General features: G+C 44.7%; 1 protein-coding gene and 1 pseudogene across 1 annotated transcript; one reads left to right on the forward strand and one right to left on the reverse strand.

Annotated features, from left to right (window-relative positions):
- Positions 1 to 20,155: 20,155 nt before the first annotated feature.
- MAPK1 (mitogen-activated protein kinase 1) lies at positions 20,156 to 108,078 on the forward strand. The gene is made up of 9 exons (XM_036874241.1): positions 20,156 to 20,494; positions 69,753 to 69,935; positions 71,672 to 71,861; positions 82,299 to 82,415; positions 89,570 to 89,684; positions 89,952 to 90,083; positions 100,059 to 100,168; positions 101,985 to 102,110; positions 106,550 to 108,078. Exons 1-8 carry the CDS (start codon positions 20,379 to 20,381, stop codon positions 102,099 to 102,101), a joined length of 1,080 nt encoding a protein of 359 aa, XP_036730136.1. The 5' UTR covers positions 20,156 to 20,378; the 3' UTR covers positions 102,102 to 102,110; positions 106,550 to 108,078.
- Positions 57,594 to 57,841, reverse strand: LOC118906691 (annotated as a pseudogene).
- Positions 108,079 to 119,627: the final 11,549 nt, after the last annotated feature.

Raw genomic sequence — 119,627 nt, forward strand, 5'->3', positions numbered from 1 at the left:
TGGTGCTGGTGCTTTCAGGGGTGTTGGGCCAGCCAGCCAGGACGGCTTTGACACTGCCACTTCCACCCCTGCCCCCGTGCTGAGCCTTTGTCCCCTGCTCCCTCGCCTGCGCCTGCGTGCCCCATCTCGCGCCTACCGTGGGCCTTGCGTGTTGCTCCCAAATCACCCCATGAGGGCTTTCATGCTTGCCCCTCTGGCTCCAGGTGGCTTGGGGCAGTGGTCTCCCACCCTCCGGCACGCAGCAAGGGAGGCAACTTTATCTAGCTCCATCCTGCCACCACACGGGAGGCTGGGGCTCCCCAACCAGGCCCTGGGCTCCCCCAGCCCCACCTACTCACCCATCTGTCTCCTCCTGCCTGCCCCCCTCCGCCTCCTCCAAAGCTCCCAGCAGAATCTGCCCGACAGAACCTCATTCTTAAGTGTATGCTGTCTTGATTGTTCCCTAATGAACTGCCCACGTGTCTGAATCTGCGCTGCAGGCAGTTAGTGGCACCCCCCACACTCACACACAGTCACACAGCTTGAAGCCTGTGGGTGGGGTTGAGTGGCCCCCGGGGCAGCTGGGCCTTATTCACCTGCTGGACCTGGACCAGGACCAGGCCAGCATGATGGCAGCTGGGAGTGTGGGCTGCAGCAGGGGACGAACCTGCACCCAGAGGCCAAGTCCGGCACAGACAGCCGAGGGCACAGGGTATGCCTTGTGGGGCTGGGGGTGGGAGGGGACTGGGTCTCGTGCCACCAGGTGGGGGATTCTAGCCTGGGGAAGCCACCAACAGCCAGCAGAGCTGGGGAGACAGGCAGGAAGCCAGCTGGGCGGGCTGATGACTAGCGGGCCCCCAGTTCCTTTCAGAGGGCTCCCGGGGCTCCTAGCTGCCTGCCCTGGTTCTGGACCAGTCAAGGACAGACCCTCCGCCAGCCCCACCCATGAAGATGCACTTCATCCTGGGTCTGCTTCCGGGGACTTGAGCCTGGACATCTGGGCGCCCAAGGCCAAGGGTCGTGTGCAGGCTCCTCAGAGCAGCCTGGGGACCACTCCAGCCCTGGCAGAGGGTACCCCCAGGTGCCAGGCCCGGGCCCAGGGAGGCCCCTCCTCAGACCACTGTCTCCACCACTCCTTATGGCTGTGGCTGGGGAGACCACCTCCTCCTCCTCCCTTCTCTCCCCCTCCCCTTCCCCTCTTTTCTTAAATTATAAAAGTAATATGACTACGTGACAAAACTTGGAAAAGAGAGAAGAGGAAAACAAGATTTGATTTTGGGTGTGGAACAAATAGCCAAGTTACGTGTTTAGAAACGAAACCAAAAAAAGCCTCTAGAATGAAAGGCACCTTTTTTGCCCAGAAGAGAAACAATATAAAGTTGCTGAAGATGAAAAGATTAAGATATAGAGCCATAGGGACTTCCCTGGTGGCGAAGTGGTTAAGAATCCGCCGGCTAATGCAGGGGACACGGGTGTCAATCCTGGTCTGGGAAGATCCCACATGCCACGGAGCACTAAGCCCGTGCGCCACAGCTACTGAGCCTGCACTCTAGAGCCCGCGAGCCACAGCTACTGAGCCCACGCGCCGCAACTACTGAAGCCCGTGCTCCTAGAGCCCGTGCTCCGCACAAGAGAAGCACTGCAATGAGCCCGTGCAACCGCAACAAAGAGTAGCCCAGGCTCGCCACAACTAGAGAAAGCCCGCGCACAGCACGTAGACCCACGCAGCCAAAAATAAATACATAAAAATAAAATAAAAGAGCCATAAATTTGAGCCTGAACTGCATGTACATATTTCATTGGCAAAAATGGGCTGCAACTTGGTCCATTTAAGGCCTGTTGGTGTTGTCATGTTCTCTGCGTGAATTCAGGCCTCACGGATGAAGCTGGTTCTCAGCAGCTGCCCTCTCCCATCCAGCCTGGGTGGCCCCGCCAGAAACAGTCCCTTGTCATGACTGCCTCTCCTCAGCTTGGGCAGTGTCTTCCATCAAGTGTTTGACATAAACACACCAAGAAGCAATGTCATAGATTGGATGTAACTGATAATAATCAGTTACATCGTGCATCTCCCGACACATTAGTTCATCTTGCTTGTCTTTTCTGAAAATGGGATTGTGCTGGCTGCATTCTTCTCCATGCCTTGTCACTCAGCATCCTGTTTCTCAGATTCATCCATGTGATGTGGGTTTCTGGCTTTTTGCAGAAACGGAGCTGCTGTGCACATTCTCAACGGGTGTCCTAGTGCCCATATACCAGGAGTGTCACGTGACACTTCTGACCCAACATTTCCGAAACCCACTGCCCTTCCCCCCAGCTCTACCTTGGTTCAGGGATTGTGTCACCATCCTCCACACTGGTCCCCAGAACCTGAGAGTGGCCTCTGCCCACCCTCATCTCCAGGTGCCTCCTAGCCCCCTGAAGGAGGTCTATGGGACCTATGGGTCCATGGGACATGGGGATGCTGCTGAGAGCAAGCGAGTGGCTTAATGACTGAGCTGGGACAACAGCAAACACCAGGATGTCTGGTCACTGCACGGGAGGTGTGGACGGTGACTCGTCGCGGTGACCAGGGTCCTCACTGCCACTGTAGCCAGATACGGAACACAGCCTAGAGCTCCACCAGTTGGAGTCGTTCACAGAGTGGACTCTTAGCGTTGAAAATGCTGTTCCCAAATAATTTTAGTAAGATGAAATGGGACAAAAAGGGAAATGCAAATGATTAGAAAAATGTAAAGATTAGGGCAAAAACTTAGGTGATGTTAAATGACAAAAGCGAAATACAAAGTGTATTGAAAGCATGTATCTGATCACCTACATAAATGGACAAATGTACAAGAGACGTACTCCAGTCTCCACACAGAGGAAAGGCTGAAGGATGGCCTGAAGGAATCACACTATGATTTGCAATCGTGATTACCTACCTCTCGGTTAGTCAGATTTCTATTTTGCGTTTGTATACTATTTTTGTAATTTTGCTTTGTAATATTTCAATTTTTGATAAGTATGTTTTTACTTTTAAAATCAAAAGCGGGGGGGGCGGGCGGGGGAGCTTTAACACTATTCTAAAGAGACAGAAACGGTTCATTACTCTGCTTGCTGGTCTAGACCTTGGGGTGGAGAACAGGTACGTGATGGCCCACCTGGCAGAGCTCTGCTGTGGGCAGGGGCCTGAGGACCAAGCGGTGGCGGCGATGCCAGGAGCCTGGCTATTTGGCGACACCTCCCCATCCGAGGAGGGCAGGCTTGGGGACTCTGGAGACGGGGCAGTGGGAGAGTCGTGAGCTCGGGAACAAGGGCCTGCGTGGGCAGTGACATTCCTGAGTGCGCCTGGAGGCTGCTAGGCCATGCAATTGGCACTGAGCCTGTGGCTAAGACCTGAGACAGACACACAAACTCATGCGTGGGTCAGAGCAAGGGGTAGGGGCCATGGTAGAAGCGCTTAACCACATGCAAAGAGGAAAGGGAGGAACAGCATTCGGGGCGGAAGGAAGAGCAAGCCTGCGGCCAGCCCGGGGAGGAAGAGTTTGCTGCCCCTGTGTTCTCTTGTGGTTTAGACACTACGTCTCCAGCAGACCCCTCTCAACAGGGCCTATGCATCTGCCTCTGATGCCCTGGTAGCTCCTCGGCCTCCTCCTACCAGCCCACAAAGGGCCATGACACTCAGAGAGCACCAGGCCCCACCGCAGAGAAGCCTGGGGCAGTCCACTGGGGATTCCAAGATTGGGCAGTGCTAATCTGTGGTCCTAGAAGCCCAAACGGCTGGTTGCCTCTAGGTGGAGGATTGGCCGGAAGGGGGCCCCAGGAGAGCTTCTAGGTGATGGAAATAGTCTCCATTTTTATTTGGGTCTTGGTGACACAGATGAATACTTTTGTCCAAATTCAATAGACCATGTCCTTAAGATCGGGACAGTTCGCTGTATGTAAATTACACCTGGATACAAAATAAAAAGGCTCAGGCCAGACTCTGGGTAACCCAGGCAGCGTGCTTGGGGGAGTCAGGGAAGGTGGGAGGGAAGGCCTATTGGGGGAGGTGCCAGGCAGCAGGGCTCTGGACGAAGCTCCAAGACGGCCACGTGAGCAGGTGGACAGTGACAGTCAAAGGCCAGTGGCCCCGGGTGCCATGGTGGTTAGACCACGGCCGTGCTGAGGGACGACCACTGGGCCCAGAGAGCCAGCCACAGGGGAACCTGGGTGAACCCTCCAGGAGTTGGGGAGAGTCAGCACTTACTGTGCACCTACTGTGTGCCAGACCCGGGGCTGGAGAGGCGGCGGCTCACTCAGTTACACTGCAGCCCTGAAGGTCACTTGATCCCTGAGCAGAGGAGGAGCCCGAGGCTTAGGGCTGCAGCTGACGTGAGGCAGAGCCCAGGCCGCCTTCTTCCAGAGTCCGAACTGAGCTTCCCGCCTCTGGTCGCACGGGGTGTGGCTGGGACCCTACGGGACAGACAGCTGCCTGGCTGCCCGCGGGGCTGGGTCAGAACAGAGTCAGCCTGTTAGAAACCAGAACTGTGTGCGCCGGCAATTAGTGCTAAACATGCTGTGCTGAAGTCTCAGGTCTCAAGAACTTTTAGAAGGTCAAACACAGGTGGCAAAGGTGGAGCACGTGGGGGGGTGGCGGGTGCGGGCCAGGGGCCTGGGACGCTGCACTGGGGTTTGTCTTCTGTCCTTCGGCAATGACAAGCCCCCTATGGTCTCTGCAACTGCATTCGCGTTGTGAAGAGCCCTGCGTGGTGGGCGGTGCTGCCTGGAAGGGGGCATGACCGCTTTGCCCACTGGCCAAGGGACACAAGTGTTTGCCCCGCGTGTGCATGGAGGCTCCCGCGGCAGGGGAATCTGAGCTCCACTCATGCAGGGAGCCAGCGAATAAACCCTCTTCTTCCCCCTCCAGGCTCCTGCCAGCCTCTCCTTGCCAAGCCCGGTCCAAAGCTGCCAGCGAATGCAGCTCGGGGTTTTGAGGGAGCCGGTGGCTGGGAAGGGCATCATCTGACAGTCACCCTTGAAAACGGGATCTGGAGGTAAAAGGATAAGTTATGGTACATTTTTATAATGGATTGATGCGTGTGTCTGGTTAGAAGATTGTGGTAGATTTATTAGGAAAAAAAGCAATGAAAATATACAAAACTATCCCATTCGAATGTTTATTTATTTAACATTTTTAGTTATGTAAATATGCAAGTATGTTCTTAAAAGCACAGGAAAGAAGGGCAGGTACCTCTTGAAGGTGGAGTGGAGGGGCTTCTCTGCTCTGGCCCTCATGCCTTGTTTTACAGGCTTTGCATGGTTTGAACTTGCAAAAATGAGCATGATTTTTTTTTTTTTCCAGCTGTGGGGCATATGGCATCTTAGTTACCCGGACCATGGATCAAACCCGTGCCCCTTGCAGTGGAAGCACGGAGTCTTAACCATTAGACGGCCAGGGAAGTCTGAAATATTTTTATAATTTAAAAAATTCATAAAATTAAAAGGAAAGAAACCCTTTTGGAAGCCAGGAGTGAAGGGGCTGAGGAAGAGGCTGAGGCAGGGAGAGTTGGGGGGGCTACTTGCCACAGAGAAGCAGGGCAGGCAGTGGGGAGGGAGTGAAGGGCTGGATTGCAAAGTGTTCAAGACCCTCCTGCTCCATTTTCCTCTCCTGCCTTGCCTCCCCTTGGAGGTGGCAGCATGGCTGGAAGCCAAGGAGGCAGCTGGCGTGGTCAGAAAATCAGTTACATGCAAGGGGATTGAGCAAATGTATGGGTGCCAGGTTTTTCTCACTGTTGAGAATAGAGTTGCAAATATGGAAAGGGGGGAGGCTGGAAAGAGCCCTGAGCAATTGGAGATGTCAGTGTGAAATATATATGTTTATGTATGTATTTGTATGTATATGTACATATTTACACACACACACACACACACACACACACACACACGAGTGTATATTTTTTTCCCTAGCTCTCTCCACTGAGAGCACCTAGAAGCAATGTCATCCCATTAGCAACAAGCACACCAGACACCCAGATCTTGGTTTCTAAACACCATCCTACACCAAAAAGAATTAGGGCTCCTTGAAGAAATGGCTGATTCCAGGGCTGGACCACCTGGAAAGTAACAAAGTTCAAAGAATGATGGTGACATGTCACAGGATATAGGGGTCAACTGGAGGAGCTCCTACTGACCAAATCTGGGGCAACTGGAAATCAAAATAAAATAAAATAACTAAATTACATAGGAATCCATGAGTCCATATTGAAAAGGAAAAAGAAAAGCTCTTCCTTACAGTACAAAGCCAACTAATGGAATTCCTAGCTGTGCAATAAGGCAAGAAAAAGACGTAAAAAGAATACAGATCAGAAAGAAAGAAAGAAACTGTTTCTCTTTGCAGATGATGTGATTATCTATGTAGAAAGTCCCCCAAAATCTATCCTCCTAAAAACCCTGTTAAAACTAACCAGTTAGTTTAGCAAGGTTGCAAGATACAAGTTCAATACAGGAAAATCAATAACGTTTCTACTGATTTTGGAAACAGAAACTTTTTAAAAAAACTACCATTTAGGGACTTCCCTGGCAGTCCAGTGGTTAAGACTCTGCACTTCCACTGCACGGGGTGCAGGTTCCATCCCTGGTCCAGGAACTAAGATCCTGCATGACAAGTGGTGTGGCAAAAAAAACCAAACAAAAACAACAGGTAAGAGCAAAATTTTTTTTAAAGTAAAAATAAAAATAAAAAAACTACCATTTACAATAGCTCCAAAACACATGAAATACTTGCTATAAATCTAACAAAATATGAACAGGAACTCTATGCTGAAAACTACAAAATTCTGATGAAATAAATCAGAGAAGATCTAAATACACAGACAGGCTATGCTCATGGTTTGGAATAGTCAAAATAGTAAAGATGCCAATTCTCCCCAAACTGATCTACAACTTCAATGCTATTACGATAAAAATTCCAGTGGCAGAATTTTTAAAATAGATATAGACGAGCTGACTGTAAAATTTATATGGGAAGTCAAAGGAACTAAAACCATTCAAACAATTTAGAAAAATATGAATAAAGTTGGAGGACTCACAGAACCTGATTTAAGACTTACTGTATAGTTGCAGTAATCAAGACAGTCTGGTACTGCCACAAGGGTAGACAGATAGATCAATGGAACTGGAAAAAATCCAGAAATCAGCTATCACAAATGTAGCTAACTGATTTTTTGGTGATAAAATATATCTAACATAAAATTTGCCACTCTAACCATTTTTTTAAAATAAATTTATTTATTTATTTGTCGCTGCATTGGATCTTCATTGCAGTGTGCAGGCTTCTCATTTCTGTGCCTTCTCTTGTTGCAGAGCACAGGCTCTAGGCACGCACGCGGCTGTAGTTGGGCTCGCGGGCTCTACAGCTCAGGCTCAGTAGTTGGGCGGTGGGCTTAGTTGCTCCGAGGCATGTGGGATCTTCCCGGACCAGGGCTCGAACCCGTGTCCCTGCATTGGCAGGCGGATTCTTAACCACTGTGCCTCCAGGGAAGTCCCCTAACCATTTTAAAATTGTGGTTAAATATACATAACAAAATTTAGCACCTTGATCATCTAAGTGTACAATTCAGTGGTATTAAGCACATTCACAATGTTGTGCAGCCACCAGCACTATCTATTTTCAAAACATTTTCATCACCCCAAGTAGAAGCTCTACCCATTAAGTAATAACTCCCCAGTCTCCACCCTACCTCCAACCCCTGGAACCTCTAATCTACTTTCCGTCACTACTAAATACTCATGTAAGTGGAATCATAAATATCTGTCCTTTCGTATCTGGCTTATTTCACTTAACATAATGTGTTAAAGGCTCATCCATGTTGTGGAATACATAAGAACTTCATTTTTATGGTTGAATAACATTCCATTGTATGTATGTACACATTTTGTTTATCCATTCATGGATAAACATGTGAACAAACATGATATTTATGTTGTTTCCACACGTTGCCTGTTGTAAATAATGCTGCTATGAACATTGAGTTCCTGTTATCAAATCTTTGGGGTATGTATCAATACCTAGGAGTGGAATTACTGATGGTATGGTTATTGTATCTTTCACCTTTTGGGGAACTATCAAACTGTCTTCCACAGCAGCTGCACCATTTTGTATTCCCACCAGTAAGGTACAGGGTTCCAATATCCCCCATGTTTGCCAACTCTTATTTTCTGTTTGTTTGTTTGTTTTTAAACATAGCCATCCTAGTAGGTGTGAAGCGATATCTCATTGTGGTTTGATTTGCATTTCCCTAATGACTAATGATGTTGAATATCTTTTATTTTTTTATTTTATTTTATTTATTTATTTATTTATTATTATTTTTGGCCACGCAGCTTGTGGGATCTTAGTTCCCTGTTCAGGGATCAAACCCGGGCCCTGGCAGTGAAAGCACTGAGTCCTAACCACTGGACTGCCAGGGAATTCCCTTGAGCATCTTTTAATGTGCTTATTTGCCATTTGTGTATCTTTTTTGGAGAAATGTCTATTCAAGTCCTTTTCTCCTTTTTTAATTGGGTTGTCTTTTTGTTGTTGAGTTGTAGGAGTTGTTTTTTTTTTAATTGAGGTATAACTGACATACAACATTATATTAGTTTCAGGTGTGCTACATAAAGATTCGATATTTGTATTCATTGCAAATTGATCACCATGATAAATCTTAACATCCATCACCATACCCAGTTACAGATTTTTTTTCTTGTGATGAGAACTTTTAAGATTTACGCTCTTAGCAACTTCAAATATGCAATACAGTATTATTAACTATAATCACCATACTGTACATTACATCCCCATGACTTATTTATTTTATAACTGGATGTTTGTACCTTTAAAAAAATCTAGAATGAATTTTTGTTTTTTTCGTCCAACTTTGAGATATAATTGACATACAGCACTGTGTAAGTTTAAGGTGTACACCGTAATGATATGACTTACATGCATCATGGAATGATTGTCACAGTAAGGTTAGTGAACATCCATCATCTCATATAGATACAAAATTAAAGAAATAGAAAAAAATTTTTCCTTGTAATGAGAACTCTTAGGATTTACTCTCTTATCAACTTTCATATATAACATGCAACAGTGTTAATCCTATTTATTATGTTGTACATTACACCCCAGTACTTATTCATCCTATAATTGGAAGTTAGTACCTTTTGACTGCCTTCATCCAATTCCCCTCCCCTCCTCCCACCTCTTGTAACCAGAAATCTGATCTTTTCTATGAGTTTGTTTGAAGTGTAATTGGCCTACAACACTATGTTAATTCCTGGTTCACAACGTATAGATCCTATATTTCCATACATTTAAAAATGTTCACCACGATAAGTCTAGTTACCGTCTGTCTACTGTCTGTCGCCACACTAAGATATTACATAATTATTGACTACGTTCCCCACACTGTATATTTCATACCTGTGACTTGTTTATTTTGCAACTGGAAGTTTGTACCTCTTAATCTCCTTCTCCTATTCCTCTCCCCTCCCACCCCCTTCCCTCTGGCAACCACCTGTTTGTTCTCTGTATCTATGACTCTGTTTCTGTTTTGTTCTGTTGGTTCATTTGTTTTGTTTTTTAGATTCCACATATAAGTGAAATCATACAGTATTTGTCTTTCTCTGTCTGACTTATTTCCTTTAGCATAATACCCTCTAGGTCCATCCATGTTGTCCCAAATGGTAAGATTTCATTCTTTTTTATTTCTGAGTAATATTCTGTTGTATATATATACCACATCTTCATTATCCATTCATCTATTGATGGGCACTTAGGTTGCTTCCATATCTTGGGTATTGTAAATAATGCTGCAGTGAACATAGGGGTGCATCTATCTTTTATAATTAGCGTTTTCGATTTCTTCAGTTAAATACCCAGGAGTGGAATTGCTGGATCATATCATGTGGTAATTCTATTTTTAATCTTCAAGGAACTGCCATACTTTTTTCACCAATGGCTGCACCATTCTACCACCCGACCAACAGTGCACAAGGGTTCCAATTTCTCCACATCCTTCCAACACTTGTTATTTTCCATTTGTTTTTATTTTTAATAGTAGCTATACTAATGGCTGTGTGGTGATATCTCATTGCGGTTTTGATTTTCATTTCCCTAATGATTAGTGATTAGTGGTGCGCTTATTGGACAACTGTATATCTTCTTTGGAGAAATTTCTATTCAGGTCTTTTGCCTATTTTTTAATTGGGTTGTTTGTCTTTTTGTTGTTCAGTTGTAGGAGTTCTATATATATTCTGGATATTAATCCCTTATCAGATATATGATTTGCAAATATTTTCTCCCATTCTGTGGGTTGCCTTTTTTTTTTTTTTTTAGAATAGTTCAAAGTGTTGTTTTTTTACATTTTTATTTATTTATTTATTTATTTATTTATTTATTTATTTATTTATTTTTCGCTGTGTTGGGTCTTCGTTTCTGTGCGAGGGCTTTCTCTAGTTGCGGCAAGCGGGGGCCACTCTTCATCGCGGTGCACGGGCCTCTCACTGTTGCGGCCTCTCTTGTTGCGGAGCACAGGCTCCAGACGCGCAGGCTCAGTAATTGTGGCTCACGGGCCTAGTTGCTCCGCGGCATGTGGGATCTTCCCAGACCAGGGCTCGAACCCGTGTCCCCTGCATTGGCAGGTGGATTCTCAACCACTGCGCCACCAGGGAAGCCCTGGGTTGCCTTTTTACTTTAGTGATAGTGTCCTTTGATGCACAAAAGGTTTTAATTCTGATGAAACACAATCTTTTTTTTTTTGTTATGTGTGCTTTCAGTGTCATATCCAAAAAATCTTTGCCAAATCGTAAGCCATGAAGCTTCTCCCTAACTTTTTTTTTTTTTGGCTTGTTGTGGTGCGTTGGGTTTGTTGCTGCACACGGACTTTCTCTAGTTGCAGCAAGTGGAAGCTACTCTTCGTTGTGGTGCAGGCTTCTCATTGCGGTGACTTCTCTTGTTGCAGAGCATGGGCTCTAGGTGCATGAGCTTCAGTAGTTGCAGCATGCGGGCTCAGTAGTTTTGGTTTGTGGGCTCTAGAACAGATGCTTAGTAGTTGTGGCACACAGGCTTAGTTGCTCCGTGGCATGTGGGATCTTCCCAGACCAGGGCTCGAACCCATGTCCCCTGCATTGGCAGGCAGATCCTTAACCACTGCACCACCAGGGAAGTCCCAGCATTGACATCTTAACAATATTGTCTTCCAGTCCATGAACTGAGGATGTCTTTCCATTTATTGTGTCTTCTTTAATTTCTTTCAGCAATGTTTCATGGTTTCAGTATACAAATCTTTGGTCTGCTTGGTTAAGTTTACCCCTATCTTATTCTTTTCGATGCTATTATAGTGTTTCTTAATATCCTTTCTGGATTATTCATTGTTTAGTGTGTAAAAAATGCAACTGATTTTTTGTGTGTCGATTTTATATCCTGTAACTTTATTCAATTCGTTTATTAGTTCTAACAATATTTTGTATAATCCTTAGGGTCTTGTACATATAAGATCATGTCGTGTGCAAACATAGGGAATTTTACCTTCTTTTTCAATTCAGATGACTTTTATTTCTTTTTCTTGCCTAATTTCTCTGGCTAGAACTTCTAATAGTATGTTGAGTAGAAGTGTTGAAAGCACACATCTTGGTATTGTTCTTGATTTTAGAGACAGAGCCCTTCTTTTTTTTTTTTTTAATTAATTAATTAATTTATTTATTTTTGGCTGTGTTGGGTCTTCATTTCTGTGCGAGGGCTTTCTCCAGTTGCGGCGAGCGGGGGCTACTCTTCATCGCGGTGCGTGGGCCTCTCACTGTCGCGGCCTCTCCCGTTGCAGAGCACAGGCTCCAGGCGCACAGGCTCAGTAGTTGTGGCTCACGGGCTTAGTTGCTCCGTGGCATGTGGGATCTCCCCAGACCAGGGCTCAAACCCGTGTCCTCTGCATTGGCAAGCAGATTCTTAACCACTGCACCACCAGGGAAGCCCTCTTCTTTTTCAATGTAGACATTTACAGCTATAAATTTCCCTCTGAGCACTATTTTCACTGCACACCTTATATTTTGGTATATTATGTTTTCATTTTCATTCATCTCAAGGTATTGTCTTATTCCCTTTGTGATTTATTCTTTGACCCATTGGTTGCTTAAGAATATATGTTGTTGAATTTTCACATATTCATGAGTTCTTCAGCTTTCCTTCTGTTATCCATTTCTAGTTTCAATCCATCATGATTGGAAAAAATATTCTGAATGATTTCAACCTTTTAAAATTTATTAAGACTTATTTGGCATCCTAACATATGATCTGTGCAGGAGAATGTTCCATGAGCACTTGAGAATAATGTGTATTCTGCTGCTGTTGTGTGGTGTTCTGTTTATGTCAGGTCTAACTGGTATATAGTGTTGTTCAAGTTCTCTATTTCCTTATTGTTCTTCAATCTGGTTGTCCTATCCATTATTGAATGTGGGTATTGAAGTATCCAGCTATTATTGTAGTATTGTCCATTTCTCCCTTCAGTTCTGTCCATCTTGATTTATTTAATCTTTTGTCAGTATATAATGACCTTCTTTGTCTCTTGTAATCTTTTTTTAAATTTTTTTTTATTTATTTATTATTTTTGGCAGTGTTAGGTCTTCGTTGCTGTGTGCGGGCTTTCTCTAGTTGCAGCGAGCAGGAGCTTCTCTTCATTGTGGTGCGCGGGCTTCTCATTGCGGTGGCTTCTCTTGTTGCAGAGCACAGGCTCTAGGTACGCGGGCTTCAGTAGTTGTGGCTCGCAGGCTCTAGAGTGCAGGCTCAGTAGTTGTGGCACACGGGCTTAGTTGCTCCACGGCATGTGGGATCTTCCCAGACCAGGGCTCGAACCTGTGTCCTCTGCATTGGCAGGCAGATTCATAACCACCACACCACCAGGGAAGCCCTCTTGTAATCTTTTTAAATTGAAATTCTGTTTGTCTGACAATAATATAGTGACCTCAGCTCTTTTGTTTATTATTTGCAAAGAATACCTTTTTCCATTCTTTTATCAATACTTTCAAGCTCTTGTGTTTTTATATCTAATGTGAACCTCTGGTAGACTTCACAAAGATAAGGTCCTGTATTTTTATCCATTCTGCCAGTCTCTGTCTTTTAATAGGAGAGCTTAGTCCATTTACGTTTTTCGTTTTTTTTTTGGGCCGTGCCACACGGCTTAGTTCCCCAACCAGGGATTGAACCCGAGCCCTCAGCAGTGAAAGCTCTGAGTCCTATCCAGTGGACCACCAGGGAATTCCCTAATGTAATTAGTAGTAAAGAAGGATTTATTTTATTTATCAATTTTAGACAATATTTATTTCTTATTCTGGCAGTGAGGAATTAGCTCTTCTGTGCTACTCTAGCCCCCACTTTTCTCCTTTCATCCTCACAATATATTTTTCCACTGTGTATAGTTAAATCAATAGTTAGTGTTTACATTATTGACCAAGTAAGTAAACTTTGTTCACTCAAGCTGTAAATTATTATTACATTTTCTTTTTCTTATGTTTATTTTATCTGGAGTTAATAATTATTTCTTTCTTCAATTTTTTTAGTTTTCTAAGTACCTAGAGCTGTTTTCTTCCAAAGGTTCCAAACACATAGCAATAATTTTTCTAAATATTCAACCCATAACTGATCAATTCCATCTTTTCCTTGGAGACTTAATCCCACAGACCTCTGTCTTTCTGCTCCACTTTGGACTGGTTGCTCACTAAACCTGGTACACAAATGTTGTCCTGGAATTTCCTTTTGCCAGTCAAGAAAGATTATTTTTGTCATTTAGCTATTTGTTTTCCGTGTGTGTCTTTTGTGTTTTTTGTTCTTCAATCTCCCCATTACTGCCTCTTTTTTAAAAAATTTAGTTGATTTTTTTTGGTAGCATACCATTTTAACTCCCTTCCCCTTTCCTTTTCTGTATATTTTTATTTTCTTAGTAATTACCTTGCGAATCACAATTAACATCTTAAATTTATAACAATTGTAAAATAAATATAACACATAAACAATTTCAATTAAGTAACAATTTTTAAAAATTATTGGACTTCCCTGGTGGCCCAGTGGTCAAGACTCTGCGCTTCCACTGCAGGGGGCATGGGTTCATTCCCTGGTTGGGGAAGTTCCACATACCGTGCAGCACGGCCAAAAAGAAAGAAAAAAAATTTGTTTTAATTATAATATAAAATACTATGAATTATACTAACTTATTTTCAATATTAAATTATATTACATCTCCATCCTTCCTCTTCTGGCCTCCATGATTTATGAGGAGAAATCAGCTATTCATCTTATCGAGAATCTCTTGTACATACTGAGTCACTGCTCTCTGGCTGTTTAAAAAAATTTTTTTTGTCTTTGGGTTTCCACAGTTTGAACATAATGGATCTCCTCTGGATAATGATTAGACGGGGTGAGCATGTGACCCAGTCTGCCATGAGGCAGGAGGGGAGGCTGCTGTGTGTCTGGTTGTCTCCTCACTCCTAAGAAGGGGACTCACCAGGGGAGACCATCCTTTCTGCCTTTGAACAGTGCGGCACCATGTATAGTCTGGAACTGCTGCAGCCACCTCCCTACCTGCCTGAGAATGATGCCAATGCACAGAATAGGCTAGAAGGGCAGAGAAGGGGAGCAGAAGCCGTACTTGTGGGATTCTTGTCAGGTGAGAAAGAGTCCGTACTGTTTATACCAATTTGGTTTGGCAGGACCACCACTTAGTGCCTAGGATGTAGCAATTAAGGAGGTGCTTGCTGTCAGATGCTGATGCTGCACTGTGTGACCCCGAGAGTGTTTCCTTAAATGTTTCACCCTATGTACCTCACTCATCTCTTCCTGGTCCTGACCCTATGTGATTCAATTTTCTGAACCTACAGCTGAAAGGTTCTAACTAACAAGCAGAGGACACTGAAATGTAAGGAATGGACAGGTAAGAGGAACTCAGAAAAGGAGATGAATAACAGCTGCTCTGTTTGTGCCAGCGTGCTGTTATATAATAATGGTGCCAGCGGCCAGCCCAGCCTTCAGCCTAATACTAAAATTGCCCTCCAAATTTTCAGTCGTAGCCATCTTATTGTCATGATTTTCCACAGTATGTTACTGCATCTGACCTGAACAATATATGCTTCTTTGAATTTATTAAAATGTTTTATGGTCCAGTGTAGGATACTTTTTATATTTTATGTAGGTGTAGAACTCAGTATGTGTTTTTATGCCTTATTATTCTGCTGTTTAACTCTTCTTTATTCTTATTTTTGTTTATTTTATACATCACAGTCTGATAGTGGTGTGTAATATATTTTACTATAGCTGTGTTTCTATTAGTTGTATTATATTTCTAAAGATTGTTTCCTGGTTTGTGTTGCTGTGTAATTTGGTGCATTTGGTTTCACAATGACTTTTTATTCTATGTGTATTTTTTGCACATCTTTTCTAACAACAGTACATATTCAGAGTTTGTCCTTTGATCTGATCTGAGATTTTCATATTTTTATATAGGAATTTTAGCTATTTATGTGTTTATTATTTATTTACATTTCCCTTATTTGCTACACTTAGTTTCACTTTCCATTGTCTAATTTTCTTGTATTTTGATGTTGTTTTTTAATGATTCCTTGCCATTTCTTTTTTATTTACAACGTGAGGAAAGTGTCTAGTATACTTCTGGTTACATACTCTTGATTTTTGCTGTATGAATTACCTTCTTCCTTTTATCTCTTGTAATAATTTATAAGGTAGACATACAGCTTTTTACACTGAAAAAATATCTGAAATTATATAATTTTTTTGATGTGGACCATTTTTAAAGTCTTTATTGAATTTGTTACAGTATTGCTTCTGTTTTATGTTTTGGTGTTTTGGCCGTGAGGCATGTGGGATCTTAGATCCCTGACCAGGGATCAAACCCGCACCCTCTGCATTGGAAGGCGAAGTCTTAACCACTGGCCCAGCAGGGAAGTTCTATAATTTTTTTAAATAACCTTTTTCCTCATTTTACGTAAAACAAAGACTTAGTATCTTGCTTTTTCTGCCCTCTTTCTTCCTATCTGATTGCATTAATCTGAGGTTAAAACCCCCTATTTTAAAAAATCCTCTTTCTCAATTTTTTTCCTTTTGCATTTTGTTTGTTACTATAGCAACAACAATTATTTCAACTTATCAGCATCGGTCTCTACTGAGTGTTTTTATTCAGTTATCTCTCTATCTTTAGCTAGTTTCAAGGCTCATTGCCAGTTCTTTTCTCTCATTTCATCATTCATGAGTTTCTGATTCATGTCCCGGTGATTTATTGTATGACTCTGAGCAATTTTTGCAGAAAAGGGAGTTAGTTGGGTCGTGTATTAGTCACAAACTCTTGTGGTTTCAAGTGACAGAATCCAAATTCAAATTGATTTCAGTTAAAAAGAGAGAATATATTGTCTCATGAACCTGTAAAGTCCAGGCTCAACTGAATACAGCCTCGAACTGTGTCATCAGGAGACTGTCTCCATCTCTGGACCCTGCTTTCCCCATCTCAGCTTCATTCTCAGAGGGCAGTTCTCACATGGTGGCATGTCTGGCCCCAGACTCATACTCCCTGCCCTGGCACCCTGGCAGAAGGGGAGCACTCCTTTCCCAATTGTTTCTGCAAAAGTCTGGGCTGAGGGATTTCCCTGGTGGTCCAGCGGGTAAGACTCCGCGCTCCCAATGCAGGGGGCCCGGGTTCGATCCCTAGTCGGGGAACTAGATCCTGCATGCCACAACTAAGAGCCCGCATGCTGCAACTAAGAGTCAGCATGCCACAACTAAAGTTCCCACACATGGCAGCGAAGATTCCGCCTGCCGCAACTAAGACCTGGCGCAGTCAAATAAATAAGTAACTATTTTTTTTAAAAAGTCTGGGCTGAGTGTCAATGGCCTGGATCAGGTCTCATACCCATCCTTTGAACCAACGTCTGTGACTCTGATTGTGGAGCCCTGGATCACATGCTTACTCTTGACTTGGGGGTGGGGCCAGCCCTGCAAACCACATAAGGGTGTAAAAGGGACAGTTCACCAAAGAAAAACCGGATTGTTGCTACCAGAAGGAGAAGGGGTCAATGCTGGGCAGACAAAAAATAACAGATATCTACTGTTTTCTAAGATTCTACAGATCTGTGAACTGTCACCACTCTAGAGAGACAATAAGACATCCAGGTGGCCAGCTGGCCATCTAAACAGGGTCTTAGGCTTAGATAGTGGCTTAGCATGGTCTCACAGTGTTCCAGAGCCTCGTTCTCAGGCTCTCAGCTCTGTGCTTCTGGAAATTTGTTGTTGTCAGTCTAGCTAGATGATTGTCCCCCATGGGCCTGGCTCACGCCAGCCTGACTCAGCAGAGACAGATGTATATCTAAATCCCATCTTAGAGGGAACAGTAATTGCCAAAGGACCCAAACAGGGCTGTCTCCTGGTCAGTGCACTTTCCCTGTCAAAAACCACAAGTGAAGCCAAACTCTAATCATAAGGTAGCTTAGTGACCACAGAACTAGGCAAGAGAAGTTCTCTGGAGAAAGGTTATTGGCCAGATGCATCATGCCATGATAATACAGTGACTTTAAAATGTCCATAAACACTGGAAGAATGAAGAGAGGACATATTACAAGGCTGAGAGGCAGGAAAGAACTGAGAGCTGTCTGGTCCGGCTGGAGCACAGGGGAGGGCAGGTGAGGAGGGCAGGCAATGTTGTGTGTCAATTTTACCTCAACTAAAAAAAAAGCAAATAAAACAGAGCTTTTCAAAGTTTAATATCCATATGAACCACTGGGGAATCTTGTTAAAATGCAGACCCTGAATCAGTGGTCTGCGGCAGGGCCTGAGATGCTGCCTTCTGAACAAACCCCCACATGATGCTGATGCTGCTGGTCTGGTGACCACACTTTGAGCAGCAACAATTTCCAAAATATTAAGAAATAGAATTTATAGGCATTTGTGATGGGTTGGATGGGAAGAGGGGTTGGGAGCAAGGTAAAATGCGTTGTTAAGGATCATCCCCAAACTTCCAGCTTGAGTATCTGGGTGGTGATGCGATCCACAAGTACAAGACGAGGAACAGGTTTGCGTGGGGTCGATAATAATGAGATAACATTTATTGGGTATTTACTACATGCCAGGTTCTTTACACATGCTGTCTTATTTATTCTGTACAATAGGGAGGTAGGTGCTATTGTGACCTTTAAGAGTGAGGAAACTGAAGCCAAGGTCATACAGGTAGTAAGTGGAAGAGCCAAGATTCAAACTCTCTCTGGTAGTCTGAGGGCAGAACTCCTGCAGTTAACCATTGGCAGTTTGGAAATGTGAAGTTGAAGCCCCTGTAGGATGTCACATGGAGCTGTCCAGGTGGAAAAGCTGACCACAGATTCTGACAGTTAAAGACCTGCGAGGAAGTGAGGCATCAGTGGGAATTAAACCATGCAAGAACGGCTACAACCTACCCTCTCAGAGTGCTGCCAATCTTGTTCCATTTTCCTTTGGCATTTAATTATTACAGAGGAGGACTCTGAAGAAAACCAGCTTTTAGCTTCTTAAATAAATAATCGTTTTTTGTTTTTTTTTTTCTGATTGGATACTGTGTTTGTTCTTTATCCCTGAAATTTAAGAACTTTTCCAGATTATGTCTTGAAGTTGGTTTCTGCTTATTAATTTTTCTGGATTCAGAGAACTCACTCAGTTTTCCACTTCCACCTCAGATCTTTTTAGACCTAAGGCAAGTTTTCTTTTACTATAATTTAAGTTATTGTCTCTAATTGATTTGCTCTGTCTTCTTCGGGGGGTGCCTATAGTTTGACTCTTCGTGGTATTCTCCTGTACATTTTCTTCTCAAAGAATTTCATCACTGACATTTTCTTCTATACTGCTGATTTGCTCTTCTGCATTGTTAAGTCTGCTTTTTACTGCTCCAACCATTGCTTTTACTTTGGCTATCATGGTTTTTATTTCATGGTACTCTCCATTTATCTTGGCCTGTTCTTTAAAAGACGCAATGTCCTCTTTTAGTCGAGAGTAAGCATTAGGTGTTTTCTGAAACTGGGCTCTGCTTCATGGACTAAATATATTGCAAAGGAGTAATTTTTGGCTCTAGCACTTTATTTTTCTCATGTGCCACATATTTTTTTCCCCAGAGGGTTAAAATTTTTTTTTTTTTCCTTATTCACCTTTGATATTGTCTAGTTGATCTTTGTTGTTGATGCCTGGAAGTCCAGGCTTACAAGATCACAGTGTTGGACAATCAGGATGCAGGGTTCCCCACCCTTACTCCCCGTCCAGAGATGGCCCGGGTGTCGGTTCAGAAGCAGTGGTTAGATCATCTTCTGTCTCATTGTCTTAGCTATTCTTGGCATTCACTTGCTTCAAGATTCCGACTTTTATTTTTCAACCTCTGGTGTCTGTGACTATTTCTGAGCCTCAGTGTGTTTGTCTCATATTTTCTACATCTTGATGCTTTGGATTTCAGCGTTTCTATCTTTGCGTTTCTATTTCAGTATGTCCTATGTCTGAGATGCTGTCCATCTGTACCAATCTGGGTCTCAGTCTCTGAATCTCAATGTTTTTCTCAGTGTCTCGGCCCCCTACTCCCGAACCCCTTACTGATCTTTATATTTCTTCATAGCACTTATCACAACTCGAGTCTCCCTCCCTCCCTTCCTCGCGACCCATCCATCTATCGATCCACATCTCCTTCTGCTGGAATGTAACTCGTGGCAGAGTGGAAGCACAGGATCAGGGTAACACTTGTTGAACGAGCCTCTGTCTGATCAGCGGGTCCCGTCCTGGCCTCTCCTCTCGGCCTCCAGCTCTAGGTTTCACACTTTCTCAGGATGCAAATGTCTTACTCGGTCTCGGTCACCCTTCCGGTTTCTGTCCGTGTGTCGAGGCCTCTAAGTCCGTGTGGGTCGCGGACTCGCACAGGCCTGGCCGGGACGCTCGGTGGACTATGGCGGCGGTTGCCTTCCTGGGCCCGACCGCCCCACTGGCTCAGCCTCCGCGTCCCCTGTGCCTAGGGGTCCGCCTCCCGCGAGTGCACGTGACCGCGCCCCGCAGAGCCGCCGCAGTGCCCCGCCCCGAGCGCGCTGCTTCCGCCGGCCGCGCAGCCCCGCCCCCGGGCGCGGGGAGCCAATCCGCGCGCACGTCTCCCGGCCCCGCCCGACGCCCTCCTCGGCGCGCGCCCCTCCCTCCGCCTGCCGGTCCGCCCGTCAGTCAGTCAGGCAGGCAGTCGGTCCGAGCGGCTAGCTGCTACTCGGCTCTACCGAGCAGCGGTCTCCCTCTTCCCTCCTGGCCAGCGGCAGGGGCTGCAGCGGCGGCGGCGCGGTCCCCCGGGAGGCGCGGCGTGGGCCGAGCAGCGGCCGCGGAGCGTCGAGCCCAGCGCGGCGGCTGCGGCGGCCCGGCAGCCAACATGGCGGCGGCGGCGGCGGGCGCGGGCCCCGAGATGGTCCGCGGGCAGGTGTTCGACGTGGGGCCGCGCTACACCAACCTCTCGTACATCGGCGAGGGCGCCTACGGCATGGTGTGGTGAGTGTCCGCGCCCCGCCACCCGGCCGCCCCCGCCTGGGCCTGGCGGACGCAGCCGCGGTCTCGCCCGGGCCCCGGCACGGCCCCGACCCCCGGCCCCCGACCTCGGCCCCCACCCGGGCTGCGCCGCCGTCCGCGAGCTGGGGGCCTCGGGCCGGGCCGGGCCGGGCCGTCGGGCCTGGGCGTTGCTCCTCGCTGGGCCCGGGGGGTGGAGGCCGGGGCCGGCATCCCGGGACCGGCAGCGAGGCGCCCCCGCCCCCAATGTGCGCGCAGCGCGGCCTCGAATTCCTTCGGATGCTCGCCGCGGCGTGTGTGCACAGCTCCAAAATAATCATATGATTTTCCTCCCCTCGCTTGCGTTTTCCGCGAACGGCTTTCGTTAAGTGCCTTCCGTGGTGCCAGGGGGGCTCTCCTACGCAGGCTTTCTAAAAGGCGTTAGTGGCACCAGTGTTCGTTGTGGAATATTTCAATCTTGAAGTCTTTAAACGGTTTTTAATACCGTACTGCTAGCGTTTCAGGAAGGATAAGCCAGCATTGCTCTTTTGGTTTATTAAGGAGTCATTTGGAGTTGGGCTTAATTTGACTTTTCTTTTGCCCCGCGTGAGCTCTCTTACCAGCATGAAGGTATCCAGACGTTTTAGCACAATTACTGTGGACTTTCCCTGTTAATGCTTTAGTGGTCAGTATGTGTGCAGCCCTAATGGAGTTCTTGCAGAATCACATTCAGGCTCTCTCGTCTCGATCCAGCTCACCGAAACGTTTGTGGAATGGGGGTGACGGTCGTGTTTTTCATTAGAACCAACTAGCTGTCGTGTTTTGTGCTGGTGAAGACCTGTGCAAGTGTAGACTCCCTTACACCGAAATCTTCTCATGAGTGTGTCTTTTCTGTTGAACGAAGGAAGCGAACTAATACTTATTGAACACTTCGTGGCAGGTACTGTGCTAGGTCCACTATCTCATTTTATTTGAACAAACAGCTGGAGGGAGGGGAACGCGGTGATGTCTTTCAGATGAGAAAGTATTTCGAGGTGAAGCCAGTTCCTAAGGTCATACAACTAAAGAGGCATACTTGAGATTGTAGACTGAGATCCTGTTTCAGTTGCTGCAGCTCTTTTCATTACACTCCACTTTCCTTAAATAGTGTTATTAATCATTTTAGAATTTTAGGGTGTTTTACTCTTATAAGCATTTCTATTTCGGAAATGTATTCAAATTTGAATGATCATAATTTTAGAAATACCATAGAGGGCATGTTTTGCCAAGTGTTAGTTAAAATTATTTTTTAAAAAAAGACTTTAATTGAATCTTGAGTATTTTCATTCTCTTCAGGAGCAAAATGTTTCACAGTGTACAACTGTGAAAATTAACATGAACTCAGAGGCTTAGGAAACAAAAGAGGAATTAAATTAGGTCAGGCCTAAAAGAAATAAGGTCCTAGAATGTAACGGAGAGAAAGTACTGCCCGCAGCATCACTTCTGTTGCACCTGCTGGTAAGTATGCCAGTAAACATGTCTCTTTATGAGAGGTTCAGAATTGCCCATCACGTCCTTCAGCCCTTTAAAATATGTACTAAAAAAAACTAGTTTTATGACATTTCAGTTGAAAGTGTTTTTTATTTCTTTTAAATCTGAAGCTGATTTAGATCTGGTAATTTTCTGTCACTGCTGTAGACTTATTTGACCTTCTCAGTCTCTGTCAGGCGAAATATCAAGTCCTCTTACTGTGATGTTCTTTTCTTAAGTAAGATCTGAGTACAAATATTATTGGAATTAGAATCTGGGGCCAGATTATAGCTTTTTATCTTCAGGTTGATGGTATTTATTTAATATAAGAATTTAATCTACATCATACACTATTAGCATTTAGTAAATGTTGGTTAACAATGCTGGGTTTATGGAGGATTTCTTGATTGAAATGTTAATATTTGAATAGTGACCTTTTTTTAAAATTAATGCTTCCAGAAGGATTTAAGGATTTTCAGGAAAAAAGATTTTTTTTTTTCATTTCCTGAATCAGTTCATTAGGAATTTGCCTTTTTCTTGCAAAGTCCTTTCCTAATCATGAAGTGGAGGATATAAAGATGAAAAGTGGAGTTTGAATTGGGCCTTTAGGAGTGAGTGTGATTTTGATAGAAAGATAATAGGGTGAAAGTGACAGTTTGAGCTGTGGAATCTAATCCTGGAAAAGTATTTAGGTGACAAACTTGTAGAGGACTCTAAAGGCAAAACTGAGTTTGGTTGTATATTTGTGCAGTGGAGATGCATGAATGTTTTTGAAAAGAGGCAGGCACATGGTCAGCTTTGGAATTTGGGGGGAGGACAGACCAACACTGGTGGAAATGACAGGAAAAAAAACTGAGGTGGGGAATCAACTAGGCTGTTGTAACCTTCTAGAGGTGAAGTAGTATAGTGGGCGTGGAAGATAGCAGATGGAGATGAGAGCCCTTATAAAGACAGAATCAGTAACAGGGTTTTTTGTCAGAAGAGTGGTGGACTTCTAATCATGGCAAGGTGGGATGAAGCAGAGGATGATGAGTGAGGTCTTAACGGATAAGAGGTGAGAGAGGTGGGATTTGGATTTGAGAGGGATTTCCAGGCTTGATGATGTGGCATGGACATGGCTGTTAATTCCAAGGCTTCTAGCGTGGGAACCTGGGAGGATGGTGGTGCTGTTATGAGAGAAGGAATACCGTATAGGCAGAGGAGGTTTGCTAAATAGAAATAGTGAGTTCTGGTTTGGATTTGTTAAGTTTGTGATGCCTTTAGGCCATTTAAGCTGTATCCAGAAGGCATCTTGAAAATAAGAGGGAAGTAAAATCTGGAGATGAAAATTTGTGTAAGTGATAGTCTTGGGTGGAGGAGCACAGATTCTTTTTTTTTTTTTTAATTAATTAATTAATTAATTAATTTTTGGCTGTGTTGGGTCTTCGTTGCTGCGTGCAGGCTTTCTCTAGTTGCAGCGAGCTGGGGCTACTGTTCGTTGCGGTGCGCGGGCTTCTCATTGCGGTGGCTTCTCTTGTTGCGGAGCACGGGCTCTAGGCACACTGGCTTCAGTAGTTGTGGCACATGGGCTTAGTTGCTCCACGGCATGTGGGATCTTCCCGGACCAGGGATTGAACCTGTGTCCCCTGCATTGGCAGACGGAGTCCCAACCACTGCGCCACCAGGGAAGTCCAGAGCACAGATTCTTATTTGAGGTCATTGGTTAGGTGAAATTGCATGCATATGTTCTGTATGTTTATCTTTTTAGTGAACAATCCAAAACATTCATTAGATTTTCAAAGGGTCCATTATCCCAGAAAGGTTAAGAACCAGTGAGACAGAACAGAAAGACCAAAGAGGTAACTCTGGCAAACAAGTGCTTTTAATAGATGGGCAGAGGAAGAGGAAGCTGAGGACTGGTGAGATGTATAAGAATCAGGGAAAAAAAAAATGGTATGAAAGAGGAGAAATTGATGCTCTTTGCTTGATCATCTAATTAAGATAAGTATTTTGGATAAGTTCAGTTTGAAACACTTTCTAAATGTGACTGAGAGGTCGTGGGGTCATCTCCATAGAGACACTAATTGAAGCCTTGAGAGTGGACAAGATGAGGAAAATGTGAGAGCTGAGCCAAAGGAATGTCTGACTTTAGGTGTCAATAGAGGGCAAGTTACAGAAGAGGATGGAGGAAATGTGGTCAGAGACCAGAGAACCAGAGTTTGCACTATCAAAGGAGCCAAGGGCGGTCGTGGTCATTAGGGATTGGTTTAAATACTGTAGAGAGCACCGTGCAGCTGGAAGAACAGCTGTTGGATTTGTTAACTTTCAACTCTCCTGACAGATGGGCTCTCTTCTCTTTTCTGCCATCCTGTGTGTGGTTGAGTTTGCTCCTCACCATGCCTTCTCACAAGACTTCAGGATCAAGCGATTCTTGGCCAAGAAACAAAAGCAGAATCGTCCCATTCACCAATGGATTCCAGTGAAAACTGGTAATAAAATCAGATACAACTCCAAGAGAAGACATTGGAGAAGAACCAAGCTGGGTCTATAAGGAGCCTTGCATATGAGGTGGCGCACATATTTATGCTGCATCTTACCCTGTCACTCTGAGAACATCACTACTATCTGAACAGCTGGATGTGTTTTATTGCGAAAATGATTTTTCTCTTTGTGTGTTCGTGCACTAGTGCTTTGGCTCAGTAATATGTGAGACCTTAAAAAAAAAAAAAAAAAACCAGATGGTTCCAACTAAAATTTCATTGTGATCGCATTCCTGATGGTATAATATCCTGTCTTGTGAAGGTTTTTGGTCATTATGGCAGACTAATAGAACTTTTGTTACATTTTGTTTTTTAAACATACATACATTAATTAATTAACATACATTAATTAATCCTCACACTGCCAAGGTGGTTACTTTAAGTGGGAATTTGAGACACAGAGGGGTTAGTTAACTTGCCCATGGACACCCAGCTTGCAAGTGATAGAGCATCCTAATCTGGTTCCTAAGTGATACTCAACCAAAGACCCAGGTTGAGAAAATACGTGTTTTCAGTAACAGAAAATATCTGTTGTCTGCTTTTTGCTTGTGTCATGTTTTATTTTTTTTAATTTAAAAAAATTTTTTAAATTTATTTTTTGGCTGCCTTGGGTCTTCGTTGCTGCATGCGGGGGCTACTCTTTGTTGCAGTGTGCGGGCTTCTCATTATGGTGGCTTCTCTTGTTGCGGAGCACGGACTCTGTAGAGCACATACTCAGTAGTTGTGGAGCACGGGCTTAGTTGCTCTGCAGCATGTGGGATCTTCCTGGACTAGGGCTCGAACCCATGTCCCCTGCGTTGACAGGCAGATTCTTAACCACTGTGCCACCAGGGAAGCCCTGTGTCACGTCTTGGAGTCTTTTTGTTTTTTTTTTTTGTTTTTTTTACATTTTAGCCTTTTAAATAACCTTTCATACAAGGTTATTCACTCAGAAAACTTTCATTGAGCACTTGTTATATGCTAGGATGCACATGGTCCCAGCCTTTTAGTAGCTCTTAGTCCAGATAGTGGGATGGAGTTGGGCAGTAATGCAAAGAATGTACCAGTGTCAAGGGATGTGTGCAGTATTGTGAGGAAAAAAGAAGGCCTGAGTGACAGGGGGCTGTCTTTGTATGGCTTCACAAACTTTTGAGCTGGATGTTGATATATGACTGGGAGTTTGCCTTGAGAACTGCATTCTAGGTAGAGGAAGATGAACATGCAAAGGCACAGAAGTATGAAAACAGCACATCAGGTCAGGAAAACCAGGAGTTGTTTGGGAAGCTAGGGGTATGGGTTGAGTGCCTTCGGAAGGAAGCTGGAGTTGAGACAGTTGGGATGGGCCCGGCCAGATTCTGAAGGACATTGTTTACTGAGTTCAGACTTGATTTTTTAGGTGAAAGTCGTTAGAGGATGCCCTTTTTCTGCCAGTTCCTCATCACATTTTGTGTTCCCTTCCTTGTCTCTCTTATGCTCTCTACCTGCTTGTGCTTATTTTCTCTTCTTTCTTCTTATCTAGGGGTATTCAGTGGGTGTGATTTTTACCCCCTCTCCAGTGGCATTTTGAAATGTATGTGGGTTAGGTTTTGTTTTTTGGTTGTTAAGTTGATTGGGGGGTGTTATTGGCCTTCCGTGTGTGTATGGTCAAGGCAGATGTGCTGAACAACCTGCAGCTCACAGTGTAGTCCTGCACTGGAGGACCATCGTGCTAAGAGGCCAGCAGTATTTCCCTCCAGCCCATCCCCAAGAAACACTGGGCCCTATTCAAGTCCTGCCTTCCTCTAAGGTTCATCTCCTGTGTAAACTTGTGCTTATTGCTCTCTGCTGTAGTGCTCCCTCCTGCCCTCCCTGGAACCTTGCTGGGTATTTGTACCACCTGTTTGAAAGGCAGGGCTAGCAGTAGTATATATCATCTATAAAGGCTTGAGACCTGGAAACGCATCTGGATTCAGATTCATGGTTTTGCTTGTTAACTGTTAATTTAACTTTTAATAAAGATGTCTTTTCTATGCTTTTTGGAGCTCAAAGATGTGAGGAGACCAGCTTAGATGAGCAGCAGAATATCCACAGTTTCTGAACGGTTTTGAGTGCAAGTAAAACTCAAACAAAATTAAATGTGATATTAATAACATCCTGGTGGTTAGCTCTAACTGATAGGCCATTCCCATGAATTTAATGGGAATGCTCTTAATTCTCAAGTATTTATAAAAGGAGTCTCATGAAAAGCATCCAAGTTGAGTTTTCCCAGGAATCATCTGTAATTTATTCCTCATCTCACATTAACATATCTATCTACTAAGTAAAAAACAACTGATTCTCCAACAAACATCTAGAGCTACCTCACCATCATGCATTCAGCCTGTTCTACCTACCTACCTGCCTAACCCTGAAATGCTTTTTCTCCCCGTTTGCTTCTCTTGGGGCTCCCATACATTGGAAAGCCAACAGGATAGACATTCTCCAAGATCTCTCAGATGCTCAGTCTTAGGGTAGGCTCTGGGTTCTGAACCCATCCACAGCTAGTAGGAGCTGGGAAGTGGAGTGTATGGGTGGGGTCTGCATGGGATATGCCATGACCAACTGACTAACATTAGTTGCAAGCCTGCCTTGATTTAGGTGCTATGGTTTCAAATTCATTTTCATCCTCATCTTTGAGATATTTTTTTCACTTTACAGGTAAGAAAACCAGATCTTGGGTAACGTGTCCAAGGTTCACAGCCAGTAAATATATAATAGAACTGAGATTTGTCTAGACCTCAAAACCGGTGATTTTTTTTTTTTTTTTCCCCACTACTATAGCCCTTCCTCTGTTATAGCAAGTTACCTGGAAACATGCTTCCTCCAGCCTTAGTTCCTGAATGCATTGGCACCAAAGTATAAAATGATTGTCAGCCAACTTGGGCCTGTTGAGGAGATGGAAGAGGGAAGAACTAGATACTTGGAAAGTGTGAGGGAGGTAGGATCAAAGCAACTTTAGTTTTTATCAGGAGGGTCGTGTTGATTTCTTCTCATTCCTTCTACTTACCTCCACCAATTTCTTGATTTTTATTCATTTATTAACGTTATTAAGCTTGTACCTGATTTATGTGCTAAGCAGTGGGATTGAAGTGGTTTTTACTCTTTGGTGTTTACAGTTCAAAAGGAAAGTAATCACATTTACTGAGTATGATGAGGTGTAGAGTGCTTGCTGGAGGGTTATCAAATGTGGAGCAAAGAGTTTGAGGAGTAGTCTGGGAGGGTTTCTTGGAAGAAGTAGTGTTTAAGCTGGGACCTGGAGAATGACTTGGAGCTAGCTGAGTGAAAGGTATGGAAGAGTGCTGACCGTTTCAGGCACGACTTGTAGAAAATAGATTGTAGAAATTGGGGAGTTTATGGTTAAGATCCAGCGATCTTTCTTATGGTATCTCAGGGACAGGAAAAGTAGTTAAAGCTTCAGGTATGGTTGTAACCAGGAACTAGAAAATAGACCAAGGCACTAACCCCCTCTCTCTTTACATTTACAAAATCTTCTTGCGTCCCGCATCTCTCTGCACAGCTGTTTTGTTTTTTGTTTGTTTGTTTTTCCTCTTCTTTTCTCTTTTACCACATCTTCATGCATTTGGCAGAAGAGAGCTGACCCTAGCTTCTCGAAGGTATGTGTCTTCAGTTTATTGACACCCAGGGGCTGAGAGCACTCTGATCCGATTCCTGGGGTAGAGAATCTGATCCAGCTTGGGATAGTGTCCACCTCTGGTCTAGTCAACTGAGGCCCAAGTTGGAGTCATCTCATGAGGCTAGACAACTCTAAGGTATGAACAGTGGGCTGGGAGTGGTCAAAATATGTCTCCCATTGACTACTGACTTTCCGGGTTAAAGTTCTTGGTGCTGCTTGCCTGCTCTTCTTGAGCTGGAACCTTGCCTGCTGTTGGGGCCTGTCGGCGAGGAGAGGGGAGAGAGAAGTAGTTGAGGCGGGAGAAGGGCTATGAGTTGCTTTTAGGGCTCTTCTGCCTTCCTGTCTGTGGCAGTATGGCGGTGGCAGCTAAGCTGGGTGGCATCTTTAAAATTTATTTAGTATTTAATATATGTGTAACGTGAGTTTTGCAGCCTAACAGTAAACACCTAAGAACCCACCACCCACTCACTGACTGACTTCAGACCAGATCATCTGAGGCCCATGTTCTGATCCCTGTCCACAGCCTTCACCCCAGAGTTTTATCATCTTTCTGGGAGTCTGTACAATGGACTGGGTAAGAACATGGGCTTTGGACACTTGTATGTGAGCTGCACTTGTTTTTCTCACCTGTAGAAAGGTGATAGCAGTACACTTCCCCAGAGTTGGGGGGACTAAATGAGATATGTAGGTGAAGTGCTGAGCACTTAGTATCTGGTTAATTGCTGTCATTGTTGTTACGCTCTCAAAGTAAATGGGCAACACCTGGATCCTCCCTCAGCGCAGTCTCTTGGAGTATCATCTTGGGGTGTGAAGCAGAACATGCAGAAATTAAAATATTAGACTTGGAGTCACGTAAGTGTGTTGAGTTCCAGTTATGTGATCTTGAGCAACTTCCTCTCCCATTCTTTTAATTAATTAATTAATTTATGGCTTCGTTGGGTCTTTGTTGCTGCATGCAAGCTTTCTCTAGTTGCGGCGAGCGGGGGCTACTCTTCGTTGTGGTGTGCGGGCTTCTCATTGAGGTGGCTTCTCTTGTTGCGGAGCACGTGTTCTAGGAGCGCAGGCTTCAGTAGTTGTGGCGCGCAGGCTCAGTAGTTGTGGCTTGTGGTCTCTAGAGCACAGGCTTAATAGTTGTGACGCAAAGGCTTAAGTTGCTCCGCGGTATGTGGGATCTTCCCGGACCAGGGATCCAACCCGTGTCCCTTGCATTGGCAGGTGGATTCTTAACCACTACACCACCAGGGAAGTCTCCTCTCCCATTCTTTGATTTAACAATCAGAGCATCTCCTGTGCCCACCCTGGTCCATGTTCCTGCTCTCCCTCAGGAATGTTGCAGTGCATTGTTGGAGACAGACTGATAAGGAAATAAATTACTGTGTCGTGTGGTAAAAACACTGTTCTGAGATCATTCTGGACAGAGCAGCTAACTCCACTTGGGCATCCCAGTTACTAATTAAATCAACACATAGTGTATGTGTACACCAGGCACGCACTAGCTGTTCCACTACATTGGTGAACGAAACATCTAGTCCTCAGGGAGCCCATGGTCTGTGGGTGCCTGGCTGAATGGGAGTGGCTTGAAGAGAGGATTAGAAAGGTTTGGTCAGGCCTTGGCTTTAGGTTCCTTCTAAGGAGTTTCCTTTTGGGAATACCCTGGCAGTCCAGTGGTTAGGACTCCACGCTTCCATTATAGAGGACACGGGTTCGATCCCTGGTCAGGGAACTAAGATCCCACAAGCCGCATGGTGTGGCCTAAATAGATAAATAGTTTCCTTTTATTTCTCTTTTTATAGTACTATCATAAACATGTCTAAGATACTTTTTTCAGTTTATTGATAAATCATTTAAGCCCAAAATTAAAGCCTTGAGGAAAATTATTTTCTGTACTATAAAGTTAAAGAACTTTCTAATACTGTTGTTCCAGAGTAATAGTTTACCTCGAGTGATTAGGTTATTCACGTGTGTTTGGCTAAGAGAGAGTTTTTAGCTGAGTGGCTGGAAGGAATGTTCTTTGTTTTTCTTTTTTTTTTAATAAATAAATTTATTTATTTTTGGCTGCATTGGGTCTTCATTGCCCCGTGTGGGCTTTCTCTAGTTGTGGCGAACTGGGGCTACTCTTCGTTGTGGTGCGTGGGCTTCTCATTGTGGTGGCTTCTCTTGTTGCGGAGCACGGGCTCTAGGCACGGGGGCTTCAGTAGTTGTGGCACGTGGGCTCAGTAGTTGTGGCTCGTGGGCTCTAGGGCACAGGCTCAGTAGCTGTGGCGCATGGGCTTAGTTGCTCCGTGGCATGTGGGATCTTACTGGACCAGGGCTCGAACCTGTGTCCCCTGCATTGGCAGGCGGATTCTTAACCACTGCACCACCAGGGAAGTCCCTAGAACAAATGTTAATGTTGCCACGTTGTCATTGGGAACAAACGTATAGTGAAAAATGTAGAGTTTCAGAGATACGGAAATTCTTAAATAGAACTGATTAAAAGTAATTCTGGGGAAAAAGTAAGTACAGTCTTATTTATAGAACAAATAGTTTTAGCTGCATAGATAAGGAAAATAAGCAAAACCAATACATTTCTCCAATTAATACCTAAATTGCCACTGATCACAGGTCAGGCTTGCAAAGTAGAGAGTAAAACCTACAGAATTTACCTTGGTCACCAGGATTTATCTTGAGTCAGTAGCTAAGTTCAGGGTACTGTTACTTATTGCTTCAGTAGATATGTGAAAATGTTTAGTGGGGGGCTTATTTGAGATTTCCTTCCATTTTCAGTGTATCAGTGCTGAACCCATCCTCAAACTTGTATTTCCCTCATTACATCATCTTTCTGTTTCATGGTTGAAACAGATACTTTTTTTTTTTAAAGGATTAATATAGTCCTTTCCCATGAGTTAATTTTTACTTCAGGACCATATAGACGTATAAAAATATTTGATGTTACGTTTCAGACCAGTGAGAAACCATTTGATAGGAATGCTAAGTAATCCATTATCTATTACCATTTCCAGGAATGTTCATTGAGCCATTCTACCTGTTGTGTGTTTTGCTGTTTTCAAGCATCCTTTCAGGACAACTCTGATCCCTTAATTCAAGTGATGGTAAAAGTGATATTCCTTAAGAGTGTTGTAAATTATTTCTTTAGTCCAAAGCGAGCTGGAAAGAAAAGACATTTTTGATTCTCTGTCCACTCTGACATAACTGTTGGAAAGAGCCATTTGTTTCCTGCCGCAAAGAAAGTGTAAGACAGAAATTAGTCATAAGAGGGCTAAAGTTTTATAGAAACTTTAGGAATGCTTCTGGATACCCCAGCAGGCAGAATGTAGCATTCAAGAACTGGTAAATGTTTATCTAGCATCCTAGAATGTAGTGCTTGCCTATAAAAATGTAAATTGGAAAATATTTTGGCCTCAAGTGGGTTTTTGGCTTTAGCAGGAAAGCCTCTAGTGTTTCCCTGTTAAGATGCTGGCATTGGGCTGAGGTGTATGTTATTTATTATATTTACAGAAATATCCATCACTTCTATTTTGGTTGTTTTTAACATAAATAAGTGAATTTTCTCAAATGTCTTTTCTGCCTTCATGGAGATGATCATATGGTTTTTCTCTCTTCAGCATTGAGGATCATATTAATCGTTTTCCTTATGTTGAATCTTCCTTGCGTTCTTGGAGTAGATCCTAGTTGGTTATGTTGTATTCTTTTTTTTTTTTTTTTTTGAATTTTAATTTATATTTTATACAGCAGGGTTTTTTTTGAATTTTTATTTATTTATTTATGGCTGTGTTGGGTCTTCATTTCTGTGCGAGGGCTTTCTCTAGTTGGCGGCAAGTGGGGGCCACTCTTCATCGCGGTGCGCGGGCCTCTCACTATCGCGGCCTCTCTTGTTGCGGAGCACAGGCTCCAGACGCGCAGGCTCAGTAATTGTGGCTCACGGACCTAGTTGCTCCGCGGCATGTGGGATCTTCCCAGACCAGGGCTCGAACCCGTGTCCCCTGCATTGGCAGGCAGATTCTAAACCACTGCGCCACCAGGGAAGCCCAGCAGGTTCTTACTAGTTATTTATTTTATACATATTAGTGTATATATGTCAATTCCAGTCTCCCAATTCATCCCACCACCCCCACCACCCCCCACCACTTTCCCCCTTGGTGTCCATATGTTTGTTCTCTACATCTGTGTCTCTATTTCTGCCCTGCAAACTGGTTCATCTGTACCATTTTTCTAGGTTACACATGTATGCGTTAATATATGATATTTGGTTTTCTCTTTCTGACTTATTTCTCTCTGTATGACAGTCTCTGGATCCATCCACGTCACTATAAATGACCCAATTTCATCCTTTTTTATGGCTGAGTAATATTCCATTGTATATATGTGCCACATTTTCTTTATCCATTCATCTGTCGATGGGCATTTGTTTCCATGACCTGGCTATGGTAAATAGTGCTGCAATGAACATTGGGGTGCATGTTTTTGAATTATGGTTTTCTCTGGGTATATGCCCAGTAGTGGGATTGCTGGGTCGTATGGTAATTCTATTTTTAGTTTTTTAAGGAACCTCCATACTTTCTCCGTAGTGGCTGTATCAATTTACATTCCCACCAACAGTGCAAGAGGGTTCCCTTTTCTCCATACCCTCTGCAGCATTTGTTCTTTGTAGATTTTCTGATGATGCCCATTCTAACTGGTGTGAGGTGATACCTCATTGTAGTTTTGATTTGCATTTCTCTAATAATTACTGATGTTGAGCAGCTTTTCATGTGCTTCTTGGCCACCTGTATGTCTTCTTTGGAGAAATGTCTATTTAGGTCTTCTGCCCATTTTTGGATTGGGTTGTTTGTTTTCTTAATATTGAGCTGCATGAGCTGTTTATATATTTTGGAGATTAATCCTTTGTCCATTGATTCGTTTGCAAATATTTTCTCCCATTCTGAGGGTTATCTTTTCGTCTTGTTTATGGTTTCCTTTGCTGTGCAAAAGCTTTTAAGTTTCATTAGGTCCCATTTGTTTATTTTGGGTTTTATTTCCATTACTCTTGGAGGTGGATCAAAAAAGATCTTGCTGTGATTTATGTCAAAGAGTGTTCTCCCTATGTTTTCCTCTAAGAGTTTTATAGTGTCCGGTCTTACATTTAGGTCTCTAATCCATTTTCAGTTTATTTTTGTGTATGGTGTTAGGAAGTGTGTTCTAATTTCATTTTTTTATATGTTTTCCCAGCACCACTTATTGAACAGACTGTCTTTTCTCCATTGTATATCCTTGCCTCCTTTGTCATTGCCGCAACTAGAGAAACTAGTTGATAGTTTAGCATTTAGACTTTCAGTCTGTAAGTGAGGTGTGGACCATAGGTGCATGGGTTTATCTCTGGGCTTTCTATCTTGTTCCATTGATCTATGTTTCTGTTTTTGTACCAGTACCATATTGTCTTGATGACTGTAGCTTTGTAGTATAGTCTGAAGTCAGGGAGTCTGATCCCTCCAGCTCCGTTTTTTCCCCTCAAGACTGCTTTGGCTATTCGGGGTCTTTTGTGTCACCATACAAATTTTAAGATTTTTTGTTCTAGTTCCGTAAAAAAATGCCATTGGTAATTTGAAAGGGATTGCACTGACTCTGTAGATTGCTTTGGGTAGTATAGTCATCTTCACAATATTGATTCTTCCAATCCAAAAACATGGTATATCTCTCCATCTGTTTAATTTCTTTCATCAGTGTCTTATAGTTTTCTGCATACAGCTCTTTTGTCTCCTTAGGTAGGTTTATTCCTAGGTATTTTATTCTTTTTGTTGCAGTGGTAACTGGGAGTGTCTCCTTAATTTCTCCTTCAGATTTTTCATCATTAGTGTATAGGAATACAAGAGATTTTTGTGCATTAATTTTGTATCCTGCAACTTCACCAAATTTATTGATTAGCTCTAGTAGTTTTCTGGTGACATCTTTAGGATTCTCTATGCATAGTATCATGTCATCTGCAAACAGTGACAGCTTTACTTCTTCTTTTCCAATTTGTATTCCTTTTACTTTTTTCTCTTCTCTGATTGCCGTGGCTAGGACTTCCAGAACTATGTTGAATAATAGTGGTGAGAGTGGACATCCTTGTCTCGTTCCTGATCTTAGAGGAAATGCTTTCAGTTTTTCACCGTTAAGAATGATGTTTGCTGTGGGTTTGTCGTATATGGCCTTTATTATGTTGAGGTAGGTTCCCTCTATGCCCACTTTCTAGAGAGTTTTTAGCATAAATGGGTGTTGAATTTTGTGAAAAGTTTTTTTCTGCATCTATGGAGATGATCATATGGTTTTTCTTCTTCAATTTGTTAATGTGGTGTATCACACTGATTGATTTGCGTATACTGAAGAATCCTTTCATCCCTAGGATAAATCCCCATTGATCATGGTGTATGATCCTTTTAATGTGTTGTTGGATTCTGTTTGCTAGTATTTTGTTGAGGATTTTTGCATCTATAGTCATCAGTGATATTGGTCTGTAATTTTCTTTTTTTGTAGTATCTTTGTCTGGTTTTTTACCTTTTTTACCCTGTAATTGATTTCTAATCTTACAGCATTGTGGTCGGAAAAGATGCTTGATATGGTTTCAGTTTTCTTTTCTTTTTTTTTTTTTTTTTAATTATTTACTTATTTATTTATGGCTGTGTTGGGTCTTCGCTTCTGTGCTAGGGCTTTCTCTAGTTGCGGCAAGTGGGGGCCACTCTTCATCGCGGTGCACGGGCCTCTCACTATCGTGGCCTCTCTTGTTGCGGAGCACAGGCTCCGGATGCGCAGGCTCAGTAATTGTGGCTCACGGGCCTAGTTGCTCCGCGGCATGTGGGATCTTCCCAGACCGGGGCTCGAACCCGTGTCCCCTGCATTGGCAGGCAGATTCTCAACCACTGCGCCACCAGGGAAGCCCATGGTTTCAGTTTTCTTAAATTTACCGAGGCCTGATTTGTGATCCAAGATATGATCTATCCTGGAGAATGTTCTGTGTGCACTTGAGAAGAAAATGTAATCTGCTGTTTTTGGATGGAATGTCCTATAAATATCAATTAAATCTATCTGGTCTATTGTGTCATTTAAAGCTTGTGTTTCCGTATTAATTTTCTGTCTGGATGATTTGTCCATTGGTGTAAGTGAGGTGTTAAAGTCCTCCACTATTATCGTGTTACTGTCAATTTTCTCTTTTATAGTTCTTAGCAGTTGCCTTATGTATTGAGGTGCTTCTATGTTGGGTGCATATATATTTATAATTGTTATATGTTCTTCTTGGAGTGATTCCTTGATCATTATGTAGTGTCCTTCCTTGTGTCTTGTAACATTCTTTATTTTAAACTCTATTTTATCTGATATGAGTATTGCTACTCCAGCTTTCTTTTGATTTCCATTTGCATGGAATATCTTTTTCCATCCCCTCACTTTCAGTCTGTATGTGTCCCTAGGTCTGAAGTGGGTCTCTTGTAGACAGCATATAGATGGGTCTTGTTTTTGTATCCATTCAGCGAGCCTGTGTCTTTTGGCTAGAACATTTAATCCATTCACGTTTAAGTTAATTATTGATTTGTATCTTCCTATTACCATTTTCTTAATTGTTTTGGGTTTGTTTTTGTAGGACCTTTTCTTCTCTTGTGTTTCCCACTTAGAGAAATTCCTTTAGCATTTGTTGTAGAGCTGGTTTGATGGTGCTGAATTGTCTTAGCTTTTGCTTGTCTGTAAAGCTTTTGATTTCTCTGTCGAATCTGAATGAGATTCTTACCAGGTAGAATAATCTTGGTTGTAGGTTCTTCCCTTTCATCACCTTAAACATATCGTGCCACTCCCTTCTGGCTTGTAGAGTTTCTGCTGAAAAATCAGCTGTTAACCTATGGAAGTTCCCTTGTATGTTATTTGTCATTTTTCCCTTGTTGTTTTCAGTAATTTTTCTTTGTCTTTAATTTTTGTCAATTTGACTACTATGTGTCTCAGCGTGTTTCACCTTGGGTTTATCCCGCCTGGGACTCTCTGTGCTTCTTGGACTTGGGTGGCTGTTTCCTTTCTCATGTTAGGGAAGTTTTCGACTATAATCTCTTCAGGTGTTTTCTCAGGTCCTTTCTCTCTTCTCCTTCTGGGACCCCTATAATGCGAATGTTATTGCGTTTAATGTTGTCCCAGAGGTCTCTTAAGGTGTCTTCATTCCTTTTCATTCGTTTTTTCTTTATTCTGTTATTCTGTCTTGCAGGTCACTTATCTGTTCTTCTTTCTCAGTTATTCTGCTGTTGATTCTTTCTAGTGTATTTTTCATTTTAGTTATTGTATTGTTCATCTCTGTTTGTTCTTTAATTTTTCTAGGTTTTTGTTAAACATTTCTTGCAACTTGTTGATCTTTGCTTCCATTCTTTTTCCGAGGTCCTGGATCATCTTCACTATCATTATTCTGAATTCTTTTTCTGGAAGGTTGCATGTCTCCACTTCATTAAGTTGTTTTTCTGAGGTTTTATCTTGTTCTTTCATATGGTACATAGCCCTCTGCCTTTTCATTTTGTCTGTCTTTCTGTGAATGTGGTTTTCCTTCCACAGGTTGCAGGATTGTAGTTCTTCTTGCTTCTCCAGTCTGCCCTCTGGTGGATGAGGCTATCTAAGAGGCTTGTGCAAGCTTCCTGATGGGAGGGACTGGTGGTGGGTAGAGCTGGGTGTTGCTCTGGTGGGCAGAGCTCAGTAAAACTTTAATCCGATTGTCTGTTGATGGGTGGGGCTGGGTTCCCTCCCTGTTGGTTGTTTGGCCTGAGGTGACCCAGCACTGGAACCTACCGGCTCTTTGGTGGGGCTAATGGCGGACTCTGGGAGGGCTCAGGCCAAGGAGCACTTCCCAGAACTTCTGCTGCCAGTGTCCTTGTCCCCACGGTGAGCCACAGCCACTCCCCGCCTCTGCAGGAGACCCTCCAACACTAGCAGGTAGGTCTGGTTCAGTCTCCTATGGGGTCACTGCTTCCCCTGGGTCCCGAGGCACACTACTTTGTGTGCGCCCTCCAAGAGTGGAGTCTCTGTTTCCCCCAGTCCTGTCAAAGTCCTGCAATCAAATTCCACTAGCCTTCGAAGTCTGATTCTCTAGGAATTTCTCCTCCCGTTGCCGGACCCACAGGTTGGGAAGCCTGACGTGTGGCTCAGAACCTTCACTCCAGTGGGTGGACTTCTGTGGTATAAGTGTTCTCCGGTTTGTGAGTCACCCACCCAGCAGTTATGGGATTTGATTTTATTGTGATTGTGCCCCTCCTACTGTCTCATTGGGGCTTCTCCTTTGTCTCTGGATGTGGGGTATGTTTTTTGGTGAATTCCAGTGTCTTCCTGTCGATGATTGTTCAGCAGTTAGTTGTGATTCTGGTGCTCACAAGAGGGAGTGAGTGCACGTCCTTCTACTCCACCATCTTGAACCAATCTTGTATTCTTTTTTATATGTGCTGTCTAAAGAAAAAGTTAAATACATGTAATCATTGTGCAAATTTGAATATAGAACACTGTCAGGACCTTAGAAATGTCTTATAAAATCCCCTTCTAGAGTTGACCACTATCCTCAATTTTGGTGATAATTGTTCTTTTCTGCCTCTCCCCCTTTTTATTTTTTACTTTTTAAGAAATTTTTATTTTTTTTTTTAATTTTTTACTTTTATTGAAGTATAATATACACACAGAAACGTGCACGTATCATAAGATGACAGGTTGATAAATTTTCACAAACTGAGCACACCCATGTAACTAACCAGTGTTCAGATAAACAGTCAGAACCCCAGCACCTCAGAAGCTCCCCTTGGACTCCTTCCAGTCGCCATTCTCCAGGGGGAAGCTCTATCCTGATGTGTAACAGCATGGATTCATTTTCTTTCGAACTTCCCATGATTGGAGTTGTATAATATGTTTGTTCTCATTGGTATCTGGTTTCTTTTATTCAGCATCATGTTTGTGTGGTTGTGGATTATTCAGTCTCATTGCAGTATTGGTATTCCATGGTGTGACTATACCATAATTTATTTATCTATCCTACTGTGAATATGCATTTGGGTTGTTTCCAGTTTTTGGCCATTATTATTAGCGCTACTATGACCATTTTAGTGCATGTGTTTTGGTGAACATGTGTGCAAATTTCTGTTGGATGTATACCTAGGAGCAGAATGGCTGCATCACAGGGTATGCATACATTCCACGTTAGTGGATGTTGCCAAGACATTTTCCAAAGTGGTTAAATTGTATTCATGCCCACTATCAGTGTATTAGAGTTCAGACTGCTCCGTATTCTGATCAACACATCATATTTTCTATCTTAATTTGAGCCATTCTGGGGGGCATGAAGTGGTATTTGTTGTGGGTTGGGTGTTGTTTGCATTTTCCTGATGATTTTAGCTCTGTTTTATATTAGCCTTTTGGCTATCTTGTGAAGTGTTCAGGTTGTTTGCATTTCTTTTCTATTGAGATTTTGGCCTTTTATTAAATAATAGGCGTTCTTTCTAGATACTGGACATGAGTCTTTTTCTAGGTTTATGTATTGCAAATACCGTCTCCACTTTGGGAGTTGCCTTTTCATGCTCTTAAGGGAGTCTCTTTGATTCTATGTCACAGATTTCAGTTCTCTGGTGAACTTCATCATTTTCTCAACTGCTTTCAGCTGGCTAGACTGGCAGTGTTCAGAGAAGGGCTGTTGGTGGGAGGAAGCTCCAGGGAAGGAGTGAGGAGCAGGCCTCTGGCAGGTGCCTGCATTGTGTCTGGTGCAGTTGTGCATGTTGTGAGATCACAGTTGGGAAGGCTAGAGGAGATCTTCCCCCTTAGCTCAAGGGAAGACAGTAAGGGCACTAGAAGAACAGACATCACTGGAAAAACCATGGCAGACTGAGTATATGTGACAGGTTTTCTTGCCAGGTGGCCTTAGCTTCTGAGTCAAGTAGGAGGTTAGGTCGGACATCTGCCAGGAGTGCATTGCCTGGAGGATCAAAGGCTTGGAAAGCGTGGAGAAAGTTTGGGACAGCTCTTGTGTGCTTGAAAGTCAACCAGGGATGAAGCAAAGGATTGACCCAACTCCTTGAGAGTGAGGACTCTGTTCACTGCTGTCACCCCAGTACCTAGTACACACATTGCACATAGTAGGTGCTCAGAAAATATTTGTCAAATCAGCCAGGTGGAAGAGTACCAGTGATGGTACACTGAGGCTGAGCTAGCTAGCTGAGGCTGCTAGCTCTGTGCTGTTCTCACATTTCCATTTACTTCCCTATATTATTTGAATACCTGAATGAAAGAAGAAATAAAGTTCTTCGCGCCCCTTAGGCCTCTTTAAGAGCAGCAGGAACATGTCTCTTTTATCAATTTAGAAACTGCATTTAAAAATCTCAGCTCTGGGCTTCCCTGGTGGCGCAGTGGTTAAGAATCTGCCTGCCAATGCAGGGGACACGGGTTCGGGCCCTGGTCTGGGAAGATCCCACATGCCGCGGAGCAACTGGGCCCGTGAGCCACAACTGCTGAGCCTGCGCGTCTGGAGCCTGTGCTCCACAACGGGAGAGGCCGCGACAGTGAGAGGCCCGCGCACCGCGATGAAGAGTGGCCCCCGCTCGGCGCAACTGGAGAAAAGTCCTCGCACAGAAACGAAGACCCAACACAGCCAAAAATAAATAAATAAATAAATAAATTTAAAAAAAAAAAAAAAAAAAAAAATCTCAGCTCTGGCAGTAATAGCTGGGTGATTGACAGCATGTCATTTAACTTCTCAGAGTCTCATTTCACTCTTTGGTGAAACAGGGATCATGCCTTTTGAGTCCTGAAATGACTACATCAACTAAACAACTGTAATCCTGATCCATCTCAATATGGGTTTAGAAGATAAAGCATTGAAATGAATGACTTGCGTGCAGGCTGAACACTTATGTAAGTAGGTAACTTTTGGAGCTTGTTTTGGGGTTTTAAAATCATTTTTTAATTGCAGTAAAATGCACGTGACAGAATTTACCATCTTAACCACTTTTGAGTGTACAGTTCAATAAAGTATATTCACTTTGCTGTATAACAGATGTGTAGAACTTTTTTATCTTGCAAAACTAGAACTACCCATTAACAACTCTTCATTCTCCCCTCTCCTCAGCCCCTTTCAACAACCATTCTGCTTTCTCTATGAATTTGACTACTCTAGGTACCTCATATAAGTGAGCATTAATGTCCTCAAGGTTCATTCATGTTGTTGCAAATGGCAGGATTTTCTTTGTTATCCATTCATCCATTAATGAACAGTTGGGTAGCTTTCACCTCTTGGCTGTTGTGAATAATGCTGCTATGAACGTAGATGTACAAATATCTCTTTAACACTCTGTTTTCAATTCTTTGGTTATCTACCCAGAAGTGGAATGGTAATTCTGTATTTAATTTTTGGGAAAACTACCATACTTTTTTTTTTTTAATTAATTAATTAATTTTTGGCTGCACCAGGTCTTAGTTGTGGCATGTGGACTTCTTAGTTGTGGTGTGCAACTCTTAATTATAGCATGCATGCAGGATCTAGTTCCCTGACGAGGGATCAAACCTGGGCCCCCTGCATTGGGAGCATGGAGTCTTACCCACTGGACCACCAGGGAAGTGTCCCGTACCATACTGTTTTTTTTTTTTTTTTTGGCTGCATTGGGTCTTTGTTGCTGCACGTGGGCTTTCTCTAGTTGTGGCGAGCGGGGGCTACTCTTCGTTGTGGTGCGCGTGCTTCTCATTGAGGTGGCTTCCGTTGTTGTGGAGCATGGGCTCTAGGTGCACAGGCTTCAGTAGTTGTGGTGCATGGGCTTAGTTGCTCCATGGCATGTGGGATCTTCCCGGGCCAGGGCTCGAACCTATGTCCCCTGCATTGGCAGGCAGATTCTTAACCACTGAGCCACCAAGGAAGCCCTACCATTACTGTTCTTTAAAGCAGCTGTACCATTTTACATTCCCACCAACAGTACACAGGGGTTCCAGTTTTTCCACATCCTCACCAGTACTGGTTTTCTGTTTTTGATAGTTACCATCCTAATGTGTGTGAGGTGGAGAGTTTGTTTTGATGGGTCTTGTGCTCTGTGTGTTTGGTGTGCTGTCTGTCAGCACTAAATATTTGGAAGCTAAAGTGGGAGTGACTCTCAATAAATATTGTGTTAAGCACTTGCTGGGATAAAAATATGAATGAAAATATGAATAAAACACAACCCTTACCTCAGAGGAGCCTTTAGTAAATACAGTAAGTACAGTAGTTGTATTTATCTCAGGTGGCCTCCAAGATGAGGCTTACGGCCTCCCTGAGGGGAGAAGGTGGACATTGCCCTCAGGTTCTCCATTATCCCTTAATGGAGCCAAGTGAGAGTCCCCAAAGGATAGTGTGTGCCGAGAGGGTGGGGAGAGCCCAGCCTGCTTCACCTGTGGGGAGTGGCCTCGGGGGGGCGGGCAGGGGCGACAGGTACTTTCTCCCTTAAGTGGTCTCAGAATTGTCTGCATAGAAAGCGTTCTCCTCTTTGTTCCTGGAGTTAATATGAATTGGATTTTTTTTTTAATGGTTTTAATGCATATGATGAAACTACCTAATTGCTTTTATGGTGGTCGAGTTTTTTATGAGAGGCCTTAGTTGAAGAAAAGCACTAATTATGGGTTATTATTCTTAATAGCAGTAATAAATAGTACTTTATCTTTAAAAATATTTCATTGAAATATACATTTAGCCAGGTACACAAATCTTTAATTGTTCAGCCCAGTGAGTTTTCACAGACTGAACACACCTGGGTAATTAGTACCGAGATCAAGAAGCAGAAGTGATAGGCATTCCAGAAGCCTGCTGTGTTCTTCCTTTTAGTCACTACCCACCCCTCACCCACCAGAGTAGCCATTATCCTGACTTCTAACATGTTTGCCTGGTTTTGTATTTTATATAAATGGAATCAAAGTATGTATTCTTTTGTGTCTGGTTTGTTTCACTCAACAGTTGTGAGAATCATATTGTGTGTACTTGTGGTTTAAAATTACTTTTTAAAGTATCCTACTAACAACCTAGGAAAGGACTTTCCCCGTGGCTTTGACATGCTCTTGATGCTCCAGTTCTGGAAGGAAGATGTTTTTAGGTAGTCTTCACATTCTCTTCATTCCTTTTCTAGACCAAATGACACCTACAAAGTTTTCTGTAATCTTGTTTTTCCTCATTTCGTTTGTTGTAGTACTGATCTATTGCTGTGTAATAAATGCCCTACAACTCTGTGACTTAAAACATCAATAAACATTTGTTATCTCACACTTTCTGTGAGTTAGGAATTGAGTGGGCCTAGCTGGGCAGTTCTGGCTCAGGGCCTCATGAGGTTGCAGCCAAGATTTCAGCTGGGGCTGGGGTATCTGCTTCCTAGCTCACCCAGCTGACACATTGGCGCTGGTTGTTTGTGGTGGGGAGATGGGGGTTGGGGCTCAGTTTCTCCCCGTGGAGCCCTCTCCATAGGCTGCTTGAGTATCCACGCTACATCGTGGCTGGCTGGGCTCTCCCCAGAGAGCACCTTTTTACGACCTAGCCTCAGAAGACATACAGCATCACTTCCACCCCATTTTACTTGTACAGCAAGTCACTAAGTCTGGCCTGTATTCCAGGGGGAGGAGAATTAGGCTTTTGGAGGTTAGGGAAGTCATCTGCTACATAGACTCATCTAGTGGAACTGTAGCTAACACAGCTATATTTGGCTTTTAAACTCTCTAAAATAGAATAGATGTTTTAATGAGATAGTTGGAAACTTAATGTCCGCTACCTTGAGTGGATACAACATAAGCTGATTGCTACAGTGTAAGGTGGGTAGTATTTTATTTGCATCTGTATTTATAAATATTGGCATTGTGGATGAGTCTGCTGGAGCTTAATGTTAAGTGTTGCTATCTTCTGTAACCATTTTATTGCAGTGTCCATTTCACATAAATATCACCTGTCCTTAAAAATGTGCTAATAATTCTTAGGGTTTTGACTCTTTAATGTATGAATTTATACAGCTAAGCTTTAAAACTATAATACATTTTTGTATAAAATACATAACATTTTAATACATTCTGACTAGATCTCCAAGGCTCAGCAGAGGTATAAAATGACACAATTCAAGTAAATTATCAGGTATATCAGAAGTACAAACTTAAGGGGCTTAGTTGAAATACGGTGATCCTCAGAGGCCTGCTTGGTGACCCCTGTGCTCTCCCTCTGACAGGAGAGCTCTGCCTTGCCCTTTGCTGCAGCGAGTTCTCTGCAACTTCTGCCTCTGCTGTCTCATCTCCAAATAACGGTCTGTACCCCTCACACTGGCAACCCCTGAGTTCTTACTTCAGCAGAGCCGAGAAGGGAGGGGCCACGACCACTAGAATTGGTTCTAAGGGTTGGAACTCATCCCTCGGTCAGGTATGTACAGGTCCACAGTCCACTTATGAGTGGGATTAGTGCTGTTTATAAAAGAGACCCCACAGAGCTTCCTGGTCCCTTCTACCATGTGAGGGTACAGTGGGAACTCTGCAAACCAGGAAGAGGGCCCTCACCCAACCATGCTGGCACTCTGTTCTCAGACTTCCAGCCTCCAGAACTGTGAGAAATAAATTTCTGTAGTTTATAAGCTACCCAGTCTGTGTTTTTTTGGTTTTTGTTTTGGTTTTTTTAGCAGCCCAAGTATAAGACAATCCATCCCTATGTTTTCTTTAAAGAGTTTTATAGTTCTAGCTCTCACATTTAGGTATTTGATCCATTTAGAGTTACTTTTTGTATATGGTATGAGGTAAGGAAGGGTCCAACTTCATTCTTTTGCATGTGGCTATCCAGTTGTCCCAGTGTCATTTGTTGAAAAGACTGTCCTTTCCCCACTAAGTGGTCTTGGCACCCTTGTGGAGTATCAGTTAACCATAGACAAATGGGTTTATTTCCAGACTCTCCTCCATTCTGTTTGTTTATCCTTGTGCCAGTACCACACTGTCTTGATTACTTTCTTGATTACTTGCTTTGCAATAAGTTTTTAAATTGGGCAGTGTGAGTCCTGTCACTTTGTCCTTCTTTTACAAGATTATTTTGGTTATTCTGGTTCCCTTGAGTTTCCATATGAATTTTAGGATCGGCTTGTCAACTTCTACAAAGAAAAGGCTGGGATTCTGATAGAGATAGTGTTGAACCTTTAGATCAACTTTGGGTGTACTGCCATCTTAACAGTATTTTGTCTCCTGATCCATGAACATGGGATGTTTTTCCATCTATTTAAATCTTTCAGCAAAGTTTTATAGTTTTAAGAGCATAAGTTTTACCCCTCTTTTGTTAGGTTTATTCCTAAGTATTTTGTTTTGATGGTATTGTGAATGGAAGTGTTTTCTTGATTTCGTTTTTGTTTTTTAAAAAATAGATTTATTTATGTATTTATTTTTGGCTGCATTGGGTCTTCGTTGCTGTGTGCGGGCTTTCTCTAGTTGCGGCGAGCGGGGGCTACTCTTCGTTGCAGTGCGCGGGCTTCTCATTGCGGTGGCTTCTCTTGTTGCGGAACATGGGCTCTAGGCGCGAGGGCTTCAGTAGTCGTGGCTCGCAGGCTCTAGAGCACAGGCTAAGTAATTGTGGCGTATGGGCTTAGTTGCTCCGCGGCATGTGGGATCTTCCCGGACCAGGGCTCGAACCTGTGTCCCCTGCATTGGCAGGTGGATTCTTAACCACTGTGCCACCAGGGAAGTCCTTTTCACTATTTTTAAATGATGCAGCTGTAAACATTTTTAGCACAAACAGGACCCCACCCCCACCCCCTCTGAGTAACTTTCTTAGGACCTATTTCCCAAAAATGATTGACCAGGTCAAAGATAGGATTTTTGTAGTATGTGACCAGATTGCTCTCCAGAAATAGCATTTGAATTTGTGCTGTCCCTGTTAATCTTTTTTTCCCACCCACACCCCACTCTCCCGCACCTGTCCCTGTTAATCTTTAAAAGTCCCTCTTTGCTCTGTGTCCCCCACCCCAGCCCCGGTTCCCTCTTGCTGTGACAACATGGCATTATTCTTTTATTTGTATGTAATTGAATAGAAGTGAGATAAACCTTTTAGGTGCCTTGTTTTTGGTTATTTGTGAGGCCAAACTTTTTTCTAAGTTTTACTCACTTATCTGATGTTTGAACTGTATTCAAATTATGGAACCGTTTATGCACTAGAAGCTGAGCATTAATGTTCTGAAAGCCTTTAAATTTTTTTCTGAAAGCTTTAAAAATATTTGTATAATCAAATTCATTAACTGTTTGCTGTGTTCTTTTATTGCTTCAGAATTGGTGAAATACATGAAGGCCTTTACCCTTTAATTCAGTCTTTTAAGCTGTGTGGAAATAATTGTGGAGAAGAATGCTACATTTATATGCTTTATGTATTTTATTCCATATTAAGAGTATAATTTTAGCAGTATTGGACACTGTTTAATTTCACATGAGTTTTTATATTAAACTTAGAGGTGTTTACCTGTGTCTTTCTGGAATCTATTTGTTCCATTGGTCTAGTTTATTATTTTTAACTATAACCTGGTATTATAAGGCTTTTTACTCTTGTTTTGCCCAGATGTCTGCTCTTTAACTTCTAAGCAGGGCTTCTACCTTGAATCTTTGTCAGTTTTCGTACTCTGGTGGAGTGGGTTGGCCAAGACAAAACGTATATATCATCAGGATGCCTTTTCTCTCCCTCTTCCCCACTCTCAGGACTCAGAGCCAGTTTGCCTCCTTGCTCTTGTGCCTGGTCTTGGTTGCTGGTAGCTCTCCAGAGTGAAGAGATCTTTCAGGTTGAACTCTGGGCCACGCTGTGCGGCTCTCGGGATAGGGGTTGAACCCAGGCCCTAGTCAGTGAAAGCACCGAGTCCTAACCCCTGGACCGCCAGGAAATTCCCTCAGGTTGAACTCTTAAGTGTTAGCACCTGATATAGCGATCTGCAAAAAGAATTTTTTTTTTTTTTTTTAAATGAGACCATGCTTTTTTTGAGGTGCGGGGGCGGTGATATCTAATTCCAGAACGTTTTTATCACCCCAAAAAGAAACCCTGCACCTAGCGGTCACTCCCCATATTTCCCCCAGTAATCAACCCCTGTGCAGAGCCTCCTGCCAACGTGGAGCTGGGGGAAGGGGTGCCCTTTTACATTCTGGCTTCTTTTCACATGCACTTTACATTTTACTATTTTGTTAAGTTGTCAAGATTTACTTTTCAGAGTCATTAGCTGCTATTTGGCATTGGGTCCATAAAGTGAACTTGGCGAATAACCACCTTCACTTATTTTACTTCTCATAGTTGGGCCCGGGTGTGCGTCATTTTCTCATCTCTTTCTGCATTCTCAGATCTTTGTTTTTTTCCTCCTTTTGACACTGGTTATTCTTCCTTTTTGAGCCTCTTCCTCGTGGATTTAACCCTGATTGGTAGGCACACTATTCTTTTATTCTTGCCAATGATAGCCTTTTTGGTTTTAATTCAAAAAAATATTATTTGATTATTTTCTCTCTGATTTTTATTTATTTTTTAATTTTATTGAAGTCTCTCTGATTTTAAACAGTTAATCCTCTTTTTGTGGGCCTCTGTTATTGTAGCTTAATTCTTTTATTTTTATTTTTTGACCATGCCGTGCGGCTTGCAGGGTCTTATTTCCCTGATCAGGGATCGAATCTGTGCCCCCTGCAGTGGAAGCGCAGAGTCCTAACCACTGGACCGCCAGGAAAGTCCCTAATTCTTTTTTTTTTTCTGAAACTCTCTAGGAGTTAAGCCAGCATTTTATTTATTTATTTATTTATTTATTGGCTGTGTTGAGTCTTCGTTTCTGTGCGAGGGCTTTCTCCAGTTGCGGCAAGCGGGGCCACTCTTCATCGCGGTGCGCAGGCCTCTCACCGTCGCGGCCTCTCTTGTTGCGGGGCACAGGCTCCAGATGCGCAGGCTCAGCATTTGTGGCTCATGGGCCCAGTTGCTCCGCGGCATATGGGATCCTCCCAGACCACGGCGCGAACCCATGTCTCCTGCACTGGCAGGCAGACTCTCAACCACTGTGCCACCAGGGAAGCCCCCCTAATTCTTTTTTAATCTGTTTTCCAGCTCTGACGGTGTCATCTGCACTGTCTTCTATTTAACTGATTTCTGTTATTGTTACCTTATAAATTATTTTTTAATTTACATTCTGCTTGACTTCTTTTTTTTTTTAAATCCTGATTCTGCTATTTGCAGAATTCTTTTTTTATTTTAAATTCTTTTGTAATATGTCACGGTTCTGCAGAATATATTCTGGTCTGTTTTTATTTAGTATTCCCCTTGTGTGTAACACTTTAAATGTGTTAATGAGTCCCATTCTGTCTTTATCTCCATTCTTAGAGATGACTCTGCTAAGCCTGCTCCTTTTCTCCTGGGCTTTTATGGTTTGTGCTTAGTGGCCACTCCCGCTCCTGCGTTGCCCTTTAAAATTTGCTTGCTGTGTTCCTTCAGTTGAGTCTTATCTTTGTTCTTTGTTTATAACATGTTTATTTTGTTGAGTTTTGAAGGAGGCGGCATTCTGTACCATTTCTCACTTAGTGCTTCCCAAAGTTCTGTTGTGTAAGACTTTCTGGGCACATTTTTACATAATGGAAAGAACACAGAATTCAGAGGAAGGACCAAGTGTTAATCCTAGCCCTCCCATTGGGTAGCTTTGGCTAAGATACTTAGACTATATGGTAGGACTTAACTCTTTTAAAGTTTTATATAGTTGTTGTGTTCTTAAAAATAAGCATAATTTTTATAGCTAATGGGAATATAAGGAAAATTAAAATAATACAGTGTACAGTGATGAACTGAAAATTGATATAATTATTAACTGATTTATTTTAAAATGATAATGAAATACTTGAAAAATGAGATTGTTGGGCTGGAACTCTGATAAAATTGTTGTCATGTAGGTGGCAGTGGTATTGTTTGCATTTGTATTGAATTTATGAAGTGAGTTCGCAGATACTTATTCTTCCAAATAAGCCTATATGTGAGAGATAAGTATTCTTTCCATTTTATGGGGGAGATACTGAGGTTCAGCAAGGTTAAGAGAATTGCCGATGGTTACAAGCACAGCGTTGTGACAGTGCAAGAACTTGAATTCAGATTCAGGACTTCCAAGACCAGGGCTTTGTAACTTGACCCAAAATTAAACTTGACTAGTTTTAAGATTGTTTCTTCAGATACATGCCAGTCTGTCACTTGGGTAGATTTTTCGGAGTACAGGCCCTAGTTTCATCAGTTGTCCTGGAGATCAGCTGTCACTCTGAATGTGTGGAAGATCAGTGTTGGGAGTTATCTGGGGGCAGCCACTGTCTCTGGCAGTGTTCCTCTCTGTCTGGATCTTTGATTGTGTCTGGGAACAGACATATTTATTGCTCGAGGGCGAAAGTGAAGAGATAATATGGGGAGAAAAGAAAAGAAACTGATTTCAGAAATAAGATTTCCACAGTAACTTGAGCAATGAAACATTTGAGAAATTCTTGGTTGTGCTGACCAGGATCCTACGGAATTCTTGTCGGTCTCTGAAGTCTTTGGGGATCCTTTGTGTACACTCTCAGATTATTGAAACACAAGGACTCAGGCCAGGATCTGAGGGAAGGAGGACTCAATTGAGGAATTGGGAAGTCATCAAGAATCATGGCAGTGGCTCCATCATTCTCTCTTTTCACATTCTTCTCATTCTTTGTTCTCTTTTTAAAATCTTTGTTATACACATGCACACACAAATATATATATAAACATATAATTTTAACAAAAGGATGTAATTTTTTAACTTTTCATTTTGAGATAATTTTAGACTTAGAAAAAAGGTGCAAAAATAGTCTAGAGAGTTCTCACGTACCCACCTTTTCCTGATGTTTAACATGGTGTATGTCTGTAGGAATGTCATCAAAACCAAGAAATTAAAACCGGTGCAATACTAGATGCAAACCTTGTTCACAGTTCCCATTTTCCCCCAATGTCATTTTTTCTTCCAGGATCTCATTTTGCATTTAATTGTTGTGTCTCCTTAGTCTCTTCCAACTGTGGCATTTCTTCAGTCTTCCTCTGTCTTTCATGACGGTGACACTTTTAACGAGTACTGGACTGTTGTTTTTGTAAATTTATTTATTTTATTTATTTTTGGCTGTGTTGGGTCTTTGTTGCTGTGCGCGGGCTTTCTCTAGTTGTGGTGAGCAGGGGCTACTCTTCGTCGCGGTGCGCGCGCTTCTCACTGTGGTGGCTTCTCTTGTTGCAGAGTATGGGCTCTAGGCGTGCGGGCTTCAGTAGTTGTGGCATGCAGACTTAAGTAGTTGTGGCTCACGGGCTTAGTTGCTCCGCGGCGTGTAGGATCTTCCTGGACCAGGGCTCGAACCTGTGTCCCCTGCATTGGCAGGCGGATTCTTAACCACTGCATCACCAGGGAAGCCCTGGACTGTTATTTTTGTAGGCTGTCCCTCAGTTTGTGTTTATCTGATGTTTTTTCATGAATGGAATAAGATTATGCAGTTTTAACAGAAGTGATGTTGTGCCCTTCTTGATACATCACATCAGAGAGTTGGTGTTGCCGAGATATTTTATCCTTAGAGATGTTAATTTTAATCACTTGGTTAAGATGGGGTCCATCTATTTACCCCTTTGTAATTAATAAATATCTTAGAGGATGTACTTTGAGACTAAGCAGATGCCCTGTTTCTTCTCAGATTTCTACTCACTAGATTAAGCATCCATCCATGGATCTTTTTCTGGAAAAATTATTGTGGTATTTACCTAATGACAGTTTTTCTGTTTTCTTCATTCCATCTGATTGGAGTGCCTCTGTGAGAAAGAGCTGTTCCTTCTCCCCATTGATTTATTCACTTACTTATTTGTGTCAGTATGAACTCATGGGTATTTGTTTTATTCTGTGGGTTGTAATCCAGTATTGTCATTTTGTATTTCAAATTGTTGCAACTTCGACCTTTGTTTGCTCCTTCAGAGTGACTGCTTTCAACAAACCCCACCCTTGTTTGAGTACCTTCTTAAGGGCAAAGTGTGCTCATTGCTACTGGGGTGTAGTTGTTTCTAAGTCTTCTCAGTGAACAGAGCTGGGAAAATAGATGTGTGTACACCAGCCCACACATACACACATCTTTATTTCTGTATCTGTCTGTGTATATGTTAAAAACTATGAGTTCATACTGATGTCTCTGATTCTAATCCAACACCATGTGGTTTATTTTAACCTTGCCTCTTGCTTGTAATTCTTTCCCCAGCCTGGCTCTCATTATCTTCCATTTTGTTTGCTTATTTTTTCAGTCCCATTCTATTTATACATAAAGTAGATGCAGAATTGCTGACCCATATCCTTGTGAGAAACAAGTTCACTAATTAGATTACAGGATTTGTGTTCAGCCCTTTCCTGCTTTAGCTTTACAGCATCCAGTTAAAATACTGTTTTCTGAAGTTGCTTAGGCTGGTTTCTAGTTTCTCATGCCCTTCAGTGTGGTTATGTCATTCATTTGTAATACAGTTAGGTTCATTTGTTACTGTTGGTGTTCCATTTGGGGTTCTTCCCATATCCTCATTCTTTTGTTTCTTTCGTTTTTTGAATATGTGATATGACTGTGACTCTCAGAGTAAGAGCTGTACACAAGGTATACTCAAAGAGCAGTCCCTCCCTTCTCATCCCTACCACCCTGTTCCCATCCTCCCCTTCACCGCTTTCCCACTCACCCCCTGTATACAATCGATCTCTTTAGCTCTGGGTTTATCCTTCCTATATTTCTGCTACACAGGTAAGCAGATACATTTATGTTTTCTTATAACCCTTCTTTCTTATATGAAGGGTAGCATAGTATAAATCTCTTTTATACTTTGCTTTTTTACTTAACATTGTATCTTGGAACCGCTCCGTGTTAGTTTGTAAGAGATCTTTTTCATTCCTTTTTTACAGCTGCATAGTACTCCATCATGTGAATGTATCATAGTTCATTCAGCCTTTCTCCAATGTATGGGTATTTAGGTTGCTGCTAGTATTTTGCAGTTACAAATAATGTTGCAGTGAATTACCTTGTGCTTATGTATTTTCATATCACTGGAGATGTATCTTTAGGGTAGAATCCTAGGAGCGGGATTGCTGAATCAAAAGATAGGTGCAGATGTATGATTTTGGTAAGGACTGTCCTACCAACCTGTCCAGAAGGGTTTATAACCTGTCTTCCCACCAGCAGTGTTTGAGAGTAATTGCATATATTTTATAACACATACATATGAATGATTATCAGATTTTGTTCAGGGTCTTCCTTTCCTTATCTACTTCCTCTTCTATCATGATGGGTTGGGGAAAGAAAAAAACAACTCCAACTGTAGAAGGTTTTTTAATGGAAAGAAGTAAAATTAGTTTTCCAGCTCTGACTGCAGATTTTTTTACTGGTATTTTAGAGTTATAATTATATGTTACAGTTTTCTACTTTACCTAGTTTAGCATCTGTTGTATAACATCTCACTGCCTGCTTAGTTGTGCGGACAGTTCTTTTCAGTTTAGATAATAATGCTGTTTGCTTCCAGTTTAAACACTTTTCCGTCTTCCACAGGTCTGGGCGGGTGTTAATATTTCTGACGTTGGAGCAGTTCATGAGAAACTTGCATTTCTTGACTAACCTAAAGTTTCCATGATGGGGATGATCATCTGAGCCTTTCTTTCTCTGACTTGACTCACTGGGGTACAGTTTACAAAGGTGAGCAAGGGTGGCCTTACGAAGTAGATCATCCTTTTTTGGACTGTAGCTCCCTTTCCTCCTGCTCTTTCTCCCCTGTACCCCCACTTGAGATCCTCACCTTTATGGTTTCCTAATCTCCTACTCCTGTCTGGCCTGGGTCTGGATCTGTCTGCTGACCTCCCCTCTCTTCTCTTGACGACTCCACTCCCATTTTACGAGAACCCAACTGTTTATTTTGTCTGATCGTACTTACAGGCTGATGATATATGCTAGAGAAAATTACTGAATCGTCACGATTGACACCACTAAAAATCTCTGGATTCTCATTCCTGCTGGTTTCCAGCATATCTTGTTACTTGTCCCCATTCAGACCCTGATCTCACCTCCCTCCCCTCATGTTTGGTTTGCCTTTGCATCTCCTGCCTTCAGGTGTGCTCTCCCACACCTTATTTACAGGACATATTTGCCTCTTGTTTCAGAGGAGACAGGTTTTGGCTCATCCTGACGAAGAAGATCTAAATAGCCAGAACCTTCAAAACGGATAGGCTCCCTTGGGAAGCAGAATGCTTTCTGTATCATGGTCAGTACGATGATTTTTATTTTTGTCCTCATTGTCTGCCGTCCTCAGCTTCTTTTCAGTTACCCCGTCAGAATCATGAGCCAAACCTTGGTTCATCACCAGCAAAAGGGCATAACCGGTGGAGGACTACTGACCCTCGCATGGTGTAGTGGCTCAGAAACATGGGTTTTGGAGGTCAGCACGCCTGGGATTGAATCCCAGTTCTGTTGGCTGCTGGTTGTGTAATCAGAGACAAGTTACTTGACTCCTCTCTTCTGCCTTAGTTTCTTCACGTGTAAAGTAGGGGCTGTGCTTTACCGCCATAGGGTTGTGGTGAAGACAGCACATAAAGGTTTTTCTGAAGCTCTCAGCACTGTGCTTGAGGGCTCAGTAAGCGGTGGTCATTATGGTTATTGAGGTCCTCTCTCAGTGTCTCACTCAACTTCAGGGCCAGAGGTGCGTGGAGCTGCCTGGGTGGCTACCCGGAATGCGTAGCACTGGAGGAGACTCGATGCTCTTAGTCTTGGTTCAATACGTCTGGCTGTTCTCAGAGCTCACCGCGAGCCAGCCCAACCTGGACGATCCTAGAATTCTTGCCCAGTGAAGGCAGGAGAGGATAACTGAGGAGGAAGGAAATGTAGGGGAATGATCCACAAGTGAGTAGTAGCCCATCTGCTTCATCAGGGTCTCTCTCATGACAAGTTCAGAGCATAGGTGAACTCCAAAGGTCATTTCTAAAGAGTACTGCTTGGATTTAGAGTACTGATTGGATCTGTTGCAGAGTACTAACTCTTGACTTTGTGCTGCTCTAGCATGCTTCAAATAACAGAGTTTATGGTTGTGGGGTTTAGGATGATGATAGTCGCGGTACTAAATCCTGATGGGGTATCTTAGATCTAGTAATAGAGGCACATTTTTCCTATTAATCGGAGAGAAATGTTTTTCATACTTTTTCCTTTAATAATTTGTGAACTTGAGCCCACCAAAAATTTGTAGAACCTGTACTGAGTATAAGTCACTACAAGTCTTCATCTTTTTATGGCTATATCTATGCATATATATGTATGTATGTACATTCAATCATATAATTGGGTGTGGGGTTTTTTCCAGTCTCTTGTATACATATAAAAAATTTTTAAAGAAGTTTTGCACTTATGTTTGGAAGAAGCCTGAACACAGAATAATAGTATCTTCTTTTTGTAACTTGGCCAACACTATCAGGGCAGACATACAGGGCATAGCCAAGCTAGGACTAAAACTCAGACCTCCTGATTTGAAGTCTAGTTTTTTTTTCTGATGTTACTTTGTCTTTATGGTTTCATTGGATAAATTAATAAAAAACAATAAAAAATAATAAAGTAATTAAAAATGACTGTTCCACTTTTTTTGGGATGGTCTCATATCTTTCAGGCTTTTCATCTGCTGTTTTTGCAATCTTCATAACCCGTAGAGTTTTCCTCATTTTTGAGTCAAGCAAATGGTTGCTCAGAGGTGTTGGGTAAGTTCAGTGATGTCTCAGCTAGTAAGGGAAGGGGCCAGAATTGGAACTCACCTGACTCTTTGGCCCCTGTTCTGTTACTGAAGAGATTTAAAAATGCATATGTAGATAACGAAATTTGTTCAAGCTCTGGGCTGTACGGAGCACCTTTCCTAGAGAGGGTGCACATGTGTTCGTGACATCAGATTTTAAGTTGCAATATCTGAAGTGTTATTGGAGCACTCAGTCTTAAAATAATGTAAAATTATGATGGTTTTACAGCTAAAATGACTTTAGCTTTTATTTGCTCACTGAATGGTTTGCACCCTCTAAAGAAACCTTTGCACTGGCTTTCTTGGTTAGTAAATTATGAGAGGATCAGGCTAAAGGAACGAATACGTTTTCTTTTAAAGCAGTCATTTGTATTATCTACTTACTTACTTTTGGAACATTAATTTGGATCAGTCTAACTTACTTAGCATCTGAAGACAAGTTAATTTTTATCTGTGAAACAAAGTACTGTGGTTTTGTGTTCAGATAATTAAAGTTCACTGAAATGGGTAGCTTGGAGAACAGCTTAATAGCTCTCTCTAAAAATAACCCATTCACAGTTGATAGCACTTTAGTTGCTTAACAATGTGTACAGTATGTGGTGCTAATGCATGAGGAGATAGCTCCTTCATTAGACAAACTTTATTATGCACAAATATTATTGAGCCTCTGCTATGAAATGACTATAATGACAGGGGGCTGGGGAGGATGGGGAGAAAGCCTGAACGTACCAGAAATGTTATATTTATGCCAGAGCCTCAGAAATGACTGTGGAAGCCTGGGCATTTATTTTAATGATGTTGCCACTGCTCAAAACCTGTTTGGAACACTTCCTATGAAATTGTCGTCAGTATGAGCATATGAACCATGAGAGAAAATCAGCCCCACAGTTTTGTAGCTTTGCTCAATTTTTAAAAATCACCTTTTGAGGTATAATTTATATACAACAAAATGGACCTTTTCTTTGTGCAAAGTTCAGTTGAGTCTTGGCAAATATATACACTGTGTAACCACCACCACAGTGGAGATACGGAACATTACATAACCCCAGGAAGAAGTACCCTTGTGCCCTTCGCTGTCAGTCTTCAGCTCAGGCAACCATGGATCAGTTTTCTATCACTGTAGATCAGCCTCAGCTTACCTAGCGTTTCAGATAAATGGAGTTTAGAAGTCTTTGCTCTTTTTTGCCTGGCTTTTTCACTTAGCGTAGGGTTTTCCAGGTTCATCCTTGTTGTCGCATGTAGTCGTTTCCCTTTTGTTGCTCAGTGCTCTTCCGTTGCACTGGTGACACACAGTTTGTTTACTCTTTCCTTGTTGATGACTATTTGGGTTGTTCCAAGTTTGTGACTGTTATGAATAAAGCTCCTACAAACATTTGTATACAAGTCTGTATGGATGTATATTTTCTTTATTTTTTAATTGAAGTAATTGGACATACAATATTTTATTAGTTTCATGTGTACCACATAGTGATTTGACATTTGTATACATTGCGAAATGATCACCACAATAAGTACAGTTACTGTCACCATACAAAGTCAGTACAGTATCATTGACTGTATTCCCTATGTTGTACATTGCATCCCCGTGACTAATTTATTTTATACCTGTAAGTTTGTACCTCTTGACCCCCTTTACCTGTTCCCCCCCCCCCCGCATCCCTACTCCCTGCCCCTCTGGCAACCACCTGGGTTTTGTTTTGTTTGTTTTGTTTTTTAGATTCCATGTATAAGTGACATCATGTGGTCTTTGTCTTTCTCTGTCTGACTTATTTCACTTAGCGTAATGCCCTCAAGGTCCGTCCATGTTGTGGCAGATGACAAGATTTCTTTCATTTTTACGGCTGACTGGTATTCCATTGTACATGTATACTGCATGTTCTTTATCCATTCATCCATCAGTGGACACCTAGGTTGTGTCCGTATCTTGGCTATTGTCATAGACATATATTTTCATTTCTCTTGAGTAAATAATTAGGAGTGGAACTGCTGGGTTGTATGGTGAGTGTGCATTTAACTTTTCAAAAACCACCAAGCCTTTTCATAGTGGTTGTACCATTTTGTAGTTCCACCTGCAGGGTGTGAGAGTTCTAGCTTTTCTACATCCTCATCAGCACTTGGTATGGTCATTCTTTTTCATTTTAGCCATTCTAATGGGTATGTTATGTGGTTTTAATTTACATTTTCCTTATGACATCATTCATCTTTGTATGTGTGTATTGTCACACAAAAAGTGTCTATTTTTTTGCCTATTTAAAATTTTGGGTTGTTTGTCTTATTTTGAAGTTGTAAGAGTTCTTTATATACTCTAAATACAAGCCCTACATGTTGTAATTTTTTTCTCCCATATGCACAGCTCATTTTTGACCTTGACAGTATTATCTGGCCTGTTCACCCACCTTGCTCACTAGATCCGAGTCAGCACCTTTCCTTTTCAGTCTCAGTAACTCCTCCTGTCTCCACTGTTGTCATCTTGTACATTCCAGAGGCTTTACCACTGCCCTCAGAGGTGTGCTGCTTTTTCTTTTTGTGAGTATTTTACTGATTTGAGAGTGCTGCTGGTTCATAGTGCCCTTGAGTCTGGGACGCTGAATGTCCTGCAGTGGGCAGCATGATTTCGTACAATGAACTGACTGGCTTAAAATGCCAGTTATGTGCTTGTTGCTTAGTCCAAGCCACTACCGTCTCTTACTGGTGCTATTGCAGTGCTTCAGATGGTTTCTTTTTTCACTCTTTCCTTTTTACAATTTATTCTTCATATCACAGCTGGAGAAAGCATTTACAAATACAAATTGGGTACTTTTAGTCCTCCCTTAAAGTGGAAGTGCACTTAAGATGAATCTTAAACCCTTGGCACAACTTCCAGGTCACAGCCTCGTCCTGAGCCATGTGCTCTTGGCTTGGTATGTGCCAGCCACCAGTAGCCTTCTTTGGGGTCCACAGATTCACCGGCCTAACCTCTCTCTGTTCAATAGAACACTTGCCTTCTCGGCTACCCCTCACCTGGCTAATTCCAGCCTATCCTTCAGGTCTCTGTTTTAAATGCCACTTCCTTAGAGAGGAAGAACCTTCCCTGAGCCCCTAATTTAAACCAAGTTCTCTAGTTATCCATGATGATGTTAATTATAGCATTTGTATTTTTTCTTAGCATCTATCATAATTTATCTATTTTTAATATATGTCTCCTTACCCCACTCCCCCTTTTCCTCTTTTGGCCTTGCCACGCGGCTTGTGGGATCTTAGTTCCCTGACCAGGAATTGAACCTGTGCCCCCTGCTGCACTAGACCACCAGGGAAGTCCCCTAATACATGTCTCTTTATATTTCCCCCATGTTGTATAAAGTTCATGAGAGTAAGGAGCTTTCTGTTTTCGCTGTAGTATCCATAGCACTTAACAATGTAGATGATTAATGAATACCTGATAAAATTGATTTTAACATTTGAATGATTTTAAGTTTATTCATTGTGCCTCCTTCCAGATCCCAAATGACATTTTTTCTCTTGAGTACAAACTTCTATGTACTAGTTTTCTGTCTCTGCCATTTGAACTGAATCTGTAAATTGCCCTGATAATAAGTGTTCTTAATCTTTTTTGTGTCATGGATCTTTTAGGCGGTCAGTGAAACCTGTGTCTCCTTCACAGATTAGTGTGTTGTTTTTTGTTTTGTTTCGGTTTTTTTAATCCAAAATACATTTATTGGGATCGTTTCCCATTCATCTTGATTCAGGGTGCTTTTAGTGCTGCTTCCAACTGAAGGAGCATCCTTCTGTAAGCCTTGCTTTTTCCTCCTGTAGGCTGGCAGAGGACAGTAGAGTAGCCAACACAGGAAACTACTGTTTGTGCCTGGCTAGAAATGGTGGTGGTTTTATAACATCCTGGGCATTTCACATCCGTGAAGTAGGAGGTGGGGCTCTGCAGCAGGTGCTTCTTGTTGTGTTTCCTCTTCTGGCGAGGGACGCAGGAGATCCTTTGTGAGAGGCATGTTCTCCTGAGGAGGTCCTCACTGCCAGATCAGATTAGTGGTCTTAAATGAATAGAAAAAATTATGTAAGGTTACCAAGGAAATCGGTTATATTGAAGTACTGTTTTTTTTAATATTAAGAAAATACATCTTTAATGTGTGTGCTTTTTTATTAATGCCTTAAATAGCAAGATCAAGCAGCAGATGTGACAACTACTGTAATTTCAAAGTAGTGAGACATATAAATATTTCCAGAATTACAACTGTAGGCTTTTTACTGGTCTTAATATTTTTCTGTTTAGCCTCCTTCAGTCTCTGGAAATACCTGTATTTCTGATAGTGTCACTCTCGTGGCTGGAGAATTCTTTCTGTTATCAGAATAAAGTACAGATTTGGGAATTGTCTTTACTAAAGGAATTTAGAGCCTGAAACAAGATGGCGGAGTAGAAGGACGTGCTCTCACTCCCTCTTGTCAGAACACCAGAATCACAACTAGCTGCGGGACAGTCATCGACAGGAAGACACTGGAACTCACCAAAAAAGATACCCCGCATCCAAAGACAAAGAAGAAACCACAATGAGATGGTAGGAGGGGCACAATCACAGTAAAATCAAATCCCATAACTGCTGGGTGGGTGACTCACAAACCAGAGAACACTTATACCACAGAAGTCCACCCACTGGAGTGAGGGTTCTGAGCCCCATGTCAGGCTTCCCAACCTGGGGATCCGGCAACGGGAGGAGGAATTCCTAGAGAATCAGACTTTGAAGGCTAGTGGGATTTGATTGCAGGACTTCGACAGGACTGGGGGAAACAGAGACTCCACTCTTGGAGGGCACACACAAAGTAGTGTGTGCATTGGGACCCAGGGGAAGGAGTGACCCAAGGGAAGATTGAACCAGACCTACCTGCTAGTGTTGGAGGGTCTCCTGCAGAGGCGGGGGGTGGCTGTGGCTCACTGTGGGGACAAGGACACGGGCAGCAGAAGTTCTGGGAAGTACTCCTTGGCGTGAGCCCTCCCAGAGTCTGCCATTAGCCCCACCACCGAGCCCAGGTATGCTGCAGTGTTGGGTTGCCTCAGGCCAAACAACCAACAGGGAGGGAACCCAGCCCCAACCAACAGCAGTCAAGCGGATTAAAGTTTTACTGAGGTTTGTCCACCAGAGCAACAGTCAGCTCTACCCACCACCAGTCCCTCCCATCAGGAGACTTGCACAAGCCTCTTAGATAGCCTCATCCACCAGAAGGCAGACAGCAGAAGCAAGAAGAACTACAGTCCTGCAGCCTGTGGAACAAAAACCACATTCACAGAAAGATAGACAAGATGAAAAGGCAGAAGGCTATGTATCAGATGAAGGAACAAGATAAAACCCCAGAAAAACAACTAAATGAAGTGGAGGTAGGCAACCTTCCAGAAAAAGAATTCAGAATAATGATAGTGAAGATGATCCAGGACCTCGGAAAAAGATTGGAGGCAAAGATTGAGAAGATGCAAGAAATGTTTAACAAAGACCTAGAAGAATTAAAGAACAAACACCTAGAAAAATTAAAGAACAAACAGAGATGAACAATACAATAACTGAAATGAAAACTACACTAGAAGGAATCAGTAGCAGAATAACTGAGGTGGAAGAACGGTAAGTGACCTGGAAGACAGAATGGTGGAATTCACTGCCACGGAACAGAATAAAGAAAAAAGAATGAAAAGAAATGAAGACAGGGGCTTCCCTGGTGGCGCAGTGGTTGAGAATCTGCCTGCCAATGCAGGAGACACGGGTTCGAGCCCTGGTCTGGGAGGATCCCACATGCCGCGGAGCAACTGGGCCCGTGAGCTACAACTACTGAGCCTGCGCATCTGGAGCCTGTGCCCCGCAACAAGAGAGGCCGCGACAGCGAGAGGCCCGCGCACCACGATGAAGAGTGGCCCCCGCTTGCCGCAACTAGAGAAAGCCCTCGCACAGAAACGAAGACCCAACACAGCCAAAAATAAATAAATAAATTTAAAAAAAAAAACTAAAAATAGAATTACCATATGATCCAGCAATACCACTACTGGGCATATACCCAGAGAAAAACATAATTCAAAAAGACACATGCACCCCAGTGTTCATTGCAGCACTATTTACAATAGCCAGGTCATGGAAGCAACCTAAATGCCCATTGACAGACGAATGGATAAAGAAGATGTGGTACATACATACAGTGGAATATTACTCAGCCATTAAAAGGAACGAAATAGGGTCATTTGTTGAGATGTGGATGGATCTAGAGACTGTCATACAGAGTGAAGTAAGAAAGCGAAAAACAAATATCGTATATTAACGCATGTATGTGGAACCTAGAAAAATGGTACAGATGAACCGGTTTGCAGAGCAGAAATTGAGACACAGATGTAGAGAACAAACGTATGGACACCAAGGGGGGAAACTGCGGGGGGGTGGTGGTGGTGGTGTGATGAACTGGGCGATTGGGATTGACGTGTATACACTGATGTGTATAAAATTGATGACTAATAAGAACCTGCTGTATAAAAAAATAAATAAAATTTAAAAATTAAAAAAAAAAGAATAAAGTACAGATTTCTCAGTTTTCTTTGTGTGACGTTACCTTTTGCTTTTTGCCCAGATGGGCTCTAAACTCCAGCTGTACTGGATGACTTTGCACTTGTACCCAACCTTCCATGCTTTAGTTCCTGCAGCTCCTTCCTTCTGCAAGCCTTTCCTCATAGACTGCCTATTAAACCCTGCTGTGCTTTTTAACCCACCTTAAATAAATAACACCTTCTGAAAGAGGTTCACAGATATTAACATAGAGCAATGTCTGACACATAGTAAACACTCAATAAATTGTAGCTATTATTAAATAAGAATTGTTCATAAAATTTCTTTTTATTATCACCACCAAACTATAAATATCTTGAGTGATGTCCATATGAGAAACAAGGCAACACAGTATATCAGTAACTGTGAGTAAACATGATGTAAAGTGAAAATATGCCTCATATGTAATATACATCAAAAATAAAAGTCTTGACCTGGGGGAAACAAGACTTGAAAGTGCTGCATCAACCCTGTTAACTGTTGTTGCTTTTTGCACTGTAGTAAGTATGACCTTGAGAGGAGGAGGTGTGATAAGGAGTTGAGAGTGTGAAGAGTTGGCAGTACAAGCCAGCCCTGTGGGCGGCTCCTCACACCCCACAGCCTTGGAGTGTGTGTGAGAATGCAGTAGCCGAATTGCAAGTGGAGCTGGTGTGGGCACCACCAGCACTGGAGAGTAGTGACCATGCTGAGCGCCCTGCCGTCAGGGCCATGGACAGACCCAGATACACCTAGAAAAAAAGCAGGAAAGTTCAGGATGACGGGGGAAGGTCAATTTTATGAGACACGATCAAAGAACTTCTAACAGTGAAAGGAACTATACCACAAAAGTAAAGCTATTCAGATGAATAAAGTCTTAAGAATAAAGGTTCTTTCCTAAACTCTAATAGCCAAATAACTAGAAATCCTGAAATTTTGGAATAATGTTTTTTTAGAGAATAAAGGGTACAGCTTTCATGGAGCAGTTTGGAGCAGCCCTTTTTTTCCTTCACATGCAAGACTGCTGTCATTCCAGCTGGCAAACATAGTAGATCTGAAATGGCTCCTCTGTTTCTCAGGGTACATAATATATCAAATTATTTCTGTACGTCCAAGTGGGAATCTGAAAATAATTCTTTTATAATCTCAGAGCTTAATACCATAGGTATCTGACTGCAGCTTCTCTCAGCTAATACTTGGGCATCAGCATAAGTTTTCACTCTCTGTTGTAGTGACAATCTCAGCTACTAAGTGGTGCCTGTTGCTAAGTTGGAAACCAGTGTAGAGAGAGCACTTGTATGTTTCTTTTTTCCTTGACATTTAACACTTTTCTAGAAATATTTACTTTCCCTCAGATTTTGTACATGTGAAGTTGTTAGACTCCAATTAAATGTACGTTAAGCTCCTTGACCTTCTCCCACAGCTCGCTGGTGCTCTGTTTCCCCCGATGCCCCCATTGCATTACATTTTGGCTAGATTCTACTGCTGTGTCTTCTAGGTCACCAGGTTTTTCTTCAGTGTATAATCTCTTACTAATTTCAACCATTGTATTTTTTTCATCTCTAGAAGTTCATTTTGAGTCTTTCTTATACCTTCCACTTCTCTCTTTATGTCGTGCTCTATGTTCATGAACATATGGAGTATATTTATACCAGTACACGATTGTCTACTAATTCTGTCATCTCTACTTCCTAGGTATGTTTTTTTATTGGCTTTTCTCTTCATTATAGATTGTATTTTCCTGCTTTTTTGTTTTGTGGCTGTTGTTTTTACTGATTTACAGTATTGCAGATGTACAGCAAAGTGATTCAGTATATTCAATATTTATATACTTTTCAGATTCTTTTCCATTACAGGTTATTGCAAGATATTGAATATAGTTCCTGGGGATTTTTTATTTTTTATTTTTTGGGGGGGTTTTTTGGATGTTGATTGGATGCAAGACACTGGATTTTACATTGAGTGCTAGGGGTTTTTTTGGTATTTCTTTAAATACTTTGGGACTTTTTTTTCTGGGATGCAGTTAAGTTACTTGGAACACTTTGATCCCTTGAAAGCTCTCTTTTAAGCATTTTAGCTCTCTTTTAAGCATTTAGTCCGGAATAGCCTTTAGTCAAAGGCTAATTTAGCCCCAGTACTGAGTCAACAACCTTTCTGAGGACTCAGTTTTTTGTCCTGGTGTGAGGAGGTCTTTACTGGAAAAGTGGTAGAACAGGAACTGTTCCCAGCCTTGTTCCACATGGATTAGTCCATCTGCTCCTCTCTGGTGGCTCCTTCCCCAGCCTTGGAATTTGATCATGCACAAGCTCTGTTCATTATCAGCTGGACACTCAGAGGGAACCCTCTGCGGATCTCCCCAACCTTCTCTGAAGTTCTCCTCTCCTGTACTCAGCCGCAGAAATTCTGAGTTGGACTCTCCAGATCTCGAATTCTGTCTCAACTCAGGGAGACTACCAGGCTCCATTTGGGTTTCCCTTCTCTGCATTGAAACCTGGAAACTCCAGGCAGTAAGCTGGGGCAGTCACAGGACTCAGCTTGCTGGCCTGTGTTGCCTGTTGCTGGGTGTCAGAAAACTTATTTCATACATACTGTCTGGTTTTTTAAGTTAAGATAAGAGAGTTAGATCAGTCCCTGTTCTTTCATCACGGTTAGAAGCAAAAGCCTGTGAAGGTATGTAGAACTTTAGGGACTCATTTAAAAACTCAAGTTATTTCCTTCAAGCTGCCTTATCTTATATTACCTACCCCTCACTGGTTATTTTTTTCTCCCAGCAGAGTGGACAGAAATAGTAAGACAAAATACAATTTAAATTATGTTTTAAATCACTCATGGTCCCATCATCCTAGCTTGTTCTGTATATTGCCTCTTCTAGATAAATATTTTTAAGCTGCAGTCTGATGGTTTATTTTGAATCTCACCTTTGGTTAATACGATCTTCATACTTAGTTTAGTGGCTGCACAGTGACCTGTTATATTAATATTCCAGAATGTATTAATCCTTTTGTTTGGCAATACAGGTTTTCTTCTTTTAGGTAGTTTTGCAGTAAATACCTTCAAATATTATCCCTATTCTTAAGGATGCTCAAAGGGAGAAAGGCAGGTGGGATGATGTTCTATTTATTTCAATCTGCAGTGAGATTTAGCCTATATTGGGTATTTAGTAAATGTTTTTCAAATGATTGAGGAGGAGCATAACTTAAAGTTCAATTAGGTAAAGTTTTCAGTTACCTTTTTAGGAATATTTTTGTTCCATTGGGCATTCATTTTTATTTTTATGGGGGGTTAAAGTAGATAATTATGAAATGTTTATGTTTCCTTCTACTTGTTAAATTAAGCCCATATTTTCTACATGTTAATTGTAATTATGTCATCAATTTTGGAGGTATAATTTAGTGGAAGACCTTCTTCAGATAAACTTTTATGTTGGAATAATTTTAGGTTTACAGAAAAGTTGCCAAGATAGTGCAGAGGGTTCCCATAAGCCCCCACTCAGTTTCTGTTTTCCTTGATGTTAACATCTTACATTACTGTATGTGCTGATCAAAACTGAGAAACCAGCATTGGTATAAAGAAATTTCAGACTTTATTTGGAATTTGCTTTTCCACTGATTTTCTTTTTCTGTTCCAGGATCCAATCCAGGATACTACATGCATTTAGTTGTTATGTCTGCCTGTCTCTCTGTGACTGTTTTCTCACTTTTCTTTTCATGACTTAAAGAGTACTCGTCAAGTATTTTGTAGAATATCTCTCAACTTGGGTTTGTCTGATGTTCTTCTCACTATTAGCCTGGGGTTACAGGTTTGGGGAAAGAACATCACAGAGATCAGCTGCCTTTCTCGCCTCATCCTATCAGGAAGTCACAATGTCCATGTGACGTCACTGGTCGTGGTAACTGATTGCCTGGTGGATGTGCTATCTGCCAGGCTTCTCCACTGTAAAGTTACTGTCCTTCCCTTTTCACATTCTGTTCTTTAGAAGCAAGTCTCTAAGTTCAGCCTGCCCACAAGGTGTGCGGGCTGGGAGAGATTGAGTTCCACCTCCTGGAGGGGAGAGGATCTACACATATTACTCCAAGTTCTTCTGTTAGGAAGATTTGTCTCTTCTCCTCCACTGTTTGTTTCTCCCCTGTGAATTTGGTTACAGCTGCTAGAAAGAAGACAAATGATTTAGAATGTATAGTTCTGCCATTGAGGAATATATAGTCTAATTGAATGGAGAGCATTTGAACAGGACCAAGCTAGGAAACATGAGGTTTGTGAAGTAGGCACTACTTCTTGAGTTGCCTATGGCCACTTTCTCCAAAGCTGTGGCTCCACCATCGTTCCAAGTTGGCTAAGACGGCTCCTGCCTGGTGCACTGCCCTCCCCATTCCATTCCTTCAATAAACTACTACCTGAGAGAACTTCATAAAAATACCGCCATGCTTAAAATCCCTGCCTAACATCCTTTGGTGGCTCCCCAGGGTAAAATTGTAGATATTTAAACATGGCCTGGCTCCTGCTTAAGCCTCCGGCTTCAACCCCATCCGTGTCCCCTTGGGTCCCACTCTCTTGCCGCCGGTTCCTGCAGGCCTCTGTAGCTTTGCATGCACCTCTGCTTTGCCTGAAGTGTGTGCTGCCTTCTCACACCTGCCTAGTTTTTGGGAGTCTTCTCTTCACCCCACCTGGTCTGCCAGCCTTCGACCCACCCACTGCTTTCATAACAGCCTGTGCTTTTTGGTTGTTCCCTTGGATTTGCCAGTCATTCTCCTCCTCCTCGCCTTCTTTAAAAGTAGTCACCTGTGCTGCTTCCACTCCTGTCCCCACTCCCCTTCATTTACTGCCACCCAGGGTACCACACATCAGCTGATTGCAGATTCACTGAATGCTTTCCAGTTGTTGTCAAGCATTCCTGTTTGGAACTCTTTATATCCTTGGCTTCTGAAACACCACTCTCTCCTGGTGCTTATAGGTGCTCCCTCACTCTCTAGCTGGTTCCTCCTCCTCTGTCTGCTCCTGAGTTCTGTCCTCAGACCTGTTTTCTCCACGTATCTCTCCTCAGTAGTGCAACCCTCTGTGGCTTCTGTTAAAAATTCCCATATCTTACTTCTAACCTTGTTCTCTCTCTTTAATGCTGCTAGAAGCTCAGAGCCATCCGAATCACCTGCAAGCCTCCTCAGATCTTTAAATCAGGAAGTACAAGACTGTCATTGTCTTCCCCTACCCCCATCTTCATTTTGTCCCTCCCAAACCCAGGCCTGCCCCTCATGTTTTGTTTGCAAGGCCTGGGTCAGGAATACAAATGGAGCATCACATACCATATAAATCAAACTAAGAAACAGGAAATGTATTCTCCCCCCACCCCCACCCCGCCGCCCCAAGACAGATAAACTTTCTTAAAGACCTGGAAGATCAGGTTCAAATTGAAAAATCTTGGGCTTTTTAGAGTTGGGTGTCAGCAGTTCGAGGAGAGCAGGCCTCCAGCATAGCCCTCTTCTCCCAGCCAGTGCTGTGCCCCCCCAACCCCCATGAGCTGGAGCTTGTGAACCCCCAGCCCAACAGTCCACGCACCGTGTATACCCTGCAGATAGCTCCCCTTGGCCACCCCTTGTGGTACACACCCTGGAGGAGCATTCTGCTCGCTGCCTTGGGATTCTGGGGCTCCTGATGGCACATTCCCCAGACCCCATAATCACCACTGGGTGAGGAGGTGCCTGGTTGGGTGAGGGCCAGCTGTCCCCGTAGATGGCCTGATTGTTTTCCTCTCCACATGTTGCCTCTCGCCTTCTCTGTGCCCTTGATCCTCTTTCGAAAGCCGCTCATCTTTCAGGGTATGGTTTCTACAGGCCTCATCTTCTTTTAATCCTCTTTGTTGCCCTTATTTGGACTTAATCTACCCAGATTAATCTTCTGGGTAGAAGATCTTAATCTTCTCCTTGGGTTTCAGAAGTGCTTTACTGTGATAAAGGCAGTGCATGCTGTCTGTTCCTGTCTCCTTCCCTCACTAAATTGCCAGCTTTTTAAGAGCAGGATCACTGTTTGGTTTTGCCCCCAGTCCTAACATGAAGTCTTAGAAGTGGGAAGTGCTTGACAAGTGTGGCTTGAATCTGCCACAGCTCTGGCATCACCCTCCTGTTGTTGTGGTAACCCTGTCAAAACAGGAAATGAGGTTAGTTTAGCATGACTTGTTCATAATTGACTCATGCTGGTTCCCTTTTCTTCCCTAAGTGATCACAAAGCATCTGTTAAATAATCTACTCCAGAATTTTGTGGGCTTCTACTTCCACATTAACTGGTCAAATACAGTTCTGGAATCTCTGTTCCCACCCACCCTGGCCCTGGAACTCACCATGCATTTGGAGAGCCCTGGCTCCTTTTTTTAATTGCTCTCTGAAGAATTGCTTGATGAACAATATACCAGTGTACAGTTTAAGTTTTGACGTATTATACACCCATTAAGCTATCAAAACAATTAGATAATGAACATTCATCGCCTCCAAAAGTTATCTAGCTTCCATTTCCATTTGTGTAATCCCTCCCTCCCAGCAGCCCCAGGTAAACCCTTCTGATGTGCTTTCTGGCCTCATAGACTAGTTTGCATTTTATATAAGTAGAGGTACTTTTCTTTTGGTCTGGCTTCACTCAGCATAATTATTTTGAGATTCATCTGTGTTGTATATATCAACAGTTTGTTTCCTTTTATTGCTGAATAGTAGGAATCTACGGTTTTAAGAATTGAGTGTGCTCACCTCTGGGCTTGATCTCCCATTCCCCACCATTTATGTATCTCAGGATAGAATTCATCTGGGACTTGAAGCTGCATTTATGTAAGATGACTGGGTGCTCTCAATAGCTTGAGCTCCTCAAGGGCACAGTAATAGTATAATCTTTGTATCCTGTTAGTATAACCAAATGGCTGGATAAAAAGTTTCCTCCTTTACTTAGGGTGTGTGTGTGTGTTTGTCTGCGCCCCTCTGTTTTATTTATTTAGTTACTTTAAATTTATTTATTATTTATTTTTGGTTGCATTGGGTCTTTGTTGCTGTGCGCAGGCTTTCTCTAGTTGCAGTGAGCGGGGGCTACTCTTCGTTGTGGTGCGCGGGCTTCTCAGTGCAGTGGCTTCACTTGTTGTGGAGCATGGGCTCTAGGTGCGCGGGCTTCAGTAGTTGTGGCACGCGGGCTCAGTAGTTGTGACTTGTGGGCTCTAGAGCGCAGGCTCAGTAGTTGTGGCGCACGGGCTTAGTTGCTCCGCGGCATGTGAGATCTTCCTGGACCAGGGCTCAAACCTGTGTCCCCTGCGTTGACAGGCGGGTTCTTAACCACTGCACCACCAGGGACGCCCTCTCTCTGTTTTAAATAACATACCCAGTTCCAATTTCATCACTGAGTGTCAGTCGATACAGTTGGAGGGGCACACTGACCATAAGCCCCTCTCCCCAAGCAGTCATATTCTCAAAGGCAAGTTTATGCCCATGTTTGTTTGACTACCATGCTTCAGTAAAACTGGATATTTATTTATTTATTTTTAATTTTAAAAAATTTTATTTATTTATGTTTGGCTGCGTTGGGTCTTCACTGCTGCGTGCGGGCCTTCTGTAGTTGCGGCAAGCGGGGGCTACTCTTCCGTTGCAGTGCGCAGGCTTCTCATTGCAGTGGCTTCTCTTGTTGCGGAGCACGGGCTCTAGGCATGCGGGCTTCAGGAGTTATGGCATGGGGGCTTAATAGCTGTGGCTCATGGGCTCTAGAGCGCAGGCTCAGTAGTTGTGGCGCACGGGCTTAGTTGCTCTGCAGCACGTGGAATCTTCCCGGACCAGGGCTCGAACCTGTTTCCCCTGCATTGGGAGGCGGATTCTTAACCACTGAGCCACCAGGGAAGCCCTGGATATTATAATGTTGAGTTTAAACCAATATTTTATAACTATTTTAACCTGTGTTCTCTTTTGTTGAACTCAGGCTCTAAAATCTGAATTACCAAAAAAGTTTTGATTTCTAATAGTATTTACTCCCAGTGTTGAATAAACTTGCTTGAACAACATATCCCTTTGCCTGTCTACCTAAAAATCAGTGGTTTAGGCCTTCTTGCAGCAAACCAAAGCAAAATAAGATTTGAGTAGTTATTCTTTTATTTAAGGAAATAGACGTCATTTCAAAGTGTTGGGGTACCCGAGTGCAATGTATAAATGGTGTGAGAAAACTGAAGCTGAGTGAGACAAGGTCCCTCCTACAGCATAGTTTTGTGGTAGAGTCAGACAAATGCAACAGTAATTCTCAGTATAAGTAGACTGATAGATACCATTATAGAAGCACAAACTTGAGAATAAACTTATTTTACTGTTTCCTGTTTCTAGCACTTACCCAGAGGAAACCAGAAGTAATGTCTTACTGCCCGTCCGTGTTCTTTCATTGCTTCGGTCAATGGACCAGATGTTGATACTTGTTAATATGAAAAGCTCTTACAGAAAAGATTCAATAGAATATTGTTCATAAAGATAGTAGTAATATTCAAGATTCAAATTCATCATAAAATTGAAGATAAAATTATTATTGCTTCTGCTTGGAATTCTATTAAGTCAGACCTTCAGGACAACTTGGAAAGAACTGGGCCCTATGTTATGGCTGTGAAGGTATTTTTTGAACAATACTTTTTAGGTTTTGTTATAAGACTACCCAAACATCTTGGTTAAATTTCTTGGGGGCGTGGGGGAGGAGGAAGAAATAGTCATGTCATTTTGCACGTAAGACAAAGTTGTTGCAAGCAATCAATGCATCCTCCTGTCCCACCTTTTAATTGAAGTATAGTTGACTTACAATATTAGTTTCAGATGTATGGCATAGTGATTTAGTAATTTTACAGATTATGCTCCATTAGAAGTTACTACAAGATAATGGCTATAATTCCCTGTGCTATGCAGTATATCCTTATTGCTCTCTTGGGTCCATTTTTGTTCGGGTTGAAGATGTGGTTGATGGTCATTTGAACGTTTCTGCTGAGTCCGTGGAATCTGATACAACAGTAGGAAGTTGTTTTGGAGGCAGAAATGATTGCTCTCACCAGAATGCAGTTGCTGTTAAAAACAGTGGGAAAATGACATGTGTGTGTCATACACCCTTGTTCCTGGATTTATGAAAATGGGCATCTGTACAGTTCCCAGGGCCAGGCCCTCTGTTAGTTTTGAGATTCTGTGTGTGCTGCGTTTTGCCAGCCGCATCCTCCCTAGCTTAAGGCCTCTTTGTGGGTTATACACATGCTTCCTTCGTGTGTATGAAACAAGTATTTGCCTAGAGTACTAATCATTTAATACTTTACCGCCTTGTTCTGAGAACTGTTTTTAATGCCGTCTCCCCTCCTCCCCTCCTTTTTTATTTATTTTTTTAGCTCTGCTTATGATAATGTCAACAAAGTTCGAGTAGCTATCAAGAAAATCAGCCCTTTTGAGCACCAGACCTACTGCCAGAGAACCCTGAGGGAGATAAAAATCTTACTGCGCTTCAGACATGAGAACATCATTGGAATCAATGATATTATTCGAGCACCAACCATCGAGCAGATGAAAGATGTGTATCCTTTTCAGGCAGCTGCTCCACTGCTCCGTCACCTGGTTGAGTAATGTAACTGGACGTGTCCTGCACTTACAGGGGTGGAGGAAAAGTAATAAAACACATTTAGGGGGAAACTGTACTTTGCTTGTCATTTACTGTAATACTTGAATCATTTACATTTTTTTCTCTGATTCATTTTTTCATTTGTCAGTAACTGATTTTAGTATCTTTTTGGCAAATCCAATATTTTCTGTCAGTTTCAGAAAGATTTCCTTTAAGTGTAGTTGTGGAAAATTTTGGAGAACACCTTTTCCAGTCATGTGTTTGCCACTCAAGGTATGGTTTGTTATGATGGTGAAAAGGAAAGAGCAATAGACTGTGGAAGAGGGTGCCCTGTACGGCACCTGGTCAGGTCCAGACTGTCCTGATCTTAGCACCATTTCACATCTGGGTCCAGTTTTCTCGTTTTTAAAACTGGCGTGCTCACCCTCATGATCTTCAAGGCTGGCTCAGCTCTGAAGTTGTGTGATTAACTATGACCAACATTTAGAAATCTGGACCAAGCAGGTAAAGGCTTGGGTAAAGGAGGCTGCCTGGCTAAAGACTATGTTTGAAAGGTAGAAGTGTGAAGTGTGCTGAGGAGGACCTGATGGGAGAAGGTTCCGGTTCTGGCCGCAGCAGTGTTCCCACCAGTTTGCCCACTTTGCATTCTGCCCCTCCAGGGAGAGGCAGCTCACTGTCTCCAGGCAGCCTTTCCATTTTTATTTTATTTATTTTTACTTTTATTATTATTATTTTTTTTAGCCTTTCCATTTTTAGACAGCTCTGTCACTAAGTTCTGGTGATATTTTAAGTGAACTGCCTCCTCCTGCCACCTGCTGTCCTGCTTTACCTTTGCCTTGAAAATCACATCTCTGTCAGATGACAAGTTTTCCAGTCATGTTTCCTTCAAATCCTGTACCATGTCTCATCTAGCATGAATCTGTAGATGTGTAATATTTACACAGAAATGAATGAAAGAAATGCAAAAACACTAATGAAATAATATCGTGGTGAAGTTAAAACCTAGCGGCTTTTAAAATTTATTTTCTGTGGGATTGAAGTTAGCCATAACTAAAATTCTAGATGCTGAGATACACGGATAGGCAGGAAAACAAGAGGAGCTCAACCAGGACAGGCCCCTTCCTAGCACAACTTCCAACAGTCTTACTTACTTATTTATACTCTTAACCTTAATTGAAGAGTGAAGCAAATAGACTGAGGGTTGAGATTAGTAGGAAATGTGTTCTAGGCCTGTGTTTCCAAAAGTTTTATGGTTGATTTTTGTGCAGAAGGAGGGGGACAAGAAGGGAGGTAAAAGAACAGTGACGTTTTGAGTCGTTGCTAGGCCAGAGAGGAGGGAGTGCTTGGTGCTGGCCCCCACCCTCCCCCAGCCCTTCCCAACAACCCCAGAGGGTGTCTGTTGATGGTGGACAGCTTGGAGACCAGGACTCGTCCACACGACCCACGTCAGGTCTCTGTTAGCTCATCACTGCGCACATCAGACAGGAGTGGTGCCTGCTGTCTCACAGGACCTAAGAAGGAGTTCACGACTTTCCGCTTCCTTCTGTTGAAGTGTACCAAGTTTTCATCAGGTTCTCATTTCCCTCCTGAGCCTCATGATGTAACAATGGACCCTTTGGGTTCATTTTGTTTTCAGTGCTTTGCTAAGTGTGACCAGCTATTTTGGTGTGTTACCTTAACCTTTCCAAACAGATATATAGTACAGGACCTCATGGAAACAGATCTCTACAAGCTCTTGAAGACGCAACACCTCAGCAACGACCATATCTGCTATTTTCTTTACCAGATCCTCAGAGGGTTAAAATATATCCATTCAGCTAACGTGCTGCACCGTGACCTCAAACCTTCCAACCTGCTGCTCAACACCACCTGCGATCTCAAGGTCAGCTTGGTTATTTACTCTTAGGGTGATATCTGTTGAAAAACTCATGTTACTGGGGCATATTTATATTTATTGTTATTCAGATTTAGAATTATACCAGAAATACGTGAAAACATTTGTGGCAAAAAAAAATGCAAGTAAAGAGTGCTAGTTCTCTTTTTCTTCTGCATCCCATTGCTCCTCCTTCTCCAGAGGTAACCACTATAACAAATTGGTGTATTTTCATCCAAAGTTTTTTCTATGCTCTTACATACACATGTACTTTTTTACTTATATATGTAAATAGGATTATGTGTCCATTAAAAGATCTATTTCGGGACTTCCCTGATGGCTCAGTGGTTGAGAATCCGCCTGCCAATGCAGGGGACACGGGTTCAATCCCTGCTCCGGGAGGATCCCACATGCTGTGGAGCAACTGGGCCCGTGCGCCACAGCTGCTGGGCCTGCGCTCTGGGGCCCGCGGGCCACAGCTGCTGAGCCTGTGTGCTGCAGCTGCTGAGGCCCGCACGCCTGGAGCCTGTGCTCCACGGCAAGAGAGGTCACTGCAGTGAGAAGCCCGTGAACCGCAACGAAGAGTAGCCCCGGCTCGCCACAACTAGAGAAAGCCTGTGAGCAGCAATGAGGACCCAATGCAGTCACAAATAAATAAATTAAATAAATAAATTTATTAAAAAAAAAAAAAAAAGATCTATTTCGTTGGTCACCTTTTTCTTTGATAAATTTTATACAGTAAACACTCAGAAAACAGCAGAAAAGTTGACCTTAATGATTTTGATTCCTAAATAATGCATTCCCAATAAATAGGAAAACCCTAGATCCTTTATAGTCCTTAGAGTTCTCTTAAAAATGGGCAGCATTTATATATATTTCTATTTTAATACGTGGCAGAGCTAAATAAGGAAGGAGGGCTACAGCTGTCTCCAGTCTGATGAAGGGAATGTGGATTCAGTCTAGTAAAAATGCATGTGAATTTAAGAAGATCTGGATGAATGAAATTACATCCCATGTTCATGGATTGGAAGGCTTAATATTGTTAAGATGGCAGTACTTCCCAGTTTGATCTACAGGTTTAATGCAGTCCATATCAGAGTCCCAGGTGGCTTTTTTTGCAGAAATGGGCAGGCTGATCCTCAAATGCATATAGAAATTCAAGAGACCCAGAATAGCCAAAACAATCTTATGAAAGAGCAAAGTTAGAGGACTCACACTTCCTGATTTCAAAACTTATTACAAAGCTATAGTAATCAAGACATTGTGATACTGGCATAAGAGTAGGCATATAGCTCACTGGAGTAGAATTGAGTCAATAAATAAACCCATAATATGTTTTTGTTTTTGTTTTTTCATTCATTCATTCATTCACTTATTCATTTATTTTCGGATGCGTTTGATCTTTGTTGCTGCGCACGGGCTTTCTGTAGTTGTGGCAAGTGAGGACTACTCTTCATTGCAGTGCGCGGGCTTCTCACTGCAGTGGCTTGTCTTGTTGCAGAGCACAGGGTCTAGGTGCACGGGCTTCAGTAGTTGTGGCATGTGGGCTCAGTAGTTGTGGCTTGCGGGCTCAGTAGTTGTGGCTTGCGGGCTCAGTAGTTGTGGCTTGCGGGCTGTAGAGCACAGGCTCAGTAGTTGTAGCACACAGGCTTAGTTGCTTCACCGCATGTGGGATCTTCCCGGACCAGGGCTCAAACTCGTGTCCCCTGCATTGGCAGGCGGATTCTTAACCACTGCGCCACCAGGGAAGCCCCAACCCATATGTTTATGATCAACTGATTTTTGACAAGAGTGCCAGGATCATTGACTGGGGAAAGAATAGTCTTTTCACCAAATGGTGCTGGGACAATTGGATAGCCACATGCAAAAAAAAATGAGTTTGGGCCCCTCCCTGCCTTGTACTATGTACAAAAATTAACTCAAAATGGAGTAGAGATCTAAGTTTAAAGGCTGAAACTAGAATGCACTTAAAAAACACGGGATTAAATTCTTGCAAACTTGTGTTAGGCAGACTTCTTAGACATGACACCAAAAACACAAGCAACAACATTTTTTTTTTTTATAATGGATTTCAGGGAGTTCCCTGGTGGCCTAGTGGTTAGGACTCGGTGCTTTCACTGCTGTGGCCTGAGTTCAATCCCTGGTTGGGGAACTGAGATCCTGCAAGCTGCGTGGCGTGGCGTGGCGTGGCATGGTGTGGCATAGCCAAAAAAAAAAGGATTTCATCAAGATGAGAAGCATGCACTACAAAGTAAATCATCAAGAGAGTGAAAAGACAACCCACAGAATGAGAGAAAATATTTATAAATCATATATGTGATAAGAGATTTATATCTAGAATATATGAAAAACTCTTACAGCTTAACAACTAAAAGATAAATGGCACAATTTAAAAGTGGGCAAAGAATCTGAAAAGACCAAGGATCTAAAGAAGGTATACAAACAACCAATAAGTACATGAAAGGATACTTGACATCATTAGTCATTGGGGAAATGCAAATCAAAACCACAGTGAGATACCAGTTCACACACACTACGATGATATAATCAGATAAGTGTCAGCAAGAATTCGGCCCCAGGTGTATACCTGAGTGGAATGAAAACATGCATCTGCACACAAACAAATACAGAAATATTCATAGTGGCGTAATAGCCCAAAGGCGGAAATAATTCAGATGTCCAAATGACGATGGATAAATAGAATGTGGTGGATCCATACAGTGTAATAAAAAGGAATGAAGTACTGATATGTGCTACAATATGGATGCATCTTTTTTTTTTAATGGATTTTAATGAGTTATTTATGTTTTATTTTTGGCTGCATTGGGTCTTCATTGCTGCACGCGGGCTTTCTCTAGTTGCGGCTAGCGGGGGCTACCCTTTGTTGCGGTACGCGGGCTTCTCATTGTGGTGGCTTCTCTTGTTGTGGAGCGCGGGCTCTAGGCACACAGGCTTCAGTAGTTGTGGCACATGGGCTCAGTCGTTGTGGCTCGCGGGCTCTAGAGCGCAGGTTCAGTAGTTGTGGCGCACGGGCTTAGTTGCTCCACGGCATGTGGGATCTTCCCGGACCAGGGCTCGAACCTGTGTCTCCTGCATTGGCAGGCGGATTCTTAACAACTGTGCCACCAGGGAAGCCCAATATGGATGTATCTTGCAAACATTATTAAGTATGTGAGTGAAAGAAACCAGTCATAAAAGATCATATATTGTAGAATAGACGTGTCTGTAAAGAAAGATAGACGGTAGATTAGCAGCTGCTGTGGGCTGGTGGGATTGGGGAGGCATTGGGAGAGACTGCTGATGGGCACGAGGTTTCTTTTTGAGGTTATAAAAACCTTCTAAAATTGGATAGTGGTATTGGTCTTATAGCCCTGTGATATAATACCAAAAACCATTGAACTGCACACTTTAAACGGGAGAATTGTGTAGTATATGAATTATATCTAAATAAATTTGTTTGAAAAGTACGTATAGATGTATAGCAGTGATCATTTCGTGGACTTCACTTCCACAGACGTTCCTGTGGGAAGCAGTGTAAGGTATACCTGGCAAGGGTGGTGAGTGTCTGTCCCTGCAGTCTGAAAACTGATAGGTCAGGAGTCTGATAAGCAATAGATGACTGCAGTACTGTCTACTGTAACACACACAAAGGAGAGAGGTGAGTTGGTTCTGGCCAGGCTGTGAGGCATCAGGAAGGAGGATTGTCGTGCTGTCCCTCTCAGCATGTCAGGCTTGCAGTGGGCGAGTGGCTGTGTTGGGCGCAGGCAGAAGGAACAACAGAAATATAGTAAGAATAAGAAGTAAGGGACGAGTGCACCAACACTGAGGCCTGCTCTGTGTGGCTGCAGCTTTGGTGATCACTGAAGTGTTGATCATGGAGAGCCTTCTGGAACTATTTAAAAAGGCAGTGGGTCCTGTCATCAGGTGGTCATCTTATCCGCTGTCGTTGGGTGTTTAAAGCAGGGTAGCAGATGTCCTGTGAGACGTTGTGAGGGACAGCTTCCTGCATCAGATATGACTCAGTTGGACTCTGTCACCTCTTAGGATCCTTCTGAGTTAAATTCATGACTTCCTACATGGGGTGTAGCCAGATCCCTGTGCATGGATCTGTGCAGATGAGAGCCAGGTTGGCACACAAGGAATGGCCGTACTTTGTCGGCTCTTAGTGATTTTCTTGAAAAATTATAGTGAATATTTTTGTGTATCCTAGTGCTTTTTTTTTCCTTTCTGTTTCTTATCACAGTCCTTTTATGGCAGATTGCTTTTGTTTTTTTTGGAGAGCCATTGTTAATATTTTAAGTATGTAATATTTCTGGGAAAAGTTGACTTTTACTTTGGCTTGAAAATGCTTGTCCTTAAGAAGAAGCACAGAACTAGACTACTTTGTCTGTTGTCTCTTCACTGTTTGTGGACTTGTCTTTACCTCGGACCATTTTATTCACTGCTCACCAAAATGGACACCCACACTGATATATATGTGTTGTTGGCCGTCTGCACAATCCAGGCATTGTTTTCAAAACCCAATTTAACACACACTCAGAAACACAATAGGATGTTTTAGATATTTACAACAGTACAATTCACCCACGTTTAAAAATGTCCATGTGGGGTGTGCATCATCCACATGGGCATGAATATTCAGGAGAGACTCTCATTCCAGAGATGAGTGTGGTGTGTCACCGAGTCACCGATTTGCCGTGGGAGCATGTCCAACAGCCAGGGCAGGTGCACGTGGGAGGGTGGAGCTCTGGACTCACCAAATGCCCATCACATCCTCAGACCTTGGGGTGACCGTGATGCTGTCCCACAAGCCCTGTACCTAGAAAGTTTGTGATCGGTGGCCTTACTGACTTGTTATTTGGTCCTTTTTGAATTTTCAAGTAGGTAATGATGTCACTTCTTCCTTTTTCCGTTAGCTTCTGTGTTACTAAGTATTTTCTAGTCTTGAGCCCTCAGGATATCAACTCTTCTCAGTGTCTTAGACCTTTAGTTTTTGGCTCTATAAACATGCTTTGTACTTGTTACCTGAAGCCCAGAGACCCAGCAGACACCAGCCTCTCAGGGCCCTCCTGGGACCCTCTCCTTGTAGACTTCCTCTTTATTTCTCAGGGCTGCAGAAAAGCAAGGGTTGTAGACCCTATTTCGAGATTCTGCTCGCATATTTTTAGTGAAACTGCCAGGGGAGTGTGGTCTCCAGCAGTCCGTGTCCTCGCTGTTTGCATACTGAGCCCCCAGCAGCCCCAGGAGGAGTTCCGGGCTGCTAGACTCACAGCACGTGTGGTTCTGGGTGTGCGTGGGAAGGAGGACTTTGAAAGATACAAAATGAAACGTTTTTGGGGCTGGCTTTTGTTTTATGAGAATTTGAATTTACTCGGCCCAAAAAGTAGCCAAGTAGGAGTGATAGGTCATATTTCTTGTACTGTATCCTGGTTGTCTACCTTCCTTCTTATGGAATTGTAATGAATTTTACTGCTTTTTTATTTTGAAGCCTTGGCAGTTTTTTGGTTAATGCTGTATTAGCTTTTAGTGTTGTAGTATTAAAGGAACCTTAAAAAATCACATGAGCTTTCCATTGATGACCATGAATGGAGTTGTGAAATCCTTTTTTTTTTTTTTTTAAATATTTATTTATTTGGCTGTGCCGGGTCTTAGTTGCAACACACGAGATCTTTGTCGTGTGCGGGATCTTTAGTTGCAGCATACGGGATCTAGTTCCCGGACCAGGGATCGAACCCGGGCCCCCTGCATTGGGAGTGTGGAGTCTTAGCCACTGGACCACCAGGGAAGTCCCAAGTTGTGCAATCTTGTAGAGGTCTAAACCCTACATCACCCTCTTTATTTTTTAAATTATAATCAAAAATTTTGAGAACCTGCTGGTTCTATGCCTTATACTAGGAGTGGAGGATACAAGTAATGAAACATGATCCTCCTTATACCAACTCACTATTCTGAAAATTGGTAACTAAAGGGAAAGGATTAAACATTTTCCCTGTCTTCCCAGTGAGATCTGGGCATCAGGGTAAGAAAATAGCCCCAATTGATGAATGATGGCTCTTCCTTAAAATAAATGCCAGCTAATAAATGCGCAAGGAATAATAAAATTAGAGAAGTCGCCATTTTGCAACCTCCAGTGACGTAATTGATTTGTGCAATATAATCCCTGGACCCTCTGCTCAGACGCCAGTCCCCTGGGTGGGCTGCCACCGCCTCCCCACGTGGACTCCCTGTTCACCTCGGACCTAGACCGTGTCCTGGTCTGAAGCCCTCTCTCAAGCCCACTGGGCTGCTGCAGTTCTCCCAGCCCACAGCGACCCTCAGGCCACAGGACCCACCCCTTCTGATGGCTTCCAGACAGGAGGAGCGACTGCCGCTTTAGTTCTTGTTTAAAGAAGGAGCTGTACTGCAGCGTTCTGCGTGGGGAAGGAATGCTGCTAATTCTAAAACTTTTCCTTCTTCATCTTGCCACTCTGAACAATGCAGTTTTTTTTTTTAACATTATTGTTTAGGTATTAATGTAAGATTTTATGTTAATGGTAATGCTGTACCCTGGTTTTTACTTTTAAGAGATAATCAGTAGTTCAGATACTGTGAAAAGTGGTCAGTACTAGAGTCTCTGCCAGTTAATCCACCCGAGTTGCTATGCTTCCTATAAACATTTGAAATAAGGCATTTATTCACCTGATGTTGAAAGCCCACTCCACTTAGAGATAAAAAGTTAGTTGAGTATTGCCTTTTTCTAGGGCTTATATTCCAGCTGTGGGGATGGGCATATATCCAGCTAACTGTCATGGATTGTGGGTATGTGCTTACATATAATACACGTCAAACAAAGTATTAGCAGAGTTCAGAAAAGTGAGCCATTCGTGGGATTGGTGTTGGTTCCTGGGAAACCTCTCAGAAGAGGTCACTTTTATGCTGGTATTTAGGGTCAGGCAATGGTGAGCATCAGGTCCTCAACTGAGAGGGCGTCGCGGAGTCAGGAAGGGCATGGAACTGTCGGTAGGAGCAGATGTGGCACAGAGGTGGTGGTGGGAGACACCCGAGCAGACAGTGTGTGGAGGGTCTTTGCTTAAAGAATTTGGGCTTTATTTACTAGGCAGAGGGGATTGGTTAAAAGATTTTTGAGCCAGAAAGGTGATTTATGTTTTAGAAATAACACTCAGGAATTTCGAGGAGGAATCAGATTGCAGTCAGGTAAAGCGAGTCTCCCTAATTCCAGACAGACTAAGGCCCTGTCCCTCACACACTCCCAGTCAGTTGCTCTGGTTTCCCAAGGTCTTCCCATGGCTGGCATCTCTTCAGTGTTCCAGTGTCACTGCACGTGGGTCCTCCTCAGAGAGGGCTGCTCCGTCTTAAGCACCCTGTCCGGCACCACTGTGTTAGCTGTGTCTTGCTCTGTAACAATCACCTCAAAATGTAGTGGCCTTCCAAAGAAGAAGAAATTGAGGATAAAAAGACCAAGTGAAGGCAGAACGCAGAGAGTTTTTTGGGCGGTGAAACTATTTCTGTATGACAGTGTACTGGTGGATACATGTCATTACATACTTGTCAAAACTCATAGAATGTACAACACCGAGAGTGAACCTGAAGGTAAACTATGGACTTCGGGTGATAATGATGTGTCAGTGTAGGTTCCTCGACTGTAACAGACGTCCCGCTCTGGTGCAGGATGTTGATAGTGGGGGAGGCTGTGCCTGGCAGGGGAGGCAGGTGTACATGGGGAACTCTTTGTAGTTTCTGCTGAATTTTGCTGTGAACCCAAAATGGCCCTAGAAAAAGAAAATCTGTTATTAAAAAAAAAAAAAATGTAGTGGCCTTAAACAACAAGAATCATGTTTGAGCTCATAGTTTCTGCAGGTGAGGAGTTCAGTCAGGGTGCAGTGGTGGGCGGTGACTGGTCTCTGCTCCAGCCTCTGGGCCTCGGCTAGAAGATATGGGGGTGGAGGCTCAAGTCATCTCCCACAGGGCCTGGCAGTTGATGCCAAGGAACAGCCACGTGTAGCCCACGTGGCCTGGTGTCCTCACAATGTGGGCAGAGGGTTCCAAGGACCCCAGTGGAGAGAGCCAGGTAGAAGCCACATTGCATTTTATGATTTCGCCTCGGAAGTCTCACAGCATCACTTCCACTATATTCTCTTGGTTTAGGCAGTTACAAAGGTTTGGCCAGATTCAAGAGAAGGGAAGATAGATCCTGCCCTCTTGATACAAATTCAGCCAAAGAGCTTGAAACAGGAGCGTGGGTAAGGGTTATGTTGGTGTGACCCTCTTTAGAAAGTCCAGTCTGCCACAGCTGTGTTTAAAGTTGCTCACACCACTTATCCTGTCTTTGTAGATGTTTAAGAATCTCATCAAGCCTCCCAAAGTGTGGCTTCTGTTTCTTTGTCCACGCTCCCAGAGGTGTGTGGAGACGTCAGCCTCGGTACTTGGCCTCACTGAGCTGGCAATTTCCTATATGCTGTTTTTTTTTCATCTGGGATTTGTTTTGTGGTTCCACTGACCCACAAAAAGCTGTGGATCAGGTCTGGACCCATCCACGCTGTGTGGGGCTGAGTGTAGTAGAGGGCGGTGAAGGATCTGGGATCCTGGTCAGGGGCTTGCGGTGCTTTTACTCTGCTGCTGAGATGCAGTATTTCTCCTCTGAGTGCACGACTCAGAGTATGGCTTCAAGTGTCCATTTACATGCAGAAGGCAGACGAAGCGCTGAGCTTAGATTGAACTTGAATCAGAGGATGAGGTGTTAGCCCTGAAAAAAGAGAAACTGTGGGCTGTATTGAAAGTTGAAGCCACATGGAATTGACGTGAATTGGTGGTAGTCCTGCGTGGCAAATGGTGACTTCTGGATGGCTTAGAGGACCCACCTTTGTGTGTAAGGAGAAATCGCTCCTCTCTTGCTTCCTGAGCTGGAATCACACCTGCAGGGATTGTACTGCTAGTGAACTGAGTATTCCTGCAGTTTGTTTCACAGGACTTGGTAGAATAGGCTCTAAGGAAACAAATAGGGTGCAGGTATGTCAAAAGCCTCAAGATCAGTCAAGCTGAGGTTAGAGCTTACCACGGCCCCCCTGTAAAACTTATGGCCGTCCGTCAGCCCGATCCTCTGATAGGCCCTGGACTGTCGAGGGTGCGATGGCATCAGCAAGCTGGCCGGCTCGAGAGGTGAGGCTGGTGCTAGGGGGCGCAGGGTGGTGATGGAGGCCAAGAGGGGACTGTCAGCTGCAAGAGGGCCCAGACAGCCTCACCATGCAGCTTTGTTAGGGTGCGCTTAGAGCGTAGCCTGTGGAAGAGCGACTGGGGAAGCAGATGTGACATTGGCTCCTTTTGAAGATGCAGTGACAGTATGTCAAAAGATGGAAATTGGGCCACACAGATACATCACTTATCTTGAATCCTGCAGTCGAAGCAAGCAGCAGGGCCTGTGGGGTCAAGAGGTGCCACATGGGGATGCCAGTGTCCAAGGCTAGAGGGAGACACTGGTGAGGTGGACGGGAGCGTTCAGAATCTTTCTGAATTGTCGAGAACTTCAACTATGGGATCTCTGAGCAGAGGTTGATGTCCATTTACGTCTCATGAGTATCTCTGAGGTGTGTCCCTTCCTCCTTATCCTATTTTTATGGCCTGAGCTCAGACCCTTATCGCTTCTTAGGTGAATTAAAACAATAAGCCTCCAAAGTGATCTCTGTCTCCCAGGCTGCCTTCTGCTAGACTCTGGCCTGTCTTTGTTAACATCTCTCTCTCTTTCTCGGGTTAGTTCCCCAGGAGCTAGGAATTAAAATATCCTGCAATTGTACGGGACTAAATATGTTATAGTTACTTTCCTTATACATTGGAGCTGGAGCAGCGCCAAAACGTTGAATGGCGAAAGGCCAGCAAGTACTTTGTGAGTCAGGGGAAATTAGAAGCTGGGTGTTTGTTTTTTAAAAAAGATTCATCTTCAGTATGTGAAATATCTTTTAAAGCTTTGGGAGTGGGTTTGGCTACGTGGAGGGGGAAGGAGGTAGGAAGAGCAGGTGGAGGACCAGCAGGAGGTCAGGTCTGCGGAGAGAGGGTGAGTGCGGGAGAGGAGCTGATCCCACGGTGACCACCCCCGAGCGTCAGCAGGAGAGGTCTGGTTTGGGTGACCTTATTTTCCGAGCAGAACAGTTTTTGTCAAGTGGCCTAAGCAAGGTTGCTGTGGGATAAGCAGATAATGAGAGGTGAGGATACCTCTGAAGATGTGTTCTGTTCAAGACTCCTCCAGCCTGTTCCTGTCTGATGCACGGCAGCTGCCTTTCAGATTGTGACGATTAGGTAAGAGTGAGTGTGTAGAATTCCAAGAAGTATCTGCCACATAGGAATGGTAGCAGTTACTTGTCATCATTACTGCTGTTGTCTTTTTTGTGTTTATGATGCTTTGATGTTAAATTGGTTAGAATCTCTAAGAACGTGTCCTGTTTTTTTCTCTCTTAGATCTGTGACTTTGGCTTGGCCCGTGTTGCAGATCCGGACCATGATCACACAGGGTTCCTGACGGAGTACGTTGCCACACGTTGGTACAGGGCTCCGGAAATTATGTTGAATTCCAAGGTAAGGACCAAGTTTGCATAAAAAGAAAACCAAGAGGCAAAAGAACTTTGGACATGAGTTGCAGTAAGCCTCCCACTCAGTAAGTCTCTTTCCAACTGGGTTGAGGCCTGGCCTGTCTGGCCAGAACCAAGGTATGTCTTTGTCTCCCATTCAACACTGAACTTCTGGGCCCTCGGCTGGGGTAGTGCTGATGTGTTATAGAGTTGGAGGGCCCGCCTCCCTGGTCACTGGTACAGTGAATGGTCTGTGTCCCACCCCCTGGTCAGCTCTCCTGCAGTCCTACCTGGGGCAGCTTTCACTCCTGCGGCTGCCACTGCCAGGGGCAGGCTGGCTCTGTGTCAGAGATGAGCTCTGTATACGGTGTGTGTTTCTGTGAATGCGGACCAGAGCTTTTCTGTAAAGGTCAGACATACCTGATAATGAAGAATGTCTCTTTAGCAAAATTATAGTATAGTTGGAAGAAAACATTGGTGTGGAAAAAATAGGAGCTGCTATAATTCTTTCAAAATTATATGACGGTCCTGCTTCCAAATGGTAGTCCCCTGTATCTGGATCGAAAGCACACTACTAACAAGGTCTTTGTCTAGGTCATAAGGAATGATTGAAAAATTTATAAAAGCAAGAGAAAGTGAAGTACAACATCCTTGTTAACTGTATGAGCAACAGTGGCAAACAGTGAGGGCTGCTCTGGGGATTCAGTTTTGTTTTTTGTTTGTTTTATCTTTTGGGCATGCCACACGGCATGTGGGATGTTAGTTCCCTGACCAGGGATCGAGCCCATGCCTCAAGCATTGACAGCACGGAGTCTTAACCACTGGACCACCAGGGAAGTCCTGGAGTTTCAGTGTTTTTAATATATCATTTGCAAATAGTATTTGAATAAGGTGTCACATTTGAGAAGTTAAGTGCACCTGACATCTAATATCTAATCCTGTATCTCATATCTCAAGACAGATTCTTGATCTCGGTTCCATCTTCCATAATGTAACATTAATATACATGAAGAAAAGCTATAAAAATAGGGACTTCCCTGGTGGCTCAGTGGTTAAGACTCCGCACTCCCAATGCAGGGGGCCTGGGTTCGATCCCTGGTCCAGGAACTAGATCCCACATGCATGCCGCAACTAAGAGTTCGCATGCCGCAACTACGGAGCAGGCAAGCCACAACTAAGGAGCCCGCCTGCCTCAACTAAGACCCAGTGCAACCAAAAAAAAAAGAAAGGAAAAAAAGCTATAAAAATAGACTTTGGACCCCATGTTCATTCAGGTGTAGGAACCAGAAATCATCCTGAGAGGCTTCGTGGGAATGAAAAGAACAGGTGTAATTAGCCCACAGGCTGCATTCTCTTCCTCCATTCTTTACAAGTGAAAGGGCTTGGGATGTAGGTTGCTTTTGTGAGGAAACTGAATTTGTTTAAAGCAGTTAGTTATTCTTGATATCATACCTGTGTTTAGTTTAGCTATGGAAGTAAAATTCCATTAAAATAAATTCCATTGTAAAGAAGGATTTGGTGTAACAGATGTTTCAAAGGAGAAAATGTTGTGTTGATTCTCTCATAATTCTGTACGACAATCCCACACAACAGGTTCTTGCTATGGACAGACGGGCCATGTGACAGCCGCTCCACGCCAGAGGCGCCCGTGTGTGCAGCAGAGCCTGCCAGCTGGAAGGAAAGCTGTCCTTTGCGTCCTGGGGCCTTGTGGTCTTACAGCATCCGTCCCCACTTGAGCCGCTCCCCTGTCTTCACTTCTTGGCCACCCTCCAGGGGGAAGTAGCCAAGAGGGTGACCTCTGTTTTTGCAGAGTTAACTATAGTCAAAACTGAGTTTGAATCCTTTTTTATTTATAGCACCTCTAGCCTGAGAATGTTACTTACAGCAATGTATTCAGGATTTTCTTTTTTATTGATTTAGAACATTTTCACACCCACAGAAGAGAGTCCAGTGAACACCCATGTTCCCCTTACAGCAGGAGCTGTTGACATCTTCTGCCTCCCTCTCTCTCCCCTGTCTCTTCTCTCTCTTCCCTTGTGTCAAACCCTCTTGACACTTCACCAACATAAACCAGCACTGCACACCTCGACTGATGCTAGGAGTTCACTAATACTCCCGAAAAGGTGGTGTGCTTCCCCACAGCCGCGGTACCCTGTGAGCGCCTGTGACGGCCGGCGCTCATTCAGTGCCATCCCAGTTGTGTGTGTGTGTCCTCCACTGCCAAAGTTTTTCACAGCTGTTTGTGAGTGGTTTTCAGCCCATGATCTAATCGGGTTTCACACGTGCCCCATCTGGGACAGTCCTCCCGCCTTCCTGGCTTCTCCATGACACGGAATACTTGGCAGAGCGCAGAGGTGGTGTTGTGCCCAGCGGGTCTCTTTCTGAATTCTTGGGACTGGCTCCTCCTGATTAGGTTTGGGTCACACTTTTCTGGCACAAACCCCACAGAGTCTTGAAAGCCATCTGTGTGGCTCCTCTTGTTTCCTGGCAGCCTCTCCTCCAGGGGTGTGCCCTTGAGGACCATTGTCTCCACTGCAAAACGTGATTTTCTAAATTGATTGTTCCTTTTACATCGATGGGCTGGCATTCATCTGTGAAGAAGAGGTTTCCCCCTTTTCTCTTTCTCTTCCTCTGACCCCTGTCTTTGTTTTGAAAACATGATTATGGACTCATGGTGGCTGTGGGGGTTTTTGTTTGTTTGCTGTCCATTATCTTCTTTTTTTTTTATACTCATTGTCCCAGCTTTGGCCAGCTAGAGCGCTCTGTGTGTGTGTATTTGTAACATATCATTTTGATAGAATTTTCAATTCACAGAAGCATTGCAAGAAAAGAAAAGGCAGGGGTTCTCAAACATTCTGTTCTCAAGACTCCTTCAGTGTCTGAATGTCTAAAAATTTATCCAAGACCCCAAGCGGGTTTTCTTTATGTGGGTTTTATCTATCAATATTTACTATATAGAAATTAAAACTGAAACTTTTTTTTTTTTTTGGCTGCGTTGGGTCTGTTGCTGTGTGCAGGCTTTCTCTAGTGGCGATCAGGGGCTATCTTCATTGTGGTACGCGGGATTCTCATTTCAGGGGCTTCTCTTGTTGTGGAGAATGGACTCTAGGGCATGTGGGCTCAGTAGTTGCAGCGCACAGGTTCTAGAGCGCAGGCTCAGTAGTTCTGGCGCATGGGCTTAGTTGCTCCGTGGCATGTGGGATCTTCCCAGACCAGGGCTCGAATCCATGTCCCCTGCATTGGCAGGCAGATTCTTAACTGCTGAGCCACCAGTTTGGAGCCCCAAAACTGAAACTTTTTAAAGTATTTATTAACTCTTAAATTAATTTATATTAAAATAAATGTTAAAAAGTTAGTTCTCGGGACTTCCCTGGTGGCGCAGTGGTTGAGAGTCTGCCTGCCGATGCGGGGGGCACGGGTTCGAGCCCTGGTCTGGGAGGATCCCACATGCCGCGGAGCAACTGGGCCCGTGAGCCACAACTACTGAGCCTGCGCGCCTGGAGCCCATGCTCCACAACAAGAGGGGCGGTGATAATGAGAGGCCCGCGCACCGCGATGAGGAGTGGCCGCCGCTCGCCGCAACTAGAGAAAGCCCTCGCGCAGAAACGAAGACCCGACACAGCCAAAAATAAATAAATAAAAATTTAAGCTGTTTAAAAAAAAAAAAAGTTAGTTCTCATTTAAAAAATGTTTATTTTCCACAACAAAAACATTTTGGTGAGAAGAGTGGTGTTCTCACCTTTGCAAATCTTTTCAGCGTCTGGCTTGATTTGAACACTGCTGGATTCTCAACCTGGTTCTGCATTCAGTCTGTCAGATATGTTGTTTTGATGAAGTTAGTGAAGAGTTAGTGAAGTCTTCGCACGAAGCTCGGAAAGGGAGAGTTAGTAGTCTTTTCAGCTACTCTTGGCTCTTCATTGATACCACACCAAAACCCAGCAGAGGAAAGGCTAATTGCCACATGAAATCTGAAACCATGGCATCCATTGCTCTTCCTGACACCGACACCCATGTGTGATTCTGTAACACAGAGCATTAGGGAAGCACGGTTCACTATTGTCACATTTCACGTATAATATCCTGTAATGTCATGTAACCTCTAGAAAAATCTGTACACGTGAGAGAATGAGTGAAGAGGAAAACAGAATCACAGTCGTATTAAAGCAGAGGGAAGCCGCCTCACAGAGCTGCTGGCTGGAACTGTCCACCCTTCACCTCAGATGCACACTCACTAGCTCTTTATGTTTTGTCCCATTTGCTTTTTCATTCTCTCTCTGTGTGCCTGTTTTTGTGAGTCATTTGAGAATGGATTGTATATGTGCACCTTTAGCACTAAGCATTTCAGCGTTTGTGTCCTTAGAACAGTAGTTTGAATGTTCCCTGAGGACATTTGGTTGTGTTTAGAGACATTTTTTGTTCTCACAACCAGTAGGGGAGGTGCTGCCGGCATCAAACAGTGAGAGGTCAGAGCAGTAGCGAGCACCCTGAGGTGCGCAGGCCAGCCCCCCAACAAAGACTTGTCCAGCCCAGAGCGGCAACAGTGGAGGTGAGAAAGAAGGGTGTTCTTTCACGTGACCGTAGTATAGTAATCAAAAGTGGGAAAATTAACACTGATCCAACAGTAATGCCCCGTTTATATTCAGATTTTGGATATTGTCCCAATAATAACCTTTATAGCTTTTCTCGATATGTGTGCAAGGCTCACACGTTGCATTGTTGCTTTAGTCGCCTTTAATCTGAAATAGTTCCTCAGCCTTTCTTGACCTTGATGTGTTTTTTTTTTGGCTGTGTTGGGTCTTCGTTTCTATGCTAGGGCTTTCTCTAGTTGTGGCAAGCGGGGGCCACTCTTCATCGTGGTGCGTGGGCCTCTCACTGTCGCGGCCTCTCTTGTTGCGGGGCACAGGCTCCAGACGTGCAGGCTCAGTAGTTGTGGCTCACGGGCCTAGTTGCTCTGCGGCATGTGGGATCTTCCCAGACCAGGGCTCAAACCCATGTCCCCTGCATTGGCGGGCAGATTCTCAACCACTGCGCCACCAGGGAAGCCCAACCTTGATGTTTTTGAAGGGTGCGGGTCAGCTACTTGTAGCATGTGCCTCAGTTTTGTGTCATGCATTTTGGGCATGAATACCACAGAAAGAGTGTTTTCTTCTCAGCGCATCATCTGTCATATCAGGAGGCATACCTGGTTTGTGTCGGTATCGGTGAAGTTCATGTTGATCTTTTGGTTAAGATGGCGTCCTCCAGGTCTCCACCATCATTATGGTTATAGTTACTGTTAATTATAGTAATAATAATTACCACGTTGGACTTCCCTGGTGGCGCAGTGGTTAAGAATCCGCCTGCCAGGGCTTCCCTGGTGGCGCAGTGGTTGAGAATCTGCCTGCCAATGCAGGGGACGCGGGCTCGAGCCCTGGTCTGGGAAGATCCCACATGCCGCGGAGCAGCTGGGCCCGTGAGCCACAGCTACTGAGCCTGCGCGTCTGGAGCCTGTGCTCCGCAACAAGAGAGGCCGTGATAGTGAGAGGCCCGTGCACCGCGATGAAGAGTGGCCCCCGCTTGCCGCAACTAGAGAAAGCCCTTGCACAGAAACGAAGACCCAACACAGCTAAAAATAAATAAATAATTAATTAATTAAAAAAAAAAAAAAGAATCCGCCTGCCAAGGCAGGGGACACAGCTTCGAGCCCTGGTCCGGGAAGATCCCACATGCCACAGAGCAACTAAGCCCATGCACCACAACCACTGAGCCTGCGCTCTAGAGCCCACATGCCACAGTTACTGAAACCCATGTGCCTAGAGCCCATGCTCCGCAACAAGAGAAGCCACTGCAATGAGAAGCCCGCGCACGGCAACAAAGAGTAACCCCCGCTCGCTGCAACTAGAGAAAGCCTGCGTGCAGCAACAAACACCCAACGCAGCCATAAATAAATGAATGAATCAATCAATCAATCTAGTAGGAAATTGTGGGGAGATACTTTAAATCTCTGTAATTTATTGAAGATAATTGTTTTGAAGTTCAACCCATTTTATCAGAGCTGTAGATCTGATCATTAATTCTTTGATTTTCAAAAAATACTTTGCTATGTTTCCATAAACTTTAATATTTGGATAAATTTTTTTCCCTCTAGCTGTTCTCCACATTTCTTCTTCTATTTATCACTATACCTAAGCATTCTCCATAAAACTCAAGTTATATAGTAACATCTTTTTTTTACTGTTGTATGATAATTCTTCCATGTCTTTTCACTGAATTCCTTTAAAAGAAAAAATATACCTGAAAAATGAATAGAAAAAGGAGATAAGCAATGGGGTCAGTGAGACATGATGGTGCCGGCACGTGCTTCTTTTTGGCAGAGATCATGGGTAATTGTTGTGTTTTGTTTTTAAAGATTTTCAAAATGGATAAAGATATTCTGGAAATGTAGCAATGCCCCCCCCTTATAATTAATTTATTTACTTTTTATTTTTATTTTTTGGCTGCTTTGGGCCTTCGTTGCTGCGCGCGGGCTTTCTCTAGTTGTGGCAAGTGGGGGCTGCTCTTTGTTGCGGTGCACGGGCTTCTCACTGTGGTGGCTTCTCTTGTTGCGGAGCATGGGCTCTAGGCGCCCGAGCTTCAGTAGTTGTGGCTCACGGGCTCTAGAGTGCAGGCTCAGTAGTTGTGGCGCACGGGCTTAGTTGATCTGTGGCATGTGGGATCTTCCTGGACCAGGGCTCAAACCCGTGTCCCTGCATTGGCAGGCAGATTCTTAACCACTGCACCACCAGGGAAGTCCAGGTTTCCAAAATGAGTAAGTGGGCCACAAATGTCCTAAAGCAATCAGTGGTTGTTTCTACTTTTTTCTTTTTCCAGCTTCAGCTTACAAGGATTCTGATTCTTTCTCTCAAATCATTTGAAAAAAGAAATGAAGTATACTGCAAAAATTCTAACTTAATAACAAGTTAATCAACTTTGAAGAGAGAAATAAAATCAAGCAATCTGGGTTGTTTAGTGTCTTATAAGAAAGCCAAATGATACTTGTCTCTCCGTGGTCTCTTATTTCTGAATTATAGAGCCAGAGGAGAAGCTGACACTCCAGCAGCCCTGTGCCTGTCATGCAGAAAGGTCTCGTTGTGTCATGGAACAGCAGAGGTCATTCTCCATCTTCTCTCCTTTCCACTACAGGGCTACACCAAGTCCATTGATATTTGGTCTGTAGGCTGCATCCTGGCAGAGATGCTCTCCAACAGGCCCATCTTCCCGGGGAAGCATTACCTCGACCAGCTGAACCACATTCTGGGTAAGGTTCCTGAGCATTCTGGGGACCCACTGTGTACATCAGAGTACCCTCATGAAATTCAGAAGAGTTCCAGCAACTCTTCAACCTGTGATGGACATGAGCTTTTTTTTAATCTTCCTTGATTTAAAACATTAAGGACTTTGTAAAAAGCATTGGGAGGTAGTGAGAAGACATTGAATGTCAGTGCCCATTCCGCCCCACTGCTGATGGTGTGCAGTTGGTTTACCTTGGTCTTGATAATTAACAGCTGATTATTTTATCTGATAGGTATTCTTGGATCCCCATCCCAGGAAGACCTGAATTGTATAATAAATTTAAAAGCTAGAAACTATTTGCTTTCTCTTCCGCACAAAAATAAGGTGCCATGGAACAGGCTGTTCCCAAATGCTGACTCCAAAGGTAAATGTGATTTCATTGATTATTTTTCTTAGGCTTAGCTTTTATTTGTTTCTTTGTCTTATTCATTAAAGCAGTAGGTCACTAGTCTATGGCTGTTGGATAATGCCTTATTTGGTGCTCACTCTTCATTGCTTTCTTCCCTCTTATTTAGGAGCGGTGGCCATAGGGTAAGGGAGTCTGGAGGTGACTGTTTAGTTTTCCACATTTTAGTTCCTTTGCTACTTTTTAACTTGGATTAAGTTCAGTTTTTTTAAGGTCATCTTGTCATTTGATCATTTTGAAAGTCAGGTTTATCACAGAATAATTCACATAGAGTAAAATTCACCCTTTTTAGTTGTGCAAATCTTTGAATTTTAACAAACGTATGCAGTCCTGTAACTTCACCACAGTCAAGTTTTGGAGCATTCCCACCGTCCCCAAAAGTTGCCTCGTGCCCCTTCGTAGTCAGTTCCCTCGCCTAGTCCCTGGCAATCAACATCTGATCTGGTTCCTGTCCCTATGGCTTTACCTTCTCCAGAATGTCATAGAATTGCAATTATGTAATATGTAGCCTTTTATGTCTGGATTCTTCCACTCAGCAGAATGCATTTCAGATTTAGATTTATCTGTACTGGTGCCTATGGCAGTCTCCTCAACAAATGGTGCTGGAACAATTAGACATTTGTGTGCAAAAAATAAGTAACATGGACCTAAACAGAAGGACTAAAGCTATTAAGCTTTGAGAAGAAAACCAGGATAGAATCTTCATGGCCTTAGGTTGGGTGAAGATATCTTAGATATGTTCCAAGAGCATGTTCCATAAAATAGAAAGGTTATACATTCAATTTTAGTCTTTGATATCTTATAAGTTAATTTTGTTTAATAATTATATTATCCTTCATTCCTGCTTAACATGTACCTGTTAAATATATTAGGCAGCTATTTTTTTAACTTTATACTGTCATAAAAGTGTGGTAGGCAGAATAATGACCCCATGCCCAAAGATGTCCGTGTCCTAATTCCCGGAAACTGAATCCATGTTAGGTTACATGACAGAGAGGGGTAAGGTTACTCGTCAGCTAACTTTAAGGTGGGGAGATTAGCATGGGTTGTCCAGGTGAGCCTGGTGTCATCATAGGGGTCCTTAGAGTGGAAGGAAGAGGTCAGAGGAGGGAACCCGAGAACAGCTTGCTGACATGTTGGTGCAGTGATTTTACAATATTTACATCCAGTCTGCTGTTGACTGGATTTTAGCTTTTTCTAATATGTGTGTATGCATATATGTGTGTGTGTGTGTACATATATGTGTATTTTTTAACGTTAACAACGATTTACTTAGATGTTAAATTTGTTTTATGTGTTGACCTGAGCCAAGTTTCAGAAACACTTGGTTTAAAATTGAATTTCTTTTGGATATAAGAGGAACTGTCTTTTAAACTCTCTGATATAAAGGTAGTGTATGATTATGGTAGACAGTTTGGACGTATAGAAGAAGTAGATCAGAGAATAAGAAATAGTCTTAATTATCAGAATCCCAAGATAACCTTTAATGTTTGCTCTACCAAAGTGTGCACAACTTCTACCTATTTAGTTATATAATGTATTCTAGTTGCAGAATTTTCAAAATTAGAACTTCCCATGCCTTGCACGTGTTACTGATTAGATTGGCTTGTGTGCTGTATCGTCCATCCCAAACATGTTACCTACCTAGATCTGATTTCCTGAGTTGCCTTTTTTAAGAGGTGTGTACATAACAAAACTGTATAATTAAGACCTTACAAGAAACAGAACTCTTGGGCTTTTCTTCTGTTTGTTTCCTCACTCTTTTCTCTAGTTAGTCATAATTTGCATCAAACTATTTGAGGTTTTTTTTAGCTTATTTTCCTTAGGTTCAGGTCATGAACTTTGAGATTGGTTCTTTCAGATAATAATTAACCCCACTAAAATCCAGTTAAATTTGAATTGTAGGTATTGGGTGAATATAATGAAAAAGCGGGGAAGAACTATACATAGAATCAAGTGGAAAGATGGAGTTTAGTGCTGAAATGGGCATAAAACATCATGTGTCCAGAGCACAGGCTTTGCAGCCAGACCTCCCTGGTTCAGTCCACAGCCCAGCCGCTTACCAGCTGAGCATCCTTTGGACAAACTACTTAACCTCTCTGGGCCTCTGTTTTCCCACTTATAAAACATTAGTACCTGTATCACAGGGTTTTGTGAATGTCTATACTTCTGGTATTGGTAGGACTAGGTTCTGAGATCTCAAGACAGAGTTTTTCATTTATATATCTTGGGTCCTTTCTATGTCTCTCTAGTTATAAAGAACGGGTACATAATGTTCCCTTGTGGGTGGCCTGTAGTGTCTTTCACAACCTCATGTTGGACATTGACGTTCACATCAGTTATCTGTTGCTGTGCAACAAACCCCTCCACAACTCCGGGCCTTCAGATCACCCCATATGATGCTGCACACCTGAAACTTAGAAACAGTTCAGTCAAACCAAACCAAACTATAACTAGGTTAATGTGGCACCTTGTGAAATGAGATATAGAAGAGGATCTTACTAAAATTGACCCTTATTACCAAAAATTTTAAAAACCCGACCAGCACATATTTGTTGCAAAGCCCACGGGGCTGGGTGCAGCTGGGCGGGTCTGCTCGGCTCGCCTCATGCTGCGTAGCCTAAGGGTGCCTCACAGCACCTAGCACCCCGTTGGCTCTTATCCTACAGTGGACCAGACTGGGCTTCTCATGCTGGCAACGGCATTCCAAAAGAACCAGAGCAGGAGCTGCAAGGTCTCTCCTGGCCGGGTCTCAGAAATCGACATTTCTGCCACAGTCTGTTGGTCAGAGCACATCACAAGGTCAGGCCCGACTCAAGAGGGGGAGAAATGAATCCACCCCTTCGTGGGAGGAGCTGCAGAGAAATGGGGGCCATATTTATCTGCCACCAGGTTGCTTCTAGTTTCTTACTACAGCATTGGTAAATGTATTCATTTAATAAATAGATGGGTGTCTATTCTAAGGCCCTGGACATAGAACAGCAGCAGTAAAACAGATTTAAGAACCTGCATGCAGGTAGCTAATAGTCTAGATTTGCATGAAAATAACAGGAAGAAATGAATGGAAGACCTCGGGGATCTCAAGAAATTAAAACTTTCAAGCTGAAACACTGGTGCTTTTAAGTCTGGTTAATAGTATTGGGTTAGCCAAAATGTTTGTTCAGATTTTTCCATAAGATCTTATGGGAAAACCCCAGTGAACTCAAATAGTTCACAGAAAAGGAAATGTAAATGCCTCTTAAATATAGGAAAAGGGACTCATTGTTATTTATTATATGAGATACGAACATTGAAAGGTCAGTAATTCCATTTTTTTCCCACTCATCACAGTAGCAAGAATCACAGAGTTTGATAACCCACTGTGTGGTCAAGGCTGTGGGGAAGGGGGATCTTCTCAGAGGCAGCTGGTGGAGTGTGAATCCATGGAGTCTCTCTGAAAGGCAGCTTGGCAATTCTGTCACATGTCTTTTGTTCCAGCAATTCTGGGTATTGCACTTTTGGGTTTGCCAACCAAATGGGGGGAAGTGACATTTTAATTTGTTTTTCTTTAATTAAGAGTGAGGTTGAATATTTTTTCACATGTTTGTTGGAAATTTCTGACTGCTGAGTCTCTTGAACCAGTAGTAGTGTAGATTTTTCTTCAAAGGAATCTAGCTTAGGATTCTCTCCAAAATTACTCCCATGAGGGGGAAGAAATGATTATTCTTCAGCAGATGGTACTGGGCTAGTTGAATAGCTATTTGGAAGAAAATCAGTTTAAATCACTAGTCACACATCAAAGTGAATTCCAAAACAATTGATGATCAAATACTTTTTTAAAAATCATACTATTAAAAACTAACAGGGACTTCCCTGGTGGTGCGGTGGTTGGGAGTCCGCCTGCCAGTGCCGGGGACATGGGTTCGAGCCCTGGTCCGGGAGGATCCCACATGCTGCAGAGTGACTAGGCCCGTGCGCCACAGCTACTGGGCCTGCGCTCTAGAGCCTGCGAGCCACAACCGCTGGGCCCGCGTGCCGCAACTGCTGGGGCCTGCAAGCTCTAGGACCTGTGCTCAGCAACAGGGAGAGGCCACCGCAACGGGAGGCCTGCGCACCGCAGTGAGGAGTGGCTCCCGCTCACCACGGCTGGAGGGGGCCCGCGCGCGGCAGCGAGGACCCAACGCAGCCAAAAATAAATAAATTTATTTAAAAAAGGAAAAAAACTAAATATTCAGAGCATTCAGTATTTTTCTGATCTCTGCATGGGGGAAGAATATCTTCATAAGCTTTAAAAACAAACCAGGATGGCGCAGTGGATAAGAATCTGCTTGCCAGTGCAGGGGACGCGGGTTCGATCCCTGGTCCGGGAGGATCCCACATGCCACGGAGCAACTAAGCCTGTGTGCTACAACTACTGAGGCTGCGCTCTAGAACCTGCATGCCGCAACTACTGAAGCCCACGCACCTAGAGCCCGTGTTCCGCAACAAGAGAAGCCACCGCAAGGAGAAGCCTGCACACCGCAATGAAGAGTAGCCCCCACTCGCCACAACTAGAGAAAGCCAGTGCGCGGCAACAAAGACCCAACACAGCCAAAAATAAATAAACTAATTTTAAAAAAAAAAACAAAACCAAGGAGACAAACATAAATGAAAGGTAGTAGATTTAAAAGTTTAAAATTTAAACTAGATTAGACCAGGTGTGGACAAATAGGTGTAATTTGCTCTAGATTGAATAAAATTTAAAGAATCCCTGTCCTGTTTTGTTGATGGCCACATACATGGTGGTTAGGTTCTGTGCTCTGTGATAGGCCTCCTGAGTGCAGACTTGTGACCTCACTTTTTCACATTTTCCTCGTCTCAAAATTGGGGCAAGTTTTACCCATCTCATAGGATAACTGGGAAGGTTGAGAGCTAAGAACATTAGGGAGGGTTAAGAACAGTAGTTCTTAATGTTAGACTTCTCGTTAATGTTATTAGTGTTTAAAGAGCAGAGAGAAATCTAAGACATCAGTGGATAAATACATGAGCAAAGGACAGGAACACACAACTTCCATGGAGAGGTACTGAGCCGAGGGTCACTGTGGGAGGAGCCAGTCGGGAGTTAGCAGTTGAGAGTTTAGTCTGGGCCGTGTTAAATTGTTAGAAACGGCTTCCCTGGTGGCACAGTGGTTAAGAATCTGCCTGCCAATGCAGGAGACACGAGTTCGAGCCCTGCTCCAGGAAGATGCCACACGCCACGGAGCAGCTGAGCCTGTGCGTCAAAACTACTGAGCCTGTGCTCTAGAGCCTGCGAGCCACAACTACTGAGCCTGCGTGCCACAACTACTGAAGCCCGCACGCCTAGAGCCTGTGCTCCGCAACAAGAGAAGCCACCACAGTGAGAGGCCCACACGCAGCAATGAAGACCCAACGCAGCCGAGAATAAATAAATAAATTTTTTAAAAAATTGTTAGAAACAACCTCAGCGCTAACTGTTCATTGTTCATGGATCAGAGTCAACTGATACATCTACTCAAAGGAATATTATATCAAGTCCCTAAAAGTGATTTTTACAAAGTTTTTGTAGCATGGGAAAATACTAATGAGCAGTGTTGACTGAGGAAATAACACAGCCTTTGTTATGTATAATATCATCTCAACTGTGTGAAAGAAGATGCACAGGGAAATTCTACAAAACGTGTCCAGAGATGAGCAGTGGTTCCCACTGAGTGATGGGGCTGTGGGCGTGGGGTGAGTCATCACAGACTGGAGGGTCGGCTCTTTGAGGCCTTCTCCGTCCACTTCATGAGAACCCACTGGGACTGGCCTCAGCCCGAAGAAGGACTTCACCGGCTCTTGGAACCGACGGGCCCAGCAGGGCTTGGATTCCGGGCGTAGCCGCTTTGCCCAGAACCTGGACTTTGTCATTCAGCGTTGCCTTCCTCTGTTCCATCTTTCTTGTTAACCAGCCTCTTTTCTCGTGGTGACACGATGGCCACCACCATCTCCAGGCTCACACTGACCTGTTTCCTGATAGTTTTAGCTCAAGTGTGGGGCTGACGCTCACTTCCTCTGTGTCCACACCCTTGACAGTCATTGTGGCCAAGAGAACCTGGTGAATGTGGCCGAGCTGGTGTCACCGCTCCCACGGGCAAGCCTGAGAGCTCCCGCATGGCAAGTGCAGCTCCGTGTGGTTAGAGAGCAGGGGACACCGGTGCGCAAAGCCAGCAGACAGCTGTCAGCGCGTGAAGAAAGATGAGGAATTCTGTTCTCTTGGTCCCACTTTTGTTTTTCGTTTTTTGTTTTTTGGGAGTTTTTTTTTGGCCATGCCATGCGGCATGCGGGATTTTAGTTCCCCAACCAGGGGTCGAACTGGTACCTCCTGCAGTGGAAGTGCGGAGTATTAACCACTGGACTGCCAGGGAATTCCCCTATTTTTTGAAATTTTTAAAAATGCTGTTCTTGTGAGAAGTCTGTGTCCATTTCTCAGATAACCTGGTATTTGAAAAGCCTCCAGACTTTATTACTGCTCCTGTAAATGCGTATACATACATATAAGTTCTCAATGGGATAATAAGCTGTATCCTATTTCATTACCTACAGAGAGTTTCTGTATACAGAGAGTGGGAGTCCTGAGCTGACAATAGATTTAGGAGTTTTTTTAACAGATGGCATTTGAAATCCTGGAAGAGGCTGGGGAGGTGAAGAGTGAGATGTAAAGAGCTGGACAAGAATCTTCCCTGGGCAGTGCGGGAGGGATGGGGACTCTTGCAACCTGTAGAGGAGATGGACACAGATAACGGCTTGTGAGAATGTGGCCGAGTCCAGCACCTCCACGTGGCACAGAGGCCTCCAGTTCAGGTCATGGGTGACCACATAAGAGGAGTGGGAACACGGAGACTGAAAGGACTGGGCCAGGTGAGGGCAGCAGGGGGAGCCACACAGCAGGGAGGATCGACTTTGGGTGGGGAGAGGGTCCCCTCTTTCCACAGAAGGATGCATGTGGATCTGGTGGAGGAATGTCCAGGAAGGTCACCCCTGGGGATCTTGATTTTCTCAGAAGGATGTGCTGAGAGGAATGAGGGCCAGTGGGCAGGAAGGGCATGATCCACCCATGTGAGTAGAGAAGGGCTGACCAGGGCTTTCCCCGAGCTCTTGGGGACCATGATAAGATTAAAGATCTTGAGTTTTTGTGGCTCAGCAGTTCTTGGTAGTGTGCTCCTTAGACCTCTAAGGTCCCCAAGATCCTTCCAGGGGGTTGGTGAGGGGAAAACTTCTTTCATGACGACACTGAGGCATCCTGCACCCTGTCCCTTGTGCTGCCATCTGTGCTCAGTGCAGGGCGAGGCGGCAGTGCCAGCCTCCCAGCTAAAACCAGGGCAGCTACGTGTGAGGTGCCCTTGGTGAAGCAGCACAGAGAACTTGCTTTGTTGTGTGCTGTCCTTTGTGCCAGTCTTTTTAGTGCTCCATGTGACAGCGTGGGATAAGTGCACGCAGAACACATCTGCCACGTACTGAGTGCAGTGGTTTCCTCAAAGGATAGTGCTGTGCAGTTGTTTGAATCGTGAGTTGAATTAGCCGCTTTTTAATAATTGATCCTCAGTAGTTTTCAAGAGTAGGGCTCTGAGATCAGAAAGTTTGAGAAGCACTGTTGCAGTGGCACAGTCTACACAGGTGACCTTTTTCTCTGGCCCTGCTCAGAAATTCGAGCTGAGGATGGAAGTGACAGGTGGCAACCTTGATCTGGGATCAGAGTGTTGCTGGGTAGGTGAGATGGCCCCAAAGCAGTGCTGCCAGCCGGGTGCCAGCCGCCCCAGGACCTGGAAGAAGTGATTGATGAGCTGGAAGGGTGGGGTCATGTTGCTGCACACCCCCCGGAGTTAGAGGGGAGGTGTGGGCTCATGGCCACCACCAGGGAGAGTCAGGATCGTGGTCGGATGTCATCCTGGCCTTGAAGGGGCTACAGTCTTTTAGGGGAAATAAAATCTGCATCCAAGGAAGCATATGCACAGCCAGCGTGATTCATACGTCAGAGTGGTGCCAGCGGGATGCTGAGCATGTGGGAGGAGGGAGGCCGGGCTCTCTGACTGTGGGAGCAGCACCTGCCAGCTGCTTCCCATCTCCCCCCGCTCCCCTCCTGTAGCTGCGAGCAGTGCAGAAATAACGCTGCAGTCAAAGGAGGCTGGAGAGCCAGTCAGTTTTCAAGTAGCAAAAAAAAAAAAAAAAACTCTTTTCTTTTGAAATTGTTGGCTAGGATTGAACTTGAAGGAACTGAAAGGTCTGTTTTAGGCGTGCGTCAGCTGCAGAGCATCCAGTTGCCTTAGAGTGCATCCCTCCTTAATATCAACAAGACTTGGAATTTAAAAATAATGCTGTTAGACTCTTGACTGTGGCTGGGCCCTCGGCTTCTCCTGACATGGACGGAGGTTATCTGATCTCAAGGCAGTCCTTGGGGAAATGTCTGTGAGCTCTAGGGGAGGGGTGCGGGTGCGGGAAATGAGGTCGGTTTTAGTACCTGTGTTAGGTATGGTAGGGCTCTGAGGCCCAGCAGGTGTGTTCGCCCGTCATCCAGTTTGAAAATGTACTATTTGTAGAAATTCATTATGTGGGCTTTAAAAAAAAGTACTGGTTTTCACACTTCACTTTATGGACATGAAAAAAGTCCTTTGTTGTGTGGAATTTCTCATCATGTCCAACACACAGTGTACCACATCGATGATCTCCTGATTGAAGGTGAGTAGGGGTGGTGTGCAGGGATGTGCACGTGGGGGCCCCGACCTCGGGCAGTGGGGCACCCCACCCACCTGCTCTCTCCTGGCGACTTCCTGGCCAGCCGCCGGCTGCTCTCCATCGGGGAGCACATTTCCTAGTGACTACAGTGATTTTCCATCACCGTTCTTTATCCTAGAGCTTAGAGTCGGGTGCTCATTTGCAGATGGACGAGGTTGATAACCTAATAAGAAACTATTACCATGAGTAACAAGGCTTCATTAAGTAGATGCCAGTGCTTTTGTTTTTGTTAGTGTCAATACATTTTCTAAAAATGTGTGTTCTTAATAATTACCTAGTAGTTTTTAGATTTATTTCTTGGAGCCCTTGGATTTCTCAGGGGTGTCTCAGGGCCGTGAGCACCACTGGTCTGAGCATTGTTAAATAAAAGGAGACAGTTTTAAAAGAAGCCCTCTTTGTTACCTCTTTACCAGAACAGTGATGTCTTCTCTAGCATGTATTCTCCCTCATTGAAACCTACTTCTGACACTAAATACAGGAAGCATTTTGTCACATGACCCTTAACCCTGGTCCCAGCTGCTGTCAGCCGTGCCCCTTGGCTGTCCTCGCGGCCTGAGGTGGTGCCTAGACACTCTGCAGAGGGCCCAGGGCAGGCTGCTCAATGGCCACCGCCTCCGGCTTGTTCCTGTTGGCCCTGCACTTGCTGCCTTGCTGCATTGTCGACATGAAAGAGGTGGTCAGGGCTGAACTGCCGGCCAGGTCGAGAGAATACTTGTAGTTTGGGGCCTTGGAGAAAGACGCCAGGCTGCAGAGCAGGCCAGGGGGCCTGTGCTTTACACATGCCTCTCAGCTGGGACCTGGAAGGAGGAGGCTGAAACCACATGGGAGGCAGTGACCATTGCAGAAGTGACTTTGGAGTTGACTTAAGAGCAGTACATACATAAAACCTCTGCTTTTGACCCTGCGAGCAGAGCCATGATTTAGGACAAGGTTTTGGGAGCAGACTTGGGCTTGAATCCTGGGCACTATGTGGAGCCTTTGCTGAGCACATCACCTTCGTGAGTCTGGGTCTCTACTAGCAGGTGCTCAGACTCAAGCTCAGAGATGGAACAGGCACCCCTGGGTGGCGGGGGCTCCTTTAGCTCGGTTGTCTTGTGGGTCAGTGGACTTAAACAGGAAGACGAGAGAGTATTTCATTGACTGTTTCTTTGGCTTCTCACCTCTGTAAAACCTTTCTCTTTGTAGCTCTGGATTTACTGGACAAGATGTTGACGTTCAACCCTCATAAGAGGATTGAGGTGGAACAGGCTCTGGCCCACCCGTACCTGGAGCAGTACTACGACCCAAGTGACGAGGTGAGAGCCTGCACCCGCCCGGCTGAGTGGCCCTGCCGTCATGTGCCTGAGACTAGTGCTGTCCCCACAGCCTGAAACCCCTTCCTCTAGGTCCCCTGCATAGGGTGGGGCTGGGGAAGTGGAGGGGGAGGGGAGCACAGACAGGGAAGGGATCCCAGGACTGTGGTCACGGCCTGTGGCAGGAAGAGACATGGAACCGCAGGGCCCGCCCTGAGGGTGGAGGGGAGGAGGGGACAGGTCAGCCAGGACAGTCCCACCAGAGCTTGGTGGCTTCGTGTCTGCCTCCCTATGTGCCTCCCTAGAGACACGAGAGCCTGTCATGATGAGGAATGCTGGTCACAGAGGTGCGTGTGCGAGTCTCCAGTGCACACTGGGCATCCAGGTGAAGGTGCTGTATGTCGGGCATCTTCTGTCCAAAAGTCCCCATTCCTTGGCTCTTTGGTTCCTCTGGGGGCTCACTTTTAACTTTGTTCTCTGGAGGATAATGAAGGAAAGTGCAGTAGGAACCAGAAATGTGGATCTTTCTAGTTGAGGCTCAAATGCATAGACAGTAAGCCTTCACACTCCTGTTTTTAAAAAAGGGAGAACCAAGAGGAGTGTGTTAAAGGGGAAATGGAAGAGGAAAGGAAGAACTAACTACAAAAGTGAAAAGCAGTTACATGAAAAAGAGGAAATCAAACAGGAAGCATTTATCAGTCAGCTTCCCCTTCCACAGCCTTTCCCGGAAACAGTTGACGCGACCTCCGTGGTACATAACAAGGCAGCAGCTGAGAACATGGGACCTGGGGCTCTTACTGCCCTGTGAGCTGGCAGTTTCCTAAGCCCCACGTCCTACTTTCAGGCTGGGGTGGTACCCCACACCCCAAGGGGGCCAGGCAGATTAGAAGGGTGGCATGTGTAGGGTCCCGTACGTCGAGCCCTCCTTCAGGGAGGGGAGCTGCTTGTTTTTCTCTTTTCCCCCTTTCAAGAGGCCAGGGCCTAGCGCAGAGTTTGGGGTGCACGTTTCCTTCCCCTTAATACCTGGTGTGAGGGTGACACGGATAAGGTCTGGGGTGCCTGGTAACAGCTGTATCGTCATCAGGTTCTGTAACATTGCATTCATTTGGGGGCGGGTACTTACAAATCAAAATATTAACTGACTAATTACATCTTTTATCATTGAGTATGCATGGAGGTTTTTTGATATGAATAGACAGTATTAGCTTTCTGGTTATTTATAGAGAGTATACTAAAAAAAAGCGAAAACTTGCAGAAAAAGACAAGAAAGATCACTTTGTAGTCTTGTTATGCAGTTATCATTATTAAAATTTTGGAGTGTTTCCTTCTCAGTCTTATATTTCTATATCTAAATTTTAAAAATAAAGTAGAATTCATTCTGTTTAACACAAATATGGGCATTTTGCCATGATTTTCACCTTGCTTGCGGCTTCATTTTTTAATGGCTCCATAATATTTCTTCATATAAAGATAACCGTAATGTATGTAATCAAATGCATTTATTCAAGTATTGAAGGTCTTGATTGTGTACACATACCACCACCAGCAGCAGCCCTCCCATCACAGCAGATTCCTGTGGCTGCCATGTGCATGCAGTGCCTGAAGACATTGGAGAATCATGTGGGGACGCTCCCTCTCACTGGTTCAGGGCTCTCGGGAGGTGCACTTCCGGGACTGGGGCGCAGCACAGGGCTGCTCATCACAGGTGCCAGTCCTGCCGTCTCAGTTCCAGAGCCTGAGCCGTGGTCTTTCTGTGGAGCAGTGAATGACTGCCTCAACCACAACCACTTTTGTCTAAACATTCTGTTTTCTTTTCAAGCCCATCGCCGAAGCACCGTTCAAGTTTGACATGGAATTGGATGACTTGCCCAAGGAAAAGCTCAAAGAACTCATTTTTGAAGAGACCGCTAGATTCCAGCCAGGATACAGATCTTAAATTTCTCAGGTACCTGGAGCTTTACCATATAGTAAATCCTAGCAGAGGAGACAGGTAAAAAGTGTTTAAAAAGAGGAAACACAAATCTCAATTTTAGAGAATATACGGAATGGGAGAGAGAGTGGGGCTTGTTGTGTTAGAACTCTGTAGAAATGAGCAGTGAGATAAAGAATTATGACCAAGGGTTGAGGCACCTTCTGGGGAAATGTTTTGGACAGACCAGCCCGGGACAACTGGATGGCCGGGCAGCGGGGTCTGCAGACAGGTGACCGAGGGGGCTCCGGGCAGGGTTACGAAGTGGGGGAGTTCTGCAGCGGTGGGCACTGGGGGTTCTCAGCTGGATCTTAAGTCCATTCTCTTCCGCCTGGGCCTTTTTATTTATTTTCACATACTGGGGTCAGGCTGAGGGTTGGTCTGAGGTTGCCTGTGTTGGGCAGCATCCAGGCTTGAGATCAGAAGCTGCTTGAGGTATTTCACACAGAGGGTGTGTGATCAGTCAGGAGGCTGTGGAAGGGCTGGAGAGCAAGAGGTGGGTGGTGGGGCTTCCTGCAGACGGGGGTATGCAGGAGCTGAGGGGAAGCGATGTGGTCAGCAGGCCGGGAGGGTGCCGGGCCCCTGCCGGAACTGCAGCTGTTAGAGCATCACCATTGCTGAGGAGCCCAACTGCCACTGACCCAGGGACCTCAGGGACCTGAGTCACCGCCACCCTCCAGTACCTCTGAAACCCAGGACCACCCCTCCTGAAGAGCCATGTGTCACTAGGGGCAGAAGAAGGAAGGCTTTTCCTCTCAGTGCCTGCCACTGGCAGTCCCACCAGAAGCAGCTGCCAGGGACAGGCAGCGGTGCTAAGGCAGGGTCCCAGCCCCAGAGCTCAGAGCAGGGGACAGGGAAGGGCAGAAGGGGGACCACAAGCAGATGCGATCAGCTCACCTACTCACAGAGCCACCAGGGCTGGACTGGGGCAGAGGAGAGGGTGGGAGAGGAGCTTCCAGACCCGGGGCTCAGACTGGGGTGTGGTCGGGAGAAGCAGTGACTGCAGGGGAGTGAGGGGAGCAGAGCCCGAAAGACCCCGATTACCTAACCAAGCAAGGGAGGGGGACTGGCAGGCCCTTGCTGGGACACACTGGAGGGCAGACTCCAAGCCCGAGCACATGTGCCCCCAGCAGCCAACCTTCAGGAAGTGTCTGAGCGGGAAGGGGAGATGCCGCAGGGGACAGGGAGGCCAGTCCAGTGGGGTTGGAAGCGTTCATCCGTCCACACCTCACATCGGGACAATTTCTTGAAGAATTTGTTGCACACAAGGCACTGCGCGGTCATTCACTGACAGAAGGAAACCGGCCCCTGGGACCCAGCCGTTTTCACCCCTTCCTGGCCTCTCTGCCTGCATTCACGGTGGGGGGATTGTCTCTGCCAGGGACCTGCTCTCCCGTCCCCGTGTCCGTGCCAGGTCGGCCTGGCTGCCTTGGGTGAATAAGCTTTTGTTTGGCTCTTTACAGATTAGGCCACTGACCCCTGGCCTGGAAGGTTGAGCTGAGCAACTTTCTGCACGGTCCCTTCCATGGGTTGCTTTCCTGTGTGTTCGTGGCCCCTGATTTCCCTGCCTTCTGGTTTCAGGGCATACATGCTGTGTGCTCACCCCAGTGAGCAGAACAGACAGGACTGAACGTGACCCCCGAGGAGCACGTGGCCTGAGAGGGGAGAAAGACACAGACCATCATGCACATCTTTGGTGTAGAACATCTGGGGGTGATGGAGCTATCAGTTTGTCATTGTTCATTTAATCCCCGTCATGTACTTCTTAGTGCCAGGTAGGAGGGAACGGATGGGTAAGACCCAGGCTTTGCTTTCTAGCAGCCTGATGGCAGGACCCGGGGAGTCAGGCCCAGCATCGTGGTGCTGCACCAGGGGAGGGTTTGGCCCCAAAGATGCAGAGCGCCAGGAGGGGGTGCCCCGCTGGTGGAGAGGGGCCCGCCTCTCCTCACAGGTGGTCTTAGGTCCTGAAGTGTCAGGGCAGCTGACCCTGGGCAGTCTGGGTGGTGGGACCTCAGCAGGGACTTGTGGGGTGGCTGGTCAGGCAGCAGGCATAGGGGAGCGTGACAGTGACCAGGGTCCTGGGCCGCAGGACAAGGCTGCTGACTGGATGCCTACTGGAGGCCATTAGCACACGGGGACCGAGCCCACCCGGGGCCCACCCCAGCTCTGAGCATCCAGGGTTGGGGCCTGTCACCAGTGGAGGCGGTGGCAGGGGGGTTGCTCTGTGTTTAGTTCACTTCCTCCAGGCACACAGAAGGCACAGAATGTGCTTGTAGCCTGATTTTTTTCCCAAACGTTTTTTAAATGACAATTTTCACCTATTCTGAGAAGTTGAGGGTTTTACAGTAGACACCCATATTCCCACCACCCCAATCCTATGATTAACGCTTCATTATACTTTCTTTGCCTTCTCACGTATCTGTCCATCCATTCCTCCATCTACCCATCGGTCCATCTTGTTTTTTTCTGTGCATTTCAAAGGAAATTTCCAACATCTAGACTGACTTATAATTTAGTCATCTAGAATAGAAAAGTGAGTGCAGAGGAGGGTGGGGCGGGGGCGTTGTTAAGCTCTGGGCCAGGTTCTTACACAGACATTGCCTTTTGATGATCACAGCAGCGTTCTCTGAAGTCAGCACACAGCCCAGGTCTACGACTGACGAAACTGAAGGAGTGTGTTTAAGCATTTTGCTCAAGATTATACATCGGTGGCAAAACTAGGCAGAGAGTCCAGGTCCTTTAGACTCAGAAATCTTTTTTCACCTAGATTTGCTCCCCAGGGAGATGGAGGGACCGTGGGTGTGAGTTCCCACCCTGCAGCGAGGGCAGAACTGCGCAGAGGAGAGCCTGGAGGTGACGGTGCTGTGACACACGGGGCCGCCTGGGAAACGTGCTCGCACAGCTGTGGGGGCTTCGCTGGAGGGGACAGCAGGGACCGCTTCAGAGGAGACCCTAGGTGTCCCCTGCTCGCTGATGTTCTTAGTGGCGGCTCTGAGTGATTGTAAAGGGTCAAAGTATGTTCATTATATTTTGCTTAAGGGGCTCTATTTTAGAAATGTTTTTACTGGAAAGGTAAAAAGGTGTAAGTGGTTAATACATTGTGACAAGTCTCCGATTCCTCCAGCCTCGGGTCAGCCTCATCCTTACAGACCGTCTCCTTACCTGCTTCCCCGAGAAGCTGGGGAAGAGGAGGTGGTGCCTGCCTTTCTTCCTCCTCCACCCGTCAGTGGACTTTCTCGGGGGGTGGGGGAGGACTGATTACTAGGGGCATTAACCTCTTGTTTCCCTTTGGTTTCATTAAAGATAAAAGCATTTAGGGCAGTTTTAGTTTTCTGCCAGCTGCTAGGTGTGGCTTCAGTTCATGGTGGCACGCCTCTAGGAGGAGGGTCACGTCTTGTCCCCGAGCCCGTCTCCCCGAGCAGCAGACAAAGACTATCCACCTGGCAGTGCCTGTGAGCCAGGTGACACCTGCTGGTGGGCGTTTAACAGGCCACGTCTCCAGGGGAAGGAAGGTCTGCTTTGGTCGCATCCTGACACACTCGATTACCCTCCGGCTGTCTCCACGTGGCTTCGTTGTGAGACAGAGAATGTGCAGCTCTCCTCCCCAGGATGGTCCTTGGGGTGGAGGGAATTCCCGTGTCCACCCGCGCCCCACCCCCAGCCGTCTGTGCTCACAGCTGAGAACTGCTAGTCTGTAAACGGGTGGAATGGATTTAACCCAGAATATAATTTCCTCAAGTAAAATAGAGATGTTAGGAGAGTGATGGGGGACCTCGGGGGCCTCTTGAGGGATCCTCTGGCGTCTGCAGGGCTGGGGGGCCTGGCGGGACAGCAGCCATTGGGTCCCCTCCTGCCCTTCCCGGGTCCAGGCCCACCAGCTTCACGCTTCCTACCAGCACTTGGTTGTGCTTGTTGTGCTTAGTCACAGAAAACTTGAGCATTAAAAACAACACACTTTCTGCCTCCTGTGTGGTTGATTCTGACCTCCCTGCTCATCCAGAGAGAGAGAGACGTGCTGAGAAGAGGAGGCAGAAGCGTTTTCCACTTCACACATGTGTTTACAAAGATTCTCAGACTCTGGTTTGGACCGTTGGTTAATAAATGGCATCTGGGGAATACTGACGCTGGCCTGGCTGTGAGTGAGCGTGCGTGTCTCCCCCCTGAGTGTTCTGGAAACATCCTCTGTGAAACGTCTGAGAAGAGGTGCCCGGGACCGGGGAGGGTGGGTGGAGGCAAGCCCACCCTTGAGGAGCCTCGGGTGTGACTCATGCCATGTGGTTCTGATGGAAATGACCTTTTCTGCAGGAGTGTTCTTCCTTTGCTTTTTCACTCTTCCATTTTCCTAGCACTGCTGCTGCTGCCTTTCCCACGTGGTTCACCCTTAGCTCACAGTCGGTCTGTCTGTTTCCCAACAGGACACGGGCTCCGAGGACGGGCCACGCGCAGGCATCGCTGTTCTTCCTCCCAGCTCCTGACCCCGGGCCCGTCTCCAGCCTGTCTCGGCGTGTCCACCTGACTCCTTTGAGCCGTTCGGAGGGGCAGTTTCTGGTAGTTGTGGCTTTTATGCTTTCAAAGAATTCCTTCAGTCCAGAGAACTGTTCCTGGCACCCCTGTGTGTGTCGCCCTCCGGTGACCTGTGGCAGTACGTACTTCAGGGCACCTACTGCTCACCTTGCTTTAGTCACTAATCGCTTTCTGGTTTGAAAGATGCTGTGGTTCCACCCTCCCTAGTTCTCCCTCCCGATGCCCTGCTGACTCCGCCCTCACCGTCGGTCACTGCGTCTCACCTTTCGGGAGGGCGGCGGCTCCTCGGGCACTTTAAGGCAGTGATGGCCCCTCTTTGCACTCCTCTCCCACCCTGCCGGGGCCCCTGCAGCTCGTGCTCCCACCCCTGGACCCTGTGGGTGCTCGTCAGCACCTCTCCTCGTGTCATGTTAATCCCTAGCAGATGTGAGGTATATGTACTGCTTGCCCAGCTTTTAGAAAATTCAGTCCTTTTTCTAAATAAAAGGAAGAAGTCCTGCATTGGGCAGTTCCACCTGTACCATTTACAGGGGCACAACACTTGCCAAAATGTGTTATATGCAGTTCTGGGTGTTTGTAAGACTTATGCAAAAGGATGTAAAGTGGCAGCTTCTCTCGGGATTTGGTGAGAGGTGCGCGAGGTCATGCAGGCTGCCCAGGTGGCGTGGGGCTGAGCTCCACGCCCAGTGGGCACAGGTGCCACAGGCGCTGTGGCCATGCTCGACGCCTGAGGGTCTAGCGGAGAGGAACACTGCATCTTTCAACGAGAAAGTGTACACTTCCTTTTCCTCCTACAGCATGTCAGCATCTCAAGTTCATTTTCAACCTACGATATAACAGTTTGTAATAAAGCCTCCGTGAGCTCATGACTGGAGCACTGTTCTGTCGTCAAGTGCTCGCTCACGTCTCTGATGTCACCGAGCTCAGGCCGTCAGGAGCAGCTAGCACTAGGTTCTGCGTGCGTGGAGCCCTAGCCCCTGCCCTCCTGAGCCCTCTAGTGTTTGTTCCCGCCGCCGCACCCTGTGGTGTGGACTCGGTGTTCTGTCCCGGTGCGGTGCCTCCTCTTGACTCCCCCACTGCTCTCTGTGGTGAGAAATCTGCCTTGTTCAGTAATTACTGTACCCTCGCATGACTGTTACAGCTTTCTGTGCGGAGATGACTGTCCAAGTGCCACATGCCTATGATTGAAACAAAAAATCTATTGTTACCTCTGAGTTGTGTTCCACGGAAAATGCTATCCAGCAGATCACTTAGGAAAAATAATTCTATTTTTAGCTTTTCATTTCTCAGCTGTCCTTTTTTTCTTGTTTGATTTTTGACAGCAATGGAGAATGGGTTATATAAAGACTGCCTGCTAATATGAACAGCAATGCACTTGTAATTCATGAAAATAAATGTACATCTTCTATCTTCATATTCATGTTAAGATTCGGTGTTGATTTCCTCTGGATTAGCGGGTCCAAATGGACCGTCAGGCTCAGTCTGTGCTTTAGAACAGAAAGGCTTGCAGGCCTCCCCTTCCCACCGGGCACTGCCCGAAGACTTTGCTTTACGTCAGGTGATTTAGAAAGGATTTCTGGAGGGTTCTTTTTTCCTTCCACACAGCAGAGAATCAATTCTGACATGTTCGTTTCTTCAGATCATAGGTCTGCAGTGTTCTGTCAGGCTCTGATGAAGCAGTCCAGATGTCTCAGGTTGGATTCTCTGATTCTTTCTAAAGAGGGCCGGCCTGTTTCCCAGTTGAGTGCTGGGAAGGGCTCCACCCCCCACCCCCCAGCCCAGCGTGCTGGTGATCACACCTCACGGGCCAGAGCAGGTGGCTGACTCATCCTCAGAAATCAAAACTATGTCTAGGTTTTTGCCCTGAGATACGTGATTTTCACCTCCATGCACAGAGCTGCCTTGTGAAGGTCCACACAGCATTGAAAAGATACAGAGATTTGACTGTTCTTCGATACGTTTTTAAAGGAGCATTGATAGTTTTATTGCTCTTGTTTCTTTGTACTTTTAAAATGGAATGTTAGCAGTATTATGAGGTTAACCTGCAGTCCTCTAACTAGAAAGAAAGCCATAGCCTTGGTTACTAATCCCTGGGGACTCTAGGCTCTTTCCCCTCCCCCTCACTGGTACCATGGAGTCAGATGGGCATGAAACCACTAACTGCGTCCTAGAGTCCCTGTAGCCACAGGTTGTGTGCTTTTTACTAATCATGCCAAACTTGGTTTAACAGGTCAGGGAATTGTCTTAACCAAGATACCTGTGAAAAGTACTAGCTGTTAGGTGTGAAAGACTCATCATTTGGATCTTTCATCTCTAAAAATGTACAGGTTAGGTCATCTAAATTCATGCTGGTGATCCCGAACGCCTCCATTACTGCTCCGCGCAGATAAGTTTCAGACTGATGGCTTTTTTGGTGTCTAAAATGTAAGCAAAAAATTCCTGTCGAAACATTCCAGTCCTTTCACTTAGTATGAAACAAAATACCTAGCAAGCCAGCGGGATGGACTTGAGAGAACTCAGGACAACTGTGCAGACACAGCCTTCAAAGCTGGTAGAGACACGCAGACTGTGGACGTGAGGGTAGAAGATCACTGCGTTGGTGCGTGGTGTGTTCACATGACTCCTGCTACTGCAGGCACAGCGACGGGTGTGGCGGGGCCACAGTAGTCGGTGGCTGTCCCTGAGGCAGACAGGTGTACTGCCTATGACAAGCCGAGTACCAGTCACGCGCAGACCATTCAGAGGAGACTGACCTTTATTTGCTTACGTGTTAATACAGTTTTTAAATTGGTAATTTTTCTATAGTATGGTAATAGTATGTTAATACACATACATATGCACACATGCTTTGGGTCCTTCCATAATACTTTTATATTTGTAAATCAATGTTTTGGAGCAATCCCAAGTTTAAGGGAAATATTTTTGTAAATGTAGTGGTTTTGAAAATCTGAGCAGTCCTTTTGCTTATACGTTTTAAAGCATTTGTGCTTTAAAATTGTCGTGCTGGTGTTTGAAATATGATCCTCCTAGTACAGATGAGAGGCGTGTTCCACCAGAGGAAACACGCCGTCTTCCTCACTGTGGCCGGCTTGGCATCATGGGTCAGAGACAGGAAATCCAGAGGGATACTGTAGGCTTGCACCAGCTTCCCTGAAGCCCGTGGCCTTTTCTGTGCTGTTTATCCATGTAGAGCACTCAAGATCTGAAACTGCTTTGTTATCTGCTTTGTACTGTTGGTGCCTTCTTGGTATTGTACCCCAAAACTCTGCATAGATTATTTAGTATAATGGTAAGTTAAAAACAAATGTTAAAGGAAGATTTTATTAAGAATCTGAATGTTTATTCATTATATTGTTACAACTTAACATTTATTTGTGGTATTTGTGATTTGGTTAATCTGTATAAAAATTGTAAGTAGAAAGGTTTATATTTCATCTTAATTCTTTTGATGTTGTAAACGTACTTTTTAAAAGATGGATTATTTGACTGTTTATGGCACCTAACTTGTAAAAAAACAAAAACTACAAAAAAATTAGAATCATTAAATTGTGTCCGTGTTACCAAAATAACATAGTACTGTGCATGTCTAGTTTAACTGGAATTTCATACATGAAGATATGGAGTCACCTGGTCCTTTATTACGTTTCCCAAGCAAGTGCGTCTTCTGGTTTGACTTTGCTCATAGTACATGGTGGTAGTACCGTCAGCTGGTGCTCTGGAGGCACTGGAAATCCTAGTGTCCAGCGGGCTGTCCAGAGTGGTCTTCAGACCTTTGGCCGTAGGGGGAGAAGGCGGTGCCACGCGCATCTCCTCTCATCTCCCTGAACTTCAGCGACCCCGCTGCTGGGCAGGTGACACTGGCCGCCTCTTTTCAGACCAAGAAATCATGACCACGGGAGGGACTGTTGGACATTTGGTTCCTGTCACTGTTGGGCATCATGCGGTGGCTTATTTACGAGAAAAGATACCAGCAGTGTCCACGGTGAGACAGCAGGAGCTCGGCTCTGGGCCTCGGACCCGCAGCTGCACCGTGGAGCCGGCACGCTCGCCTTGAGCACGGTGAAGGTTATATACAGATACTTCAAGTGCCTGGCGTAGTACCTCCAAGCAAGCGGTAAATCTTCCTAAATGCTTTTTTATTTCTTTAAGTTTTTGTTGTGAGGCAGCACGACAGTGTCTGCTAAGCAAACTATTTTCTGTTCATCTGAGAGGAAAACTGCCCCAAACATTCTTCGGGCAAATGAGCGGATCCCGCCTGAACTGGGAGTTTCTGAGGGGTGTTTGAAGCACTGGTATTGATTGCATTTGCTTTCCCTGGAGAGATGAACACGCTTTGCTGTTGTCCCAATCCTTTAGACAACGATTCAAATGATCCTCCTCTTAGTGGACACAGGAGTCTGATAACCCTGCGTCCCTCACTTTAATCATGAGCCCCCGGCCTTAGCAGCAGTGCAGCCATTCTGGTTGGCACTGTAGATGGCATCTTGGCTGGCCCCAGTTCACTGTGTTCAGTCAGAACCAGAGCGTCCAGGGCTGACCGTGACTGCAGAGCAGGTGGAGGTGGGAGGGAGGGGGAGAGGGGCTGGGGTGTCTGCAGAGGATTAGCCGAGGCCTGGTGTCATGGGGGCTTGACCACCTGCGGGGCTGAGGCTGGGGGGGCGGGTCCAGGCAGACCCGGGCCATGGGGGTGCTTTCTTTGAGTCCAGCGCCAAGGATGGCTGAGGACAACGGTCATCTTCTAGAGGGGGTGGCGGTGCTTGTGACATGTCTGTCCAGGTGAAATGGGAACAGTGTCGTGAGGAGGAGATCCGAGGAGGCCTGCAGTGGAGCCGACCTGAGGGGCCACGTCATCAGCGGTGACCCACGGCTGGGCGATACGGGGCCTGGGAGAGACGGCTGAGTGACAGCCACGGCCACCAAGGCTGCACAGGCACCTGCCACTGCTGAGCATGCGTGGCGGGAGGTACAGGAAGGTAGGAGGGGATCTGGTGCTGTCACACCCGGGTCCTGTGCAAATGAGGCTCCCGGGGCTCGCCAGGTCACCCTCGGGGTGGCAACAGTGAGGGGAGGGGAGAGACCTGTCACCTTGAGCTGTGACCACCCCTAGTAGACTCCGGTCACGCAGACCTCCTGCCGGCCTCAAGGCTGATCTGCTCGCAGTGGACTGGGTGCCAGGCCCTGCCTGCCAGGAAATCCATGAAGTTGCCGGCCTGTGAGGGAAGAGGGACCTCTCAGCCAGAAAAGGCCCAGAGGACCTGCGTGTAGCAGCTTTGCGATAATGACCATGTCTGCGCAGGTCCACAGAGATGCGTGGATTTAAAATCTGAACGATGACAACAGGAATGTGAAAATTAGTCATTTTTATGAGAAAGCAAAGTTTTGTCTTTTTCTGAGCGGATCAGGGAGACCCTGCGGGTCATCCTCACTCCCTTCATGAGGGCCTTGAAAGCCACCCCAGTGCTGTGGACACAGAAAATAGGCAGGAGCCTCCTCATTTCAAAATTAAGGTATCTTTAATCACTAATGTCTGGACAAGTTATTTCCTGTTTTCTCCTTTCCCTTCATTCTGTTTCGTAACTAATTTCTTTCTAAAATTGGGAGTCTAAGGAATTCTGTACATAACGTGCATTCACATGTTGGGTGTCGACATGCTTTCCCCCAGACCAACCAGAAGCAGGTACTGGGTCTTGACTCAGCCTGTGCTGGGCTGGGTCCGAGGACGGCCTCCAGCTTTTTTCTGCTGTGGCCGCAGGCTTGGGAAAGAGGTGTTGAGGGGTAAAGGTGTTAGGTAAGGGGAGCACCAAATTGGGTGGGAGTTGGGGAGGATTACGCCTGAAATTCTTGGCCAGAGGGGCAGGGGAGCCACCGCCCCTTTTTCAGGAAGACCAGAAGGTAACAAGTCTGGTAGCAGCCGTGGAAATAGTGGGAGGACCAGAAAGGGCGCATCTGGGCTGGAGGGTGGGGCTGTGGCCTGGGGCACTGGGGCCAAAGCTTTCAGGTCCGAGCGCTGGCGGGTGGTTGGGGGGTCTGCGCAGCCTGGCAATGTGGGCACACAAGCCAACTGTCCGTCCCCAGCGGGTCACCAGGCTGACCCTAAGGCCAGAGTTGGGCAGGAACCAGTGACCACATCGCCACTCACAGAAATCTATGTCCGCTTTTTACTTTTCTCAAAGCCCAAATGAGCGTTCTTACTCCACACTGAAGTGTTCCCATTCCGTGAGTGTGGGGAGCTGGCCAGCTCTGTAGGCTGGAGCGTGTGGGCTTCCTGAGGTTGAATCAAGCACCCAGGGAGCAGGAGAACACGGGTGCACGACCACAGCGATAGACCCGCCATGGGGACCAGTGGGAATGGCGCCAGGGAGCCAGAGCTGATTTCTTCTGAAGAACTGGGGTTTCTTAGATTGCTTTTGAAAGTCTCTGCTGCACTTACACATCCGGTTTTCAAATTTTCAAGCATTTTTTATCACCAGTGCCCTTTCATGAAGTGAACTCAAAATTCACCTGCTCTGAATAAGCAGGGGTGGGGCAGCCCAGCACCCCTACCTGTCTCCGTCCCACAGAGCATGATGTTTCTTCCCCAGAAGAACCAAAAGATGATCATAGAAGCCATAGAAGAGCAGATGCCACAAAAATGCAGCAATTGAAGAAACAAGGCCACAGAGGACACCACGTCCACAGTGGACCAGGGCGGGCCGGCAGTGTGGGGGTTACCTGCGGGAGCGCCTCACCGGTGGATTAGGTGGGGTCAGCCTCCTGATTTAAAAGTGCAGGAAACAAGCTCAGCCTGGTGCTCTTTGATGGCCTAGTTGGGTGGGATGGTGGGGGAGGTCCAAGAAGGAGGGAATGTGTGTATGCATGTGGCTGATTCACTTCGCTGTGTGGCAGAAACAAACACAACATTGTAAAGCAATCGTATTCAAATAATAAAATATATTTTAAAAAGGGCAGGAAACATTGTTAAGACCACTGAGAAGTACAAATAGGGAGTGGGGGGATAGATGATGAGGAAGATGAGCTTGTAAGGATGGAGGATGAAGCGTCCAGCGTTGATGCAGGGTCTGGCAAGGGCATGTCTGCAGAGGCAGCTGCATCGTCTGTGAACATGCTGGTTCAGAAGGAAACACTGGGCCAAGCAGGTTGCAAGGAGGAGGAAGTGACCGTCAGAGGAGGCCTCCCCTGGCCAGGAGGTACGGGGGGCTCAGGACAGGGGCGGGGGTTGTGTGCTGCCACCAGGGTACATTCCCTGAAAAGACAAGTAGCAGACAGTGCAGACAGAGCATGTGGGTGAAGTCAGGAGGACGAAAAAGGCAGATGATGTCATGATGGCCGAGCAAACAGGACGCCTAGTCTGCTCTCTCCCAGATGGAGGCTGGGCACAGGGCCCCTCCCTGACCACCCACCCAGGGTCGTGGGACGGCCCGGCTGCTCCACGGGGAACGAGGTCTTAGAATAGCCTAGAGCCTAAGAGCTTTGGAGGGAGTCACAGACTTGTCTCTCCCTTTTTCAGATGTCGTGGCTTAGACTGGCCTGGCCGGAGACACGTAGCTGGGTGACTGTGGGGTCTGACCCCACCCCCCACGGTGGCCTGCGAGTGCGCCGACCTGGAATGACCTGGGATGTGCGTTCTCTAGTTTCCCACACTGGCTGCTGCAGGTGCGGGTATTCAGCCCACTCACCCACTGCTTCATTTAAAATCGTGTGGCCATCAGGGTAGGATGCCCCGCCTGGGTTCAGCGGACGCAGGCAGCAGGGGCTCCAAAAGGCAGGCAGACGCACCCCTAGCCCCCTGAGCGCCCGCTGTCTGGCCGCTGAGCCATTGGCCAGGCCCACTTCGGTCACTGCTGGGGGGAGGGGCGCAGCCCAGCAGGCGAAGCCTGGGCTTCGAAGCCTGGGAAGAGATGGAAGCCTAAGCCTGACGCCGTAGCTGAGGCACTTCAGGCCCTCGGGGTCTCCGCTGGTGAAATTGGGATGGTGGCTCCCAGGACTCAGGAGGACGGGTATGTCCTGCATCTGCAGTGGGTTCCACACCGGTGCTTCCCCCCTCCCCCACACACCTTCCTTGTCATTTGTGTTTTGCTGCTTGGCTTTGCCTTTTGTTTTTCCTTGAAGTAACAGGTGTACATTTCTGGTTCTGGAAGCAGTATCAGGCCCCCAAGGGAGCTCGCCCCCATCCCTCTGGTCCTTGACGCCACATCCCCACCTCTATCCACCTGGACAGCTGCCACGAGCCTCGGGGATGAGATCCCCAGGTCACGGTGATCTCCCACTCAAAACCTCTCCCCTCCTGTGGAGGGTCTGCCTTGCTGCCCACCTGCTGCTCCAGCCCCATGACCCCACGCCCTTCCTGGTTCTTCCCTCCAAGCCCACCCCCTGTCCTGGCTCCAGTGTCAGAACAAACTGGAGGCTGGAGACCACAGGCAGGGAGCAGAGAGATGAGCCCCCCCCAGGATGGAGGCCAAACCCCCCTTTGTGGCAGCCCTACCACCAGAACTGAAGAAGAACTAAAGAATGGCACACTTCGACCAGCATCTCCCCATTTCCCCCGCCCCCCAGCCCCTGGTAACCATTCTATTCTAGTTCATGGCAGCTCATCGTTTTCATTGCTGAATAAGAGTTCATTGTATGGATGGACCACAGTTTGTTTATCCGTTCACCTACAGAAGGACATCTTGGTTGCTTCCAGTTTGGGGCAATAATAAAGTTGCTATAAACACTTGTGTGCAGGTTTCTGTGTGGACATAGGTTTTCGAGTCATTCAGGTAAATACCAAGGAGCACAACTGCACCAGGCACAGTTTTAAGGAAGAAATTATATGGATTCTCTAAACTTTATTCCAGAAAATAGAAGCAGAGGGAACACACCTAACTCATTCTATGAGGCCATCATTACCTTAATACCAAAACCAGATAAAGACATTACAAGAAAGGAAACTACAAACCAGTATCTTTTATGAATGTAGATGCAGAAGTGCTCGACCAAACACTAGAAAATGGAATCCAATAATGTATAAAAAGAATTATATGCTATGACCAGATGGATTTATTCCAGGCATGCAAGGCTGGTTCAATTCTTGGAAATCAGTTGACGTGAGCCATCACATCAACAAGCTAAAGAAAACTCATATGAGCACATCAATAAATGCAGAAAAAGCATTTGACAAAATCCAACACCCATTCATCATTAAAACTCAGCAAATTAGGAATAGAGGGGAACTTCCTCAACTTGTTAAAGAGCATCTATTAAAAACCTACAGGTCACATACTTAATAATGAGAAACTGCATGCTTTCCTCCCCAAGATGAGGAACAAGGTGAGGATGTCTCCTCTCACCACTCCTGTTAAACATTGTACTGAAAGAGAAAAAAAAAAAAAAAAAAAAAAAAACCTTGTATCTTGTACCCAGTGAAATTATCCCTCAAAAATGGAGAAATAGGGACTTCCCTGGTAGTCCAGTGGTTAAGACTCCACACTTCCCCTGCAGGGGGCACAGGTTTGATCCCTTGTCGGGGAACTAGAATCCCGCGTGCTGCGCGGTGTGGCCAAAAAAAAACAAAGTACTTTCTTAGACAAACAAAAACTAAAGGAGTTTATTGCTGGTAGATCTGCTTTGCAAAAAACGTTTAAGAATTCTTCAGAGAAAAGGAAAATGATACAGATCAGAAATTTAGATCCATATAAGCATTTAAAATATTCCAGTCCTTTCCTTGCTTGTGTGATTTCTGACAAGAAGTCTGCTGTAATTCCTATCCTTGTTTCTCTATAGTTAAGAGAGTTTGTTTGTTTTATTCTGGCTTCTTTCAAGATTCCCTCTTTGTCTTTGGTTTTCTGCAGCTTGGATATGATATGCCTGAATGGAGATTTTTGGGTATTTATCCCATTCAGTGTTGTCTGTGATTCCTGGAATCATGATTTGTTTTGTCATTAATTTTGGAATATTCTCAGCCATTATTACTTTAACCATTTCTTCTGCCCACCTTTCCTTCTGGAATTCCCATTGTGTACATGTTATACCTTTTACAGTTGTCCCACAGTTCTTGAACATTCTGGGGGGTTTTTTTTCATTCTTTTTTCTCTGTGTTTTAGTTTGAGAAGTTTCTAGTGGCATATCTTCAAGTTCACTGACGCTTTCCTCAGTGGCATCCAATCTACATATGAGCCCATGAAAGGCATTCTCCATTTCTGTTAGGTTATTTTTCCCTAGAATTTTCTTTTGATTCTTTCTTAGCATTTCCATCTCTCTGCTTCCATTACTCATCTGTTCCTGCATGTTGTCCATGTTTTCCATTAGAGCCCTTAGCATATTAATTGTAAGTGTTTTAAATTCCCAGTCCAGTAATTCCAAAATCTCTGCCATGTCTAGGTCTGGTTCTGATGCTTCCTTTTCTCTTCAGACTGTGTTTTTCCTTTTCTCTCAGCACATGGGTAACTTTCTGTTGAAAGTCAGACACAATCTATTGGGTAGTAGAAATGGGGTAGACCGGCCTTTAGTGTGAGGTTTTTGTTTTTCTGGCTAGAAGTAAGGCTCTGCTTACTGTTTGTTCAGCTGTAGGTGTCAGAGGCTGAAATGTCCTCCAGTATCCCTGCTTTGTTTCCCCTGTTGTCCCTGGGTTTCCCTAGAGACTCCTCCTTCTTAGGTGGAATCTGAGCCTTGCTGTTCTTTCAGCGGTTATTCTCTGCAGTATACAGGAGCCCTGTTGACCAGGCAGAAGACACGGAGGGAGAGGAAGCATTTTCTGATCATATGATTAAGTCTCAGTCTCCTAGTGGGCCTGTGACCCTCACAAGTGCTTCTCGGGGCTTTTTGGCCCCCTTAAGTAAGACGGAAAGGCTAGGGAGGTGATTTAGGTCTACCTTTCCCCTGTGTTGGATGAAGCTCTGAGAAAGTCCTCTCCCTTCCTTGCTAGCTGACCTTCCTTGGGGAGAACAATCTGGGCATGTTTCCCGATGGTTACTTCCCCCGTCCCTAGACATGCACAGGGGATTTTGCTTCAGTCTTCACTGTGAGAACCTGGTGGGGTTCCTTGGAGGTAAAACTTGTGAAAGTGTGGGGCCCTCTTAGACTGGGCCCCTATGACTTTTTAAGTCTCAAGCCAGTCCACTCAGCCTCCAGCATTTCTTCGATGGTAACATCTTTGATGTTACCGTTTATGGGGTCATTTGAGTGTTCCTGCCAGTTCCTGGCCCCGTGGTTTCTGTTGCTGGTAAGCTGTGATTCTCTCTTCCAGTTTGTGGGGTTGGGGTTGTCCTGTGACAACCATCTGATGGATCTAGAAGTCACTGATTTTCAGTTTATTCAGCTTTTTTCTTGTTGTGAGGGCAGGTGATGACTTCCAAGCTCTTTACATGTTGAAACTAAAACTGGAAGTTAGTTTTGCACTTGCTGCCCTTCCTAACAAAGGCATCTAGAAGGGCAAGGAGTTGGCGCAGCAGATGTAGCTGTAGAAAACTATTAAGTCTAGTGTCTTGGACAAACTGGAGGATTGGAGAAAAACATGTCCACATCTGATTTCAACACAGAACCATAAGGACAACAGTGCAGGAGACACCACGGGAGCCAGGGGCACATCTGCCATGGGGACCCAACAAGAAAAGTCTATTTTCCAAAACATAAAAAGAACCTCAAAAATACGAACACCTTCCCTCATTCCCAGCTGATAGGCAATCAAAGAACATTGTCTGCTTACAAGAGGAAAAGTACCCAGTGCCATTAGTAAATAGGGAAATGAAAATGAAAATAAAGACACAGTGCCATTTTGTGCACACCCTACTTTCAGGGGTTTTTGTTGGTGGTGGTTTGTTTTTTTGTTTTTTGTTTTTTTAAGCAAAGGTGAAATTATAAAAGCCGAACATTGTGAAGTTGTAAGGCATTGCTAACAGTGCTGTAAACGAATACGTCCGGCAGAGTGACAGGAACAAATCAGAAGGTGTGTTTTGACTCAGTAATTCCTTTACTGGGATTTTTTTCCCAGACAGTAATTCTAGGGAGAACAGCCACGTGTACAGAGGTGTTTGTCCAGCATTATTTGTAAGAGCAGAAAGAAGGTCAGTAGCCTGCATGCCCAGCATTAGGGAATGATCTAGGGGACTTAGCGAGTGGACACAGTGGTGACAGTGTCCGCATGTGCTCACTCACCTCCTCTTCCCCCACACGCAAAGCCAAGCCTCACTGGGGAATCAGGTAGCTTTCTGTCCACTCCTCTGGAGTGACTTTGCCTCTTCTCTCATCCACGTGCCAGGAAGTTCCTGGAAAGCATGCTGCGTGGTTTGCTCGTTTGGGTATGGCCGCTGCCTCCCTCAGACTCTGGTACAGAGAAAGTCTCCACTAAAGCCTGATGCGCAAAATAATGGGCTGTGGACCAGCAGCATCACTGTCACCTGGAGCCCATTCAAAAGCGGAATCTCTGCTGTAAGATGGCAAACTTGACGGTATGTTTATTTTCCCACAATTAAACATTAAAATGCAGAATCTCAGGCCCCACCTCAGACATACTGCATTTTGGTAAACGTTTTAACAAATTCCCAGGTGATCTGTTTAAATTTTGAAAGTCTCTGTCCATTGGTTATACAGTTATTCTCAAAATATAAATCCCCATCGTTAGTTACCATTTCTTGTTAAAACGCAGCCTTGATTTTTCTCCCTCACTGCGGGAGACTGGTTTTAACTTCTCTCGGACCCCTTCATTTGCACCAAGAATGGAGAAATCACAGCAGCAGCTGGCGGACTCCAAGGACAGCAGGATGCCATGGCAACCACTTCCATTGGTAATTTAATTTCATCTCTGCTTTTACATCTTTCTTTCCTCAGTCCTGAAGCTGGGAAATTTTTTTAATTTGGAAGGAACGTAAGATGCCTTGTGGTTGCTATGCCGACAGCAGCTACTTCCTAATGGGCTGGAATATCACACAGGAAACCAGCAGCAACGCATAGGCATAGATTTTAGGCCTCAAGGGGCTACAGCGAACCTTCATC

The sequence above is a fragment of the Balaenoptera musculus genome, chromosome 14, assembly GCF_009873245.2.
Source record: "Balaenoptera musculus isolate JJ_BM4_2016_0621 chromosome 14, mBalMus1.pri.v3, whole genome shotgun sequence".
NCBI lineage: Eukaryota > Metazoa > Chordata > Mammalia > Artiodactyla > Balaenopteridae > Balaenoptera > Balaenoptera musculus.

Bases quoted from the DNA above. Each gene is read 5' to 3' on its own strand.
- MAPK1 (XM_036874241.1), top strand. From the start codon at position 20,379: ATGGCGGCGGCGGCGGCGGGCGCGGGCCCCGAGATGGTCCGCGGGCAG. The intron at 89,685-89,951 runs GTAAGGTTCCTG...TTTATCTGATAG, and splicing joins CCAGCTGAACCACATTCTGG to GTATTCTTGGATCCCCATCC. The intron at 100,169-101,984 runs GTGAGAGCCTGC...TTTCTTTTCAAG, and splicing joins ACTACGACCCAAGTGACGAG to CCCATCGCCGAAGCACCGTT.